The sequence below is a fragment of the Hemiscyllium ocellatum genome, chromosome 45 (assembly GCF_020745735.1).
Source record: "Hemiscyllium ocellatum isolate sHemOce1 chromosome 45, sHemOce1.pat.X.cur, whole genome shotgun sequence".
In the NCBI taxonomy this organism is placed as follows: domain Eukaryota; kingdom Metazoa; phylum Chordata; class Chondrichthyes; order Orectolobiformes; family Hemiscylliidae; genus Hemiscyllium; species Hemiscyllium ocellatum.
The window spans coordinates 14,544,391-14,688,569 of NC_083445.1; the positions used below are offsets into that span (position 1 = coordinate 14,544,391).

Below are 144,179 nucleotides of genomic sequence, written 5' to 3' on the forward strand. Positions count from 1 at the left end.
GTTAGTGTGAGTGTGTGTGTTAGTGGGTGTGAGAGTGGGTGATTTGTGAATGAGTGAGTGTGTTGGTGTGAGTGAGTGTGTGTGTTAGTGTGAATGTGTTTGTGTTAGTGTGATTGTATGTGTGTTAGTGTGAGTGAGTGAGTGTGTGTTTGTGTGAGTGAGTGTATGTGTTAGTGTGAGTGTGTGTGTGTTAGTGTGAGAGACTGTGTGTTAGTGTGAGTGTGTGTGTTAGTGTGTGTGTGTTAATGTGAGTGTGTGTGTGTTAGTGTGAGTGTGTGTGTTAGTGTGAGTGAGAGTGGGTGATTTGTGAATGAGTGAGTGTGTTGGTGTGAGTGAGTGTGTGTTAGTGTGAATGTGTTTGTGTTAGTGTGATTGTATGTGTGTTAGTGTGAGTGAGTGTATGTGTGCGTTAGTGTGAGTGAGTGTGTGTGTTCGTGTGAGTGAGTGTCTGTGTGTTTGTGTGAGTGAGTGTTGGTGTTAGTGTGGGTGTTTGAGTGAGTGTGTGTTAGTGTGAGTGAGTGTGTATGTGTTAGTGTGAGTGAGTGTGTGTGTTTGTGTGAGTGTTAGTGTGGGTGTGAGTGAGTGAGTGTGTGTTTGTGTGAGTGAGTGTATGTGTTAGTGTGAGAGACTGTGTTTTAGTGTGAGTGTGTGTGTTAGTGTGAGTGTGTGTGTTAGTGTGGGTGCTAGTGTGAGTGTGTGTATGTTAGTGTGACTGAGTGTGTGTGTGAGTGAGTGTGTGGGTGTGTGAGTGTGTGTGTGTGTGAGTGAGTGTGTCTGTGTGTTAGTGAGTGTGTGTGAGTGTGAGGGTGTCTGACGTTCCCTGCAGTCAGACAGACCCAGCTGCCTGTCGGTGGAACAGGACATCACCTCCCAAACCCATTTTAGGAAAAGCGAGTGCAGTGGAGCCTGGGATTTTGTTTCAGCAAAACATTGAGGTGACCCTTTGGCAGTGAGCATTTGGAAAGCGGTCTGTAACCACGAGAGAGTGGGAGCGAGCTGGCAGCATTACTATCACAAGGCTCATTTCCCAGGAGCTGCACACTGACTTGGTCCTGTCGTTTGGAATGCATGGAGCTCCTCAGGGTAAGAAATGCCACTGTTACCATACGCTGGGGTTGGAGTGGGCTTAGTCCGACCCTCAGCTCCATATTGCTGGGAAATCAATATTGTTATATCACTGTAAAACGATGAGGATTGGCAGCAGTGATCCCGAAAGAGAGAGGGAAGCTGGAGAACAGGGTCCGTGAGGTGGGGAATACTCCTGCGTTTAAGGAGCTGTTTGAGATGAAAGGGGAGATTATTCCTTCACTCTGTCCCGTCTCCTGCCAGAGCAGGGTTGGGGTTCGATGTTTCCCTTTGGTGTGTATTCCCCATCAAAAGCAGCAGTCCAGCAGCCCCGGGAGCCCCTCTCCCAGCTCCCTGTGCCCATCCCCAGTTCCCAGAAAGGACTCACTCACTCATGTCTCCAACCTCCTGTCTCTCGGTCACCAACACATCAACACTCAGTACCTGAGCGGGGAATGATCCAGCACCATGCCGTCCTCACTGCGAGAATCACTCCTGACCTGCTGGAGGTCAGATGGCAAATCCAAAACATTTTCATTCATGTAGCGCCTACCATGACGACAGAGGGTTAGTGCTGAGGGAGTGCCGCAGTCAGAGGGTTAGTGCTGAGGGAGTGCTGCACTGTCAGAGGGTTAGTGCTGAGGGAGTGCTGCACTGTTGGACGGTCAGTGCTGAGGGAGTGCCGCACTGTCAGAGGGTCAGTACTGAGGGAGTGCTGCACTGTAAGAGGGTTAGCATTGAGGGAGTGCCGCACTGTCAGTGGGTCAGTGCTGAGGGAGCGCCGCACTGTCAGAGCATCAGTACTGAGGGAGTGCCGTACTGTCAGAGGGTCGGTGCTGAGGGAGTGCCACACTGTCAGAGGGTCAGTACTGAGGGAGTGCCGTACTGTCAGAGGGTCAGTGCTGAGGGAGTGCTGCACTGTGGGAGGGTCAGTACTGAGGGAATGCCGCACTGTCAGAGGGTCAGTGCTGAGGGAGTGCTGCACTGTCAGAGGGTCAGTGCTGAGGGAGTGCTGCACTGTGGGAGGGTCAGTACTGAGGGGGTTCTGCACTGTCAGAGGGTCAGTACTGAGGGAGTGCCACACTGTCAGAGAGTCAGTGCTGAGGGAATGCCGCACTGTCAGAGGGTCAGTACTGAGGGAGTGTCGCACTGTCAGAGGGTCAGTGCTGAGGGAGTGCTGCACTGTCAGAGGGTCAGTGCTGAGGGAGTGCCGCACTGTCAGAGGGTCAGTGCTAAGGGAGTGTTGCACTGTCAGAGGGTCAGTGCTGAGGGAGGGCCACACTGTGGGAGGGTCAGTGCTGAGGGAGTGCTGCACTGTCAGAGGGTCAGTACTGAGGGAGTGCTGCACTGTCAGAGGGTCAGTACTGAGGGGGTTCTGCACTGTCAGAGGGTCAGTACTGAGGGAGTGCCACACTGTCAGAGAGTCAGTGCTGAGGGAGTGCTGCACTGTGGGAGGGTCAGTACTGAGGGAGTGCTGCACTGTCAGGGGGTCAGTGCTGAAGGAGTGCTGCACTGTCAGAGGGTCAGTACTGAGGGAGTGCTGCACTGTGGGAGGGTCAGTACTGAGGGAGTGCCACACTGTCAGAGAGTCAGTGCTGAGGGAGTGCTGCACTGTCAGAGGGTCAGTACTGAGGGAGTGCTGCACTGTCAGAGGGTCAATACTGAGGGGGTTCTGCACTGTCAGACGGTCAGTGCTGAGGGAGTGCTGCACTGTGGGAGGGTCAGTACTGAGGGAGTGCTGCACTGTCAGAGGGTCAGTACTGAGGGAGTGCTGCACTGTCAGAGGGTCAGTGCTGAAGGAGTGCTGCACTGTCAGAGTGTCAGTGCTGAGGGAGTGCCGCACTGTCAGAGGGTCAGTGTTGAGGGAGTGCCGCACTGTCAGAGGGTCAGTGCTGAGGGAGTGCCACAGTTAGAGGATCATTACTGAGGGAGTGCCGCACTGTCAGAGGGTCAGTACTGAGGGAGTGCCGCACTGTCAGAGGGTCAGTGTTAAGGGAGTGTCGCACTGTCAGAGAGTCAGTGCTAAGGGAGTGTCGCACTGTCAGAGGGTCAGTACTGAGCGAGTGCCGCACTGTCAGAGGGTCAGTGCTGAGGGAGTGTCGCACTGTCAGAGGGTCAGTGCTAAGGGCATGCTGCACTGTCAGAGGGTCAGTGCTAAGGGAGTGCTACACTGTCAGACGGATCAGTACTGAGGGAGTGCCACACTGTCAGAGGGTCAGTGCTAAGGGAGGGCTGCACTGTCGGAGGGTCAGTACTGAGGGAGAGCTGCACTGTCAGAGGGTCAGTACTGAGGGAGTGCTGCACTGTCAGAGGGTCAGTACTGAGGGAGTGCCGCACTGTCAGAGGGTCAGTGCTAAGGGAGTGTAGCACTGTCAGAGGGTCAGTGCTGAGGGAGGGCCACACTGTGGGAGGGTCAGTGCTGAGGGAGTGCTGCACTGTCAGAGGGTCAGTACTGAGGGAGTGCTGCACTGTCAGAGGGTCAATACTGAGGGGGTTCTGCACTGTCAGAGGGTCAGTGCTGAGGGAGTGCTGCACTGTGGGAGGGTCAGTACTGAGGGAGTGCTGCACTGTCAGGGGGTCAGTGCTGAAGGAGTGCTGCACTGTCAGAGGGTCAGTACTGAGGGAGTGCTGCACTGTCAGGGGGTCAGTGCTGAAGGAGTGCTGCACTGTCAGAGGGTCAGTGCTGAGGGAGGGCCACACTGTGGGAGGGTCAGTGCTGAGGGAGTGCTGCACTGTCAGAGGGTCAGTACTGAGGGAGTGCTGCACTGTCAGAGGGTCAATACTGAGGGGGTTCTGCACTGTCAGACGGTCAGTGCTGAGGGAGTGCTGCACTGTGGGAGGGTCAGTACTGAGGGAGTGCTGCACTGTCAGAGGGTCAGTGCTGAGGGATGCCGCACTGTCAGAGGGTCAGTGTTGAGGGAGTGCTGCACTGTCAGAGGGTCAGTGCTGAAGGAGTGCTGCACTGTCAGAGTGTCAGTGCTGAGGGAGTGCCGCACTGTCAGAGGGTCAGTGTTGAGGGAGTGCCGCACTGTCAGAGGGTCAGTATTGAGGGAGTGCCGCATTGTCAGAGGGTCAGTGCTGAGGGAGTGCCGCACTGTCAGAGGGTCAGTGTTAAGGGAGTGTCGCACTGTCAGAGAGTCAGTGCTAAGGGAGTGTCGCACTGTCAGAGAGTCAGTACTGAGCGAGTGCCGCACTGTCAGAGGGTCAGTGCTAAGGGAGTGCCGCACTGTCAGAGAGTCAGTACTGAGGGAGTGCCGCACTGTCAGAGAGTCAGTGCTGAGGGAGTGCCGCATTGTCAGAGGGTCAGTGCTAAGGGAGTGCCGCACTGTCAGAGAGTCAGTACTGAGCGAGTGCCGCACTGTCAGAGAGTCAGTGCTAAGGGAGTGCCGCATTGTCAGAGGGTCAGTGCTAAGGGAGTGTCGCACCGTGGGAGGGTCAGTGCTGAGGGAGTTCTGCACTGTCAGAGGGTCAGTGCTGAGGGAGGGCCACACTGTGGGTGGGTCAGTGCTGAGGGAGTGCTGCACTGTCGGAGGGTCAGTACTGAGGGAGTGCTGCACTGTCAGAGGGTCAGTGCTGAGGGAGTGCTGCACTGTCAGAGGGTCAGTGCTGAGGGAGTGCTGCACTGTCAGTGGGTCAGTGCTGAGGGAGTGCTGCACTGTCAGAGGGTCAGTGCTGAGGGAGTGCTGCACTGTCAGAGGGTCCGTACCCTTGATGTCTGTAATGTATGGGAGCTGCATAATGAAAGGTCCCTGATTGACCTCCGTCCTCGCTGTCACCCTCGAGCGACTGTCTGTGTTGAGGTTTCACATTCTCCTCATGTCTGTGGGCGTGTCCTCTGGGGTACTCTGCATGTGCAGTGGGTATCGCTGGGTTACAGGGATGGGGCAGAGGGCTTCGGGTCACTGTGGACTTGCTGGGCCGAATGGCCTGTATCTACCCAGTGGGGATTCTGAATGACATTACTGATTGTGCCAATGCATGAACAGGGCGATGTTGTGGCAGACGGCTGTGTCTGGGATGATGCTGTGCCTGTTTCCATCCACGGCCACTTCCCCAGCAATGATGCAGGGGGTCTGTCTGTCTGACAGTATGTGCTCACACAGAGCAGGCGCCACAGTAAGGAAACGCGGCCACTGGGAATGGCGCCTGGACTGAAGGGGCAGTCTCAGCGCCCCTCGTTCTGTTCATTGTCAATGGATCTGATCTCTGATATCACAGTGAAATCTCAGGGACCAAAGGAGGACATTCAGCCCATCAACCTCACTCCCTCATTGAATTAAACATGGCTGCTCTGTACGTCAACACACCTGACTGAACTAATAATCCAGAGGCCCAGGGAAATGTTCTGAGGACCTTGGTTTAAATCCCCTCCATGACAGCTGAGTGGAACCGGAACTAAATACACAGAATCTCAAACTGAAAGTGGGCGTTGGTGATGGTGTCTAAGAGAACGGTCATCGATTGATGCACAACCCCCACAATCTAGGTCACTGATGTCCTTTTGGGAAGCAGATCCGCCATCTTTACCTGGTCTGGCCTACATGTGACTCCAGTCCCATAGCCATGTGGTTGACTCTGAGCTGCCTCCTCTGAGAAAGACAAGTAAGCCACCCAGCTACTGGGGCGGCACGGTGGCTCAGTGGTTAGTATGGCTGCCTCACAGCGCCTGGGACCCAGGTTCAATTCCACCCTCAGCGACGATCTGTGTGGAGTTTGTACATTCTCCCTGCATCTGTGTGGGTTTCCTCCGGGTGCTCCGGTTTCCTCCCACAGTCCAAAGGTGTGCTGGTCAGGGTGGATTGGCCATGCTAAATTGCCCATAGTGCCCAGGGATGTGCAGGTTAGGGTGGATTGGCCATGCTAAATTACCCATAGTGCCCAGGGATGTGTAGGTTAGGGTGGATTGGCCATGCTAAATTACCCATAGTGCCCAGGGATGTGTAGGTTAGGGTGGATTGGCCATGCTAAATTACCCATAGTGCCCAGGGATGTGTAGGTTAGGGTGGATTGGCCATGCTAAATTACCCATAGTGCCCAGGGATGTGTAGGTTAGGATGGATTGGCCATGCTAAATTACCCATAGTGCCCAGGGATGTGTAGGTTAGGGTGGATTGGCCATGCTAAATTACCCATAGTGCCCAGGGATGTGTAGGTTAGGGTGGATTGGCCATGCTAAATTACCCATAGTGCCCAGGGATGTGTAGGTTAGGGTGGATTGGCCGTGCTAAATTACCCATAGTGCCCAGGGATGTGTAGGTTAGGGTGGATTGGCCATGCTAAATTACCCATAGTGCCCAGGGATGTGTAGGTTAGGGTGGATTGGCCGTGCTAAATTACCCATAGTGCCCAGGGATGTGTAGGTTAGGGTGGATTGGCCGTGCTAAATTACCCATAGTGCCCAGGGATGTGTAGGTTAGGGTGGATTGGCCATGCTAAATTACCCATAGTGTTCAGGGATGTGTAGGTTAGGGTGGATTGGCCATGCTAAATTACCTAGGTTAGGTGCATTAATCAGGGGGAAATACAGGGTGGCGGAATGGGTTTGGGTAGGTTATTCTTCGGAGGGTCAGTGTGGCATTGTTGGGCCGAAGGGCCTGTTTCCACACTGTAGGGATTCTATCTAAAGTTCAAGGGCATCTAGGGACAGGTCATTAATGCCAGTCTTGCCAGGGATCTCCCCATCACATAAAAGAAAAGGTAATTATTTAAAAATCTTCATCGAACAAAAAGCCATTGATCCAAATTTTTAAATTTCTAACGCACACCCAGAGAGTAGCGGTGGTGTTTGAGGGAAGGTTGATCTCTCTCCACAGATGCTGCCAGACCAGACCTGCTGAGTTTCTCCAGCACTGTCCCTGTTTTTATTCCGAATCTCCAGCCCCTGTAGTATCTCTCGCCGTCATTGTCATAAATCACCCCCGGCTTTTGGGTGAACAAGTGTTAGCTTTCAATAAACCATCATTCTGGGAGCCCTCACCCCCTGTCAAATCTACAACGTCCCAATGAGATGGGGCGGCCACACCTACAGTTACATGGTAGCAGCCTGTTCCCTCACTGAGGTATGTTTATAAAATCCCATTTAATCTCATCAATCACAGCACACGGTGCTCTGAGAGACGTGAGGGCGTGTTTCCCCTCTGACTGACCCTCCCAAAGATTGTCAGCTAGCTATATACCTGTCTGACAACACACACACACACACACACTCCACTCACACACATACCTATATACACACACACCCACACACACACCCCACTCACACACACACACACACTCCACTCACACACATACCCCACTCACACACACCCACACACCCACACACACCCCACACACACACACACACACACACACACACACTCCACTCACACACATACCCCACTCACACACACCCACACACACACACACACACACACACCCCATTCACACACACACACCCCATTCACACACACACACCCCACTCACACACACACACATATCCGCCCGCACACCCCTCACACCCACACACCCCATTCTCACCCTCACATATCACACACACATACACACACACACGCACGCACGCACACACACTCTCAGCTGTGGACTGTGTCTGTTCCCCTTTGTCTTGGCTACATGACACACCAAGTAAAGTGACAATTGTTGATTATTCAGAGAGGGCGGGGTGTGCTGCTGTCCCATGAACTGAAATGTTTGTTGCAGAACAAAACCTGCATTCCTGATGAAGGACGTACACCCGAAAGGTTGACTCTCCTGCTCCTCGGATGCTGCCTGACCTGCCCCACGCTCTTTGACTCCACCTTCCCCTTAAACAGGGTCACCCGAACCCTTTGGTTCTGACTGAGGCAACGTTAGCCCCATCTTTCCCCTCACCCCATGGAGATTTCCAGGAATATTCTGCTTCGCTCCACACTGCCGGAACAGCCATTCTCACTTCCGGGTAGAGCAATCGAGGTAGTTGGGATTAACGGTCTGCGCTGGGGATAGGGGTGAGCTGTGGGGCTTGGTGCTGGGACAGACACTGCATCCTGCTCCTGGCTTCCACAGGGAGTGGGAAACAATTCTGAACTTCCCGTTTCTGTGTGGCTTTACCTTCTCGCGAAGAGGTCCTGTGAGGCATGACAAAAATACAAGTTTTTTTTTAATATCCATGGCACGAGGGCGTTGCTGTCTAGGCCGCTGTTTATTCATCCATCCCTAATTGACCAGAGGGCTGTTAAATGTCAGCCATATTGCCGTCAATCTGGAGTCAGATGTAGGCCAGACCAGGTGACGATGGCTAGTTCCCTCCTGGAAAGGACGTGAGTGACCCAGATGCGTTTTTTTTTCCCCCGACAATGGTTTCACTAGAATTTTAATTCCAGATTCTTGTCACAGAATTCATATTCCACCACCTGCCGTGGGGGGAATTTGAGCCCCGGTCCCCAGATCACTCAGGATTAATAGCAGTAAAACCACTAGGCCAAGGCGTTCCCCACCAGAGGGAGAGAGAGAAAGGGGAACGGATGAGCGTTTAGGAAAGTGTATTCAAAATGTGAGGGGATTGGGGCTGGCTTGGTCTAGAATGAGGCAGCAGGGAGCTGCGTAAATCACCTTCTTGCAGTTGAATCCAATCTCAAAGTGTGTCTGTTCTCCACCTGGCTGGCTCCCGCCCACCCTCGCTCCCCTGCAGATGGTGGGCCAGTCTCTCCTGCTCCTTTGCCTCACCGGGTCCCTCGCCATCCTGCCTGCCTTTAGCAGAGACAAGAACAACACCACCTCAGGATCAGCAGCAGAGCAGCGGAGGAGGTGCCCGCTCAGGTGTGTCTGCACCTCGGAGACAACAGTGGACTGCAGTGGGGTGGACCTCAGCACCTTCCCGAGGAACCTCTCAGCAGATACCCAACACCTGGCCCTGCAGGTAGGCAAGCCCCTCAGGGAGGCAACAGGGATGGGGCAAGGAGCAGGAACCCAGCACCACACTGTACCTCTATAACCCTACACCACACTGTACCTCCATAACCCTACACCACACTGTACCTCCATAACCATACACCACACTGTACCTCCATAACCCTACACCACACAGTAACTCCATAACCCTGCAGCACAATATACCTCCATAACCCTGCACCACACTGTACCTCCAGGACCCGACAGCACAATGTCCCTTCATACACCCCCAGCACAATGTACCTCCACACCCCTATACCACATTGTACCTACATAACCCCACATCACAGTGTTCCTCCATAACCCTGCACTACACTGTACCTCCATAACCCTGCACCACAATGTATCTCCATAACCCTACACTACACTGTATCTCCATAACCCTACACCACACTGTACCTCCATAACCCTACATCACAATGTACCTCCATAACCCTACACCATAGTGTACCTCCATAACCCTATACCACACTGTATCTCCATAACTCTACACCACACTGTACCTCCATAACCCTACACCACACAGTAACTCCATAACCCTGCACCACAATATACCTCCATAACCCTGCACCACAATATACCTCCATAACCCTGCACCATGATGTGACTCCAGGACCCGACAGCACAATGTACCTCCTATACCATGCTGTACCTACATAACCCCACATCACAGTGTTCCTCCATAACCCTGCACCACAATGTACTTCCATAAGCCTACACCACACTGTACCTCCATAACCCTTAACCATACTATACCGCTACAACCCGGCACCACAATGTATCTCCATAACCCTACTCCACACTGTACCTCCATAATCCCACATCGTACTGTACCTCCATAACCCTACACCACACTGTATCTCCATAACTCTGCACCACACTGTACCTCCATAACCCTTAACCGTACAGTACCTCCACAACCCTACACGACACTGTACCTCCATAACCCTATTCAACAATGTACCGCCATAGACCTACACCACAATATACCTCCATAACCCTACACCACACTGTACCTCCATAACCCTACACCACAATGTACCGACATAGCCCTACACTACAATATACCTCTATAACCCTACACGACAATGTACCTCCATAACCCTACACCACACTGTACCTCCATCACCCTGCACCACAATGTACCTCCATAATCCTGCACCACAACATACCTCCAAGACCATACACACCACTGTACTTCCATGACACTACACCACACTGTACCTCCATAACCCTGCACCACAATGTACCTCCATAACCCTGCACCACACTGTACCTCCATAACCCTGCACCACACTGTACCTCCATAATCCTGTACCACAATGTACCTCCACAGCCCTGCACTACACTGTACCTCCACAACCCTGCACTACACTGTACCTCCATAACTCTACACTACACTTTATCTCCATAATCCTGCACTACACTGTACCTCCATAACCCTACACCACACTGTACCTCCATAACCCTGCACCACAATGTACCTCCATATGCCTGCACCACAATGTACCTCAATAAACCTACACCACATTGTACCTCCATAACACTGCACCACAATGTACCACCATAACCCTTAACCACACTGTACCTCCATAGCCCTACACCACATAGTACCTCCATAACCCTACACCATACAGTAACTCCATAACCCTGCACCACACTGTACCTCCATAACCCTACACCATACAGTAACTCCATAACCCTGCACCACACTGTACCTCTATAACCCGGCACCACAATATACCTCAATAACCCTGCACCACACTGTACCTCCAGGACCCAACAGCACAATGTCCCTTCATAACCCCCCAGCACAATGTACCTCCACACCCCTATACCACATTGTACCTACATAACCCCACATCACAGTGTTCCTCCATAACACTGCATCACACTGTACCTCCATAACCCTACACCACAATGTACCTCCATAACCCTACACCATAATGTACCTCTATAACCCTTCACCACACTGTATCTCCATAACCCTGCACCACACTGTATCTCCATAACTCTGCACCACACTGTACATCCATAACCCTGCACCACACTGGACCTCCATAACCCTACACACAATGAACCTTCATAATCCTACGCCACACTGTACCTCCATAATCCTTAACCATACTGTACCTCCATAACTCTACACCACACTGTAACTCCATAACCCTTAACCACACTGTACCTCCATAACCCTACATCACAATGTACCTCTATAACCCTGCACCATACAGTACCTCCATAACCCTACACCACACTGTACCTCCATAACCCTTCACCACAATGTACCTCCATATGCCTGCACCACAATGTACCTCAATAAACCTACACCACATTGTACCTCCATAACACTACACCACACTGTACCTCCATAACCCTACATCACACAGTACCTCCATAACCCTGCACCACAATGTACCTCCATAACCCTACACCACACTGTAACTCCATAACCCTTAACCACACTGTACCTCCATAACCCTACATCACACAGTACCTCCATAACCCTTAACCATACTGTACCTCCACAACCCTACACCACAATGTACCTCCATAACCCTACACCACACTGTAACTCCATAACCCTTAACCACACTGTACCTCCATAACCCTACATCACACAGTACCTCCATAACCCTGCACCACAATGTACCTCCATAACCCTGCACTACACAGTAACTCTATAACCCGGCACCACAATATACCTCTATAACCCGGCACCACAATATACCTCAATAACCCGACAGCACAATGTCCCTTCATAAACCCACAGCACAATGTACCTCCATAACCCTATACCACATTGTACCTAGATAACCCCACATCACAGTGTTCCTCCATAACCTTGCACCACAATGTACTACCATAAGCCTACTCCACAATGTACCTTCATAACCCTACTCCACACTGTATCTCCATAACCCTTAACTACAATGTATATGCCATAACCCTACACCATACAGTACCTCCATAATCCTGCACCACAATGTACCTCCATAACCCTGCACCACAGTGTACCTCTATAACCCGGCACCACAATATACCTCAATAACCCTGCACCACACTGTACCTCCAGGACCCAACACCACAATGTCCCTTCATAACCCCCCAGCACAATGTACCTCCACACCCCTATACCACATTGTACCTACATAACCCCACATCACAGTGTTCCTCCATAACACTGCATCACACTGTACCTCCATAACACTGCACCACACTGTACCTCCATAACCCTACACCACAGTGTACCTTCATAACCCTACACCACACTGTACCTCCATAACCCTGCACCACACTGTACCTCCATAACCCTACACCACAATGTACCTCCATAACTCTGCACCACACAGTACCTCCATAACCCTGCACCACATTGTACCTCCATAACCCGGCACCACAATATACCTCAATAACCCTGCACCACACTGTACCTCCAGGACCCAACACCACAATGTCCCTTCATAACCCCCCAGCACAATGTACCTCCACACCCCTATACCACATTGTACCTACATAACCCCACATCACAGTGTTCCTCCATAACACTGCATCACACTGTACCTCCATAACACTGCACCACACTGTACCTCCATAACCCTACACCACAGTGTACCTTCATAACCCTACACCACACTGTACCTCCATAACCCTGCACCACACTGTACCTCCATAACCCTACACCACAATGTACCTCCATAACTCTGCACCACACAGTACCTCCATAACCCTGCACCACATTGTACCTCCATAACCCTACACCACAAAGTACCTCCATAACCCTTCAGCACAATGTACCTCCATAAGCCTACGCCACAATGTACCTTCCTAACCCTACTCCACAATGTACCTCCATAACCCTACACCACACTGTATCTCCATAACCCTTAACCGTACTGGACCTCCACAACCCTACACGACACTGTACCTCTGTAACCCTACACTACAATATACCTCTATAACCCTACACGACAATGTACCTCCATAACCCTACACCACACTGTACCTCCATCACCCTGCACCACAATGTACCTCCATAATCCTGCACCACAACATACCTCCAAGACCATACACACCACTGTACTTCCATGACACTACACCACACTGTACGTCCATAACCCTACACCACACTGTATCACCATTACCCTACACCACACTGTACCTCCATAACCCTACACCACATTGGACCTTCATAACACTGTACCACAATGTACCTCCACAGCCCTGCACTACACTGTACCTCCACAACCCTGCACCACACTGTATCTCCATAACTCTGCACCACACTATACCTCCATAACCCTACACCACACTGTACCTCCATAACCCTTAACCGTACTGGACCTCCACAACCCTACACGACACTGTACCTCTGTAACCCTACACAACAATGTACCGCCATAGACCTACACCACAATATACCTCTATAACCCTACACGACATTGTACCTCCATAACCCTACACCATAATGTACCTCTATAACCCTTCACCACACTGTACCTCCATAACCCTGCACCACACTGTACATCCATAACCCTGCACCACACTGGACCTCCATAACCCTACACCACAATGTACCTCCATAACCCTACACCACACTGTACCTCCATAATCCTTAACCATACTGTACCTCCATAACCCTACACCACAATGTACCTCTATAACCCTGCACCATACAGTACCTCCATAACCCTACACCACACTGTACCTCCATAACCCTGCACCACAATGTACCTCCATATGCCTGCACCACAATGTACCTCAATAAACCTACACCACACTGTACCTCCATAACCCTTAACCATACTGTACCTCCATAACCCTACACCACACTGTAACTCCATAACCCTTAACCACATAGTACCTCCATAACCCTACATCACACAGTACCTCCATAACCCTGCACCACAATGTACCTCCATAACCCTACACTACACAGTAACTCTATAACCCGGCACCACAATATACCTCTATAACCCGGCACCACAATATACCTCAATAACCCTGCACCACAATGTACCTCCAGGACCCGACAGCACAATGTCCCTTCATAAACCCACAGCACAATGTACCTCCATAACCCTATACCACATTGTACCTACATAACCCCACATCACAGTGTTCCTCCATAACCTTGCACCACAATGTACTTCCATAAGCCTACTCCACAATGTACCTTCATAACCCTACTCCACACTGTACCTCCATAACCCTTAACTACAATGTACATCCATAACCCTGCACCACACTGTACCTCCATAACCCAACACCACAATGTATGTCCATAACCCGACACCACACTGTACCTCCATAACCCTACACCACACTGTACCTCCAAAACCCTACACCACACTGCACCTCCATAACCCAGCACCTCAATGTACCTCCATAACCCTACACCACAATGTACCTCCATAACACTGCACCACACTGTACCTCCAAAACCCTACACCACACTGTACCTCCATAACCCAGCACCTCAATGTACCTCCATAACCCTACACCACAATGTACCTCCATAACACTGCACCACACTGTATCTCCATAACCCTGCACTACACTGCGCCTCCATAACCCAGCACCTCAATGTACCTCCATAACCCTACACCACAATGTACCTCCATAACACTGCACCACACTGTACCTCCAAAACCCTACACCACACTGTACCGCCATAGCCCTACACCACAATGTACCTCTATAACCCTACACCACAATGTACCTCCATAACCCTACACCACACTGTACCTCCATAACCCTACACCACACTGTATCTCCATAACTCTGCACCACACTGTACCTCCATAACCCTACACACAATGTACCTCCATAACCCTACATCACACTGTATCTCCATAACCCTTAACCATACTGTACCTCCATAACCCTACATCACACTGTACCTCCATAACCCTATACCACACTGTAACGCCATAACCCTTAACCATACAGTACCTTCATAACCCTACACCACACTGTACCTCCATAACCCTATACCACACAGTACCTCCATAACCCTACACGATAATATACCTCCATAACCCTACACCACACAGTACCCCCATAACCCGGCACCACAATGTACCCCCATAACCATGCAGCACACCATACCTCCATAACCCTGCACCACACTGTACCTCCATAACCCAACACCACAATGTATGTCCATAACCCGACACCACACTGTATCTCCATAACCATGCACCACACTGTTCCTCCAATACACTACACCACACTGCACCTCCAAGATCCTGCACAACACTGTACCTCCATAACCCTACACCACACTCCACATCAATAACCCTGCACCATAATGTACCTCCACAAACCTGCACCACACTGTACCTCCATAACAGTGCACCACAATGAAAATCCATAACCCTACACCACACTGTACCTCCATTACCCTACACCACACTGCACCACACTGTATCACCATAACCCTGCACTACACTATACCTGCACAACCTCCATGACTCTAGACGACACTGTACCTCCATAACCGTCCACCACTCTGTACCTCCATGACCCTACACACCACTGTACCTCCATAACCCTGCACCACAATGTACCTCTATAATTCTGATCCCCAATGTACCTCCACAACCCTGCACCACACTGTTCTTCCATAACCCTGCACCACGATGAATCTCCAAATCCCTGCACCAAAACGTATCTCCATAAGCCTGCAACACACTGTAACTTCATAACCCTACACCACACTGTACCTCCAGAACCCGACAGCACAATGTCCCTCCATAACACTACACCACAATGTACCTCCATAGCCCCACACCACAATATACCTCCATAACCCAACACGACAATGTACCACCACATCCCTGCACCACACTGTACTTCCATAACCCTGCATCACAATGAATCTCCAAAACCCTGCACCACACTCCACATTAATAACCCTGCAACACACTGTACCTCCATAACCCTACACCACACTGTACCTCCAAAACCCTACACCACACTGCACCTCCATAACCCAGCACCTCAATGTACCTCCATAACCCTACACCACAATGTACCTCCATAACACTGCACCACACTGTACCTCCAAAACCCTACACCACACTGTACCTCCATAACCCAGCACCTCAATGTACCTCCATAACCCTACACCACAATGTACCTCCATAACACTGCACCACACTGTATCTCCATAACCCTGCACCACACTGTACCTCCATGACCCAGCACCACACTGTATCTCCATAACCCTGCACCACACTGTACCTCCATAACCCTGCACCACACTGTACCTCCATGACCCAGCACCATACTGTATTTCCATCACCCTACACCACACTGTTCCTCCATAACCCTGCACCACACTGTACCTGCATAACCCTACACCACACTGTACCTCTATGATCCTACACCACACAGTAGCTCCATAACCCTGCACCACAATGTACCTCCATAACCCTTCACCACAATGTAACTCCATAACCCTTAACCACACTGTATCTCCATAACCCTACACCACACAGTACCTCCATAACCCTGCACCACAATGTACCTCCATAACCATACACTACAGTGTACCTCCATAACCCTACACCACACAGTAACTCCATAACCCTGCACCACAATATACCTCAACAACTCTGCACCACAATGTACCTCCAGGACCCGACAGCACAATGTCCCTTCATAACCCACAGCACAATGTACCTCCACACCCCTATACCACACTGTATCTACATAACCCCACATCACAGTGTTCCTCCATAACCCTGCACCACAATGTATCTCCATAACCCTACACCACACAGTACCTCCACAATCCGACACCACACTGTACCTCCATAACCCTTAACCGTACTGGACCTCCTCAACCCTACACGACACTGTACCTCCATAACTCTACACAACAATGTACTGCCATAGACCTACACCATAATATACCTCCATAACCATACACCACACTGTACCTCCATAACCCTTCACCACACTGTACCTCCACAATCCTACACCACAATGTACTGCCATAGAACTACACCACAATATACCTCCATAATCCTACATGACAATGTACCTCCATAGCCCTACACCATAATGTACCTCTATAACCCTTCACCACACTGTAGCTCCATAACCCTACCCCACACTGTACATCCCTAACTCTACACCACACTGTACCGCCATAGCCCTACACCACACTGTACCTCCATAACCCTACACCACAATGTACCGCCATAACCCTACACCACACTGTACCTCCATAACCCTACACCACAATATACATCCATAACCCTTAACGACAATGTACCTCCACAACCCTGCACCACAATGTATCTCCATAACCCTACACCACACTGTACCTCCATAACCCTACACCACACTGTACCTCCATAACCCTACACCACAATGTACCTCCATAATCCTTAACCACAAAGTACCTCCACAACCCTGCACCACAATGTATCTCCATAACACTACACCACACTGTACCTCCATAACCCTACACCACAATGTACCTCCATAACCCTGCGCCACATTGTATCTCCATAACCTGCACCACACTGTACCTCCATAACCCTGCACCACATTGTATCTCCATAACCTGCACCACACTGCACCTCCATAACCCTACACCACAATGTACCTCCATTACCCTAAAACACACTGTATCTCCGTAATCCTGCACCACACAGTAACTCCATAAACGTACACCACACTGTACCTCCATCACCGTATACCACAACGTACCTTCATAACCCTGCAACACACTGTACCTCCATAACCCTGCACTGCAGTGTACCTCCACAACTCTGCACCACACTGTACCTCCATAACCCTACACCACACTGTACCTCCATAACCCTACACCACACTGTAACTCCATAACCTGCACCACTCTGTACCTCCATTACCCTACACCACACTGTACCTCCATTACCCTACACCACACTGTACCTCCATAACCCTTCACCACAATGTACCTCCATAACCCTTCACCACAATGTACCTCCATAACCCTACACCACAAAGTACCTCCATAACCCTGCAACGTACAGTACCTCCATAACCCTACACCACACTGTTCCTCGATAAACCTGCACCACACTGTATCACCATAACCCTGCACCACAGTGTACCTCCATAAACCTGCACCACACTGTATCACCATAACCCTGCACTACACTATACCTGCACAACCCTGCAACACAATGCACCTTCATAACCCTACTCCACACTGTACCTTCACAACCCTGCACCACAATGTACCTGCATAACCCTGCCCCACAATGTACCTCCATGACCCTACACCACACTGCACCTCCATAACCCTACACCACACTGTACCTCCATAACCCTGCACCACACTGTACCTCCATTACCCTACACCACACTGTACCTCCATAACCCTGCACCACAATGTATCGCCATAACGCAACACCACAATGTACCACCATAACCCTACACCACAATGTACCGCCATAACCCTACACCACACTGTACCTCCATAACCCTTCACCACAATGTACAGACATAACCCAACACACAATGTACCACCATAACCCTACATCATACTGTACCTCCATTACCCTGCACCACAATGTTCCTCCATAACCCTACACCACACTGTACCTCCATAACACTGCACCACACTATACCTCCATGACCCTACACCACACTGTACCTTCATAACCCTTCACCATACTGTGCCTCCATAACCCTGCACCACACTGTACCTCCATAACCTAACACCACAATGTCCCACCATAACCCTACACCACAATATACCTCCCTAACGCTACACCACACTGTACCTCCATGACCCTACACCACAATGTACCTCCATAACCCTACACCACACTGTACCTCCATAACACTGCACCACACTATACCTCCATGACCCTACACCACACTGTACCTTCATAACCCTTCACCATACTGTGCCTCCATAACCCTACACCACACTGTACCTCCATAACCCTACACCACAATGTACCTCCATAATCCTACACCACAATGTACCTCTCTAACCCTACACCACACTGTACCTCCATAACCCTACACCACAATGTACCTCCATAATCCTACACCACAATGTACCTCTCTAACCCTACACCACAATGTACCTCCATAATCCGACACCACAATGTACCTCCATAACCCTACACCACAATGTACCTCTATAACCCTACACCACACTGTATCTCCTGAACCCTGCATCAGCATCGCCTGACCCACAACAGCATGCACCAAAATCTGTTGGCTGCTGGGTGATCTTCTCAGTTCGAGTGGGGGAGTGATGGGGGTCGCATGGAGTAGAATTTCCAGGAGGGTTACACTGAGGGGCCCACCATGTTCCTTCACCAGCTGCAGGCTTTCGAGTTTGCAACTGTGTAAACGCACAGAGACTTCGGTGGTGACCCCCTGGTCCCTGAGGGGAAGGAGATAGGTCGTTCGCGATAGGATACAAAAACACATCCTACCTAATGCCTCCCCGTTCACTCACAGTGACGCCTTGATTCTGTCACCAGGTAACTCCACTGCCCCCTCAATGACCCTGACTCCTCAGTGTCCTTCCCTGAATCGCTCAAGTATACCCCCCTCCATTTGTGATACACCCTGTCTGGTGTCACACTGAATCACACCACCATGTGGAACAGCTCCCCCACACCATCCGCTGACGCACCCCTGTTGTATATTGGTGAACAAATTAAACAATCATGTCATACCACTCAAGTGTGGCATTGTCTCTGGGGAATAACCTTGTTTCATTGATTACATCGAGTCTTGTACCCACAGTAAAGCCCAATACATCTGTATCTGTTCTCTCTTATACCAGAAGGCCATAGGCCTCTCCGTCCCTCAAGCCTTCTCTCCTGTTCAATAGGATCATGCCTGATCCGACATTCCTCCTGTCCATTCCCTTTTCCCGTAATCCTCAATGACCCTGCTGATCGGAGATGCCAGGAACCTAGAGCTTCAAGCAGTGCCCGACCACCCTGAGTTCCCGGCAACCCGAGGGAGGTTGGCAAAAGGAAGTTTGAGGCCATTCCCAAAAGGGGCATCTTTTTCCACGTAACCTCCCGTCGCGTTTCCTTCCAGAACAACCGGCTGGAAGACATTCCCGTCGAGTACTTGTCCAGGCTGACCAAACTGAGGACCCTCAGCTTGCACAACAACAGGATCCTGTCCCAAGGTAAGGGGTATGAGGGGCCAAAGGGCCTGCTTTAGGACGGGATGGGGGAGGGGGTTGTGCTGGCCATGGAAGGGGCTTCCGGGCTCAAGTTTGATCTCTCAACACCTCGGCTTGGGTTTGTCCCCTAGCCCCTATACTCCCGAGAGCACTCACTGTGAGACAGGAACCTGTCTGAGTGCAGCCCAGCAATGAGGCTCTGTCCTGAGTTTAAGTACAACAACAACTGCAATCACCTAGCGCTCCCATGAGGCCAGGCCACGACTGTGTATAGCTAGCTCAGAGAGAACACACACAGAGGGAAAGGGGACAGCAATTTAGCCAATCGGTTCCTCAGAGCAGAGGGCTAGCCGGTGAGGATGGATTGAATGGTTTTTGAGAAAACAAAATGTTGGAAATTCCCAGAAGGTTTGACAGGATTGATGCCGATCCACGTTTGCTGGAGATTCTTCATCCCAGAGGGATATTCTCAGGATGAGGGACTCGGGTAAAAAGATAAAGTAAGACGATCAGACATCAGAGCAGAAATTAGGCCATTCAGCCCATCGAGCCTTCTCAGCCATTCCATCATGGCTGATACGTTTCTCAACCCCATTCTCCCGCTTTCTCCCCTTCACAATCGAGAACACATCTATCTCTGTCGTTAATCGACTTGCCTACAATGCAGCCAGACCATGGGGGCTGCCCCCTCATTCGAGAGAGAGAGAGAGAGAGAGAGAGAGGGAGAGAGATAGAGAGAGAGAGAGAGGACTGGGAGTGGGTTAACCTGAGGGCCACCATTCCCCAGGCTAGGGGAGGCATTGAGAAGGAGAGTCCATCAAGGAGTGACCTCAGGGAAGTTTGGACGGGAATGGGGACCAACATATTCTGAAGGATCATCGGACTGATTCCCGGGATGGACAGATGGGGATTGACTGGGCTTCTCCACAGTGGAATTGAGAACAGTGATGGCGGCTGGGGCGAAATCTCCTAAAAACATGTATAATCCTGATGGGACAACCTCCTGATGTTGGGCAAGTCCAGAACTAGGGGTCACAGTCTAAGAACAAGGAGTAAGTCATTCAGAACTGAGATGGGGATGGATTTCTTCACTCAGAGAGGTGTGAACCTGTGGAATTCTCTCCCACAGGAAGCTGGTGGGACCAGTTTGGTAAATATAATCAAGAGGGAGCTGGACTTGGCCCTTGCAACTAAAGGGATCAAGGGGTATGGAGAGAAGGTGGGATTGGGATCAGCCATGATCATATGAATAGGGGAGCAGGCTCGAAGGGCCTAGTCTTGTTTCTATTCTTGGCGTTTCTTCACTCAGAGGGTTGTGTACCTGAGGAATTCTCTACCCCAGAATTCTCTACCCCAATCACTCAGGTGGCTCAGTGGTTAGCACTGCTGCCTCACACTGTCAGGGGGGACCCAGGTTCGATTCCAGCCTTGGGTGACTGTCTGTGTGGAGTTTGCACATTCTCCCCGTGTCTGTGTGCTCCTGTTTCCTCCCACGGTCCAAAGATGGGTGCTTTGGCCATGGGGAATGTGGGGTCTCAGTGCTCTTTTGGGGAGTCTGGGGGGGGGTGGACTCGATGGGCCAAATAGCCTGCTTCAACACTAAACAAAAAAGAAGTCCTCAGGCCTGAGGGGGAGGTGTTTGGTCCTGGCAGTGGTGTGAGGGATTGTGGGGGAAGGTAGGGTTGGCTGGTGTCGAGATGACCGAATGGTGGAACTGTGCCAAGGTGGAACTGTGCCTGGCTGACGTTCCTGTTATGCTTGTTCCTACAGGCTTACCTGATAAAGCGTTCACATCTCTCCAACAGCTGGAGTACCTGTACTTGGCGAACAACAAGGTGAGTGTGTCCAGCACCATACACACACACACACACACACACACACACACACACACACACACACACACACACACACACACACACACACACACACACACACACAGTACTGTACAGGGTATAGAGCCAAGATGGGGTCAGCCTCAACATTAACTCCCTGCACCTCCCCTCCCCTCCCCTCCCCACCCCACCCTCAGCGTCTCCCATTGCACACAGAGGAGGGAACGCATGTCACACACAGTGACCGAACCAGCACCTTCAGGGGTACAGAAATCAAAACTCAACCTGCATTTATATAGTGCCCACATTGTCCTGGAGTGTCTCATAGCCGACGAAGCGTGTCAGAGGTGCAATCATGGTCGTGCGTGTGCACAGCAACATCCCACTAAGAGCATTGCGGCGATGGTCAGAGGACTGGAACATCAAGTGTCAGGCAGCACAGCACTGGGCCAGGGCTAGCACAGCTCACAGGGGATCCGTCTGCAGCAGTGACCACACCAGTGTGTACAGGGCCAGTCCGTACAGGGCCAGTGTGTGCAGGGCCAGTGTGTGCAGGGCCAGTGTGTACAGGGCCAGTGTGTACAAGGCCAGTGTGTACAGGGCCAGTCCGTACAGGACCAGCGCATACAGGGCCAGCGCATACAGGGCCAGCGTGTACAGGGCCAGTGTGTACAGGGCCAGTCCATACAGGGCCAGTCCGTACAGGGCCAGTATGTACAAGGCCAGTGCATACAGGGCCAGTGCATACAGGGCCAGTGCATACAGGGCCAGTGCGTACAGGGCCAGTGCATACAGGGCCAGTGCGTACAGAGACAGTATGCACAGGGCCAGTGCATACAGAGACAGCGCATACAGGGTCAGTGTGTACAGAGTCAGTGTGTTCAGGGCCAATGTGTACAGAGCCAGTGCGTACAGGGCCAGTGTATACAGGTCCAGTGCATACATGACCAGTGTGCACAAAGCCAGTGCGTACAGGGCCATTGTGTACAGGGCCAGTGTGTACTGAGCCACTGCAGAGAGGGTCAGTGCATATAGGGCCAGTGCATACAGTGCCAGTGTATATAGGACCAGTGCATACAGAACCATTGTGTACAGGACCAGTGTGTGCACAGCCAGTGGGTATAGGGCCAGTGTGTACAGAGCCAGTGCAGACAGGGCCAGTGTGCACAGACCGAGTGTGTACAGGGCCAGTGTATACAGATCCAGTGCATACATGGCCAATGTGCACAGGGCCAGTGCATACAGTGTCAGTATGTACAGGACCAGTGTGTATAGTGCCAGTGTGTACAGTGTCAGTGCATACATGGCCAGTGCGTACAGAACCAGTGCATACAGTGTCAGTGTATACAGGTCCAGTGCATACATGGCCAGTGTGTACCTCTCCTGTCGGGCTCTGGTCAGATTTGAGGGTTTTGATGAGTTTGTTTTCTCCCCCTCTCCTCCACTTTCTCCTGAGGAGGGTCAGGCCCTGGGATCTGCACATTCTCCCTGTGATCTCCTGAGATTGCGGCCTCTGGCCACAGGGGCAGACTGATCGAAAGCGACTGTACTCTCTCTCTGGGTTTATGATGGGCTAATGTAATTTGTTATTGAGGTCAAATCATTGCCCTCTCTATCCCTACCCTACATCAACATAGTCCTGTACCGACACACCCTGATCAAGACCCCCATCTTGATCACTAATGCCCCTGTAAGGTGAGAAATCTGCCCTCCTTTACCCCATCTGACCCCAGACACACAACAACGTGGTCAGCTCTGAGCTGCCTTTGGAAATAGCACATTTCCAAAGGGCTGGGATATCGTTGGCAGCTTTGTCAATGAGGCGTGTCGATCGACTGAATGGGTCAACAGAAACTCTTGGTGAGGAAGGAGCTGGAGTTGGATATTGCATGTACCTTGGTGCTGAAGTCTGGGCAGGATCCACCGTTTGGAGCACTGTGTCCAGTTCTGGTTGCCCTGCTACAGGAAGGACATCATTAAATTGGAGAGGGCGCAGAAAAGATTTACAAGGATGTTGCCGGGGTTGGAGGGTTTGAGCTACAGGAAGAGGCTGAACAGGCTGGGGCTGTTTTCCCTGGAGCGTCAGAGGCTGAGGGGTGATCTTATAGAGGTTTATAAAATCATGAGGGGAATGGATAGGGTAAATAGACAAGGTTCTTTTTCCCCAGGGTAGGGTAGTCCAAAACTTAGAGGGCAGAGGTTTAAGGTGAGAGGGGAAAGGTTTAAAAGGAACCTGAGGAGCAATAATTTCACGCATGTGTGGAACGAGCTGCCTGAGAAAGTGGTGGAGCTGAAAATGTGTTGCTGAAAAAGCGCAGCAGGTCAGGCAGCAACCAAGGAACAGGAAATTCGACGTTTAGGGCATAAGCCCTTTATCAGGAAGGGCCTATGCCTGAAACATCGAATTTCCTGCTCCTTGGATGCTGCCTGACCTGCTGCACTTTTCCAGCAACACATTTTCAGCTCTGATCTCCAGCATCTGCAGACCTCACTTTCTCCTCCAGAGAAAGTGGTGGAGTTGGGTACAGTCACAACATTTAAAGGGCATCTAGATGGGTATGTGGATAGGAAGGGTTTAGAGGGATCTGGGCTGAACACAGGCAAACAGGCCCAGATTTGTTTGGGAACATGGTCAGCATGGACGAGTTGGGCCGAAGGGTCTGTTTCGTGCTATATGACTCCAGGACTGTGACTCTCTGATGGAGGGAGTGGCTATTACACTGTAACAGGAGGGAAAATGGGTGGGCAAGGACAGGGTGAGGTGAGAGGACCAAGGGGTCACTGTGTTACTGTACGCTAACACTAACTCTGATTCCGTTGCTACCTTCTCAGCTGACAGTAACCCCCAGGCAGCTGCCCAACACCCTGAGCATCGCTGACTTTGCTGGCAACCACCTGACAGAGATCTTCGCTCTCACCTTCGGGCACAAGCCGAAACTCAGGTAAGGTCCGGCAAGCTGCCTTCTTGGCTGGGTCAATCAGGGAGATTCCCTAAGAAGGGGAGCACGGAACTCAGGGTAGAAACTGACCTTTGGGGGCTCCCCTCTGTCAAAACTAACCTCCACAAACAGAATCGCAGCACTGTGACAGAGCAGGAGGACATTCAGCCCATCGTGAACGCCGTGGTTCTATCCCCCAAGTGCCAATCTCCTTGCCTTGTCCGCATTTCCCTAAACATCAATGACCATATGCTGCAGAAAGAGGCCATTGAGTTTATAGATTAGATTACTTACAGGGTGGAAACAGGCCCTTCGGCCCAACAAGTCCACACCCACCCGCCGAAGCACAACCCACCCATACCTCTGCATTTACCCCTTACCTAACACTACAATTTAGCATGGCCAATTCACCTGACCCGCACACCTTTGGACTGTGGGAGGAAACCGGAGCACCCGGAGGAAACCCACGCAGACACGGGGAGAATGTGCAAACTCCACACAGTCAGTCGCCTGAGGCGGGAATTGAACCCGGGTCTCTCGCGCTGTGAGGCAGCAGTGCTAACCACTGTGCCCCCGTGTCACCCACCCAAGAGTATCCCACATAGTCCCACTCCATCCTGCATTTCCCATGGCTAACCTACCCAACCTGCTCATCCCTGGACAGTATGGATAATTTCCCATGGCTAACTCACCCAACCTGCTCATCCCTGGACAGTATGGATAATTTCCCATGGCTAACCCACCCAGACTGCTCATCCCTGGACAGTATGGATAATTTCCCATGGCTAACCTACCTAGACTGCTCATCCCTGGACAATATGGGTAATTTCCCATGGCTAACCCACATGCTTGGACTGTGGGAGGAAACCGGAGCACCCAGAGGAAACCCACACAGACACAGGGAGAACGTGCAAACTCCACACAAACAGGCTGGGATTGAACCCAGGTCCCTGGCGCTGTGAGGCAGCAGTGCTAACCACTGAGCCACTGTGACTCCTGCTCTTATTTCTTTTGGTCTCATTGTCTTATGTTGGTGGGTCACCACTTTTGATGTTTGAGAGTCTAACCGCTTGTGGATGGAGAAGGTTCAGGCTTCTGTACCGTCTCCCCGATGGTAGAGGTTGTAGAAAAACATTGCCAAGGTGGGATGGATCTTTGAGAATGCTGGCCGCCTTTCCCTGACAGCGGGCCTGGAAGATGGATTCTAGAGATGGGAGGTTGGCCTTTGTGATTGTCCAGGCCGAGTTCACCACTCTCTGTAACCGTCTCCCATCTTGAATGGTACCGTTGCCATACAAGGTAGTGATACACCCAGACAGAATGCTCTTGCTGGCACACCTATAAAAGTTGGCAAGGGTATTCACCATCATGCCAAATTTCCTCAGCTGCCTGAGGAAGAAGAGACGTTGTTGGGCCTTTGTAACCAGTGCGTCCACATGAAGAGTCCAAGAAAGCTTGTTGTGGATGACCGCTCCCAGGAGCTTGACACTCTCCACTCGTTCCACCCTCTGTGCTGTTAATGTATAGGGGGGGGAATGAGTAACATCCCGCCGAAAGTCAATAATGAGTTCTTTGGTTTTGCCGGCATTGAGAGCTCGGTTGTTCTCAGTGCACCATTTTTCCAGGTCTTCCATCTCCCGTCTGTAGTCTGTTTCATCGTCACCTGAGATTTGGTGGTGTCATCAGTGAACCTGTAAATGGCATTAGTCTGGCATTTGGCGACCTAGTTATGGGTATACGGTGAGTGCAGTAGGGGGCTGAGTACGCACCCCTGGGGGAACTCCAGTGTTGTGTGTTAGTGAATATTGTCCTCAGTCTTCACTGACTGTGGCCTGTGGGTCAGGAAACTGAGGATCCAGTTGCAGAGAGTGGGGCTTAGTTTGAGATCACTAACTGCCTGTTGCATGCCGAATTTGTTGTATAATGGCATAGCTTTCAGACCATTCAGGCACGGCATCTTTAAGATAGTGACATGACACTATAACACAAGATGTTCCAGTATAAAAGAACCCACCTCATTTTCCATCACTCTCACTTGCAATGTAGTCAGTATGTGGTGCCTTTGGTTGGTTCGGTGAATGAAAATGTACAGTAATATCATTAAGCACAGACCATATGTGTGTGTCGGTGTGCCTGGTATTCGATAGCCACGTAAATAATTACAGTGGACAATAAATTTCCAGATATCTGTCTCAACAAAACTGCCTGACTCTCTACGGTATATGTGAGCTGTGAAGAGCATCAGAATTAGTTGAAAAAGGTACAAACAGAGCAGCTTTCGCAAATAAACAAGTGACCCCAGCACCTTGTCAAAGCATCCCACAGCACAGCGTCAGATTCGGTGCAGACCGAGACGAGATTGGACAGAGGCTGGTGAAGAGTTAGCAGAGAGGGCCCACATAAGGGTGGAGCATTGGGTTTGAAGAGAGCAAAGAGATAGCGAGGCGTGGGGGAGGGAGGGGGCACGGTTTCGGGAAGGAATCTGAAGGAAAGGGCAACAATTTTGTTCCCCAGTGCGGGAGTGGAGGATTTCCAAAGAGCTGGGATGGAGTTGGCACGAGAGAGCGAGCTGTGGGGAGTTGTTAATGAGGGTGTGGGCAGAGCACAGGGTGGGGAGGGTTCCAGAGCAGTGTTTTGTAACACATGAGATGGAACATGCAAGACAAATGGAGACGAACTGAGATCCGGCCAGCGTTGTAAACCAGCGTTCCAGGAATTTTGGGAGCTTGGGGGTTTGTGGTTTTTGGGAGGGGGGCAGCGATGAGCTGAACTGAGATGGTGCAGGGGTGGAAAAGAAACTTACTAAACATTAAACTGCTGGAACGCTCAGCATGTCTCCAGATAAAGCACAACGGTTATGGAGTCCAGTCAATTCAAGACTTGAGTCTATAAATAAGAGCTGAAAATGTCTTGCTGGAAAAGCGCAGCAGGTCAGGCAGCATCCAAGGAACAGGAAATTCGACGTTTTGGGCATAAGTCCTTCATCAGGAATGCCCGAAACGTCAAATTTCCTGTTCCTTGGATGCTGCCTGACCTGCTGCGCTTTTCCAGCAACACATTTTCAGCTCTGATCTCCAGCATCTGCAGACCTCACTTTTTCCTCTATAAATAAGAGGTGCTCTCACGGAGACCTATAGGATTCTGAAAGGGTGGTGAGAGGATGTTTCCCCTGATGGGAGAGTCTAGGACCAGAGGGCACAGTCTCTGAATAAAGGGGCACCAATTTCAGACTGGGATGAGGAGGAATTTCTTCTCTCAGAGGGTTGTGGGTCTTTGGAACTCCTTGCCACAGGGAGAGCCGTGGAGGCAGAGTCCTTGTGGATATTTAAGACTGAGATCGATAGATTCTCAATCAGTCGGGGAATTGAGGGTTACAGGCAGGAAAGTGGACGTGAGGATGATTATGTTGAATGGTGGAGTACGCTTGAAGGGCCGAATGGCCTACTCCTCCTCCTTTTTCTTACGGTCTTAATACCAGCATCCAGATGAACACTTTCACTGCTTTCCATCGCAGCTAATGGTGACTGTTTTCTCACAGGTCGGTGTATCTCCACAACAATAATCTGACCAATGCTGGCCTCCCCAAGACCATGTTCAGTGGCTCGGACATGGTCAATATTTTAATCCTATCCAACAATAATCTGACCCGGGTTCCCGAGATTCTTCCATCTCAACTCATCCAGCTGCATTTACAGGTATGTGCTGGAGTGTCATTCATCTATAACCACAAAGTACAGTACAGTAGAACAGATAAGTACAGTGGAACAAGCAGATATAGTGCAAACAATGTATACAGAGTAACAGGCGTGTACGGTGTAACAGGCATGTATGGTGTAACAGGCGCATACCATGTAACAGGTGTGTATGGTATAACAGTCATATACAGTGTAACAGGTGTGTATGGTATAACAGGCATATACAGTGTGTATGGTGTATATGGTGTAACAGGCGTCTAACAGGCATGTACTGTGTACAGTACAGCAGGTGTCTACAATGCAAAAGGTGTGTATAGAACAACAGGCATTTACAGTGTAATGGGTGTGTACAGTATAGCAGGCATGTGCAGCATAACACGTGCATATTACAACAGGTATGCGCAGTACAACAAGCGTGTGCAGTACAACAGGCGTGTGCAATACAACAAGCGTGTGCAGTACAACAAGCGTGTGCAGTACAACAGGCGTGTGCAATACAAAAGGCGTGTGCTGTACAACAGCCACATGCTGTACAACAGGTGTGCGCAGTACAACAGACGTGTTCACTATAACAGGCGTGTGCAGTACAACAGGCGTGCACAGTACAACTGGCGTGTGCTGTACAACAGACGTGTTCACTATAACAGGCGTGTGCAGTACAATAGGCATGTGCAGTACAACAGGCGTGTGCTGTACAACAGGCATGTGCAGTACAACAGGCGTGTGCTGTACAACAGGCGTGCACAGTACAACAGGCATGTGCCGTACAACAGGCGTGCGCTGTACAACAGGCATGTGCAGTACAACAGGCGTGTGCTGTACATCAGGCATGTGCTGTACAACAGGCGTGCGCACTACAATGGCATGTGCAGTACAACAGGTGTGTATAGCTGCCTCCATGACAGGTCCTGAACCCACAGTTGCTGAGCCAGCACACTTTGTTAATCAGCTCCAGTGTCTCAACATGGGTATCGCCCAGACTCAAACTTTCATTTTAAATAAAGAAAGAAAGGATGGAGAGGTTAGGAAGACCGAGAGGTGAGAGTGAGAATGCAAGTAAAGCAAAGAAGGAAAAACAGACAAAGAAAGAGAAAAAGCAGAGCAAAACAAAGAGAAATAAAGAGGGACAAGAGGAAATAGAAAGGCAAATGGTGGGAACGAGGGAGGTAAGAGACCGGGTGAAGAAGCACTATACATTTTCAATAACTTGCAGCTGTTAGGATTGTTGAATCTCCCAGGAAACAATCCGTTATTAATGACCAGATACATCGAAGACAGACCCAGCTGCTAGACACAAAGTGAACTTGTGCATGCCCTTTGAAATCTAAGCATGGATCAGGGTCCAAGCTGTTGGCAACACAGTCAGACAGTTGGAAACAGGCCCTTCGGCCCAACCAGTCCATGCTGACCACAATCCCAAACAGAATCAGTCCCACCGGCCTGCTCCTGGCCCACATCCTCCAAACCTTTCCTATTCACGTACTTATCCAAGTGTCTTTTAAACATTGTAACTGTACCCACATCCACCACTTCCTCAGGAAGTTCACTCCACACGTGAACCATTCTCTGTTTAAAAATGTTGCCCTTCAGGTCATAGAGATGTTCAGCACGGAAACAGACCCTTCGGTCCAACCCGACCATGCCGACCAGATATCCCAACCCAATCGAGTCCCACCTTCCAGCACTTGGCCCATATCCCTCTAAACCCTTCCTATTCATATACCCATCCACCCAGCCTTTTAAATGCTATAATTGTACCAGCCTCCACCACTTCCTATGGCAGCTCATTCCACACACGCACCACCCTCTGTGTGAAAAAGTTACCCTTTAGGTCACTTTTATATCTTTCCCCTCTCACTCTAAACCTATGCCCTCTAGTTCTGGACTCCCCAACCCCAGGGAAAATACTTTATCTATTTATCCTATCCTTACCTCTCATAATTTTGTAAACCTCAGCCTCCGACGCTCCAGGGAAAACAGCCCCAGCCTGTTCAGCCTCTCCCTATTGCTCAAACCCTCCAACCCTGGCAACATCTTAGTAAATCTTTTTTGAACCCTTTGAAGTTTCACATCTTTTCGATAGGAAGGAGACAGAATTGCATGCAATATTCCAACAGTGGCCTAACCAATGTACTGTACAGCCACAACATGACCTCCCAATTCCTGTACTCAATACTCTGACCAATAAAGGAAAGCATACCAAATGCCTTCTTCACTATTGTATCTACCTGCAACTCCACTTTCAAGGAGCTATGAACCTGCACTCCAAGGTCTCTTTGTTCAGCAACACTCCCTAGGACCTTATCATTAAGTGTATAAGTCCTGCTAAGATTTGCTTTCCCAAAATGCAGCACCTCGCATTTACCTGAATTAAACTCCATCTGCCACTTCTCAGCCCATTGGCCCATCTGGTCCAGATCTGAGATAACCTTCTTTGCTGACCACTACACCTCCAATTTTGGTGTCATCTGCAAACTTACTAACTGTACCTTTTACGTTCACATCCAAATCATTTATATAAATGACAAAAAGTAGTGGACCCAGCATTGATCTTTGTGGCACTCCACTGGTCACAGGCCTCCAGTCTGAAAAACAACCCTCCACCACCAGCCTCTGTCTTCTACCTTTGAGCCAGTTCTGTATCCAAATGGCTAGTTCTCCCTGTATTCCATGAGATCTAACCTTGATAACCAGTCTCCCATGAGGAACCTTATTGAACGCCTTAATGAAGTCCATACAGATCACGTCTACTACTCTGCCCTCGTCAATCCTCTTTGTTACTTCTTCAAAAAACTCAAACAAGTTTGTGAGACATGATTTCCCAGAAAGCCATGTTGACTATCCCGAATCAGTCCTTGCTTTTCCAAATGCATGTACATCCTGTCCCTCAGGATTCCCTCCAACAACTTGCACACTACCGAGGTCAGGCTCACTGGTCTATAGTTCCCTGGCTTGTCCTTACTGCCCTTCTTAAACAGTGGCACCACATTTGCCAACTTCCAGTCTTCCGGCACCTCAACTGTGACTATCGATAATACATATATCTCAGCAAGAGGCCCAGCAATCACTTCCCTAGCTTCCCACAGAGTTCTAGGGTGTACACCTGATCGGGTCCTGGGGATTTATCCATCTTTACCCATTTCAAGACAGCCAGCACTTCCTCCTCTGTAATCTGGACATGTTGCAAGGTGTCACCATCTATTTCCCTACAGTCTATATCTTCCATATCCTTTTCCACAGTAAATACTGATGCAAAATACATCTCGCCTAGTCTTGAAATCCCCTACCCTAGGGAAAAGACACCTGCCGTTCTCCTTATCTATACCCCTCATTATTTTAGAAAACTCCATAACCTCCCACATTCCAGTGAAAAGAGTCCCAGCCTATCCCTTTAACTCAAACCTTCAATTCCCTTCACCAATTCCTGAACCCCCTTTGGCTCAATAATATCCTTCATATACTGGGGAGACCAGAACTGCACACAATACTCCAGAAGAGGTCTCACCAAATGTCCTGTATAACCTCAACATGACATCCCAACCCATGTACTCAAAGGTCTGAGCAATGAAGGCAAGTGTGCTCAACCCCTTCTTAACCTCCCTGTCTACGTGTAGGGCAAATCTCAAAGAACTGTGTTCCTGACCTCCTAGGTCTCTCTGTTTTACCCAATGCCCAGCACTAAGAGTAGAAGGCAAGGGTAGACCAATGTGGTCCATCGATGCCAACATTCGACATTGGAGAAGAGGAAGGCTCTGAACAGTTGGAAGGAGTTTATTTTATTTGTGTCTATGTGTTTCTCCATAACAGAACAACAGAATCTCGAAGATTCCTAAAGATGTCTTCAGTCATTTGGAGCACCTTCGAGAGTTGTACCTGCAAAACAACAGGCTGTCCAATGCAGGTATTCATTCACAAACTTTCAGGTGAGCAAGGTGCAGCTTTCACCAGAGAGGAATAGGCCATTCAGCCCATCGAGCCTGCTCCATTATTTGATATGATCATGGCTGACCGAACACATCAATGTCTTTTACCCACATGATCCCTATGGCCCTGTACGCCATTAATAATCACAAAATATATTAACCTTGACTTTAAACGAACTGAAAGACTGAGCGTCCACTGTCATAGGGGGGACAGAATGCCAAAGGTTCACAGCTCTTTGAGCACAAACATTCCTCTCCAACTCGGAACTAAATGGTATCCTCATTTAAATCATGCCCCTTGGTTCTAGACTCCCCCTGGGCTCTAGACCCCTGCCCTCAGTCTGGGGAAACAGCTGACCTGCATCTATCTGTCTATCCCTGTAAGTATTCAGTAGGTTTGAATGTGGTCCCACTCCCTCTTCACCACTCAATCCTGCCTCTGTCCGTCTGGGATGATTCCACTTGCTACCAGAGTATGGGAAGTCGAGAATGAGGGACTGTCATCTCAGTTTGCCCAGTGTCCCTTCATTAGCCATCCTGAGAATGAGTCTGGTGAGGCTTCGGCCCACCCTCTGTGGCAATGATGACCTTCCCAAGGGAGGGAGACCAAAACTGCTGCCACTACTCCAAATACAATCTAGTCCAGCTCCTATACAGTTCAAGCAAAGCTTCACTATCTCTGTACTCAAATCCTCTTGCAATAAACGTTAACATTCCTAATACCCACATGCTAGCCTTCTCTGACTTAATTATAAGGACACCCTTTGAACATCAACACTTTCCAACCTTCGATCATGTACAAATCTTCCTGGAAACACCTTAAACTTTTCCTTAAAACACACATTCCCACTTAGCTCTGTGAGTTTGCAGATTTGGAAATATTACATTCAGTCCCCAGGCCCATTATCATTGATACAACCTACGAACAGGGCAGGTACCCCACTGTCCACACACTGTCAATGCGAGAATCATGCATTTATTCCTCTGCTCTGATTCCTGTCTCTTCACTAATTCTTCATCCATGCCAGTACATTACCCCTTCAGCCATGTGCCAACAACCTGTTGAGGAGGGTATTATCAAAGGCTTTCTGAAGATCTCAACATATTCAATCCATCGAAGCCCCTTTATTTATTGTGTGAGTAACATCCTCAAGAACCCCAATGGGTTTGTCAAACCCAATTTGCGGTTTGCGAATTCCTACCAACCAGGCCCAATCAGATCCGATTTTTTTATCCATAAATCCTTCGCCATGTCCTTTATGATATGCCTGAGCATTTCAGAAGTGAGGAAAACATCAGGGGGTGAAAGCAACTCAGGATTTCCTAAATTAGCTGCCGGCCCGAACAACAAACCTGCCTCTGACTGCCTGGGATGATTGCCCCCCGAGTTTGGAAAGTCTAGAATTAGGGACTGTCGTCTCGGGTTCACCATCAGCCATCTTGGAACAAGATGAAGAGAAATGCCTTCACTTCAACGGTTGAGATTTGTTGGAATCCACTGACCCAGAGAGCTGTGCTTTCTCAGATTATGATGTATGTTTCACAAGGCATGGAAACAAACCCTTCGATCCAACCAGGTCCTGGGCCTCCTCCATCGCCAAACCCTATCACCTGACACCTGGAGGAAGAACGCCTCATCTTCCACCTTGGGAGCCTCCAACCCCAGGGCATCAATGGGGGCTTCACCAGTTTCCTCATTTCCACCCCCCTCACCCCACCCATCCCAGTTCCAAACTTCCAGCTCAGCACCGTCCTCATGACCTGTCCTACCTGTCCATCCTTCTTCCTACCTATTCACTCCACCCTCCCCACCCCTATTGTACTCTCAGCTACCTTCCCCCTCCCCCAACCCCCAACACCCCCTCCCATTTATCTCTTCAAACCTGAGGCTCCCAGCCTCATTCCTGATGAAGGGCTTTTGCCCGAAACATCAATTTTCCTGCTCTTCGGATGCTGCCTGACCTGCTGTGCTTTTCCAGCACCACACATTCGAGGCAATCATAATCCCAAACTAAACTAGTCCCAGCTGCCTGTGTACAACCCATACAATTAAAATTAGAGCAGTGTTGTAGAACAAAGAGCGAGGAAATCAGGTATATAATTCTTTGAAGTTTGTGCCACATGTAGACAGGGTGCTGAAGACGGCATTTGGCATGCATGCCTTCCTTGCTCAGACCTTTGAGTACAGGAGTTGGGACGTCACGGTGAGGTTGTACAGGACATTGGTGAGGCCTCTGCTGGAATGCTGTGTCCAGTTCTGTCCAGGAAGGATATTATTAAGCTGGTGAGGGTTCAGAACAGATTTACCAGGATGTTACTGGGAATGGAGGGTTTGAAATATAAGGAGAGACCGGATAGGCCGGGACTTTTTTCGCTGGAGTGCAGGAGGTTGAGGGATGATCTTAGAAAGATTTAGAAAATCATGAGGGGTACACATAAGGTGAATAGCAAGTGCCTTTTCCCTAGGGTGGGGGAATTCAAAACAAGGGGCATATTTTTAAGGCGAGAGGAGAAAGATTTAGAAAGGACACGAAGGGTAACTTTGTTACACAGGGAGTGGTTCGCACGTGGAATGAACTTCCAGAGGAAGTGGTGAATGCGGGTACAGTTACAGCATTTAAAACACATTTGGATAAGTACACAAATAGGAAAGGTTTGGTGGGAAATGGTTAGAAAGGCACTAAGATAATAAAAGATCTGGAGATAGGATGGGAATGAAATTACAATAAACTGTTAATGATCTCATTCAGCAGCAGAGAGGCTGCAGAGATCCAAGTGCCTACCACAGTTTCTTGCATTCTTATGTCGGTATAAAGAGAAGCAAAGCATTATATCCACTTGCAGTTGGCAGCTTCATTATCTTTGCATCAGGGGTCATGGCTTCCATTCCTGCCCAGAGACTTGGAAACATAAAGCAGACTTACACTTACAGTGAGAGTGCCGAACAGCCCAAGGCACCGTCTTTCTGACACAAGACTAAAGCGGGTCCCCCCCATTATTAATTATATTTCTAGTTCATCCTTTTTTACAACCTTTCTAATGCCTCCAGAGAGTGCTGAACCCTGTACAGTGAGGTCCAACTAGCATTCTGTTTGTATTTCTCTCTACTGCGTAATAATTCTGCTTTCCAGCTTCAGAAATGGGCTCCAGCGTTGTGTGTGTGTGTGTGACCTCTTTTTAAATACCACCTTGCAATGTTATTTTTGGTGATTTGTGTGTCTGTATCTGTTCTGTTGCCTCGGACAACAAGAGGCGATCTGACTTGCTTATTCCTCCTATCAATGTGTGCACCTCACGTTTATAAATATCAGGGACGTTTTGCAGCTACAAAGCCAGTTAGTGATTTTCAGAGTTTTCTCACATTGCCTTTCTGAATAAACTGGACCCCGCCCGTCCCATATCCCAAATGCCAGCACAATTTGATGCAAACTGCACAATTTATTAAAGGGCATTTTCAATCTTGGGTGTAGAGCACTTTGGTAAATGGTGAATATCGGTGGTTCCATCACCAAATGCCATGGAATGCTACAATGCCAGTTTAATTCATGGTGGTTAACATGACCGCCCCCATCACTGTCTTGTTACCAGCTTGCTACCTATTCTTCCTAGTTAACCCTGCCCACACACAATTCATCATCACCCATGAGTCTATTATTCAGGACCTTACCAATTTATTTTTATTCATTCATGGGATATGGGTGTCGCTGATTGGATCAGTGTTTATTGCCCGTCCCAAGTTACTCATTGAGAAGGTGGTGAGCTGTCTTCTTAAACCGCTGCAGTCCATATGATGGCTGAGGCATGGTCACCATCAGGTTAAACCCTGATCGTCAATCATCTCCCTCTCCAATGAGGAAGCAGTCGTATGGTCCTTAGGGAAGGGGTTCCTAACTGTAGTCAGGAAAATATAGTCCATCTACTGTACTTTACTCATCAACACTTATTGTTGCTTTCTTCAAACAATTTTGGGCAAAATGTGAATTTGCCCTTTAAAATCTTTCAAATAAAAACTTGTCCTTCTAAACTGGTTAGCACTGCTGCCTCACAGCACCAAGGACCCGGGTTCGATTCCTACTTCGGGTGACTGTGTGGAGTTTGCAAATTTTCCCCGTGTCTGCGTGGGTTTCCTCCGGGTGCTCTGGTTTCCTCTCACAGTACAAAGATGGGTAGATTAGTGTGAATTGGCCATGTTAAATTGCCCATAGCGTTCAGGGATGTGCAGGTTAGGGTGGATCGGCCATGCTAAATTGTCCATAGCGTTCAGGGATGTGCAAGTTAGGGTGGATCGGCCATGCTAAGTTACCCATAGTGTTCAGGGATGTGCAGGTTAGGGTGGATTGGTCATGCTAAATTGCCTGTACTGTAAGGCGTGTTAGTCAGGGGTGAATATAGGGTAGGGGAATGGGTCTGGGTGGGTTACTCTTCGGAGGGTCGGTGTGGACTTGTTGGGCTGAAAGGCCTGTTTCCATACTGTAGGGAATCTAATCTAATCTAAACCTGACCAGATTTCGTTATGTTTCTAGAGGTTTTGCTGTCACATCCTTGAGTAAGGATACCATTATCTTTCCTACTTGACAGTAAAATGAAAGGCCTGCAGTACCTGGACTTATCCAACAACAACCTGACGAAGGTGCCTGAAGGACTGCCTTCCAACATCGTGGTGCTGCAGCTGGGGAGAAACCGGATCACTTCGATCTCCAGGCACAGTCTGAACAGGATCCGTAACCTGGAATACCTGCTGCTGCAACACAACAGGATCACGGCGGGCCGAGTACACAAGGAAGCCTTTGGGGAGTTGCGGAAGCTGCATACCCTTCACATCTTCAACAACCCGCTGGGTAAGATCCCAGCCGTGCTGCCACGCCGCCTCAGCTCGCTCATGCTGCTCCACAACGCCATCCTCAAGATCGGTGCCGACGACTTCGCTTCCGCCTACCACCTGACCGACCTCAACCTGAGCCACAACAGGCTGCGCAGCGCTCGCCTGCACAGGCTGGCCTTCAGAAAGCTTCGCCGGCTGGAGAGGCTCGACCTGTCCGCCAACCGGCTCAGCCTGCTCCCCAGTGGGCTCCCACCCAGCCTGCTCGCCCTCAGGGCGCAGGGCAACCAGATCAGCCAACTCCCCACCGACGCCCTGCTCCATCTGAGCTCGCTGAAGGAACTGCACCTCCATCACAACCTGCTGACAATCGGCAAGATCGCGCCGGGGGTCTGGAGAAACGTGCCGAACCTTAAGGTGGGTCAGGACGGCAGGCGGGATTGGGGGTGGGGCACGAGAAAGAAGGGAAGAACATTTCCCCTGAATTTCTACAGAGTCATAGGGTCCTACAGTATGGAGACAGGCCCTTTGGCCCATACTGGTCCATGCCCACCAAAATGTCCATCCACGCTAGCCCCATTTCCCTGCACTTGGCCCATATTCTTCTAATCCTTTCCTATCCATGTGTTTGTCTAAATGCCTTTTAAATGTTGTTAAAGTACCCGCCTCAACCACTTCCTCTGGCAGCTCATTCCATATCCATACCACCCTCTTTATAAAAAAGCTGCCCCTCAGGTTTCCTCTTATTCTTTTCCCTCAACCTTAAACTGATTCCCTCTAGTCCTAGATTCCCCAACTCTGGGAAAAAGACTGAATGCATTCTCCCTATCCATGCCTCTCATGATCTTATACCCCTCTATAAAGGTCCCTCCTCAGTCTCTAAAAAGAAAATCCCAGCTTGTCCAACCTTTCTCTACAACTCAGACCATTGAGTCCAGGCAACATCCGTGTAAATTTCTTCTGCACTCTTTCCAGTTTAATAACATCCTTCCTGTAACAAGGTGACCAAAACTGAACACAAAGTGCGGCCTCACCAGTGTCCTGTACAACTGCAACATAACTTCGCAATTTCTATACTCGATGCCCTGACTGATGAAGGTCAGTGTTCTTCACTGCCAACTCTCTGAGTAAAAACATTCCTCCCCATCTCAGTTTTCAAGAATATTCCTGCTGCTCCATACTCCTATGTGAATGTAGTTATTTCTTTCGCCTAGGTTGACAAAACTCTGTTGGTAACTAACGGATATGCGACTGCACGGTCCAAGGGGCACTGTACTTAATATTAAGCATATGTTCCAAGCAAATCTCCAACACAGGGAACACAAGAATACTAGAAAAACTTTGTAACCAGGGTTTTGCACTGCAGAACAGGAAGGCATGTATTGACTTAAAACTTGTTGAAAGACCAGGAAGGGGTTTAAGCAACAAAAGATGCAGGATCTACGGCTCTCTGGTGGAAATGTTTTCTACTGCTATCAACACTGAAGAGACCACCACCAAGAGATGAGAGATATCTAAAATGTCAAGTCACCTCAAAGGGAAAGGTAAAAAATGAGGTCTGCAGATGCTGGAGATCACAGCTGAAAATGTGTTGCTGGTTAAAGCACAGTAGGTTAGGCAGCATCCAAGGAACAGGAAATTCGACGTTTCGGGCATGAGCCCTTCATCAGGAAAGGCACTGATTCTAACAGGGACAGTGCCATCTGTGAAAGAACTAAGAGAATAATGGTCATCCAGTTCATAGTAAAGCTCAGACCACCAGGGAGATAGTGGCCAGACAATTATCTTCCACCCAACAAATTACCAACATTCAGAGATAACAGAGAAACCTCTGACTCATCGGAGTTTATAAAGTCAGAGACTTGGGGAAGATGGGATAGTGATAAATGTAATTATATAAACAAGGGTATAACAATAACACTCACCAGATAAACAACATGGGCTGGTGGAGACGCTGGTTGTAGGTCTGGAAGTATTGAGGGTAATAGGGACCACCCACTGTGACAATGTAATGAGGATGCAGTGGGATTGGATTGGGATCGCATGTGAGTCTGATCTAAGGCACAAGGTCCTCCCAACAGCCTATTGTCATCAACCGTAAATAGTTTCAAAGACACAATAAATTGGATCACATTTACTCTGCGAGATTCTTCTCAATGGATTAGAAGGGGCTAACCTCAAATGTAGGAGACCATACCAGCTGCTGAAGAACCCACACACCTGCAGGTTAGAGATGGGGGCACTCAGAACACGTAAGGAGCGCCAAGATGGAAGATGGACACTGCAGAGATTGGACAGGTCAGAATAAAGTGGGCAATATACATGGATCTCAATTAGCTTGTGGCTTTTCATCATCTCATGGGTTTTGACTAAGCTGGGATTCAATGCTGTTCTGTATCCTTGCCCATATTCAAGTCAGGGAGCACTCTACATGCAGGGTCTGGTTCCCAGTTGAGAAATCAGAGTTGGAGAGGACAACATTTAGATCCCTGGGTGCTACCAAAGTGGAGAAGACCAGGAGGAAATGGGGACATGAATTAATCATGCATGGATTTAAAAACCTTTTGATTGAAGACTAGGAATAGTGATGAATTCCACAATAGTGACCTTCTGGGACTGAGTTAGAGCGAGTCCAGTATGAATAAACGTGACTTCCAAGTAATTGGAAATAATGTTGAAGGCAAAGTGATTGAAATGAGAAAAGACCCAGCAGCTTAAAGGCTGTTTTAAAAACAGAGCAGGTTGGAACACTTAATATTTAAAACAAGATGCATTTCTTTTTCCTTCCTGCTTTTAGTTGTTGGATCTGGGACATAATGACTTGTCCTATGTGCCTCCAGATCTTCCTGAGTCCCTGGAGTACATTTATCTGCAGAATAATCGCATTACAACTATCACCTCTGACTCCTTCATCTCGACACCAAACATTAAAGTCATAGCCTTGAGGTAAGTGGTCCCCTGCTTTATCAGCTAACTTTATCCAATCTGATAGCTACCATCTGAGGGAAACCTCTGCAACAGCCCGAATGTTCTTCCAGTGACAGACTCCACTTTCAAGTGGAGCTGACGATGTAGAATATACGCAGGTTGAGACAGAGTGGTAGGTCTCCTGTGGTTCCTGCTTTTATTCGATGTTCAAAGCTGGCCAACAAACATGTGTTCTGTTCCAAAATGCACTTGTGCCAAGGGGATGCAGTGGTGATGTTGCTGGGTTTGTAATCCCCAGATTTGGACTGAACGTAGAGTCAAGAGTTCAAAGCACACCATGGTAAACCAGGAAAGCTCAAACTCAATTAACTAATACAAATGGGAATAAAATGCTGGGACTCATTCAAATTGAGCACTAAAAACTATCAAAATAATACCCTTCAGGGGAGGAAACCTGCCATCCTTACCCGGTCAGGCCTATACGTGACTCCAGACTCATGGAAATGGCCTCGCAAAACACTCCATTTTAGACCACTGGATCTGCTCCAGGGCAAATGGGGATGGGCAATAAATGCTGCATTTGCTAACAAAGTTCACATCCCACAATTAAACATAAAAACAACCTGCCATAATTACAAGGGCAACCAAGAGGCCTTCTTGTTCCCAGGCCTGATTCACGTGATAGGCTCCTTCTCTGCATACAGTTCAGCCTAAATCCTGTTTGAAGTTCCCATTGGTTAGCCATGAGTCAGTCAGGTCCTCGGCCACCACTCCTGATTGCCACTGGCCCCTGGAAAATGGCGAAACCTAACCTCTTAGCAATCTGCAGAGGACTATACTGCCATGACAGTCCAAATATTTTCTAATCAAACTATTACAGAAGTTACTTGACACCTCTGGAGTGGGTGAGACTTGAACGCAGGCCTCCTGGCTCAGAGATAGAGGCACTACCACTGGACCACTAGAATCCTTTGCCACGATAGTTTATCACGATGAGATCTAAATCCCAAAAATCAGTCTTTTAAGAGTCTGTAAAATGGTTATAGACCACGCTCCCAGAGGTAGGCATTGCCAAACTGGCGGGGGGGCAAGACAGCAGAACGAACCCTCAGCACACTGTCAGGGCTGCAACACGGCAACCTTTCCTAACCTGAATCACATCCCATCCCACAGGTCCAACAGGCTGACCTCCGCGGGAGTCCGGAAGGGGTCCTTCGGGGGCCTGAGGTATCTGCAGGTTCTGGATCTGACCAGCAACCCGGAGTACATCAACGTCTTCCTGCACAGCACCACCCAGGGCACAGCAGCTAGCAACAGGACAACCGGCCGGCAGGGATAAGGCGCACAGAGACTGCCGAGAAAAGCTAACCAAAACAGCAGCTTACAACAGAGATGATACATAAAATAACCAGAGACAATCCACCGAGTGACCAACTGAAGAAATCAGTGAGGGACCAGTCACAGCAATGTATACCACTGGAGAATCTCTGCATTAAAGTAAACATATAGTTCCTGTAATAGTCAGATCTGTTATAATGCAAGCATAGGATTTGAATGGATAAGTGATTCGGCTCGATCAGTTTCAGGTTACAATAACACAGTCAGGAGTACAAAGCAACCCTCCCAGGCAGATGGTCTACAGGGAACTTATTCCCAGGCCTCAGTCACAGCTGCTTAAATGGTCCGTAGTGAGGTAACAGCATCACGGCTTTCAGTTTTCATTCACCTCTGTGCGACATCTTGGAAACGTCCCTCCACGTTAAAAATAGCAGTGGCCCAGTGGTTAACACTGCTGCCTCACAACGCCAAGGGCCTGGGTTCGATTCCACACTCTGGCGACTGTCTATGTGGAGTTTGCACATTCTCTCCATATCTGTGAGTTTCCTCTGGGTGCGCCAGTTTCCTCCCACAGTCTAAAGATGTGCAGGTCAGGGTGGATTGGCTATGCTAAATTGCCCAGAGTCCAGTGAAGTGCAGATTAGGTGGGCTAACCATGGGAAATGGAGGGTTACAGGGATAGGGAATGGGATGCTCTGTATGGACTCAGAGGTCTGTATGGACTTGATGGGCCAAATGGGCTGCCTTCACACTGTAGGGATTCTCAGTAATTGCTGCTGTCTGGCAGGCAGTTCAAGTGAAACCACTCCAGTTCCACAGGGCTCCTCTCTCCGAGAGAGACGACTGCTTGTGGTATAACCAGAGGGCCACCCATACCTCAGGCAAGGGGAGAGATAGAGAAGGAGAGTCCTTCATGGTAACCTCACGTGATGTGGGAATTGAACCAACTCTTGTTGGCATCACAAACCAGCCATCCATCCAACTGAGCTAACCAACTCCCAGACAATTGACGTAGAGGGAGGAAAACACAATCACACGGATTGGGGAGTGAGGCAGATTTCCAGGGCTTTTTACTTTTCAGAAAGTCTTTTCAAGTCTTCCTGAGCCTCCACTGAACCATTTAATATTGCAATCCCTCATTTTTGCCTTTACTCCAGATTTCTTGTTGCTGCGTATGAACCTTCACAGGTATAGCCTTGAAGGGTGCAGTACTAATTCCTATTGGACTAGGAGAGAGAAAAAAAATATTTTTTGACTGTTTTCTTTTACTGAATTTCATTACATAAAGATATGGAATCTAATATAAACAAATGCTTACCGCAGGTATACAGCCAGCTGTGTGTTCTTTGTGACTTGATGCTTGGTCATTGCCATGTGCACTGTGGTTCAGATTCCTATAGACCTAAAGGCTCACATTTCTGGAGCACCTCATGACATTAACACCCTTAAACATATCACAGACACAAAATTAGTTCTGTGGGAGTAGAGACAACCCTGGCAATTGTAGCCCAGTGATCCTTACTTCTGTTGTGGGCAAAGTTTTGGAAAGGATTATAAGAGATAGGAATTATAATCATCTAGAAAGGAATAATTTGATTAGGGATAGTTAACACGGTTTTGCGAAGCATAGGTTGTGCCTCACAAACCTTATTGGGTTCGTTGAGATGATCAAACAGGTGAATGAGGGTAAAGTGGTTGATGTGGTGTATATGGATTTCAGTAAAGCATTTGATAAGGTTCCCCACAGTACACCTTTGCACAAAATACAGAGACATAGGATTGAGGGCGATCTAGTGTTGTGCATCAGAAATTGGCTAGCTGAAAGAAGACAGAGGGTGATGGCTGATGGGTTAGTAAATTTGCAGATGCCCCAAAAGTCAGTGGAATTGTGGATAGTATCAAAGGATGTTGCAGGTTACAGAGGGACATAGATAAGCTGCAGAACTGGGCCGAGAAGTGGCAAATGGAGTTTAATGTGGAAAAGTGTGAGGTGATTCACTTTGGAAGAAGTAGCAGGAATGCAGAGTGCTAGGCTAATGGTAAGATTCTCAGGAGTATGAATGATCAGGGAGACCTCAGTGTCCATGTGCATAGATCCATGAAAGTTACTATACAGGTTGACAGGGTTGTTAAAGGGGCATATGGTGTGTTAGGCTTTATTGGTAGAGGGATTGAATTTCGGAGCCATGAGGTCATGTTGCAGCTGTACAAACTCTAGTGCGGCCGCACTTGGTATATTGCACAGTTCTGGCCGCCGCATTATAAGGATGTGGAAGCATTGGAAATGGTTCAGAGGAGATTTACCAGGATGTTGCCTGGTATGGAGGGAAGGTCTTATGAGAAAAGGCTGAGGAACTTGACCCTTTTTGTTAGAGGTTAAGAGGTGACTTAATAGAGGCATACAAGATGATTAGAGAATTAGATAGGGTAGACAGTGAAGGGCTTTTCCCTCAAATGTTGGGACATAGCTTTAAAGTGAGGGGTGATAGATATAGGACAGATGTCAGAGGTATGTTCTTTACTCAGGGAATACTAAGGGGATGAAATGCCCTAACAGTAGTGGACTCACCAACATTAAAGGCATTTAAATGGTCATTGGATAAACAGATGGATGAAAATGGAACAGTGTAGGTTAGATGGGCTTTATACTGCTTCCACAGGTCGGCACAACATCGAGGGCTGAAGGGCCTGTACTGCGCTGTAATGTTTGTGAACTCCGTTTTGAAAACCAGCAAGAGATCATTCAATGTAGTTTACTTTGTACAATCCCCCTTGCCATTAGAAAACACTGGCTCTAGATATAGACAATTTAACAGCTGAGCCACCTCCAAAATCTTCACACACTTTTTATTCCTTTCAGCCATTTATTTTAGAAATCAGCAGTTGGCTTATTGGGATATTCTTGTTGAACCCTCCAAAGTGATACAGGAATGAAAGGTATTCCCCTCTACACCAAACAGCATCTTAATCCGGAGCTGTATTGCTGTTCCCTCACTCTCGCGGAATCAAAATTCTGCTAATCTCCTGCGAACAGTTCAGTGGGGCATCCTCACACCACATGGGCTATAATGGTTCAAGGAGGCAGCTCAACATCGCCACCTCAAGGGCACGAAAGACTGACCTACCCAATGACACCCAGATCCCATGAAAAAAAGTACAAGGGGAGTTTACACAGACAAGGTTCGTATCGTTTTGGAAATGGACAAATGACGACCGGCCTAATTTCGTTTTAGAAGCTAACTAAAAGGATAGTAATAGGTATTTTCTAATCACTCTGTTCAGAGAGATTTCACACATCTTCAGAGCAGCTGGGTCATGAACACAGCCCCCCAGGCCAGAGGTGAAGTCTCTACCATAGAATCATCAGAGTCCGTCAGGACAGGATATCTACTTAGCCCTATTTCTTCGACAAGGAAGAACAAAGAGGCAGAAATGTACATTACAGCAAGGCCAGACATTCAGGGGGGGGGTTTCAGAAAGCACGAGAGTCATCCAGTACAGAAACAGACCCTTCGGTCCAACTCACCCATGCTGACCAGAGATCTGGAATTTCTCTCATCCCAGTTGTCAATATCTGACCCATATCCTTCTAAACCCTTCCTATTCGTTCACCCATCCGGATGCCTTTTCAATGCTGTAATTGTACTTCCTCTGGCAGCTCATTCCATTCATGTACTACCCTCTGCATGAAAAAGTTGCCCCTTAGGTCCCTTTTATATCTTTCCCGTCTCACCTTAAACCTATTCCCTCTAGTTCTGGACTCTCCCACTGCAGGGAAAAGACCTTGGCTATTCACCCTATCCATGCCCCTCATGTGTTTATAAACCTCTATAAAAAGTACCCCTCGGCCTCCGACACTCTGGGAAAACAGTATTCCAAAAGTGGCCTAACCAATGTCCTGTACAGCCGCAACATGATGTGCCGACTTCTATCCTCAATGCTCTGACGAATAAAGGCAAACATACCAAAAGCACTTCTTCACATGATAGAGACCAGTGGAAATCAGAAACTTTCTCTAAAGAAACTGCTGAGGCAAGGGGCACATAAATTAACAGAACCAACCAATACTTAAGAGATATGGACTGTAGGTGGGCATTTCCACATCAGCCACAATTTGACTGAACAGCAGAACAGGTGAGGGTTTGATTGTGTTATAAATATGGGAGCAGGAGGAGATCAAAGTCTTTTCAAACTAAAACTTTTTATTTCAAATATAATTTCCATCGCCACAAATTTCCCTGTTGTGCAATTTTACATCTATTTTGAGAAACGGAAGTTAACAGGAGACAAATGAAGGCGGCAATATGTGCAAAAGTACACAATCCCTGACTCACAACAAGTCACTCCTTCAGGTATCACTCCAGGCTTTTTGGTCACCATTTTATCGCCACTTGTGGGATCCTGCTGCGCCGTGATTCCTGCAAACGTTCCCATAAACAAGAGTGCGGATGGAGAATCCAGTCTCAGATTTATCTTGTGCCAGTTTGACCTGGAGTTTGGTTCCTTCGATGTTTCAACTGGGAGTGCTGAATGTAATTATAGGAACAGGAATAGGCCATTCGGCCTTTCAATCCCATTTTGTCTGTACACTGCGTGACACTGATTTAGCAATCCTGATTCAGCTGTGCAATACTGTTGACTAATTATTCAAGTTGTATCTCTCCTAAGAACAGCCAAGTTTCTCCAACTTTTTGAAGAGAAGGATAAAGACAGGGCAAGAAATCAATCCAGAACTACTAAGTCAACCCTCCTTAACTAAAATTTATCAGGTCTTAGCTTAACGCTCCTGTTCAAGTCTTATGATAGAGAAAGCTTGGATTTAGAGCCAGAGTCAGAGTCATATAGCATGGAAACAGCCCCTTTGGTCCATCCCATCCATGCTGGTCATATTTCCCAAACCGAACTCCGTCCCGTTTGCCTGCTTTTAGCTCACACGCCCTTCTAAACCTATCTATTCATGTACCTGTCTAACTGCCTTTTAGACGTTCTCTCTGTACCTGCACCTACCACTTCCTCTGGCAGTTTATTCCATGTAGAAACCACACAGTGCGTGTGAAAACATTGCCCTACCCTCCCTTTTAAATCTTTCTCCTTTCACCTTAAAAATATACTGAGTAGGTTTGAACTCTCCCATTCTAGGGAGCAGACCATTGCTATTCATCTTATTTATACCCTTACGATTTTATATACCTCAAGTTCTCCCTGGAATATACAAGGTTGAGGGGTAAAAGTCTCAGCCTACCCATGTAAGTCAAACCCTCCAGTCCCAATGTCATCCTGGTAAATCTTTTCAGAACCCTTTCCAACTTAATAACATCCTTCCTATAGCAGGGTGACTAGGACTGCACACAGTTCTTCAAAATGTGGCCTCACCAACTTATAATCTTGGCATGACATACCAATTCCTATACTCAATGGTCTGAGCAATGAAGACAAGTATGTTTAACCACCTGTCTACATGTGACGCAAATTTCAAAAGTACTATCTACGTTAACCCCTAGACTCGCTGTTTGACAACACTACCCAGGGTTCTATTATTAAGTATATAAGTCCCACCCTTGTTAGTTTAACCAAAATGCAATACCTCACATTTATCCAAATTAAACTCCATCTGCCACTCCTCACTTCATTGACCCAACTGATCGAGACCTCTTTGCAATTTATAGTCTTGCAAAGTTTGATGACTTCAGAAATGTCTAAAATTACTAATGTACACTGGCTGTATAGTCACTGTTATAATGTAGAAAACACAACAGCCAATTATAACAAAGTCACACGAACATGTCCCTCTCTCATCCTTGACTTCCTACGGACAACCACGTTAAAGAAGGAATCATGTTACCAACAATCTCCTTACACCAGCACGGGCGGTGCCTGACAGAATGAAAACCGTGACCAGGAAGCTTTAAAGAAAAGAATGATGAAAACCAGCTCTTCCTGTATCCCTTTATTATGAATGAATAGCAATCAATATCATCTCCATTTTACACATTACATTCCAATCTGTAAGACATTCAAGTACAGAGTTACCCAGGCACTTCACCAAATTCTAAAACAACCCCATCCTCTTCCCAGAACTGGAAATCAAAGGCATTGTGCGGGAACCTGTGCAAAACACAGGATAACGTCCACATGAAGAACACTCCACTGTGACCACGGTTTAACACCTCCGGCCTGTATCAGTCCTGTTGTGCAAGTGTTATAACAAGCCCGTTCAAGGTGGTGCTTAGGATGGTCTCCATCTCGGGCAGAGTTAGTGCACACTCTTCAGATTCCAGACTGCAGGATGTTCGCTGGATAGCTGCTTCAGTGGCAGGCTTTGCTAGGTGTCTCCCCAATGACGTGGAGAAAGGGAATCACCCTGACAGTGACTGTCGAAACCTTCCTGGGTGATTACCACACTCTACGAGGGTCACCCAGCCCCTCCACCCTCTGGCCCATCAGTTGGACAATCACAGTCAGAGCAGGTTGGAGGGTTAACCAGGACAAACTGCAAAATGAAGTCTGAGAGCGAGCGCATTCAAGAGCTGGAGAAGATTGATGCTGATCTTTCACCCTCATCATCGCAGCTACTCTATAAACTGATTGGGACTTGCTAAACAATTGTCACATCCACTCTGTAAAATATTAAATCTAGTGTTTTACACACAGTATTTCTGTGGGCATGTTCCAAACTAAATCTCCTCCCTAAATAGCTCAAACCCACTGACCCAAACTCCTTCGGCTGACTCGCCCTCTGCTAGAGTAAAAAAAACAGAAAATGATGGAACTACACAGCAGTGCCTGGAAAACAAGAAATAAGAAATATGGCATAAATCGTGCAGCAGCAGTGGCCTGAAGTAAGAGAGTCTACAATTGAAACATCCATCTTACATCTCTCCTTTCACATAGCACTGGTCGGAGGGTCAGTGCCAAATTCCAGCCCATCAATTATGATTTAGTTAAAACTCACACGACACCAGGTTATAGTCCAACAGGTTTATTTGGAGGCACGAGCTTTCGGAGCGCTGCTCTGGGTAAATGGCCTGATGAAGGAGCAGCGCTCCAAAAGCTTGTACTTCCAAATAAACGTGTTGGACTATAACCTGGTGTTGTGCCTGTTTTAGCTTTGTCCAACCCAGTCCAACACCGGCTCCTCCACAATCATAACTATTACTTAAAGAGAGAGGGAGAGCGCGAGATGGAGACAGAGAGCGAGAGAGAGATAGCAGAGTGCTACACTACTCACGGGTCTAGTATCCTTGTGCATGAATCACAAAAACGTAGCACACAGGTACAGCAAGTAGCTAGGAAGACATTTGGGATATTGGCCCAGTTTTATTAGAATAAGTTTAAAGTCAGGAAGCCTTAGAACGACTGTACAGGATGTTGATAAAATCACACCAGAGTATTATGTACCTCTTGGGTCCTATCACTCAAGGAACTTGTATTGGAAACATTGCAGACAGAATCGACTGGCTGATTCCGGAGATGAAGCTATGTTTTTATGAAGAAAGGTGAAGTTGATTGGGTCTGCACCGAGCAGAGTTTAGAAAACAGGGGTGATCATATAGAAATAGAAGATTCCGCAGGCCTTGACAGAACAGGTGCCGAGAGGATGTTTTCTCTTCTGGGGGAACCCAGAAGTGGAGGGCACTATTTTAGTAAAAGCTGTCACCCATTTAAGATGAGGCACAGGAGGACAAATTCCCTGACTGAAAGGATCATTGGCCTTCGGAACTGTGGTGAAAATGTGTTGCTGGTTAAAGCACTGCAGGTCAGGCAGCATCTCAGGAATAGGGAATTCGACATTTCGAGCATAAGCCCTTCATGAAGGGCTTATGCTCGAAACGTCGAATTCCCTATTCCTGAGATGCTGCCTGACCTGCTGTGCTTTAACCAGCAACACATTTTCAGCTGTGACCTCCAGCATCCGCAGACCTCATTTTTTACTCTTCGGAACTGTGGTCCCCAGCGAGGGCAGTGGGTCATTGGATACATTCAAGATGGAGCTCAAAAGATTTTTGATTGACAAAGAGAGTGAAGCATTATGGGTACAAGCAAATAGCGTTACTGAGAGCACAATCAGATTTGCCATCGTCTTAAGGAAGGGTAAACCAGGCTTGATTAGGCTGAAAGGCCTACTCGTGAAGATCTTAAGAACCTAAAGCGGGTGAGCACAGATCCACTATGGCATTCATGAATTTAAGTCTCTCCAGGGACCCATCAAGAATCGCTTCCTGTACAACAATGCACTGAACCAGAAACCCAAACATGCAGAAGTGTTTTATCATCATCTGCAACATCTGAACGATTAATGGCAGTTCATTCACTACATGTGTGCAATGCAAATAATTGTGCACAAATACATTTACACACTACGTAGGCACACGTACATGTGCTTGCACGACAGAGGCATTGTCCACTACATAACATACCGCAATCTGTGCACTTTGCATTTCAATGCGAAATTAAAGCTTTTTAAATAAATACTCTGGTGCTATTAAATGTGCACTCCTTTAAGGCTTCACAGATATATTTGCTAACAACCCGAGCTGGGATCATTTTCTAAAGGGGGTTGACACCCAAAGCTGACTCAGGGCTTGGTCAGTGGTGGGAGATATTTCACAAGGTTTACAGAATTGTTTCCTCCCTGGATGTAGGATCTAAGAGCTGGAAAGCAATGAGGGGTCAGTTAAACTTTCACCTGATCTCAATCCACCTTTGTTAGGGCTGAATCGTGCCGCACTTCTTGTCCCTTCCCCTTCCTTTTAAGTTTAAGTTTCAGTGAAGAAGCCATGAACTATTTTTGGATTGGCCAAAGGACAGCAGGATTCCTGAATAAAGTGCTGGGAAACAAGATGACTGTACACAGCCGACTCCATTGCACAGTGGAAAATAAACAGGATTGGTGATGGCGGGTTTGCTAGTGGTCAGGACTTACCTGGAATCCCTCCCAATGTGAAAAACATCCCCACTCTCATCACGTCTCCGTAAGTAATAATTAGCTGGCCAAGATAGCAGAGATTGGCAGTCCAATAGAGCTGCATACCACTGGGTCAGGGCTTTGAAAGCAGAGCAAAGAAATTAAGAAAATCATCAAAACCACTTGGCGCCAAACAGCAGAAGCCCTTTCCTGGTATACAAACAGTGCAAGGGGGAAAAGTAACAACTTTTAATAATATATCCCTAAATTAATGATTCCCAGAACTTTAAAACTTCAAACTAAAACTGTAATGCAACCTCACCCAAACCCCTGGATAGAGTCAAGTCCTGACTGAACTCCCAGTCCTGCTCTATAACTATCCAATTCATTATCACAGAATTTTAATCTTCCACGGTCAAATTTACGTTATAAATGTAATCATAAGTGGACAATAATGCTAGGGCAGTGATTCGGTCATGATTTCAAAGTAACTGATTACAAGTGACAAAAATAAAAAGAGCAATAGATATTACTGTTCCCTTTCAGTGATTACACAGATGGAAGAATGCTCTTGCCCATGCACCTTCCCACCCACATGTCTAACCCATGACAGCGCAGCACTGACAAAACAATTTCAAAGTTGTGTCCTTTGCCTTAAAGCTGTCACCCAGCTCCCTCAGGAATACAGCGAGGGCCCGGGGTGCCACGTGGAGATTGTGTGAGGGCCAGTGATTCCAACCAGCCTTCCCACACATTGGTGGGCAGGCTCATTTCAGGCGGAACGTTTTCCTGACATTCTCCCTTGGAAGCACAGATTTTAAAACAAAGAAAAAAGATACTGTTGTTCCATCAATTCTGCAGCCCTGATGTCTGCAGGATCTTCACCACTCCCACCCAAAACTTGTCCCCCCAACAAACTTCACCCCCCCTCCCCCCCAAACATCTTCTACCCCACCCCCTCCCCCTTATACTCCAGTCTGGAGGGACAGGACAGTGTTACATGTGCCTGACCTTTCCAACAAGGAGTTCCAGCCAACAACTTCACAGCTGGATAAGGGAGATCATTCAAATCACGTCCAGCGACCAGGACACAAAATTTAAGGCCACTGCTTTCAATATTTGAGGGAGAGTGGGAAGAAAACATAATTAGACCTGCAGGATTAGATCTCAGAACACCAGATTGAAATAAAACCACAATCCCGTGAAATAAAATTGAATCCCAAGGATTCGACCGGACCCAATGCTCTCTCTCATATTGGACAATTAGAGGCAGTACTAATGGGGGTTTGATGACACGGGTGATGATTTGTTTTTGCGCTGTAATTATTAAATAAAAAGCAACATATCACAATCAGAAATAATTTCAGGTTACTTGGTGGGGTAGGATCAGACACCCAGCTACAGGTTTGGGGCTGCAGGGTTGGAAGAGGAGAGGGAAAATATAATCCCAGGAATGCAAGAAGGATATTGCTTGATTCAGTTGTACATTTCAACCTCTGCTAAGATTATCCGGTGCATGCCTGCTGCACAGCTCCTGTTCCACGGGATTCTTGAAGCATCGAGATATTATGATTTCCAGATGGACGGGGTCGTCTGTAGTGCTTTCTGTTGTCTGGTTCCTTACTCCACCGTACAGGAGTTTCAGGGATTGGGCGGACTGTTGCAGAGGGGTGAATTGGATTTCCCCATCCAACAGTCCTGAAAGTTCGAGTGTTTTTCTGGTGCGGGTTAGATGCCACGAGTGTTTACTGCAGACTGTGAGGGAGGACAAGGCGCCAATCCAAACACTACAGTCCTTATCGTCTGAATCTTTGCAGCTATGTGTGGGAGAGAAATGTGAGAGAGAGAGAGAGAGAGAGAGAGAGAGAGAGAGAGAGAGAGAGAGAGAGAGAGAGAGAGAGAGAGAGAGAAACGAGAGAGAGAGAGAGAAACGAAGAGAGAGAGAAACGAGAGAGAGAGAAAAGAGAAAAGAGAAAAGAGAGAAGAGAGAGAAAAAGAGAATAAAGAAAAAGGAGAGAGAGAGAGAGAGGAGAGAGGGGGAAGAGGAAGAGAGGTTAAAAAAATGTGACAATAACAGGGAAAGAGGGAGGGGAGGGTGAGAGTGAGGTGGTAAAAGAGGAAGACAAGGTGGTGTGAAGGTGTCAGAAAGAGAATAGGCAGGAGAGGCGTGGGTGAATGAGAAAATTAATAAAAAAGAGGATGTTAATTGAAGACAACAGTATCAACACCTTATAGTAACTGTAACACAAACAATGTGTTTGCATTTTTATGCACTGTAAGAATTCACATTGGAAAGCCTTCACTTGATGAGTGCATGGCTCCCGAGACCCAAGGAACTATCCTTCAGCAATTTATCACCTTCAGGAGAGGGACAGCAAGTAGGTAGGACCAGTGAGGTAAGTCCCCACAGCAATGGTCAGTCAGCAGCACATGGGGATCTTTAGTTGTTCACATGTTCTGTCTCCCCGTGGGGACCTGGTGCTGTGCTTACGTTTTGGCTTGTGAGGCAACCAGAAGCTAAACTTGAAAAGTTGGGCTCAGCATCAATAAAGTAAAAACAAGATGTATTTCATTATCCCCTTTCATTGGCCCAGGTTACCCCAAAGTGCTCCGCAGTTACTGAAGCAGATAGCCAGTGTTGTAAATGTAGGAAAGGTGACTATCAATTTACACACAGCAAACTCACACAAAAGGAGCAATACAATAACTATCAGCTAATTTACCTAGCGACATTAGATAAGGGATAGATATTGGCCGAGACAAAGTAAACTCCCCTTTTCTTTGATCATTTACATCTATCCAGAGGTCAAATACAGCCGCGTTTTTAAACATCTCATTATACGATGGTACCTTTATCTGTACAACACTCCCCCAGTGTTGGACTGAGGCATCGGCCTGAATCCAATTCTCACACTCCCTGGTGTAGGAGCTGCAATTACAGCCTCTTGATTTAGGAGATGCACGCCACTATCCGAAGAACTATCGCAAACCGTTTTCTTGGGAGACCAACATACATTTGTAACAAAACATGTCGTGGGACAGACTAGACTAAACATAGGGGCTATCACTTAGACAGATAACTGCTGCACTGTTGCAGCCATCCTGTTCTGAAAAAAAGCAGCATAAAGAGCAGTATCTTACCTCGTCATCCACCAACTTCCTCTTGTATAATGCTTCTTTAGCCAAATCCTGTTCAGAAAATTAAGAGAGAGCAGAATTGTTCAGAATTGAACATAGGAATCGGGGTGGCACGTTGCGGCTGTACAGGACATTGATAAGGCTACTTTTAGAATACTGCATTCAATTCCGGTCTCTCCGCTATAAGAGGTTGTTAAACTTGAAAGGGTTCAGAAAAGACACACAAGGATATTGCCAGGGTTGGACGGTTTGAGCTACAGGGAAAGGGTGAATAGGCGGCGTGTAGGACTGAGGGGTGACCTTAGAGAGGTTTATAAAAAATAGACAAGGTCTTTCCCTGGAGTGGGGGAGTCCAAAACTAGAGGGCATAGGTTTAGGGTGAGAGGGGATAGATATAAAAGGGAACCCAAGGAGCAACATTTTCACGCAGAGGGTGGTATGCGTATGGAATGAGCTGCCAGAGGATGTGGTGGAGGCTGGTACAATTACAACATTTAAAAAGCATGTAGATGGGTACATGAATACGAAGGGTTTAGAGGGATATAGGCCAAGTGCTGGCAAATGAGACCATTAATGTAGGCTATCTGGTCAGCATGGACAAGTTAGACCGAAGGGTCTGTTTCTGTGCTGGATGACTAGGTAGAAGGGAAGAGTGGAATGCATCTAGCTCTCTGAATTATGTCAGCTCCCTAAGTAATTCAGTATGGTAGAGATAACCTACATGAAGACTGAGATAAACTATCTATATTGGAAGGAGAAAAGAGATGGAGAGGTTTCGGCAGGCAGATTTTAGGACCCAGGCATCTGTAGGAATCACTAGTGTGGAATGAAAAGAATGTTGGTGTCATGCAAAAGATCAGAGACTGAAGAAGACAGAAAGAGAAGATTGCCTTGAAAGGAATTAAAAACATTGCTCTTGTTTTTAAAGTTGGGATACTGCCAGACTGGGACCAGTGAGCACTGGGAGCGGCGGTAAACTGGGCTCACTGAGTATTAGGGGAGTTGGGATGACACTCGGAGCCTTGTGGCCCTGGTATCACTGGACATCTCTGCAGGGGGCGCCCTGCTCCTCTTGATGCCTCTGGTGCATTTATCTGGGCAGCACCTGGACTCCAATCTCTCCTCCAGCGCAGAGCCTGAAGCAAGTACACCCCAAGAAAATAAAATCGAGGATCTGTTCCAATAGGAAGCTGAGCACTCTACTCTCTACCCTTTTCCAGTCACAACAACCAGAGATTCCCAACACTTACTCGATTCCCTTCGGTGCCCAGTCGCTTAGCTGTGTCTGTGTAGTAGTGTACATATTTCTCCAACTGTGTCACATACTCTGCAATTTAAATAAAACAGCAGTTAACAATAAACAAATGCGATATATCAATGTTGCAGAATGGAGGGTTCCAAACACAGACTTGAATGATGGCAGTGGTTCGTATAAAGATCTCCAAAACTCAGTTTCCATTTTTTGACCAGTGCTTCACCTCCCCACATCAGCACGAGCATAAATCCAATAATATTCCTTTCTGCCCTCTTTCAGAAGCTGGTTATTTTTCAGCGCTGCCTTCCTGAGGTACAGAACGACAACAACCCGCCAAGTCGACACCAACAACACAGTGCCACCGACCTGCCTCCTGGGCCACAGCACAGGCACATCCTGAGGAACAGCGAACATCAGGGGAAGCAGCCCTAACTGGAGGTGACACTGTTCCAAATGAGCTTTCTGAACTTCTACAGTACACCAGTAATGATTTGCATCATACCACCCCAAGTAATTTCACAGAATAAATCAGATAAAACTGGTACCAAAAGGTTTCCTCAAGAGAGTTGTTTACTTTTTAAATAGAAGTTAAATACACAGTTAATTTCAGGAACCTGAACAGCGATGAATTTCAGAGGGATCTTGGGGTTTAAGTCCATCGCTCCCTGAAAGTGGCCTTGCAAGTCGATAGGGTGGGAAAGGCGGCATGTGGCGTGCGTACCTTTATTGGTTGGGGAACTGCGTGCTTTTATTGGTTGGGGAACTGCGCGCCTTTATTGGTTGGGGAACTGAGTGCACGAGTCAGGATGTCATATTGCAGCTTTGTAAGACTGACTGGGCTACACACGAGAGTGTTGCATTCACTTCTGGTTGCACACATTCCAGGAAGGATGTAGAGGTTTTGGAGAGGGTGCAGAAGAGGTTTACCAGGATGCTGCCTAGATTAAATAGTATGAGCAGTGGTTAGCACTGCTGCCTCACAGCGCCAGCGACCCGGGGTCAATTTCAGCCTTGGGCAATGTGGAGTTTGCACATTCTCCCAGTATCTGCGTGGGTTTCTTCCCGTTTCCTCCCTCAATCCAAAGATGTACAGGTTAAGGTGAATTGGCCATGCTAAATTGCCCCATAGTGTACAGGGATGTGTAGGTTAGATGCATTAGTAAGGGGAATGGGTCTGGGTGGGATACTCTCCAGAGGGTCAGCTTGGACTTATTGGCCTGTTTCCACACTGTGGGGATTCTATTCTATGAAAAAGAAAGACAAAGAACAATACAGCACAGGAACAGGCCCTTCAGCCCTCCGAGCCTGGGCTGCCACATTTTGCCCTTCCATAGTAAATCTGTCTTCGCTTCCAGGATCCGTATCCCTCTATTCCCTTCCTATTCACGTATCTATCCAGGAGCTTCGTGAACGCTGCTATTGTTGTCGTCATCTCTGGAGCCGCAAACGCTGAAGGGAGACTGGATAGAAGTCTACAAAATTATGAGATGCATCGATAGGATTGAAGGTCAGAATCTTTTTCTCCCAAGAGTTGAAATTTCTAAAACCAGGGATATGCATTTAAAAGGTGAGAGACGGAAGGTTCCAAGGAAACATGAGGGGTAAGGTTTTTGTTTACAGAGGGGTAGGAGTCTGGAAGGTGCTGCCGGGGGGTGAAGGAGGCAGATATAATAGGGGTGTTTAATAGGCTTTCAGATAAGCCCATCAATATGCAAGGAATGGAGGGAATATGGACCAAAAGCACAGAGAAGGGATGAGGTTAATCTGGCATCATGTTCGGTGCGACATCGTAGGCCAAAGGCCTGTTCTTGTGCTGCACGGCTCCATGTTCTAAATAAATGTTTTAAAATAGAGTCACAGAGATAGAGATAAAAAAGGAAACTTTTGACAAGATTTGCTTCTCCTCAAACAGATTTGAGAAGACTGACTACCTCCAAGCCAGTGATCTAAACCACCCTGGGCAATACTTAATCAGTTAGTTAGGCAGCAGGGCCTGGAAAGCGAAAGGGAAGGGAAAAAAAACAATACAGGAGGAGAGGAAAAGCAAAAAAAAAGGAGGGAAAATAATGACAGCACGTTTCTCACACAGGCTCGAGAAGTTCCAAAGCACTTTCCCAACGATTCAGTTATCTGATGTGAATTAGTTACGGAATGCAGAAAACACCACAGTGAAGTGTAAACATCTAGCTCCCATACACAGCAATGGAACAGTGACCAAGAGACTTGCTTTACTGATCACAACTTTAACACAGAAAATGGAGGGGTTTTCTTTGGAGGGTGGTAAGGAAAGGGGAAAACTCTCCTGCTCTTTTTTGAATAGCTCTGTAGGATCTCAAGGCTTTAATGATCCAACTGAAGACATTTCCTAAAAAAAAGGGGGGGGGGGGGGGGGTGTTGGTGGAGTCCAAGACTAGAGGGCAGAGGTTAACGATTAGAGTGGTGCTGGAAATGCACAGCAGGTCAGGCAGCATCCGAGAAACAGGAAAATCAACGTCTCGGGCAGGACGCCTTTCATCAGGTTCCTCGGATGCTGCCTGACCTGCTGTGCATTTCCAGCACCGCTTTAATCTGGACTCTAACCTCCAGCATCCGCAGTCCTCACTTTCACCTGGCAGAGGTTTAAGGTGAGAAGGGAAAGATTTAAGAAAGCTTTTCTGGAGTAACTTTGTCACACAGAGGGTGGTGCATGGGGGGAACGAGCAGCCAGAGGAAGGGGTGGAGGCTGGTACATTTAAAAAGGCCATGTAGATGGGCCAGGAAGGGGCGAGGGGGATATGGGCGAAATGCTGGCAAATGGGTTGAGACTGGGAAGTCTAGTTGGCGTGGGTGAGTTGGACCGTAGATCTATAAACCTATCTGTGGGTGTGCAGAGCTCCTTCAGTGGTGTACCGGTGGTTTACGTCTACTTTATGTGCTCATATCTTTGGAGTAGACCTTGAACCTACCGAGATTTTTAACAGAGGCCAAAGTTCGACCCAATGACACACGAATGATTATTTAATCTTTCTGGAATTGGTTGCTGCTGAACCACCTTCCTTTAAAACCCCAATAGTAGCAGGGACAGAAATGGGAAATGCAAGTCCAGGAGCTTGGTACAACATTCAACCAAATCACTGCTGAATAACCTCAGCCACACTCCCCCACACTCCTGTCTCTTATCCAAAACCCTCTCCGCTTTATTGTTCAAGATACTTAGGGTGTCCACATTCTGCTGTGGAAAATTCTAAAAAGGTTCACAGTTCTTTCATTCACAGTCAATATGTGTTGCCCACCCCGAAGTGCCCAGGAGAAGGTGATGCAGAGCTGCCTTCCTGACCGCTGCAACACCACGTAGGGTGGGCGCACCCACACGCAGCCCGTGCAGGGTGGGCGCACCCACACGCAGCCCGTGCAGGGTGGGCGCACCCACACGCAGCCCGTGCAGGGTGGGCGCACCCACACGCAGCCCGTGCAGGGTGGGCGCACCCACACGCAGCCCGTGCAGGGTGGGCGCACCCACACGCAGCCCGTGCAGGGTGGGCGCACCCACACGCAGCCCGTGCAGGGTGGGCGCACCCACACGCAGCCCGTGCAGGGTGGGCGCACCCACACGCAGCCCGTGCAGGGTGGGCGCACCCACACGCAGCCCGTGCAGGGTGGGCGCACCCACACGCAGCCCGTGCAGGGTGGGCGCACCCACACGCAGCCCGTGCAGGGTGGGCGCACCCACACGCAGCCCGTGCAGGGTGGGCGCACCCACAGTGCTGTCAGAGTGACCATTCTGGGAGTCCTAAATTGCCAAATGCTGCTTCTGAGACTCCGAAAGCTAGGGGTCAGACAGTGAAAACATCCTCAAAGCATCAACTCCATCAATGTCTTATCAATTACAGAGAATGTAAAGCCAGATGGAGCATCGCAGGACTATACCCTCATCCCTGGTGACAGAATCTAGTGTACCTTTGCTGATATCTGTCTAAAGAAAGCATATCTTTACTTGGGAAAGAGGTCAAAATTGTACAAAGCACTGGAGATGTGGCCTGCATCCAATTGTAATAAATCTCCTTTTTCTCTATACACCACCTTTCAGAACAGCAGGCTCCCGGCGATCCAACTGCGCTTTCTGCCACTGGATCCGCTGTGCAAGCTCCCGATGCTGATCCAGGAGCTCTTTCGGAGGAGCTTTGCGTTCCTGTTTGTACGTGTGGATCTGCAGACACGTATGGGACAATATTTAATTCGTATGTGCAAGACCTGGCTCCATCAAAAAAAAACACACGCGACACTCTCTAAGTTCACTCCATACACTGACACCATAAAGTTCGCTCATGGACTTATTGTAGTTTCACAAAGGGGTTAATTCAGCAGAAAGACAAAGCAATTAAATCTATTAACATGCATATACAGTCTACAATACATCCTAGTAATTACTTATATATACAAAGATCACAAAAGCATTTTAAAATTCAATGCCATCTGGTAACCTGCAATTTATTTAAGTGCTATATTAAGTTGGATACGTCAAGCCTGAAAATGAGGGACATATTACTCTATCTCCCCCAAGAATTAATTGATGGAAGTCTACACCCGCAGATGAGATGAACACAGCAGGTCTGACAGGAAACAGGTGTGTCTTTGAATGATTAAACGTAATACTGTTGCTGGCTTGTGAAATTACCTTTAAAAGCAAGTTCCCAGCACTTATTGCAAGTGCGGTTTACATCTGCTTGTTTAACAAGTTGGGGGAGGTATGGTTGTAACTGATCTGGTAGCAGGGAGAACGTACAAAGAGATTCAGCCAGCAATAGGTAGCTGATTGGTCTGTGCAGCTGTGACCAGTTGTTGTTGATGTCAAGGTCCTTCTGCTTGCCAACAACTATCTGACTGGCTCGTGGGTGCAAACGTTATAGCCAGACGCCTTTGGTCTTCCTTTTCCTTGCAGGAAAATCACCTAATGCCTGCAGAATGGCAGTATACTTTCCCTCATCAGTTGGCATAAGACATGACGTTTAATCAATAAGTCAGAGACTTTGTATGTTGTGAACCAATCACCTGCAAGCGAGTGAAAGCGTGCAGAGGAGACCGAACAGCAACAAGTCATGGCAAGTTGAAAGGAGCATCGTGGGGAATTGTACAAGAACCATTGAAACACCTTCCCAGTTTCTTCATCCGCCCCCTCACACCAATGCTTTTTATTTGTCTGTCCATATACACATGGACGAGCTGTAGAAGGAGGGTAGACTTACGACTCGTACAGTCATATGCCAACAGCTCACAACTGTTTACCCGCAGCTGGAAATCTACTCACGTGCAACAAGTAATAATCATTGCTAAATAAACAAAGCACGCTGGAGAAAGTCGGCAGCTCTGGCTCACGCTGGAGGTGAAAGTTGAATTCTGCTTCTCTCACCACAGATGCTGTCAGCCCTGCTTCAGAGTTCCTCCAGCATTTCCTGCATTTGTTTCAGATTTCTAGCCTCCATGGTACTTTGCTTTCGATGGAGTAACTCTTGTAACACACAGAAACCGGCTTTCTGTCAACCTGGGTCTAAATGGACAGGTAAACTAGGGGGAAAACTCGGCAGACTTTTTACAAAACTCAACTATTTTTTGACAACTCCAGGAAGGCCAGGTTCGATTCCCGGCGCATTGTACCACAGAGAGAGGACACAAGGACCTCTTGTGTGACCCACCAAAATAGACAGCCATTCTTTCCTGAAGGTGCTGCATCAGGCAGTAGGACAGTGACAGCCCCCATTGGCCAGGCTGTGACTGGATACCTTTTGGAAATGACCATTTTTCTCATGCCTGGCGAAACATCAGAAGGAGGAAGCTATTTGACCACTGGGACGGCCACGTCTCGGGTTTAACAGGGTCCTTCCCTATTCCTACAGGACAATTGAGGGAAGATGAGATGATTGGAGACTGCAGGCCCTTAAACTTTCTATCATCTGCATTCTACCCATCAAGGGAAGTGGGTAATCCACAGCAATGTGTATCAGCAAAAGCAGCAAAGGTTCATTGCTCCCTCAGAAAGCCTCACAAACAGCCATCTGATCTTCCCACGGTGTTAACTTTAAATCCCCGACACCACACACCAAGAATTGGGCCTGCAGATCTCAATGCCTTAACTGATTGGGTCTGCCTCTCTCCATACGTTCCCGCTCAGAAACCTCTTCCTCTCCCTGCCCCTTGCTGTTCGGTTCCGGAGAGAAAACCTGGCCAGCGATCCCTCCTGCAAATCCAAAGGGAGGCCGGTACTCCAACATTAGTGCCCTCTCTCAGGGCAACAGCTGCCATGTCGGGTGGGCCACATCGTCTTCATGTTCGACATGAGACTCTCAAAGCGAGCTCAGGAAGGCAGGGGAACTGTTTCAAAGACATCCTCAAAAATAAAAAATGTAACCCAATGTCGCCACAGGCACGCGGGAATTTCTTGTCCAAGACCGCTCAAAGGGAAGACTGAGGGGCGATCTGATTGCGGTGTCCATGATTATGAGGGGCATGGGCAGAGTGGATAAGGAGCAGCTGCTCACCTTTGGTGGGAGTCACAGGTTCAAGGTGAGGGGCAGGAGGTTTAAGGGAGAGGGGAGGAAAAAGGCATTTTTACCTGCATCCTGGAATGTGCTGCCTGGGAGGGTGGTCGAGACTATTTGCCTCACATTCTTTAACAGATGAGCACTTGGCACATCCAAGTGTTAGTCAATGGGATTAGTTTGAAGGTCAGGTGTTTTTCACCTGACGGTGCAGTCTCGATTTGGCTGAAGGGCCTCTTCTGCATTGTCTGATTCTATAATTCGATAAAATCAGAGGAAAAGCAATTGGAAAGGTGCCTACTATTTCCAGCTTAGGTGTAAGCCAAACACCTACACTGAAAGGATTACGTGAAAATCTGAGATTTCACCCACCCAACTCCTCAAGCAGAATAACTGGCAGAGTGTAAACAGCCAAAACTAGATGACTTACTCATCTTCGGACTCAACTCTCATCAGGCGCAGCATGACCTGCTGGGCTTTGCAGGTGATTTCTGTTTTTGTTTCCGATTTGCAGCATCCACAGTTCTTTCAGGTTTTTTTAATAAGGGTATCTTCCCAATCCTCAACTTCACAGTTCCTTGCACTTAAGCACTGCTCAGTTCCATCGAACAGCTCGATTTAGCTTTCAATACGGATACAGAGTTTCGGGAAGACATAAGCTCACCCTTTCTTGGATTCTGACTGAACTACTTTATTCTTACCTCAGCTTGGTTTCTAGGGTATTGTAGTGACTGGAATAAGGTTGGATCTCGTCGAGGACGACATCCCTGATTGGGGATGTTAGCCTGAGCCAAATCAGGGAATGCCAGGAAAACAGGAGTCTCAGGGATTCTCCTCACTCCAGAGACTGAGCTAGCTGGTCAGAGTTCCATGTAAGGGAAAATAAACGGTGACTTGGTAATGGCTGGAACTATTTCAGGTTTTTTTCTTCAGGAAGGAACATTGGCCTGGACACTGGGAGAATCCTCTTCAGAATAGAGCAATTTTGTTTCTTTTAAAAGAAAAATGAAGGGTTTCTTGGCTTAAAATTGTTTCCCATTTACAAAATCTAAGAATAATTCTGAAGATCACAAGAAAACAGTCAATATAAAAGAAAAAAAATACACTCAGAATTCACTCACCTTCCTTTCTATACGCTCCTTATCAAACTTCATTATGTTGAAGCTGTGCAGTGGAAACGTCGGTTTACTGCCAAGGACCAACAAAAGCATTTTAATTAGGTTACAAATAAGAACTTGCAAATAATTGGGCATTCCTGTAGTTTAGTTCAGGCCTCCCCACTCCCCCCCTCCCCCACCCCCCAACTTCCCTTTTGACTGTAATCGGAGTTAAAATGACCCAGGATAGTACTGGGGGAAGCCAGAGCAGAAACAATACATGAGGTAATTAAGGAAGAACATTAACAAGTCTGGCTGGGACAGCTGTAAAGTAAAACATCTCGGCTATTACTGAGACCTGAAGGGCAGGAAACACACTTGGTTTACAGGGTTTTCAAGTCGCACTGAGAGGGAGTTTTAAATAAAAGTGTGGGGGCGCGGGCTATAATACTGGTTAACCATAATTGATGAGACACAGGAGGTGACCATTTGGCCCATCGTGTCTGAGCCATCTCTCTGCTCGAACAATCATGATAGTGCCAGTCTCCCAGCCTCTCCCTTTGAAGTCCGCAAATTATTTCTACTTAAATAATCAAAGACATTCAGAAAGTACATGAATAGCAAAGGTTTAGAGGGAACAAAAATTGCCGGAAAAGCGCAGCAGGTCTGACAGCGTGACCTGCTGGGCTTTGCCAGTGATTTCTGTTTTTGTTTCCGATTTGCAGCATCCACAGTTCTTTCAGGTTTTTTTAATAAGGGTGAGGGGGACATGGGCCAAACGCAGGCAAATGGGACTAGATTAGTTTGGGAAATCTGGTTAGCACGGATGATTCGGACCAAAGGGTCTGTTTCTGAGCTGTATGGCTATGTTACAGAACAACCTCGATTATCTGAACGAGACAGGAGGGGAATATTTTGTTTGGATAACCAATCGTTCAGATAATGGATAACATTTTTACAAGACTGAGAGATCTTGTCAGGATAATCCAAAATTCGGATAACTGACCTTTGGATTACAGAGGTTGTTCTGTAACTGAAATGATCTGTAAGATACTTGGAAGGAGATTACTGTTTGAAGAGCTCGATTTCACATTGCACAACTTCAGTTGCCTCATCAGCCAAGGTGGCCCCAGGTTACTCACGTTATGGGTCAAAAGGGACAGACCTGGACTAATTGGATTGGTCTATGAAACAGCAGGCACACATTCGATTGGCTGCATGATCCCAAGGCCAGAGCACTGGAAGGGGGATGCAGGCTGTCTGAAGAGAGGGGTAGTGACACACAATGTGGGAAGCACACAAGTCAACAAGAAGGACATCACATGTCAGCGTTTGCTGTATCGGCATCTCTCGCACCCCCAATTGTCAGCAGTGGGGATGGAGAGCGAGAGCGAATGAGTGAGAGAGAGAGGAGTGAGAGTGAGAGAGAGATAGTGAGATTAAGGTGCAACCTTTAAAATGAAATGTTACACTGTGACCCATGATCAAGTGTGCAGAAAAAATTCTGCAGCAAGGGGTATAAAACATGACATTATTGTGATCTGGTTAGTTACTGCTATCTAGGGGAATGTCCGATGCATATGTGCAGTATAGCATAGGATGTTATAGCACAGGCCCACAATGCTCGATGCCAAATTAAACCAATCCCTTCTGCCTGGCCTTGGTCAATGTCCCTCCATCCTTTGCATATTCATGTGCTTATCGAAACGTCCCTCAGACGCTCCTATCGTATTTGCCTCTACTTCTGCCCATGGCAGTACGTTCCAGACTCCTACCACTCCGTGTAAAAAAAAAACTCACCCCTTACATCTCCTTTGAACTTTTCCCCCTTTCACCTTAAACACGTGTCTCCTTGTATCAGACATTTCAACTCTGGGAAAAATATTCTGACTACCAACTCTATCCACGTATCTCATCATTTTACAGATTTCTATCAAAGTATCTCAATTTTCCCACAGCATTCTCTCTAAGTTTTTGAAGTGTAGACAAAAAAAAAAGCTACAGATGCTGGAATCCAAAGTAGGCAGGCAGGAGACTGGAAGAACACAGCAAGCCAGGCAGCATCAGGAGGTAGAGAACTTTAAAAACTGGCAAAGGGCAGCGGTTCAGTCTGGGACTGTAACAGGTGCTATATAAATACAGGTTGAAAGGAGGGAGGAGTAAATTGGAAGATTCTGAGTAGGCAATCACAAACTTAGATTTAAAAAGTCTTCTTCGTATGGTGGAAAATAAAAGTTCTTTAGTTTTTGAGATGTCTTGAAAATGAAATGAGATGGAGGAGTGACCAACTATTTCCCTTCGAATGTTTGCTGCGGTTAGCAAGAGAAACAACTTTAATCTCAGTCAGTGCAGAGTTGATTAATCTCAAGTGGGCAATGGAGAGAGTGGATGATAAATCAGAACCTAGGAGGGTTCCCACTGTCCGGCAATCTCTGTTGGCAAGCCCAGATATTGGATGAAATAGCGTCAGGCTTGGCAGGATTTGTACCAATCTTGGCTCTGATCCCTTCGGCAGTGGAGTACATTTGGGAGTGCACAGCACGCCAATCTCATTCCACATTATGATTATGTCATATATACCATTCCCAATATAATTAGGACAGTGACACTGGATCAACATCGGTCACTGAACGTTGCAGCTATTGCTCCCAAATTGTGATACTGGCACTTTCCTGCCAGAATGCTCAGGTTTATTTTTATTCTACAAGAAAATTTATAAAGGGACTTTCACGGTTATCTAAAGTTGTTAGGGAAAGTAGCAAACTTAAGAAAATAACTGCACAAAGACGAATGGCAAGTCAGATTGTCAGAATAACTACAAGTTTAAAATTAGGAGAAAGAAACTAAGAGGGAGAAAGGAGATGAAATCTCAGGCTAAAAGCACAGCATACCCATAGAAAGAAACAAACTCTGTCTGTGCTCAGCTCATGTTTCTCAGGGAATAATTGGTGGCACCGCAGGAGATACCAACCTGGATTCCTGACAATCAGCATCTTCAGAAAGTCCATGAAATAGGAGCAGACTTCTCCACCCACTCTACTCCCAAATAAAATCACTACCGATTTGTTTGTGTTTCAATTTCTACTTCCCTGATAACTTCTGATCCCCTGCCTAACCAGAATCTACCTCGCTACACTTCAAAAAGATTTAGTGACCCTGCATCCACTATCTTCCAAAACTGCACAAGAAAAACACTCTTATCTCGGTCCTAAAGGGCAAGCACTAATTTTAAAACCTGTTCCCTAGTCCTAGGCTCACTCACTCACCTCCTTCCTCCATCCGGGTTGTCAAGACCCCGCCCCACCTTCTGTAAGGATCGTTCCCTTCACCAACACTTGGCTCGCACCACCCTCCCCACCAAACTCCCCCAATCCCTCGGTACCTTCCACGGCAACTGTGCAAGATGCAAAACCCGCTCACAAGCCAACCCCCTCACCTCCATCCAGGGCCATGGACAGTCCTTCCAGGTGAGACAGAGGTTCAACCAAGTTTACTGTATCCAGTGCTCCCGATGTGGTCTTCTCTACATCGGTGAGACCAAACGTAAACTCGCGAGCACCTCAGCCAGACCTGCAGGGGCCAACCTGACCACCCATTTCAATTCCCATTCCCATTCTCTCTCTCTAACATGACCATCCTCGGCCTCCTCCATTGCCAAAGTGAATCAAACTGCAAATTGAAGGAACAACACCTCACCTTCCGCCTGGACAGCCTACAGCTAGGAGGGCTCAACATGGAGTTCTCCAATTTCAAATAATCTTCCTTCCCATCCCCCGACTCCCTTCCCAGCCCCTCCCCGTCCCTTCCATTCCTCTGACCGACCCATCGTTCCAGCTACAAACTGGATTCATTCCTCCCATCAACCACTGAGGTCGCACCCTCTATCTGTGTTCAACACCCTGTTCCTCCCCTACCCTTACACCCACCCAGAATCCTGGAGAAGGGCTACACCCGAAATGTTGGCGTCTTCACCTCCTTATGCTGCCTGGCTTGCTGTGTTCTTCCAGCCTTCTGTTTGTCTACCTTGGATTCTAGCATGTACAGTTGCTTAGTCTCTAACCTGGTTCCAAAACATGCTGATTTGAGAAAAACCCTACCTCAAAAGGCATTCGATGAACTCCTAGGTTACTATTGCTAATCTGATTTTTCTAGTTTATATGTAGATTAATGTCACCAATAACAATTGTCATTGCTTTATCACAAGCATCCAATATTTCCTCTTGCATATTTTGTCCTACATTGTTGTTACTGATTGGGTCCTGTAGACTAGTCTGGCCAGTGACTTCTATTCCTCATTTCCACACAAAGAGATGCTACATCCTGCTATCCAGAACCAGTGTCATCTCTAACAGGTACACAAATCCCTTCCTTGTTTAACAGTGTTCTCACTCTACTCTTCCCCAGCTTCTCATTCAGAACCCAATCCCAGTCAGTCTGGCCCCAGGCCTCTGTAACGGCCATTTTATTTATTTACATCAATGTGTGCCTACAATTTGTTTACTTTGTTATCAATGCTGTGCACATTCAGATACACAGCCCTTGGGTTTACCTTCTTGCTATCTTTGGAATATCTAGCTTTGATTGTTGGTGTATCCCCTCTCTGCCACTTCCTGGTATGCTCTTGACCCTCATTATTATTTTCCTCAGATTTGTTTCGACTCTTTAACATACCATGTCTTTCCACAATTGCTCCTTTGCCCTCCATTCCTCTGGTTAAACTCCTCTGCACTCTTAGTTATGTGGTTGGCATGATGAACACTGGCCCCTGTTTGGTTCCAATGGTGCAGTCCCATTTTTCCCAGGATTGTAGCAAGTGGCCCATGAACCAGAATTTCCTTTTGCCATACCAATCTTTGTGCTTTGTATTAATTGCTCTAATCCGGTGTTCCCTAACGCAAAGCGGGCACAACTCTGGCAACATTGTAGAAATTATAACCTGAAGAGCTCTGCTTTGTAGTTTGGTGGCTAGCTCTTCAGAGAGAGAAAAAGGAAAGAGGTTCTGCGTCCACAATATCATTGGATCCTCCCCATCTCACAGCCATTTCTCTCTCAGCTGTCAGATTCTCACTTTGTTGTGGAAAGTGGTGTCAACCCCCCCACACTGTTGCATCCTGTCCAACTACCTTCTTGCTGCTACCCGGCATAGCAGTTGAATGGCTTCTTTTACCATGGTACCATGGTCCATTTGTTCATTCACCCTATAGCCCCCACTCTCTAGAATCTCACACTGGACAACTGCAGAGACTGACACTCATGCTTTTTGTTCCACATTAGAGAAGGGCAGAATTAGCCTCGAGTGTCAAGCCCAATGGGGAAGAGCTCAAATCCACTTTATACATCAACACGATCAGGTGGGATGGGGACCAGGAACTGAACAAACCAATCAGACTCACCACCTTCCAGGACACAATTAGGAAGCGAAAACGCATTTTTTTAAAAAAAGAAAAGGTGTTTCTTTATTTTGAATGGGTCACTATTAAAACTATTTTTGAAAATAATCAGCTATGAGCTAGGCACAATACAAAAAAAAAGCTTTATTAAAATATAAATGTACAAAGGATTGGTCCAACAACACCAATATTTTTAAATAAATAAAAATATACAGTGTCAATAGACATCAATTTTTTAAAAAATCCAGTGATGAAGGTGGAGGGAATACAATCCAGCCTTTTAGCTAACTGTCAGGGTACACAGTAGCAGCTTTCTACATGACTTACTGGTTAAAACCACACATTTTAATTTTATGGATTGTGCGAGGTTAAGGGAGGTTAGTACTACTGGATGAAGCACATTCTTGTTACAGGCACCCACTGTGCCTGTCTGTCCCAAACAGGCTATACAGAGGCCAGCATGAGGCATCATAAGATCTTACAATCCCCACACTGCAGAGAGAACCTATTTGGCCCATCGAGTCTGCACTGACCCTCTGAAAAAAGTATCCCCACTTCTACGATAGTTAACCCACCTAACTATGGGGCAATTTACCACAGCCAATTCACTTGCATATCTTTGGACTGTGGAAGGAAACTGAAGCGCCCTGCAGGAACACATGGGGAGAATGTGTAAACTCCACACAGACAGATAGTTGCCGGAGACTAGAATCAAACCTGGGTCCCCGACACCAGGAAGCAGCAATGCTAACTGCTGTCATTGCCGAGGTTATACACACAAACTGGGTGAAGTACGACAATAACATGATCAGGTAGCACCAAGATTACATAAAAACAGTGGCCAAATACATCATCGGTCAGTGTTACAACAGCAAAGCTTATATCATTAAAGTTTTCTGACTGTGTCTGGAATTGTAAGAGTGTTATACAACTAAATGAAACGGACCAAATGATAAACATTGGAGTCTGACAGTGTTTTTAAATTGTGAGGATCATAGAGAGAATCAGATTATTTTTTATTAAAATGAAGGTATTGGATGCTTACACCTGGGAACAATAACAACTATTTCCAAAGTCCACAATCTAGAAAGCCCCAAGATCCCTGAAAACATGCTCTGTGGATCAGCTTGTAAGTAAGTGTGCTGGAATCTATTACTTTGTTTATAAGACGAAAAACAGGGGTACGTCTCAGTAGTTGGTTTAATATTTCTATTTGGCAGGAGACTTGGAGGAAGGTAAAGGAAACGATTGTGAAATCAGTCGACAGGCTTCGCTATAAATCTAATCACTGTGATCGAGAGATATCACAGATGAGAGGGCAAGTCCAAAGACGAAAATAAAGTTATTTGTCTGAAGAATCACATCAGACTTGAAACATTAACTCTCTCACTCCACAGATGTTGCCACATCGGAGTTTCTGCCGCATTTCGCTTTAAAGTTAGATCTAGCAGATTAAACACTTTAGTTGAGAGACACAGATTAACAATACAATTGGGGTTTTCTGATGTCAGTAAAAAGCAGAAAGAAACTGTATAGTAGTCTGAAGTTAACACAGTTTTCCATAGGCATCTAAGTGATTTGTTTCTCAGTCACTGATACAGAACTAGTTGTTTTGATACCCAATATCTTGACAGGTATAGCCTCAGCTAATAACTGGACGTTTGAATAGTCCCTGTAGAGATCTTAACATCTGATATAGAAGTAGTCTAGCACAAGGAGACCATTCTTTACAAAGAGATGCAACACAAAATCAATCTTTATCTTGCTTCAACTGCTGAAGATTGCAAAAAGCACACCAGATGACACTTGTATATGTCCAACATTAACCATCTTGAGGGCTGCATGTTATACTGGCAATTCAGATGAGTCATGACTACAAGAAGCTTTTCATTAACAGCAATGGTAGTGTTGAAAATAAACAAAAACATCACAGAAGTTGTCGAGCGCAGGAGCTCTGTTTTACGACGGAAGTAGAATCTCTTGTCAAAAGGAAGGCGGCGGATTATGTTAGGATGAGATGTGATGGCTCAGTTAGGGTGTTTGAGTGTTACAAGTTAGCCAGGAAAGACGGAAGAGAGAGCTAAGAAGAGCCAGGAGGGGACATGAGAAGTCGCTGGCGGATAGGTTCAAGGGAAACCCTAAGGCTTTCTATCGCTCCATCAGGAATAAAAGAGTGACTAGAGTAAGATTAGGGCCAATCAAGCAAAGCAGTGGGAAGTTGTGCGTGGAGCCAGGAGAGATAGAGGAAACGCTAAATGAACACTTTTCGTCATTATTCACACTAGATAAAGACAATGTTGTCGAGGAGAATACTGAGATACAGGCTACTAGACGAGATTGAGGTCCACAAGGAGGTGGTGTTAGCAATTCTGGAAAGTGTAAAAGTTCTGGAAAGTGGCTTTGATCTTTATATCATTGTCTACAGGAATAGTGCAGGAAGACTAGAGGATAGCAAATGTTGTCCCCTTTTCAAGAAGGGGAGTAGAGACAAACCTGGAAATTATAGACCAGTGAACTTTACTTCAGTTGTGGGTAAAAGTGTTGGAAAGGGTTATAACAGATAGGATTTATCATCATCTAGAGAGGATGAAGTTGATTAGGGATAGACAACACAATTTTGTGAAGGGCAGGTCATGCCTCACAAACTGTATTGAGTTCTTTGAGAAGGTGGCCAAGCAGGTGGATATGGGTAAAGCGTTGATGTGGTGTATATGGATTTCAGTAAAGTATTTGATAAAGTTCCCCATGGTAGGCTATTGCACAAAATACAGCGACATGGGATTGAGGGTGATTTAGTGGTTTGGATCAGAAATTGGCTAGCTGAAAGAAGACAGAGGGTGGTGGTTGTTGGGAAATATTCATCCTGGAGTTCAGTTACCAGTGGTGTTACCACAAGGATGTGTTTTGGGTCCACTGTTGTCATTTATATAAGTGACCTGGATGAGGACATAGAATGTAGGTTAGTAAATTTGCAGATGACAATATGTTTGGTGGAGCTGTGGACAGTGATGAAGGATGTTGTAGGTTACAAACAGGCTTTGGAAGGATTCACTTTGGAAGGAACAACATGGATGCAGAGTACTGGGCTTATGGTAAGATTCTTGGAAGTGTGGATCAGCAGTGAGATCGCGGTGGCCCTGTACATAGATGCTTGAAAGCTGCCACCCAGGTTGACAGGGTTTTTAAGAAGGTATACGGCTGGTAGCTTTTATTGGTGGAGGGATTGAGTTTCAGAACCATGAGATCACACTGCAGCTGTACAAAACTCTGGTGCGGTCACATTTGGAGTACTGCACACAGTTCTGGTCACTGCATTATCGGAAGGATGTGGAAGCTTTGGAAACAGTTCAGAGGAGATTTCCCAGGATGTTGCTTGGTATGGAGGGAATGTCTTACAAAGAAAGACCGAGGGACTTGAGGCTGTTTTCATTAGAGAAAAGAAGGTTGAGAGGCAACTTAATTAAGATCTACAAGATAGGATGGTGATGGCTAGCATGAGGTGACATAGCTTTAAACTGAGGGGTGATGGATATAGGATAGATGTCAAGGTTGTTCCTTTACTCAGAGGAGTAGGGTCATGGAATGCACTGCCTACAACAGGAATAGACTCGCCAACATTAAGAGCATTTAAATGATCGTTGGATAGGCCTCTGGATGAGAATGGAAGAGTGTAGGTCAGATGGGCTTCAGGTTGGTGCAACATTGAGGGCCGAAGGCCTGTACCACACTGTAATATTCTATGTTCAAGGGTTTATTTACAGCAATAAGAAAGGAAGATGTTAATGCTACAGTCATGGGCAGGCAAAGAAAACTTGACCCTGGTCACATGTGGTAAATGGAATATAAAACAAAATCGACTAAGTGTCTTAATTAGAACCAGCCTCTGGTTCAGTCAACTGGAGGTATCAAATAACAATGAGATTCAGTCAGTCTCAAAGCAGATCACTGGCTCAGAAATTGGAATAAATTAATGGAGTGGTGTGTCTAACTCCAGACAGAGAAACTGTAACCCTGTTTAGAGTTTTCAACTGTCGTTGTAATCTTCACTGTGCTTCCAGAGAACAAGGAACGAAGGATATGGAGAATCAGCTGGGGAATGGGACGAGCTGGTCTGCACTGCAAAAGGGCCAGCATTGGCTCAATGGGCAGAATGGCCTTCTTCTTCATTCAAAGTGCTCCACTGGGCTTCAGCTAGGTGAGAAAACTAGGGGCAATTTAAAGAAAGGCAGACTGTTTCACAATTAGGACAGGGTAAGGCAGAGGTAACTTTTTAAAAAATTATTTATTTATTGGATGTGGGTGCTGCTGGTTGGGCCATCCAGCATTTATTGCTCATCCCATGACAGATGGCCATAAACACTTACTCAGTTTACTGTTCAGAGGAAATTAAATCAAGCGCTAACGTCATGTGTCACTAAAATCACTTAATGGATGCTCTACATAATATCAAACTCAAGTAAACAGATGCCTGACTAATGAAATAAAGAATGTTGGAACAAAACAGCTGTACCACTTAAACACACTATCTATTTGTGTAGAAAGTCATATATCAAAATAAAAAACACAATATAAAACAGATACTTCCTAATACATACCGCTGCTACTGAAAATAGGTGTTGTAGAAACTAAACAGTTAATTGCTCAGGTGAACTGGATGGTTAAGTATTCAGTGGAATGGGGATGAAAACATCACAAATGATTAAGACTCCATGTCTGAACTGTTCGGCCAATTCTCAGTTTCAGGTGTTTGCTGGATACTTGCAAAATAAATCAAATGGCTCTTTAGTGTCTCAAAAATTATTCAAAATAATTATCCATGGCTTATATTCTTGCCTGGAAATTTTATGGTCAATACAGATGCCACAATATAATGCTTATTGCAATTGATTAAGGAGGCTGGACAACTACTGGACAAATCCTTGCATCTGGATGAGAGGAACAGAAAATACCACGACTACAACTGCAGCACTCAGTGGAAATGCCTTTGCGACTTCTACATACAATGAGTTAGCCAGGAGATTTGTCCTGCCTTTCCTTCCGATGTACAGTCTCAAGAATAGGTGTTAACCTTCTCTCGAGATGCTGATTAACCCGCTTCCTAATTCCAGAATTTTCAGCTTCTGTTGTACAGCACTGGCAAGGATGAATTAAGATCGCGTAAATTGCAGTAGGATTGAGGAGCAGTGCCTGGGTTTCTGTTTAATGATTCTGAACAGACTGCAATTTCCAGGGAGCTGTCTTTCTTGGTTTGGGGCTTCCTTCATTGGCTCCTGATGCCAGATGGAAACTTACAACCTCTCAATTTGGATCCAAGAAAGTCGTACAAAGTGTAAAAGGGACAGCACATGTTACGGAGGTCTGCGAGAGAGCTGGCTCAGGCTTTTTTTTTTGCATTAACTTAAAGTGCAAATTGAGGATCTGAAAAGAAAATTTAAACAAAAACGAAAACGTGAATACTCACTGAACTCAACAGCTAAACTCAGAACCAGACAATTCTCTAATTCGAAGATTTTCCTGGAAACGGCTTGAGTCATTGCAATGGTGTATTTACAGGATAGGAACTCCCAAAGATTGTAAAAGAAAGGATTTATGGAATCAATGATTTACATCATCAATTAGGACATGCCATTCATCTTAGATTTTTGCATCACCGTTTATGTAGGTACAAAAAGTCAGCCATTCAGTCCTCGGAACCTTTCATTTAATCAGATCAGGTCAGTATTTTAACTCCATCTACCTGCCTTGATTCTGATACTGTAGAGATGTTGCAGTAACCATCACAGCCCTGTTCCTGGCTAGGCAGAGGTAATGGTCATAATGCCAGACTCCAACTAATTGGTAATTGTAGAGAATGGAGACTGTCCCCGTGAATAAATTAACAGCAACAACTTTCGCTACTTGCTGGTACTTGGAGGACTGCATTCAAAAAAAAGACTAAACCACAGACGGAAACATAATACCTCACAAGAACAAGTTTGCCAAGTTTCAATAGGACAGGAAGCAGTGAATTAGAGCACCCTGTGTGGGTCTTGTTTTTAAACTTATCATTGCTATCTCGCTGTTAGACATCAGAACAATTAAAACAGCTTCACTACAGCTGTTCAAAAGGTTTGTACTTGGCTTTCCAAGCAATGATACTGAACATTATGTGCTGATCCAAATCGGTTGGAAGTGAATGTTGATCACATATCAGAGTTCCTAATAAAAGGAAATGATGACAGAGGTTGTGCCTCACGGTTGAAGCTAATTTGTTGATGATTCTATGGAATGGGTGCAATTATACCTGTGCCTGTTTAAGATCTGTTTCATAAAGATGACCACTCAATGAAGTGAACTGGATTTAACCCTAGATTCTGGCTATACAGTAACTGAGCAAACAGCTGACAGTCAATTGACAGATAATGGCAAATTACTTTTACATTAATTACTATGAAGCAATGTTTTACAATTCAATGAACAATATTATCTATATTTTATTAGTTAATAACTGTTAAAAAGACAAAAACCATATAATTGATGGCTTAAACTACAACATGGAAAGAAAGATTATACTCAATTCATCAATTTTAAAATCTGGATTCAAAATATTAGTTGATGAGGAAAACCACGCATTCTTTGAAAAATAAAATTAAAATGGCGTGCTGCTGAACACAGTCTGGAAATACAAGTTGAGCAGGATATACAAAGAAGCAAAAATAAAAAGATTTCAGCCTCGCATCATGATGTAATTCTAGACTCAGTAGACTGATAGGGAGTGGAAAACCCTGTGCTGGCACACAATGAGCATAAGCCAGATTGGCAATCGGAAAAAGGTAAAGCGAGCTATTACTGGCAAGAGTGTGTGGCTCCCTGTGCAGAACTATTGGGTGAGGGAATATCTGCACCAACAAAACTCAACTAGTAACAAGAAATTGTTGTAAACTTCAGGCTTTGTTTGAACTAAAAAAGAAACGTAGGTCAAAATGGTTCATGGGCAAATTACACAGGGTGTCTTCCAAGGGCAAGAATTGTGCTATTTGCTCTGTATTATTAATTGAAAAAAACAAGTGTGTATGAGAGGGGGAAGAGGGGGACCGAGAGCAAGCACGAGGAAAGAGTGTGAGAGAGAGAGGACATGGATTGAAACAATTTCAAACAACACTGAAAAATGAAACAACTCCTTCACAATGACAAAGTACTTGACATACATCAAGTTTAGTAAATGAGACAGTAAAACATTGAAAACGACTTGGCTAGGGAACATCAAGTCCTGAGAAAGATCAACTTTCCTCTTTTGGATGCAGGCTAGATGTTTGGTGCATTTAATTTATTGTTTTGAATGGCAGTGTTTGCAAATACAGTAGAATTTAATCTCATATTTGTAAGAGACAGATGCCAAGATTGATTTATTGGGGTGGGGACTGTGAATTATCAGTTAAAACGTGCTACCATTATTACTCAGTGTGTTGAAGAAAACACAAAATGTCCATACACCATGGGCTCTGTACTCCAAAGCCAGTAAAAGATGTACCTGCTCCTTACACTTTCCACCCAGCACAGTCTGATTCGCTGCAAGAACCTGAGCTTGCAGTTCCCGAACAGCTGAGGGAATAGTTGCATATTTCCCTCTGATCCATAAAACAGTAATGTCTAGATTGCAGTGAAGGAAGGTTGTACAAATCTGATGCTATGATTGATCACATTATTGTAGCTTCTCAAAACGGAGCTTTACGTTAATTTGCAAAAGTGAATTCAACGTCATAGCTGATCGTCTCCTGAATCCCATTTTCCACACACAAATCTCCACATCACTGGACTATCTTCAAAAAGGTATTGATGCGTCTTGAAGATAATCAAACGATTGAGTTTCCACAGCCATATGGAATAGTGAAGTTTTGAAAGATTCATGAACCTTTGAAATCAAGACCCTCCACCTGATCTATATTACTGGCTGTCCCACGCTGTGAGGTTATGCCTCAAGTCAAAGCAAAATACTGCAGATGATGGAAATCCAGTATAAAAACAGAAAATGCTAGATAACCATGTCCAAAAAAAATCTTTCGAACTGAATAAACATTCCTCTCTCTAGCGATGCTACCAGACATGCTGAATTTCTCCAGCATTTTCTGTTTTTATACCCAAGAGTATGTCCTGTGGTTCTAGAGTAACCAGCCAGAGGAAACATCCTGCATCCATCCTGTCATACCCTGGAAGATCTCCTCTCATTTTTCAAAAAACCTCTACAAAATACAGATTCGGTTTCCTCAAACCTTCCCTCATAAGAGGATTCCACTATCCCAAGGAGTAGTCTGGTGAACCTGCACTTCCTCTATGACAAGTATATTCTTCCTGGATAAGAAGAGCCAAACACCCTGCACTTGAGGTGGGATGTCATTAATGCTCTAAACAGCTGCAATAATGTGTTTATTTCAGTACTCAATGTACTCTTAAATAATTGTCAACATGCCATTTGCCTTAACTGCTTTCTTCGCCGACATGTCAGCTTTTAGTGAATAGCCAAGATCTTTTTTCTAGGGTAGGGGAGTCCAAAACTAGAGGGAACAGGTTTAAGGTGAAAGAGGAAAGATTTAAAAGGGAACTAAGGGCAACATTTTCATGCAGAGGGTGGTGGGTAAATAGAATGAACTGCCAGAGGAAGTGGTGGAGGTTGGTACGATTACAACATTTAAAAAGACATCTGGATGGGTATATGAACAGGAAAAGCTGTAGGGGGATATGGACCAAATGCTGGAAAATGGGACTAGGTCAGATTATCCTAATCTGAATGTATGTTTGCTCGCTGAGCTGGAAGGTTCATTTCCAGACGTTGTGTCACCCTACTAGATAACATCTTCTGTGGGCCTCTGAGTCCGGAGGCTCACTGAATAGGTTACTTGGTATGGTGACGAAACGTCTGGAAATGAACCTTCCAGCTCAGCGAGCAAACCTACATCCAGAACCTCAACCTGAGCTACAAATCTTCTCAAAACTCATTAGGATAACCGGTTGGCATGGATGAGTTTCCATGCTGTATGAATCTATGACTCAGAGACAAAGAACATTCTAATCACTTTGGGCACTATAACTTCCTAACCTCTCACTGTTTTAGAAACGTTCTGCCTTTCTGCTTTTTCCCCTAAACTACCTTCACCCCTGTTCCAACATATTCCATCTGTTGTGTTCTAGCCCATTCACTTCACTTATACAAGTCCTCCTAAAGCCTCCGTGCACCTTTCACACAACGTATACCCCTGCCCAGCTTGGTGTCATCAGCAAACTTGGAAATATTACAATTGGTCCCCACAGCAAAGTTAAATTATAAAGATTATGAACAGCTGTGAACCTCGCACCGACTTTTGAGATACCCCACTAGTGACAACCTGTCAACCCGAGAATGTCTATTTATTCCCATTCTCTGTCCATACTGGGATATTCCTCCCAATCCCATGCACACTCATTTTATTCATGGGCCTCCATTGCAGGACCTTATCAAAAGCCTTCTGAAAATCCAAATTCAGCACATCCACTGCTCCTTTATCTACATTACAAGTAACATCCTTTACAAAACTCCAAGTTTGTCAAACATGATTCCCTTCATAAATCCATGCAGACTCTGTTCAACGTTACCTTTCTTTTTCTAAAGTATTCAGTGATCACATCTTACACAATAGATTCTAGCATTTTCTCTACCACGGACATCAAGCTAACAAGTTTCGAGATCTCCTTTCTGAAGGAGTAGAGTTACATATTCTATCTTCCAGTCAGCACAAGCCTTCAGAGAATCTGGAAAATTAACAGAACCACCAATGTATCCAATACCTTGATTGCTAATTCCATCAAATACTCAGATGAAGCTCACTTGATCCAGGTGATTGGTCAATCCTTAATCTAGCTAATTTATAAAGTACTACCACATTACTAATGCCAGTTTGATATCACTCTTCAGTTATGAGAATCCCTTGATCACCTGATGTAGCTGGAAGGCCTTCTGACCTTTCTTCCAAAGACAGATGCACAGTGTGTAATTTCCCTCAGAGTTCCCTGTTCTCCATTGCAGCTTTTCCTGTGCCCACATGAGTCCATGCTAACCTTTCCTCTTTCACATATCGAGAAAACCTGTGTTTAATGTTCCTAGTATTTTATATTCTTGGTCGTCCTCTGCTGGGTCCTAAATCGCTCCCATTTCTCAGGCTTATCACTGTTCCTGGCATTCTTATAAGCTCCTTCTTTTGGTCTAATACAAATTTTAACTTTCTTTTTAAATTAAGCATGTTTGATTTACCCTTCCCTTCTAAAATAAAAATTTGAAGAATAGGAAAAAAAATACAAATGTAAATTCAGAGCAAGTTAAACATTTGGCCCATCAATTTGCTGTGGCAACAGCCATGAATCACAAACGTCCCTTCATTATCAATACAAGTGTTTTCGATTCTCACAGCAGCTCCAGACAAAAGGGGCCCAACTGACATTGAGAAAGCAACCCACAATGTCAGTCATATCCTCATCCCCAGCACATCGACCAATCCCCATTGCTATTTTAAGACCATGATTTCATTCCTTTGGGTGAACAACTGTACCAACATGGATGTGAACCTACCTCCCAGGTCCCACCTGCAGAGGTTCTCGTCGCTCTTTTGACTTTGGAACTGCAATCTGAAAGGAAACAAGTTTGGTTTTATTGCCATTTTCAGCAGTGGGTTCCCTAACTCAGCAACAGACAATATCTCAAACAATAGCAAGCTGCGAGTCCCTGCCAGAAATGCTGCATCTTTCAGCATGGGATACATATCCAGGCCTAACATTCTCCCCCAGGAATTCCAGCCATGGGAAACAGAAAATAAACTACGGCAATAAAAATGGAGGGCAAAACAGTGATGTCACTTGGCTAGTAATGTTCCAGGGACATAGATTCAAATCCCTTCCTAATAATCAAACTAAATTTAACTTTGGACAAAGCTAGTCTCAGCAACGACAATGAGGAGAACCATCACAGATGATTGTAAAAACCCACATGGTTCAGCAACATCCCCTTAGGGAAGTAAATCTGCCCTCCTTACCCGGTTTGCCCAGTGTGACTCCAGACCCATAGCAATTTGTTTGACTCTAAACCATGCTCTGAATTAGGAGAAAGTGAGGACTGCAGATGATGGAGATCAGAGCTTAAAAATGTGTTGCTGGAAAAGCGCCGCAGGTCAGGCAGCATCAAAGGAACAGGAGAATCGACGTTTCGGGCATAAGCCCTTCTTCCTGAAGGGCTTATGTCCGAAACGTCGATTCTCCTGTTCCTTTGAAGCTGCCTGACCTGCGGCGCTTTTCCAGCAACACATTTTTAAGCGCTCTCGCTCTGAATTAGCCGAACAAGTCATCAGTTCAGTGACAATTTGAAATAGGTGACAATGGCTGACCTTATGAACATCTCATTAAACAAAAAAAAACCTCTTAAAGTAGCTCTACTCCAGCAGGGACCAGTCACCTGCTGCGTGGAAATTTCTTTTGACAGATACATGAATATGTAATTTTGGGTTCCAATATTTTGCCACCTTTTTAACCAGGTTACAGCCCTCCCTTTAAATACTGCAGGCAGCAAGCTAATTCTGGTTTAACTGCCAGCTTCTTCAATCTGGCTGATGGGTCACGCGGCATGGACTGCTCAATCATGTGGAATAGCTTGTTCAACCTTCACCATGCAGAAATGCAATCACCATTCAACACGCAATGGATCAAAGCAAGCAAAAAAACCTTCACACGTACATTTTAATGGATGTTAATGTTGGGTTATGCAGATCAATACTGCACAGTGTCTGCTCTCCATCTACCTCACAGAGCTGCAACACAAGGGGCTGCTCTACACAGCTTTTACAATGAGATATTGTCCACCTTCCCATGAGCAGAAAATGCACCTTCAAGGTGCAGCATTCAGACAGTGTTAATCGAACCTCACAAGAGTATAACCATACCACTGGCAAGCTCTGGGGGTCAATAACCAGCCACTTCTCTGTCACTTTCACAAGTTGCTGGGAGCTCAGGGGCTCTCTGATTTTGACAATCACCTCCAGCCGACCTCCTGTCGTCTTCCTGCCATCCAAGACCTGGGAGGAGTTTATCAAAAAAAAAGTTAATGACTTAAGGAACTCCATCAATGAAAGCAGCAAATGTATTATATTCTGTAGGAAGTAGACGGGTTGCGATGGGATGGACAATTGCCAATAACAAAAATACCATGCAGAGAAGGAAAACAACGATCAGAAAGGATGATTGATACAGAAGGCTTAAAAAAACCCATTAATTTCCGCTGAAAATCTCCTCACTTGCCAGCCACCACATATTGGAACTGTTTTGACATCCAAGACTACTAATGCAAAAGATTTTAGTCCTGTGCCAGAAAACAGTGAGGTTTTCTTGCAGTCACTGTCTGATCCCTCTCTACCGGCTCATCGCCTCCACACCAAAAACAACCCAATTAACATGCCTTCCCACTGTCCTGTCTTGATGGCTTTGAAAATCTTTGTTTGAACAGTACATTCCATTGAGCGTGTGCAGGAACTCGTGGGAAGAGAAAGCTGGACAGGAGGGGAAGGATTACAAGAGCCATCGCAGGCTAGCCTGGCTGACAGACCAGGAAGCTTGGCGGCAGCAGCTGCTTGAATTACTATTGCTGTGCCAGTTTGGAAGGTTGGGATGTTGTTTAATGCACAGTGCTCCATTCTAAATCACACACTGGGTGGGAGGGAGGCGGGGTCTAACTGCAATTCAATATCCTCTCTAATCCCCATGTGATCGGTTTGCTCCAGCCATGTCTCAAAGACAGTTCTTGTGCATCCACTAACTGATAGGAACTGAAGTAGATGATGCAATAAGCATGAAATTTGATCACAGTTGAGATGTACCTTATCTCTATCTAACTGCTACTGATGTGTATCCATCGATACCCTAGCTTCTCAAAAACTCAAATAGGAGCTCAATAGAACTGCAGCGGTTAGAAATAATACTTCCACTAATCAGAATATACTTGCCAACCAATTAATACTCTCCTGTCATGTAGTGTAAATTTCATTTTCCTTTTACCTTGGTATTCTTGTGAATTGTTCTCAGGAGTGCAAGATGAAACAAAATGTCAATTCTCAACAACACTCAAAAATCTATCAACTTCAATATTTTAAATTTTCAATTAACCTGCCCTTGACAAGTGCCACCAACTCCCAGCCTCCCAAACTAAGTACAGGTAGTTCTCTAATAAGGCTAAAGTTGCATTCCAGTGAAACCTCTCTTAATAGAAGATCGCTGAATATAAATATTGGGGCCTTCAAAGTTTGGGAGAAGATTTGTAGCTCGGGTGCTCGTTGTTGTGGTTCTGTTCGCCTATGGGGTTGGGAGCAGACCAACCAAAACTCTCATGATCACTCAAACAAAAAAAAATCAGCCAAAAGTCTAGCACAAAGTATAGTGCAGCCTGAATGAAGATTGAAATTATATTCATTAACGAAACAAAAATAAATTCAACACAGTACTTGTGAAAAATGTAAGAAAGCTGCTCCGTGTACATCCCCCTCCCAGAAAGCTGCTCGGCCTGCAGCTGACATCAGCACATGCACAGTACAACTCAGACTGGCGCACGTGCCAAACAGCACGAAGACTTCGGTGCAGACATTGGCACATGCACAGTACAAAGTGTGTAAACCAATTCCTGCTGGGATCACGTGATAGCAAACACAGGTAAGTGCTCTCGAAAATACCGCTCCCCAATTCTTCAGCGATGTTACAGCCAAATCGCGTTGCCAAAATGCCCGTTCTCCCAGAATTACCTGGACACCATCTCTTAAATTTTCCATTCTCAAAGGAAATACCTAGCCCGGTCCATCTAACCTATCCTCATGGTCCCAGTATCATCTTGAGACATTGGTGCTGCAACCCCCTTGAGATTAAATATATTTCTCCCAGAGTTGCAGTGCTCAAAACTGAACATAAAGTAATTCAGACAGGGTTTAACCACATTGAAAATGACAATGTAGAATCACAATGGCTACAATACAGAAGGAGGCCATTAGGCCCATCATGTCTGCGTTAACTCTCCGAAAGCAATTCACTTATATCCCTTTAGCCTAGCAGCTCCCCGAAGGTAGCAGCCAATATCCCATTAGCCTTGTTTTGGACCTAACAGTAGTTTTTAAGTGATATTTGCACTCGACGTTATTAGCTTCACACCAATCAGCAAACACCAATCTCAGATAAACAACCGGCCAGCACAGTGCTAGTTGTCAAGTCAAGGGGGATGCAGGCAGAGCTGGGTGCCATTTTTATATAGGGTGAAAGCTATTGCCATAAAAATAGTGATGTTGTCAAGAGGCAGGCAAATCAAGGAGGCCAATGATGTTATCCTGGTCTCAGGCAGGGCAGGGAAAAGGAAAAGTTATACTCTTGAATCCGAGACCGTAGGAATGAAATTAGGGGAGAGTAATGTCAGTAGTTACAGCTATGATTAAAAAGAGAATAATACAGAATGATGGTCACTGAGTGACAAAATTACTGGATATAGTTCTCTTGATGGATGTAGAAATATCATGGGGCATCCATCTTTCTTAAACCCCAATTAGTTCATTCATAAAACAACTATCCATTTTTGTGTTTGGAATTCACTGACTCGTGTTTTCATTGCCAGAGGATAAGGAATCCTAAGCAAGCCTAAAATGCTGTCTAACGATCTTCCCAGATACATACAGTTCACAATTTTATCAGATGATTTAGTGGGGTTTTAATGGATCCTCAAAAAAGTTTCAACCAAAACATCCACCCACTCCCAAAGCCCCAGTTTCCGTATCTGCAGGGATCTAACTGGTAATTGGGAATGAAACAGAGTGTCTTGGGATGTTGGCCATATACACTCGTCACTACGTTTTGAAACCTCACCTCCAGAATTTCACGAATCTCACATTGTGACTCCAGTTTTTCCAACTTAAGCTGAGCTGTTCCCACAACTTTGTCATTCTTGAAAATACCCCTGTTAAAAGAAGAAAGGAATTTGATCTTCCAAACGCTAAAAAGTTGAGTATTAAGTTATATGGAAATGGAAAATAATTGCTGAAATTAGAGTAGGGACATAGAGTAAGTGTGTATTCAAATCTGACAAATGGGAATCCAATGGGGGAATGTGCTCAATCATATACTTTCAATTTAAGACAGATAATCTGGAAGCAGTGCTTAATGGTGACAGATTGGGAATTGTACAGATGTAAAGAAATCTGGGTAGGGTTAAGAACACATCACTAAACTAATACAAAAAGTAATCAAAACAATCTTATACAATTTTATTCTCTTTTAAGGGGAATGGGTATATGAAATGGAGTGGAAAACTCGCCTCATTTGTAGAGACTCAATCGAACGTCAATCGGACAACAGCATTTAGTTCGAGACTATATTTTAGGAATCAAAATCAGTTAAACAGCACATCAACTGACCTTTCTGTCCACACAGACTAGACACTCCAATCTGATCTAGTCCCATTTGCCAGCATTTTGCCCATATCCCTCTAAACGTGACCTTGCTCTGACAGAGTATTCGGATTTGTACCAGCCAACAGTTAAAGCTACTTAAAAGAACCTCTTGACGAAAGGACAACATTAAAAACATGCTCATACCCTTTATGGAGTATTTCAAATTTAATTCCTTTGGTCTGTACCACTCGTTTGAATGCACGATGTCCCCGGTTGATGTTCAGCTTAAAGTGCTCGTTAAATTCTAGTAGACAATTAAAAGCAATTATTACAGTAGGATTCTCACAATGAGCAGCATTTGAGAGTAAAATCCTCACTCTTCAAAACAGCCTGCAGTGTTAAATGTTTGAAATGCCCCTGCAGCCATTGTTGTTAGAGAGATCAGGAATTGCCCATTTCACAGAGGAATGGAAAATCTTCACGACCATTGTTCATCACACCCTGTGAGTGCCACCCTTTGGCTTAATTCCACTGCCACTAAATTCCAGTGGGTCACTCTGACTGACCCTTGCTCTTTCCCAGCTCCACTCCCAGTGAATAAATTCAGCTGCTCGCCTGGCACTCTCCTCTAGCTGCGGCAATTGAGATTTCTCTCCAGCTCACACCCCAACAATCCAGTTGAAAAGATAGCATTTCTTTTAATGACTTCTGGGTGTTTCAGAACACAATGAACCACTTCATGAAATGTAGTCTGTTGCATTGTAGAAAAGGGGACAGCCAATTTCTACACTGCAAGATCTCTCAGACTGCAGTGTGACAATGACCAGCTCATCGGTGATTGAGAAACATGGGGAAGAACCGTTGTGAATGCTGTCACTAGTTCTTTCGCATCATCTGACAAGGCACATAGGCCCTGGTTTTCCTTCTCATTCAAAGTGCTTCCTCAATTCTGCACTGCAGTATCAGGCTGGATTAGGTGCCCGAGTCTCGATAGTGAGGTGCGAGCACAAAGTTCTCACCCAGAGGCAAGACTGTTATGACTGAGATCTCACTCAGTCCATTCTGATTAATCAAATGAGGAGCAGAAGAAGAACATTTGGTACCTTCAGCCTGTTTGATCATCGAATGAGGATCAATACCTCACCTATCCCTGATAAGAACAAACTTTTTAATGAACAAGGGAGTCAAATCTACATCAGCCTTAAAATATTCAATGACCCTGCCTCCACTATTTGCTAGGGAAAGCATTCCAAAACCCATAACCACTGAGAAAAAAGAAAATTCCTCATCTCCTCCTTAAACCTCTCATGTTTTAAAAAAAGGTCCCCTCTCCCAGTTCTAGCTTCTCCACAAGAGCTTTCAGCATCCACCCTGGCAAGTCCCCTCAGAACCTTGTATACTTCAACAAAATCACCTCTCATCCCTCTAACTTGCAACAAAGGTAGGACCAACCTATCTAACCGTCTCATTAGATAACCTACGACCATCCCAGAGTTCAGTCGTATGAACCCTCTCAGAGTCACTTTCCGTGCATTTACATCATTTCTTAAGTAGGAGACCAAATTATCTACACAGTAAAGCGGCCATGCAGCTGTAATTAACTTATTGCTTTATGCCAGATTTGCTCATTCAGATGGTAGCTTTCCAGTTGTACCTACCTGGACAGTTTGTGTTCTTAATCACATTGGTTTTGTCTTTCTGTGCCTCCTCCTGTTCAATAAAATATAATGCAAATTGTAACCTGCAGCATTCGACACAGCTCTAGAGAATAAAGGCTTAAACTTGCTTACACAAGGACTAGTGGGTGCTTATAGAACTAAAATTGTAAAGCAAAATCCAAAAAAGGACAATTTGTTTAATTAGGGTTAACTTTCAGACAATTACAACTTGTATTTATAAAGTATCTTCAACCTAGTACAAGTATCATTCGACACTTCACAGAAGCATAAACCAGATAAAAGTTTGTGACTCAAGTTAGATAAGGGGATATCAGGACAGGTGACCAAGAGATAGGTCAAAAGGAGGTTTTAAGAATAACTGAAAGTGAATATAGAGGTTACGAGAGAAAATTCCACTCCTTCAAACCTTGGCAACCATGCCTTCAGTTGCCACAGAAGGAGTGAACCGTTGGGTACATGCAAGAGGCTCCAACTGCAGAAGAGCAGACATCGCACAGGGTGGGAGTGTTGTAAAAGGCTGCAGCAACACGGGAATGGACAGGCCGAGTAAAGTTGCAAAAAAAAAGAGAGAAGGAAGAGAAGTTTTAAAAATGGAGGCTTTGCCAGACATTATCCATGTAGGTCAGTGAGTACAGGGGTCTGTGTCACTTCTCTATCTTCCAACATGCTCTCCATTACTCCCATGGGTGTTCCCTATTGGGGTTTGTTCATATTCACTCCTCTTCTCTCTCCCTAACGTACAGCTCTCTGATATGGTCGTCAGAAGCACATGGCCCATAGTTCCTAATATGCCAAGCCACAAACCATGTAGCTATAGGAAGAGGCTGAATGGGCTGGGGCTATTTTCTCCAGAGCATCAGAGGCTAAGGGGTGATCTGACTGAAGTTTTTAAAATCATGAGGGGCACGGATAAGGTGAATAGTCAAGGTCTTCTCCCCAGGTAGGGGAGTCTAAAACTAGAGGGCATAGATTTAGGGTGCGAGGGAAAAGATATAAAGAGACCTAAGGGGCAACCTTACCACGTGGAGGGTGGTACGTGTATGGAATGAGCTGCTAGAAGTGGTGGAGACTGGTACAATGACAACATTTAAAAGGCATCTGGATGGGTATATGAATAGGAAGGGTTTGGAGGGAGATGGGTCAAATGCTGGCAAATGGGACATTTATTTAGGATATCTGGTCAGCATTGTACGTCAGGGTCTGTTTCCATTTTGGACATCTTATGACTACATCAGTGATATTAAGGCTCTGGGACACTTTATGTTATGGTCCTCACAATGTTTTCTTTTAAAAAACTGAATAATAAGCCTCTTATCAACTAACTTTTCTGGGGACTAAAAAAAGAGAAACTGCCATTTTTGATCCTTCTTTTCACGAAAATAAAACAGTCTCTTAGAGTTAAACTGCCTTGTTAACGGGTGCAGGTTTATCTGGTCTGATTACATATGCTTTTCAATCCAAATAATACATATCTTCGTGGGATATGGCCCTTCATTCAAACTCAACCAGCTAAACCAACAAACTCTTGCAATACAAGATACTTACTGAGTTTGGGAAGGCAAATTCAAACTTGACAAAGGCATCAAGATCATTCGGTGCAACACCTGAACAGAATATTTATGGTTGTTATTTATACAGATTAGATTCAGCAACAGAGGACAATTTTTTTTTAAAAATTAGGGAGCTCATACCCAAGTCTGTTAAGAGATAGTGGTACACACAAGAAAGACTGGCTGTTCACAACACAATGCTTGAAGGAAAATGGTGTGTGAAAGTGAGCATCATTCTCTGCTAATGCAACGTACAGAAGAATTTATGCAAAACATTTCGCAAACTGCAGTAAGTCTGCTTGGGATTGTGTGTGTTGTATTATTCAGACAAGAAGCTCTTAAAAGCTCGACAAACAGCCTTGTTTGGAAGCAAACTGAGCTGGAAGGAAGGTCGAGGGAGGGAGAGCGGGAGTGCAAAACAGTTGGCACTGGACCGAGTAAGACAAGCAACTATATAATAGGAAACAAACTCTGCTGTGGGCGGGCTGGCTCCCTGTCAGACTAACAGTTACAGCAAACTGTAGCTGCACGTGGTGACACGTCTTTCTCTCATACCCCAGTAAAGGCCTCTCTACAGCTAGAGCAGGTAACAGGATTGGAAATTCCACAGCACATTTAATTACCTGAAGGAGCAGGCAGGTTAATTCCTTTGACAATGTAAAGAACCATGTCACTGTTTGAGAGCTGGGGAAAAATCCTGAAATAAAGCAAATATCAATTTTAAGTTGTATTGGTGCATCAGTTATTCGCCACATTAAGAACCGAGTGTATAATTTGGGCATTTCGCTACAGTCATGTTGCCGTTGGAAAAGAAGTGGTAAACTGATACACTGTCTGTCTCTTCCAGAAGTTCGGGTGGACACTAAAGGTTCCATGACTCTGATGATTGGGAATAACAGGGGAATAATCATTCCCACCTCAAATTAGTAAAACCAAAAAAAAACCAGGTTGAGTTGCTCAATCGTTTTAATGTGGCTGCGTACAAAGAATAAATGCCAATTAAGAACTGCTGCAATCAAGAAAATGAAATACTTCAGCGTAGTAACTGAGGTTTTTTGCTTCATTAATAGTTAATTTATAGATTAAAAACATTAAATTTATATTTTACTGTAACTGAACAGCAAACATCAGTATTTCTAACGTCACATTTGCGTTCTTCAATGTAAAGGTTTTAAATACACAGCTGACCTGAATCCCCACATCCCGCATTCTGGGTTCAAGCATAATGCTGCTACTATACAAATATGTAACTATATCCTCCTTACAAAGACTGCATTGCACTGTGAAGAAGATTGTGGCTAAATTTAAAGGAATTAAAAGGAAAAAAAGACCTGTAATGATACATCACTTGATCAAATAGCTGAGAAACAATTCAAGCCATTGAAATAAATTGGAGTCACTGTTGAAAGCAAATTCAGCACAAGCAGCAATGGGATAAATAAGACAGGAGCATGGTCAGGGTACCAGGAGAATTCCTCTTCTTCACAGTGTTGGCTGATATTTAGCATCCTCCTAAACCCACAAAAACAGTTGCTTGACAGCACATTCAAAATACAAACTCTCTGCTGTCTGCACGGATGTCAGGTGGAGTCACATTATTTATCCAAGTCCTAAAGTACGATGCATTTGTTTAACTTTGTTTTGAATGGTTAAGCCATCAACACTCAGATAATGTGAAGCTGTTAAGTGCTGCAAGGAAATACCACTCAAAGTTGTCCTATAAAGGTTTTAAAACTTTGTATAAAAACAGGACTTAAATGCATGCTATAGTTGACCTAAAATCTCTGTCGCTTCTACTCACTTTACTATTTGAAAGGTTCTCTCCTCCTGATGATACTTTGGGAGAGGATAGCCTTGGGCATGCGCCTGCTTCAGAACCTCAATGTTCTTTTTGCAATCTTCTGCCATTTTCTCAAATCTGAAAACATAAGCATGCACACACAACAAAATGATTACAAAGGAATTCAGTCGGTGTCATAAACATGTTGCTTATCACTCACTCACCAAAAGGATCTATGACCTACTCTTATACAACTTACAAGTTACCGAATCAGTAAAGTTTCAATTTACTTCTGCTTGTCTTCGGAGGCTTCGAAGCAATAGCATTTCAGCCCCAACACTGATCACAGAAAAGGGGTAGAATCTTTAGAAAAAACAACTGAGCAACCATGGACAACTTTTGACGAAATGTAAAATAAAAGTGCGACAGTTTGGAATTACAGCGATGAAAACAAAGTAACTCATCAAGACTGCCTAACCTTTCAATAAATAATCCAAAGACCCAAGGCTTGAAGTGGTTCTGTTCGCCGAGCTGGAAGTTTTTGTTGCAAACGTTTCGTCCCCTGGCTAGGAGACATCATCAGTGCTGTGGAGCCTCCTGCGAAGCGCTTCTTTGATGTTTCTTCCGGCATTTATAGTGGTCCGTCCTATCAAAGAAGCACTTCGCAGGAGGCTCCACAGCACTGATGATGTCTCCTAGCCAGGGGACGAAACGTTTGCAACAAAAACTTCCAGCTCGGCGAACAGAACCACTACAACAAGCACCCGAGCTACAAATCTTCGCACAAACTTTGAAGACCCAAGGCTTCTTGGTTAATTTAATTCATTTCCAATACTTGCACATGCAAAATGACCTGTGAAATTTAGGTGAACAATATTAACGAATCCAATCAGGACTGCCTCTGAAAACCAGGAACACTCAATTCCACAAATCAAGCAGGAAATCACAAATTCTACAATTAAAAGTGCACTGCATCCAGGAACTAATTTCTCATTTGTTAGAAATTCTAAGTTGCCATGTTGAAAATGTGAGAATACTGCAGTAACAAACTGGGAAATTAAAAGGCAGGGAGTCAAAAGCGGACAATAATATGTTGTTAAATATAAAAATAAACTGATCTCGTTTGTTAAGATTACTTAATTTTTGGCAAATCCATCATCTTATCGAAGGTGACAGTGTAAAACAGCAATTCTCATTGCTTTTGGGCAGACAGGATTACGTTTCCCAACCCAGTTCAACAGCAGTTCATCTGACAGGAGACTGATGGCCTTGTTTCACCATTACTGGGCAAGGATGGAATAGGGACACAGCATCAGGTACCAGAAGATTCTGAGAAAAAGACTTTTGCTCATTGTTCATGGTTCCATTGGAACTGCAATATTAAGTAATTTTTTTTTCATCTCACTCTAGATGGCTGAAGATTTTCTACTTTGCAATCCATTGTCAAGGATTTAAATCAGTACTCACTTGGTGGTCTCTGACACACTTCCAAGGTGTGTGTATTGCTTTGAGTACTCCATACACATCTAAGAAAAGACAGATAATACAAGACCATTAGTAGGCAAGTAATCAAAAGAGCTTTTCTCAGAGTACTTTCATCTTCAGTAAATCCCTATCTAATTGTAATTATAGTGAATGTAACTGTAACAGACTATATTACTGAAAGAGGCACAAAGTTTCTGCAGCACAGAGGAGCAATGAAGTATTTCAATAAATTAGAATAGAACTGTCTTCATTTGAGATAGCGTGACTTGACATATTCTCCTCACGTACCTTGCTGCATGGTTGTAGGATAAGATCTTGGAAACTGACCTGACGACATCCATCTCACAAATAAGTTAGCTCCAACGCTTCTAATTGAGTTACAGTTTGTTCAAATGTTTAACTTAGATGAGGTTAACGTTTACTAACCCGATAACAAATATAAACATGAAGGTTTATAGTTTCTTACCACACCTCCCCCACAATTATTCGTCACATCCACCACTTCTACTAAACATTATCTAATAATAGCGTGAGGCACACAGTCTGGTCACTAGCTTTTCTGCCTCAGAGAAACAAGGTGATTCAGTCAGTTTTGAACAGGCGTGCTTTTTTTTTAATCCCTCTCCTTCCCTCTTTCCACAGGCTCTGGTCCCACTCATGTCTGGTCACCTCTATTTCCTGACCCAGGTATTCAGACTGAAAACAAAACACGCTGGAGATCACGGTGAGTCAGGCAGCATCCATGGATAGAGAGCAAGCTCACATGGAGAGACTCTTCAAAGTTTAGAATCATAGAGACGTGAAGCACAGAAACAGACCCTTCAGTCCAACTCACCCATGTCGACCTGATCTAGTCCCATTTGCCAGCATTTGGCCCATATCCCTCCAAACCCTTCCTATTCATATACCCACCCAGATGCCTTTTAAATGTTGTAATTGTACCAGCCTCCACCTGTTCCTCTGGCAGCTCATTCCGTACACGTACCTCCCTCTGAGAAAAAGGAGCCTCTTAGGTCCCTTTTATATCTTTCCCCTTTCACCCTTAATCAATGCCCTCTCATTCTGGACTCCACCACCCCAAGGAAAAGACCTTGTTTATTTACGTTATCCAAGCCCCTCATGGTTTTATAAACCTCTATAAGGTCACCTGTCAGCCTCTGATGCTCCAGGGAAAACAGCCCCAGCCTATTCAGCCTCTCCCTATAGCTCAAATCCTTCGACCCTGGCAACATCCTTGTAAACCTTTTCTGAACCCTTTCACAACATTCTTCCAATAGCAAGGAGACCAGATGCTCTCTCTCTATGGATGCTGCCTGACCCACTGTGATTTCTAGCACTGTCTCTTCAGTACAGATTCCAACATCTGCAGTAATTTGCTCCTACCAAGTATTCACATGACCATTGCCAGATTATTTAATCATGGGAGTGTGGGGGATGTGGAGAAGCATAGTTCTAGCCATGACTGTCTCTCAAACTGCTACCCAGCAGTAGCTCCTGGAGATCAGAAACAGGCTGGGCTTTCCTCAGGGTAAATAGCAGCATCAATTACTGCCCTGGAGGAGTTCACCTTTCTCTGACCCCCTTGACATCTTGCAAGCTTCCAATCAGAATATCCCTTAATTGTCTAAATTCTAGAGCGTCCAACACTGTAATCTTTAATCTTTCTTTGTAAACGATTAGAATCCCTTGAAATTAATTCTGAACATTTCAAATTTACAAAAAAAATATTTGAGACTGAAATGACTGCTACATGAATGGCTGCATTTACCCATCCCAGGCAGTGACATAATGAGAACTATAAGAGCAGCAATAGACCATTCAGCCCCTCAAGCTGGATCCACCATTCGAAATCACGGTTGATCACCTACCTCAAAAATTAAACTTCCCCAAAATATTAGAGTTTTGTTGACTCTGCAGTTTAATCTTGATGTTTCCTAGAAACTGATAAGTTAATATAACTAATCTAACAGAGAACAAAGTCCTGAATATTGGGAAGAATAACTGCTCTGAAATTTAGAGGAATAAATATGGGTGTCAAGTGAACTTCATAATGTCAGAAACCTTGTTCACAAAGTCACTTAGAATTACTTAAATAATACAAGTTACTTCCTTTATGATTACCATGTTTTATAACAGCTAAAAATGCTGAACACAGCTTTTGCTCCAGCTCTATATTACTAACAATGTACAAATTTACCTCATATTGCTGTTTCAGCACCTCCATTAGTTGGTGGTATTGCTGTGCAGTTTTCTGAGGCATGTGCACTCCTCGAGTCTGCACCAGTACAAAGTCGTCCTCATTTTCAGGGGGCGCAGGCACCTAGTAATTGAATGCGAGTCATGAGTCATTTACTTTGCCATCACACTAACAAGTGCAGTCAGCATGTGTGCCAATCTGGCACTGTGAATCACCACTTACTCTCCCTATCACAATGTGGGCATGGGCATTGGTTGTAGATGCATTTATATGATAATGAGGTCTGGCTGCCACTAGAAACATTCGAGGAGCGAACCAACCTGCTCAACACTTCCTTGGTCTCAACTCCATGCACAGCAGCACAGAATTTTAAGTGTTTGAATTTATAAACCAAAGCCAGAGTGGCTGTGCATTGAATGTCCAGCGATTCATTCTGTCAACGTACGTGGATGAGAGAGTTTGGACATGAAACCTTCGCACTGAATAGGCTACTTATATGCTACATAAACTCCTTTATAAGGTAAATTCTTGACTTGCTTGTCCTCTGTCGATCGCAAACTTCTCAACGATGTCATCACCTGCCTGGCTCCATACCCAATTCAATAAAAGATCCTGTCTGATTAATTTCAGTTCATCACACACTCTTCTCAACAAAAATTCCACCCTGGCCAAATCATAAACAGCATCTTTTGTGACTGTTCTCCATTCTCCGTTCTCTGCCCTCCTTGCTTTCTCTCTGCATTGCTCAATGTTTTACAATTTCCCCAGTGTGGTTCCATTCGAAGGCAGCAGCCACACAACAATGCCTTTTCACTGCCCCTCTATAGATCAGTATGCTTCTGGAGTTCCTCAGGGATATTCCCTTTGGCCCCTTCTCTTTGTCACATTGATATTCTCTCCAAATGGCATCACCCACAAACAGAGGATCTGTTTCTAAGTGCGCCAAGGAGACTGAGCTCTATTTATCCATCATCCTGTCAACCTCTTGTACGATCGGACTCCTTGTCTAGATATCCAATCCAATTTTTTTTCAACTGACTACTTATTTCTTTCAGCTACCCACCCCATGAAACTCAGGCCTCATCTCAGACCCTGGGCTCACTCAACCCAAACTAGGTTCTGTATATTTTGCGATTCTGTTCAACCCAGGGCTCAGGTACATCCTATTGTCAAAGCTGCGTGCTTCCACCCCCGCAACATTTCCCACACCCAGCCCATAACACTCCCAGAAGAAACGAAGGAAAACAACTACGTTTATGTAAAGTAAACAAGAGGGCTAGAGAAGAATCATCAGGTCTGGCAGCATCTGTGCAAGTGAGACAAACAGAGTTAACCAGAGCTTCTCCAGCACTGGCTGTGATTTTTATTTCCGACCTCCAATACCCACAGTATTTTGTTCTCGATGAATTGCATTTATGCAGTCTCTTTCACTACCCTGAAGATACCAATGAGAATGACAGTAAGTTCAGTAACTCTGAAGGGTTTTGCTTACAGAAAACAGAGTGGCTGATTTGCACTTAGCGAGGTCCACCAATGGGCTAACGAACAGTAATATTTAGTGATGTTGACAGAGATAAACTTTGAGAAGAAAACTGCGTCCAAAGCCTTTTTCCATTCTTCCCCACCTTCCTACTCCTCCTCCTCTCCAAATTTCAAACTTGTCAAAGACCTGACACATGGGCCAGATTTCTCCATAACTTTATCATTCTTATTTGCTTTTCATGCCTCTCTTTTTTTTAAATCAAGCGTTTTGTAATTTGTTGCATGTTTATAGGTGCTCCAGAAGAACAAGTTGTTTTTGTTGAACTGTTAAGACTCCCTGTCAATTCGAACAGGGTACTGAAGGGCAAATCCATTTGTTGGAATTGTACTTTGGCAGGAGGAAACAAAACTTAATTAATTACTGCACCGCAAGTGAAAAATCTTCTGAAAATCAAGAACACTTGAATTCCACTTCCAAAGTAGTCTACAATGACAGTGCAAGACATCAAGGTGCATTCTTGAGAACAGCACACTAATATCATTTGCGTTTCAGCACGTATCAGTTTTCTTTTAAAATTCTTCTCCACTACTTCATGCTTGAGAACGTACCAGGAATAATTGTTTTAAAGAGATGATTCAGTGGAACAGCATGTTTATTATCTGATCAAACCAGGGTCACAGTATTTCATGCAAAGATGATATGGAGTTCGGCACTGTTTGGTCAGAAGGCAGCTCTGTCAAAGCTACATCAGCCATGGGTCAGTGAGTCAAACCCTCCCCTCGGAGTCAGAAAGCCAGGGACTCAGAACCCTCTCGAGAAAGCTGAGCATAGTCCAGACCGATACCCAGCACAGCACCTTGAGGAGCACGACCTTGTTGGAAGTGCTGTCTTTCAGACGAGACATTCAATCAAGGCCCCCTTCGTTCTTTCAGGTAGCATAAAAAGATTCAATGGCATGATTTCAAAATAAAAAGGGAAGATGGCGCCATTTTTCCGTAACCAACACATGAAAAAAAAGTGAATTGCTGTTAGAGAGAAAATTCGTTGCATGCAAATCAGGTCAGACATTTCCTGCTTTACCACAATGATGACTGCACAAACAAAAGGGTTTCATTGGCCAGAGAATATTTGAGGACATCTTGTGGTTATGTTGGTTTGATATGAAGCATTCCTTCCAACAAAAAACAAACTTGTGCAGTTACATATGGGTGCTTAGACAACTCACAAAGTTAGTTCTTTTACCTTGGTAATATCTACAGGTAGCCCACCCTTGGCAGCCTCGATCATGGGATCCAACCCTTTTGCCTGCCGAAGATACAGCTTTGCTCCTTCCATGTCATTCTTCTGCTTTGTACGGAGTGCTGCCTTCATGAATTGTTTCTTCCTGTTCTGCAAGAATTCCAGCTGCTGTTGGGCTGCATGGTGGAATGAAGAGATGAAAGAGTTTCAGGCTTTCAACAATTACAGGTGAAGAATGAGAGGAGGTGGGGGGGTTGTGGTGCAGTGGCAGGGCTCCTACCTGACCTGCAACAAGATGAAAGGGTTTAGCCCAAACAAATTTGAGGTCTTCCAACGGGCTGTAACTAGAGTAAAAACCTTATGCCACACTGATCACAGAAACAAGAAGCTGCAGAGTTCAACCTCCAGTCTGGGCTTTGTTCCGTTAAAGCAATCCTAAGTGACAGATGAGTCTTGCAAATTGTTTTCAGTATACCTGGGGTAATAGAGAAGTGCGGAAGGGGGAGAAAAAAACAGAGGCTTTTTGAAAGTAACCCTAGTCATAAGGTCTCTGTTGGAAAGTGCACGCTGATATCTGGATCAAACGTGAGCGAGATGCCTTCCTTAATTAAATGTTGGCAGACTATTTGACTGTGTTTACAGGTGAACAATAAGAGGATCTTTTGTGGCATAGCATCGTGCCCCGGCCAGAGACAGACAGTCTTGAGTTCATGTCCCACCTATTCTAGAGGTGTGACATATAAAACGTTCAAACTGGCTGATCATAAAACTGTTCACAAGTGAAGAGTCGACATTTAGGCAAAGTACCAGGGACCGAGTCTCTCAAGTAATACCCACGGGACACCGAAGATATTTTCTCTTCTCTTCACCATTCCAAGAATGGCGTCTAAAATGTTGGCTGTTAACAGTCACCAGATAAACTAGCTTAAATTGGTTTGCAGTGTTATGTTTTAAGCTTTGGATTTGGCTATTCACCAACTGTTACCTTTGCTGGGGAGTTGCTTTGTTGCTGGATTCCCAGTGTTAGCGGGGGCTGCTGGTGGAGCTCGTGAGGCTGAAGTCTTGGGCCATGTTTGTGGTGCAGCTCTCTGAGCAGGTGCCTGCTGTACTGGCTTCAAGATCATTATTGGGAGGAAAACAAATTTCATAAAGTTACACATGATTCTGTCTCTGCAAAAAAATAAAATCTTGACTCAAATGTTTCATTAAATGCAGGAAATAAAAAAGAAGAAAAACAAGGACAATTCTAGATTTGGAGTAGCCTTAAGAATTCATGCAAGTTAAAAACATTTGCAATAAAGATGCAAATTTCAAAAATAAAAAGGACAATGACTTTCCCTTAAACTGATAAAGTTAATAAAATCTGCTTGGCCTTTTTGTTGAGGGGTATCATAAAGCTGCAGAGACTCTGGATCACATTATTTTGCTGCCGAGTGGTGGCTTTATCAAAATGCTGGAGAAACTCAGCAGGTCGAGCAGCATCTGTGGACAGAGAAATAGATTTAACACTGACTCCAATGCAACTCCTCTTCAGAACAGCAAGAGACAAACTGAACATAAGAGGAAGATCCCAGCTTTAATTTACTGAATAGAATCATATAATCCCTACTGTGCAGAAACAGAGCCTCTGAAAAGCATCCCACCCATACCCAGAGCCCCAATCTTACCTCCTAACTCTGCATTTACCACGGCGAAGCCACCTAGCCTGCACATCCTAGACACTATGGACAATTCTGCACAACCAATCCACCTAACCTGCACATCTTTAGACTGTGGGAGGAAACCAAAACATCCAGAGGAAACCCAAGCAGACACGGGGAGAACGTGTGTAAACTATACACAGTCACCAGACATGGAATCAAACCCAGGTCTCTGGCGCAGTGCTAACCATTGCATCACCATGCCATCCTGAGGGATGGTATACAAATATGGTGGCAATATTTATCACATTTTCCTTCTTTTGAAAGTGCTCCTTCTTACATCCCTGGTTATTCTAAATTCTTTGCAAAGGATCTCTGCTGCCTCTCTCCAATTTTGCACTATGAAGGAGTACATTTTGATAGTGAGACAATGTAATTTCCTAGCTGTAAGTCTTCAAGCGTGCAGAGGGAATGCACAATACCCATCGGAGCATAATACATCTCGGAATAAGAGTTTTGAGTTATTTTGGAAAGGGAAGCAAAGTATTGGTTAATCTAAGTCACACAGCAACTTTGTTATGCAGCAACACAAGTGAATTACTAATTCTAAATCAAAGGAATTATCAATCATAGCAGCTCACAAATGGGATATGAACTGATTTCAAAGAGCAGAACATTTAAAGATTCAAAAATGAGAGATGGACTGACAGCTCTTTCCATGCCACTATCCAAGGCGTACTTACCTCATCATCCTCATTATCATCATCATTCACTTGCTGATTGGCTAACTTCATGGCACTTTCCAGCACCCCCACAATACTTTGATCCTGTGCACCGTTCTCTGCTCCCTGAAGCGGTGGGAAACCTTGTGGGAGATGGGGAGTGAAGAATGAAAACAATTCACTGCCTAATTTGGCCACCATCTCTGCTAGCATCCTGGCGAGGTATCAGCAATCAGAACGGATGGTCATTTTTATCATCTTTCCATTTGTGGTCAGGTGGAAAACGTGTAAACTCCACACAGATAACCAAATTTATGTTACGACTTGCCTACTAACTTTTAAGTAAATTAAGAGAACTATGGGACTTCCAAAGAGAATAAAGTAAGAAGATTCCATAGTTTAGAACAAAATAATAAACTGTACTATACAGCATTGAAATAGAAATATAGGACCTACACAGAACTTTCATTAACACTCAGAATTTAACATGGTAAATATGGAGAAGACAACAGTGACCTACAGCGGACTTCAACTAGCCAAAATACTCAAGATGGATCCTATCTATTTCTCAGCTATTATCTCCCAGACAGTAAATGACACAGTGGATCATCAAATCTCAAACATCACATGGGACTACAAATCTTTACATTTCTCAACCTGGCCTTTATACTCTCTCAAGAACCGCGTGAAAAACTACACTGGTTCTGATCAATTACCATCCTACCTGGGTCTAGCTACCCAAATCCAAAATTGCACTCCATTACTTCTTCATTGACACCTAGCCTCACTGAGTCTGTCTAGCCTCTGGTTTTGCTCAGTTACATGAAGTAAATACTGACAGGGAGCTTTTCAACCCTCACTCGCTCAGCTGCCCTGAAGTAATAGTGCTCACAGAGCTCTTCCGAACCTTTCCCTACTCAAGGTGGACATTCTCATTACCAATGCACTATGGTGTGACTGATATGGACACAAGTCTATGTTGTTGCAGTTGCAGAATCCCTGTTGCCCGAGTTTCTAACAGGCAGAGACATTACGGCTTTTAAAGCAGGACATAGATTTTCCAATTATCTTTCACTGAAAGATAGAGAAGTAAATTTGCATTTTCACTTCCACACTCACTTTTCCAGTAAACTAACTGCTCGGAGTTTGAGTGCATTGGATTGAGAACAGTAAAGAGAAGCTGGAGGAGGGACAGCAGAAATAAACAACTTAAACATCAATGGTCACCGAGTGACACCATGTGGGCAAAGTAACTCCCTGCAATACAACTGCCAGAAACACATGAAACAAGAGGATAAAAGTGCACCCAATTTATTTGATTCATTCAGATAATAAACTCATTCTGGTGAATTACCTCTCACTAGAAATAGAAGCTATGCGGTTCAGTCTATCAAACGGTGATTGCTAACTGTTTTGGATCTCCTGTATTCAATACTTCCTAATGACATAAAAAAAGCAACAAATTTCAGAAGTTATCTTCTCCTCACTAAGCCCCCCCTAAAAAAACCCCAAGTAGTTTCAATTAACGTTCTTTATACTTTCTTTCTCATGATGTCCTGTCCAACAGCACTGCATGATTAAGATAAATTAAAATCTGCTTCTTACCAGGTGGCACTGGGAGTTCACTCAGATTAACGTTCCTTCCTCCTTTATATGCACGTATGGCCTCCTGGTATTGCTGGAAGATCAATTAAAAACAGTTGCTATTGCCTTAGAGCAGAGAACTGTTACGGTGACTTTCTGCCCCAGCCACCACCAGAAAGGATTGAACCAGCCTTGCATCTTTCCATTGCATCTCAGGTTTCCAATTAATACAAGCACTGAAATGTTAGAACTGCTCACGAGGCAGAGGAGAGAGATACAGCGTGTAATCTGTATTTCTGTATTTTCTAATCAGTCTGTACATCGATATCATGACACATCTCTAAACCAGGTGGGACTTGAACCCAGTCCTTCTGTCTTAAAGGTAGAGACAGAACCACTGCACCACAAGAGTCCCAAATGTGCCAAACGCATCCATGAATAAATGAGGATAGAAGGGGAAAAAGACATATTTGAACTGACACCAACCTCTTCTGCTTTCCAACAATGGAGGAAAAACACAAGAGAAGCAGAAAAGGAAAATATATAGAGATGCTGTTAGACAATAGAGAGATGGGAGGGTAGATTAACTTTGTACAAGTATGAAACAGTGACAGCAAGTCTGCAAACTATTTTGCATGCCTCCAGATTTTATTTCTTCTACAGCTAAATAATGATCACGAGAAATGCAAAACAAACCAGTGATCCAATCTCACTTGCTTGTCAAATGGGAAAGGGAATCTGAATAGTAACAACACAAGGAGCTTAGTATCTCCAAAATAAGAACGTTAATTAGAAACAATATTTTAAAGTTGCACTAGCTGTGCAAAGTGAGTTATTTTGGAAACACATTTACCTTGACTATGCGTTCATGCATCCTTGCTTTCCGGTCATTGCCTGCAGTCTTGGCCTGTGCAGCAGCAGACTTGTACTTGTCCATTCTCTGTTGAAGGGCCTCCATGAGATCTTTAGGGGGAGGTGGGATAGCTGCAGACATGAAAAAAATAACCCTGCTTCAATCAAAAAGAGCTTATTTCTGTATTTGCAAATTTTGCATCAAGTCCCTGGCTCCAAAGGTTCAGCCACATTTACCAAGAATTTGGAATCAATCCAAAGCTCCACTTTGACCTTCTATTCTCAGGTATGTTGACTAACAGTGAGAACAGAAAATACAGAACAACCATTGTCTAAATCAAGTTGGAGTCTCTTTACAGAGTTAGGACTTGGTATAGTTGAAGTGAAGACCTTATACTCTCCATTAATGATGACATTGTACAATGAACCCTGTGAATTCTTTGAATGCACAAAGAATAATTGGGACGTTTAAAATATGGCTCTTCCTAGATACAGAAATCCAACATGTTTGCATTGCAAACTGCAGTTGTCCAAAACCTATACTTTGACAACTGGAAACACAAGTATTCCAGTACATGGTAAATGATATATAGGAATGCTAAGTCTCTAATAATATAAATAATGATCTTGTCTAACAGACAGAAAAGCTATGACAAGTTAGACATGAGAATACGGAGTGAAATCGGAGTAGGGGATACTATTCAATATGATCATGGCTGTCGCCTTTCATTAAGACAGACAGAGATGGAATGTTGATCTGGAAGGGAATCAGGGGTTACAGGGAAAGGGAAAGAAAGTGGACATGAGGACGAGGACACAACACAATATGTAAACAGTCCAACTAAGCAAGGGGTCATACTGGACCTGGTTTTGGGAAATGAGCCCGGCCAGGCAAGTGAAGTTTCAGTCGGAGTTGTGACCATTTTAAGATCATCATAGACAGGGATAACGGTAGTCCTCAGATGAAGGTGTTAAATTGGGGGAAAGTGAACTACCAACAATATTCTGTAGAAACTGGAGAATTTTGATTGAAGGTGGCTGTTTGAGGGTAAACCTACAATCGGACAGGTGAGAGTACTTCGAATGTCAGTTGATAAAGAGTTCAAGAGTGGCACATTCTTGCGGCAATGAAGGATAGATACGGCAAGTTACGCGAACCTTGGATGACCAGGGACATTAGGACTTTGGTCAAAAAGAAAAAGGAAGCGTACGTAAGGTCGAGGAGGATTGTAACAGATGAAACCCTTGAGTAAAGTAGGAAAGAACTTTAACAAGGAATTAGAAACATGAATAGAGGTCATGAAAAGTTGTTAGCAAACAAGATTAAGGAGAATCCCAAGGCTTTTCATACACATATTAAAAAGAAAGGTAGCCAGGGGAAAAGGTTGGCCCACTCAAGGACAAAGGAGGGAATGTGTGTGTGGAGCCACAAGAGGTAGGTGAGGTCCCAAACAAATACTTCATGTCAGTAGTCAAAGAGAAGGAATTGGTGGAGGATAAACTCAAGGAAATGAGTATCGAGTTTCTAAGCCAAGTTGCTATTAAAAAGGAAGAGGAGTTGTGCATCTTAAAATGTATTAAGTTGGATATGTCCCCAGGTCCTGATGGGATCTATCCCAGAATATTGAGGCGGCAAGAAAACAAATTGCTGCAGCACTGACAGACATCTTTGTGTCTTCTTTGGCCATGGGTGAGGTCCCAGAGGACTGGAGATTAGCCAATACTGTCCCATTGTTTAAGAAGGATAACAGGGATAATCCAAGAGATTATATACCTGAGAGTGTCATGTTGGTGGTCGAGAAATTATTGGAAAAGATTGTCAGGGACAAGATCTTACGCATTTAGAAGTAAGTGGACTTATTAGCGATAGACAGCATGGGAGGTCATGCCTCACTAACTTGATTGAGATTTTTGATGATGATTGATGAGAGATAAGTAATTGATATCCAAATGGATTTCAGTTAAGCCTTTGATAAGGTTCCTCATGGCAGACTGGTAGAAAAGATGAAGTTACACAGTATTAGGAGTGAGCTGGTAAGATGGATACAGAACTGGCTTGGTCACAGGGGACAAAGGGTAGTGGTGGAAGGATGCTTTTTGGAATGGAAGGTTGGGACCAGTTCTGTTCAAGCGCTTTCTATTGAAGGTTAATGTACCATTTGCTTTCTGCAACTTTTTGCTAACTTGGTGATGAAGGCAAAAACAAAGTACAATACTGGAACTCTGAAATATAAACAGCAACGTCTGGAAATACTCTGCACATATAACAGTCCCCAAAGGAAAACTCCGTTAACATTTCAGGTTGTGATCTTTCATCAAATCAACAATCTGCCAATATTTGCTAGCTTTCAACTACTTAAAAAAAATTGATTTATACTATTCCTGTCAGAATAGGGGATTCCATAATTCTTTATTTGATATCTTTGTCTATTCACTTAACTTACATTCTTTCACAGCATTTTTACATCCCGCCTAGCTTAATTTTCAAACTTGTACTGTTAGCAAATTAGATACACTGCACTTAGTCCCTCAAAAAGCATAGACATATATTGAGAATAGGTGAGGCGCAAGCACTTATTGTTGAGATATCTCACTAAATCCTACCAGCTAACCTAAAATGTTACATGTTTATTCGTTGGGTGAAATTTTCCTCAAATTCTCAGAGCTACTCAAGGGTAGGTGGAGAATCTTAAATTGGGGAGAAGGCAAAAATTTAGTTTCCTGACATTGTCTACCAAAAGGGATATGTAGATGCACAATCACAGAATGTGCTGAAGGCCAAGATAAAAAAAACAATTGGGGGTCTCGGGGGAAGTGAGGGATATGGGGATCAGGCAGAAAAGAAGAGTTGATTTATAACCTCAGCCGTGACTGTATTGAATGGTAGAGGCTTGACAGGGCATATGGTCTACTCCTGCTCTTATGTTCTTAAGATGATAAGGTTTCAGATCGTCTGTTCACACAAACAATTTGAACTGAATCGAACATGGAGAACCAGGGGACATCGACTAAGTTAATCGAGAATAGAATGAGACATTAACTTTTACTTTTTCACAATCATTGGGGTTGAGTACTAATGAGGAATTTCCCTGAATTTACCCAGAGTTCAATTTATTCCTTAAACTTTCCAGGAGCTAAGGGATGAGACATCAATGCTCATTACATTCAAGTTAATGGGATTTTAAGGGGGCAGACTTCACTGGTCTGTTCCTGCCCATTGTCCATGGACACTTGCCCATTTTGCATAAATATGCAGTCCAGAGCAGAATCAACAGCACTGTCTGGGAGTGTTCAGACTTCTATTTGTCACATGCTGAGTTACCTACAAGTGGAAAGTACAAGAGGATTGCTAAACTAGAGATGAAATAAAGAAAACAGTCAACATTTCTGATCTCTACCTTGTGACTCCAAAGGAAGGGAAGAATACATTACCTTAAACTGTTATGCTGCCCATGTCTCTGATGTGAACGATCATTTTTAACAGGTAAAAAAGTATAACAAATTGCATTCCAACACTAGACTTTTGCTTATATTTCAGACCTCCAGCTTTTCCAGTATTTGGCTTTGCTTTTGAGTTAATCACCAAGTAAGTGGTTGCAGCAAGTAACTGGGAAAGCAAATGTTAAGTTAGCCTTTATTAGAAAGGACTTAAAGTTTAAGAGTTGTGAAATCTTGTTAGCGTTGTTTGGGCTTTGCAATACTGTGTGTAATTAGTCCTCTTTCTTGAGGAAAGTTAACTTGCCTTTTAAGGAAATACAGCAAAGGCTTACTGATCTAATTCTTCATTAGCACAGAATGAGAAGAAACACATGGGTTGCCCGAATCATGAAGACCACATTAGGATTTACCCTTCAAAAAAGACCCACCTGATGATGACATCAATGGCTGTGAAGGAGACACGGTTGGCACTGAGGGAGCAGATGACCGAGGAGGGGCGATTGACAGTTGCTCCTTTGGTAAACGATCTGGGGAGAGAATGTGGACTGAAGTTATCAAATGGCAACGGCCAATTCTACAACTTTAGATCCAGATTTGCAAGCTCAGAATGAACGCAGTTGGTCAAAACTAGTCCCGAGAACAAAGAAAATTACAGCAAAGGAACAGGCCCTTCAGCCCTCTATTTTCCAAGGATCTGTATCCCTCTGCTCCCTGCCCATTCATGTATTTGTGTAGATACACCTTAAATGACACTATCATGCCCGCCTCTATCACCTCCGCTGGCACCATGTTCCAGACACCTACCACCGTCTGCGTAAAGAACTTTCCACGCATACCTCTCCTAAACTTTCCCCCCTCTTACTTTGAACTCGTGATCCCTAATAACTGAGTCCCTCACTCTGGGAAAAAGCTTCTTGCTATCCACCCAGTCCATACCTCTCATGATTTTGTAGACCTCAATCAGGTCCCCCCTCAACCTCTGTCTTTCTAATGAAAATAATCCTAATCTACTCAACCTCTCTTCATAGCTAGCGCCCTCCATATCAGGTAACATCCTGGTGAACCTCCTCCGTACCCTCTCCAAGGCGTCCACATCCTTTTGGTAATGTGGCAACCCGAACTGTACGCAGTATTCCAAATGTGGCCGAACCAAAGTCCTATACACCTGTAACATGACCTACCAACGCTTATACTCACTACCCCGTCCGATGAAGGAAAGCACGCCGTATGCCTTCTTGATTACTTCATTGGTCTGCGTTGTCAACTTCAGGGTATAATGGACCTGATCACCCAGATCTTTCTGTACATCAATTTTCCCAAGGGCTTTTCCATTTACCACACAAGTCGCTCTTGAATTGGATCTTCCAAAATCCATCACCTCACATTTGCCTGGAGTGAACTCCATCTGCTATCCCTCCACCCAACTCTCTAATCTATCTATATTCCGCTGCATCTCTGACAGTCCCCTTCACTATCTGCTACTCCTCCAATCTTAGCATCATCAGCGACCTTGCTAATCAGACCACCAAACCTATACGAGAAGACTTTCTTTCCACCCCCCAACTGTGTAGAAATCAAAGGCCAGCTGACAGAAGCATAAAGATGTATTCACGACACAAATACACAACGGATCTAGTACATACCGAAAGGGGGTGGGAGGCCATTCAGGTCCACAGTCTCTCCTCTGCCCAGTGCTTCAAGAATAGGATCACATTTCTGGGTTGAACAGAAGGAATGAGCTGTTAATGGACACAAGTCAAGTCAACATTTTCTGGACCGCCTCCAACTGAGAGAAAGGCAGAACCGGAACCATGCTGGAGCACCAGACTATCATCTCCCTTTCCCATCCTACAGATACTACTCAAGGACACAGGAATAGGAGTCGGACATTCAACTGGATTGTGTCTGAACTACAATATACACCGCCATATCCCTCCTTGTTTTGGTAAGCCTGAACACCTTGCCCGAATAAAAAGTAACTTTCATCTTTTCAACTTGCTTTTTTTGGTGAACTTTGCTCAAATCAATAGCTAAGGTGCTTATAATAACAGAGAATGGAACTTTTTCCATTTCATATGCTTGGTCCCAAAGCTCCCTGATGTGTGGGAGTAAATCTGTGTTTTTCTTCCCCATTACATTAACCATGTGTCCAGGGGTTTCTCAAAAAGAGGGGCTGGTTACTTTATTAGTTCTACAGTAGTTTTGTGCTTTGGGTCAATTTTAAAAGGAAGCTGAGACTTGCAAAATACACATCCTTTAACATCCAAAGCCACAAAACTAGGCTCGGCTGTTGAACCCAAATTGGTTTGTCTACTGAAGGATGGACCAGCCATTAATGTCTCAACACTGGAAAAACTGATTATCAACAAATTCACAAAACATTTACAACATGCCTGAACTAATGCTTTGAGAAGTGCATTTTGAGGTCTCCTCACCTTCCCATCACTCCACGAGCCCAGTTTCTACTGTCAGCTTGAATGAAAGGATTGCCGCAGCTTGGCATTAATCTTACCTTACTTATTCGGTATAATTTTGTTGCAAGCTCAGTGTCGCCGCTGCGTTTGGCTTGAAGTGCTGCCAGTTTGTACTCTCGCTGTCTGCCCATTACTGTTTCTTTCATGCTTGAATTCAATGATACTAAAACCGAGAAATCAAAGCTACACATAAGCAGAATAGTAGTTTCCTGTATTCTTTCAGAATAACAATAGAACCACAGAGCCACATGAAAGTAGTTGTGGGTCAGTTCTCAGTTAATTGGCTGAGAATTGGAGGTTCAAAAAGAACTATATAAATCGGTTCACCTCCTCACGCTGTCCACTTTTATACCTGTGAGGATCTCAGTGCTGGATTTCCTTTAAACCTGTCCAGCCTTCAAACTGAAAGGGGATATTCATCCCACCATTCTAGCCAAAAGCCATCCAACCAATGACCTACTTTGCCAGTTGTTGCCCATGCGCATGACATGACAGTGAAACAAACTTCAATATGACTTGTTTTAACAGCTCCACAAGGCACTTGAAGACAGTAGACAGTAGGCTGAAACATACCTTAGAAAGTACTTGCTCCGTTTTCTAGGATTCTAACTATATTTCTTATGCTTAGTATCCAGGAAGACTCATTAGCAATTCCATGTGCTCTCTAAATCAAAAGGCTTGTTAAACGTATAAACCTGCAATTTGCAGACAGTCAGATTTCTACAGTGTGAAACAGACCCTTTGGCCCAACTTGCCCATGCCGACCAGATATGCTGAATTACTCTCTTCCCATTTGCCAGCACTTGATCCATATCACTATGTATTCATGTACACATTCAGATGCCTTTTAAATGTTGTAATTGTAACAGCTTCCACCACCACCTCTGCCACGTCATTCCATACATGCACCAGCCCCTGCACGAACAAGTTACCCCTCAGGTCCTTTTTAAATCGGTCTCCTCTCATCTTAAACCTATGCCCTCCAGTTATGGACTTCCTACCTGGAGAAGAGACTTGGGCTATTTATCCTATCCATGCCTCTCATTTTATAAACCTCTACAAGGTCTCCACTCAGACTCCGACGCTCCTGTGAAAATAGCTCCAAATCTCTCTCTCTACAGCTCAAACCCTCTAAACCCTGGCAACATCCTTATAAATCTTTTCTGCATCCTTTCAAGTTTAACACCATTCATATAGTAGGCGAACCAGAATTGAACGCAGTATTCCAAAAGTGGCCTAAGATTTTAGTATTGACCTAAAGATGACATTTCAGGGCACTACTATAAAAGAGATATTCAAGAACAAGGAGCTAACATTACACTGCAGTTTCCTTAATCTTTGCAACAATGAAACTGCTGCCAATCCCCACTGCTTTTCATTAACATGGGTCTTCCTCCTCAATGGACCAGATAATACAACTTTCGTCCATTTATGTCGGTTTAAACAAACTGAAAGTTTCATGGCTAACATCTTTGATCGAGCAAAATGCAGCAGTCCATTTTCATGTTTCATCTTGTGCTTTAAAAATAACTTGCTTAAATTCTTATGCAGCTCTTGCCAATCTATTTTCAAATGTACTTTAATAGCAATAAGAAAGAGGTACATTAAAATTAAAAAAGGCTCCAATGATCATGCTTTCTCAAATATATTGCATCCAAGGGTTGGTCTGACATTTTCAAACTTTCACTTTCAAATGGAAAGGTAATTAAGGAAAGACAAATTAAGACACAAATCCCGCATTTAAGGATCCCCGCATCCCCTGAATAAATAAAAACATATTCCAGTTAATCTCCTCATAAGATGAGACCTCAGTGTCAATTTGACTGATGGATACCCACTGGCTAGGACAACAGGGAGAACTGCGCTATTTTGCTTTGAACTTGTGTTATGAAGTTCAAAGCATGTACTGTACCTTTAAGAGCAAGAGAATGCTGTTCTGAACTGACAGCTTTCAAGCATCTGTGTATATGACTAGATGGCAGTCTCAAAGTGTACCAGAAAATTGAAAATGTGTAACATTTGACTGTGAAATGGATACCTGAGTTTTGGTTGCTGTTTTGACAACAATTTGAATGTAACCAATCGAGTTTAAATTATGCCCTAGGATACGAACATCCAATCAAGTTTGAATTTATTGTTTTGCCAACATCAAATCCATGAGCTGATCTGATGTTGAGGAGTATAAGAATGCAGACATTTTGACAATTGGTCAGACGGCAACAAGTGAGACTCCTGGAGAGCTAATTGGCCATTTTAATATGATGCTCTCAAAGAAATTAGTAAACACTTTCGATCAAAGGTACCTTTTCATGTGAAACATACTCGCAGCCGGAGGAGGAGTGAAGACACAGAAGACGACAGCAATTGTGCGGTTTTGAAATTAAGTTGATGTAATTTTAATAAGTATCCTTTTGGAACAGCATATTGTTATAGAGTTGGAAGCATATGGTAAGCAGCAGGCCCTGATAACATCCTGCCAACAGTACTGAAGATGTGTGCTCCAGAACTTGCCTCTCCCTTAGCCAAGATCTTCCAATATAGTTACAACACTGGCATCAATGAAAAACAGCCCAGGTGTGTCCTGTACACAAAAAGCAGGACAAATCCAACCCGACCAATTACCGCCCAGCAGTCTACTGTCCATCATCAGTAAAGTGATGGAGGGGTTATCAACAGTGCTATCAAGCAGCACCTGCTCAGCGACACCCAGTTTGGGCTTCCTCAGGGCCACTCAGCTCCTGATCTCATTTACAGCCTTGGTTCAAACATGGAATAAAGAGGTGAATTCCAGGGGTGAGGAGAGAGTGACAGCCCTTGACATCAAGGTCGCATTTGACAGAGTATGGCATCAAGGAGCCCTGGCACAACTGGAATCAATGGGTATCAGGGGCAAATACTCCTCTGGTTACAGTCATACCCTGGGCAAAGGAAGATGGTTGAGGTTGTGGAGGGTCAGTCATCTCAGCTCCAGGAGTCTATGCAGGAGTCTCTCAGGGCAGTGTCCTAGGCCTAACAATCTTCAGCTGCTTCATTAATGACCTTCCTATAGTCATAAGGTCAGAAGTGGGGATGTTCGCCGATGATGCACAGTGTTCAGCACCATTCGCGAGTCCTTGCTCAAATTCAACAAGACCTGGACAATATCCAGGTTTGGGCCAACAAGTGGCAAGTAATACAGACAATAACCATCACCAATAAGAGACACTCTAACCACCACCCCTTGACATTCAACAGTATTACCATCACAGAAAGCCCCTGTCAACATCCTTGGGGTTACCATTGACCAGAAACTCAACTGGACTCACCACATAAATACAGTGGCTACAAGAGCAGGTCAGAGACTAGAGATACTGCGGTGAGTAACTCACCTCCTGGCACCCCAAAGTCTATCCACCATCACCAAGGCAGAGGTCAGCAGTGGGATGGAATACTCCCCACTTGCCTGAATGGGTGCAGCTCCAACACTCAAGAGGCTTGACACCATCCAGAACAAAGCAACCTGCTTAACTGGCACCACATCTACAAACATTCAATCCCTTAGCCACCGGCGCTCAGTGCACACTGTTGCTACTATCTACAAGGTGCACTGCAGAAATTCACTAAAGATCCTTAGACAGCACCTTCCAAACCCACAACCACTTCCATCTTGAAGTACAATGGAAACAGGTACTCGGGAACACCATCAGCTGCAAGTTCCCCCCCAAGCTACTCACCACCCTAGCTTGAAACTATACTGCCGTTCCTTCACAGTCGTTGGGTCAAAATCCTGGAAATCCCTCCCTACCAGCATTATGGATCAACCGACAGCAAGTGGACTGCAGCGATTCAAGAAGGCAGTTCACCCCCAACTTCTCCAAGGGCAAGTAAGGATGGGCGATCAATGCTGACCAGCTAGCGACACCCAAATCCCAGAAATGTAGTTAACTCAGCCACATTAGGGGCATTTAAACAATCCTTGGATAAGCATATGGATGGTGATGGGATAGCGTAGGGGGACGAGCTGAGAATAGTTTACAGATCGGCGCAACATCAAGGGCCGAAGGGCCTGTTCTGCGCTGTATTGTTCAATGCTCTAACACTCGAGAAACTCAACACCATCCAGGATAAAGCAACGGCACAGTGGCTCAGTGGTTAGCACTGCTGCCTCACAGTGCCAGGGACCCAGGTTTGATTCCAGCCTTGGGCGACTGTCAGTGTGGAGTTTGCACATTCGCCCTAAGTCTGCGTGGGTTTCCTCCAGTTTCATCCCACAGTCCAAAGATGTGCAGGTTAGATGAATTGGCTAAGCTAAATTGCCCACAGCATTAGTCAGAGGGAAATGGGTTTGGGTGGGTTACTCTTCGGAGGGTCTGTGTGGACTCGTTGGGTGGAAGGGCCTGTTTCCACACTGTAGGGAATCTAATCTAATGAATAAAAAAAAGAGAAAGGGGGGGATTAGAGTTGTAAATAGTTGTTGTTTGATGATCACTTTTAGAGTTAAAAAATAAATTGATGTTTTTATTTTACATAGTAGAATTTGGGAGTTCTCGGTCACTCATTTTAACAGATTACAAGGTGAGGTGAGTTTTTCTGGGTGTTTGGTTTAATTAACACAGGGGTTCACCACCGTGTCGTAGCACTTGTGCCCTGGGACATTTTACTCCCACTGGAGAAGGTACACAATTTCATGTTTCTTTCAAGGAAAAAAACAGCACCTCCATGAGTGCATCACTCCCTGAGCTGCGGAGAGCCAGCCTGACAAAACCTGACACAGGTTTGAAATCTCAGACTGAAAAGCAGGCAAAGTCAAATTTGTCAGCTTAAAAGGGGGAAAAAAAAACACCCTCCAGAGATAGAAAACTTGCACAATGCAAGCGATCCTACCTGCTCTGTTATCAGACACGGGGGGAGCTGCCTCCACTTTGGCAGGCACTGGCACCTCCACAGGCAGGTTTGGTCTTTTGACTGAAGGAGGTGGAGCAACCTCAGATACAGACATCTTTGGTTTGGGTAGTAAAGGAGGGGGTGCAGGCTGTGCTGCCGGCACTGGATGTTCGCTGGGCACAGCCAAGTCAATTAAGACAGATTGGTCTTCTGTTAAAGGTGCTGATGTCCCAGAGGCAAGTGGGGTCTTTGAGGCATTACTACTTTTGCCAGAAGCCACTGGGGGTGGGATGTCCTCTTCATTAATCTGCTTTCCCTTCTTCAGCGATGTAAGCATGGACTGCAAAGTCTGAAGAAAAATGTCAGAATAAAAAAAATTAGGGAAATGAAAGGAAATATATTTTTCTGATTATGAGCAGGAAGATTTAAATCCTAGAATATCAATTTCAAGACAGTAAATATTTAACACGCTACCAACAGGCAAAAGGTGGGACCTACTTCATAAAATGGAAGGCATAATCTGTGCTGGCATTTCAATGCAATAGCAAAGGGAGATTGCATTCAATATTCAAGCAGAATCGCACCACATAGTATGTGTATTCAATTCGACGACCCAGGAGGGAATTATTGAAGCATTGGTCAACAGTATCTGCATCATTTGGAAAAGTGTAAAACACAGTTCTTGGGGTCCTACACCTGCAATCACAGCCAACTCCCGAATTCCTACCAGCTAAGTAAAATTACAAATACGATAAAGCCAAATGACTTCTAATTATAGTGGATAGTCAGACAGAGCTAACTCAGCAAAACCCAGATCAGGCGGGTACCATTTACACAGTTCTTCAGCCAGTGGGTACATTAAATACGCAAGAATGTTTTTTCCAACCTTAAGGCCACGTTCATATCTCCGAACTTTGGAACTCTCGCCAGACTGTTTGGCATTGTCGATTGCAGATCTGTACATGTCAATCCGCTCCACCAAAGTGCCTTCTAATCCGCCAGTAACTGCAGGCGTCATATTGGACTACAGTTAAAAACAAACAGATTTCATTAGAGTCAAACTGAATGGCACCTACAAGGAAAAACATCATCATGGATTTAAATAGCAAGTTAATTTTAAACCCCAAAGTGAAGAAAACAATAATGCTTAAATTTGTCATGATTAGTTACAAAACTAGCAAATTCTTGAAGATACCAAACTAACTTAGCTGGAGGCAGTGGCTTAGTGGCAATGTCACTACACCATCAGTCAAGGACCTCAGGCTAATGTTTTAGATACAGGGGTTCAAATCACACCAAAGCAGCTGGTGAAATCTGAAGTAAGCAAAATATTTGTCATGAAGTTTGATTAATAGCAACCATGTAACCGCTGTTGACAGCTGCGAAAAACTATGCAGTTCACTAATGTTCTTAGGGAAGGAAATCCGTCGTCTTCGCTTTCCCTGGCCTACCGGTGACTGCAGACCCACAATGCAATGCTTTTCACTGCCCTCTGGTCAATTAGGAATGGTCAATAAACGCTGGCTTAGCCATGAACAAAGTTCTAAAAAGTTGGTGCTTTGTTGAATGAACTGATTGGCCATATCAGATACAGGACAGGGATTCTTATTTTAAAAAATAGCTCTGGAACCTTGTTCTAAATTCAGGCACAATTTCTGGGATGATTAGGTCTCTGACTGGAGATAACAATCCCAAGTAATGTGAAGCCAAGTACTCTTCATTTGACTCAATGGACATCCCCATATTAAGTCAGCCATCAAATTTGGTACAGTGCACATCATTTAGCACATTCTCCACAAAAGGTAAAAACTGCCTGTCAAAGAGGTCACTTTAAACAACGAAGAGAAGTCTTTCAATTTGAATGCATAATTTCCAATTAAGACGGTGTTTCCTATAGCACTGGTGCAGTCCTGGACTTAAGTCACCAGACCGAAAGCGTTAACTGATTTCTCTCGACAGATATTGCCAGACCTGCTGAGCTTCTCCAGCAATTTCGGGTTTTTTTTGTTGTTGCTCAAAATCTATTGGTGTCTTCTCTAAAAGATGAAAACATCATTGAAATTAAGCACCAAAATAAATATTGTTTGGTCCAGCAATTCCCTCCTCCTTCCTAAATCTTCTGAAACTTTTAGTCAATTAGTTATCCTCTTTATTTTCAAATGCCAGGATTGATCATTGAAGCAATGACAGATCTGCACTGCAATATATTCCATTTCCTAATAATTCATCAGGCAAAATAAAACTTATCTTGTCTTTTCCTTTAGAGTTTGATCTAATCTAAACACAGTGGTGTACTCCACTCCCAAATATGGCAGCATTATTACACAGACCATTAAATAAAACTCTCAAATAAGAGAGACTTTAGTCCCTTCTTGAAACATCACGCAAATAATATCTGGAGATAAACCCTTGGGGGATGGCACCCCATGAGGAGACTGCATCTTTTTTCAGAAGGAAAGTAACAAGACAAACAAAGTACACCAATTACAGTGCCAACAACAGCATTCACAGCAAGAAACAAAATCAACCGCTTTTCCTAAATGTGCAGTGGCATGAGACCATACACTTACCTGTGGAATAGAGTCCGATGTGAGTTTACTTTCTACAGGGGAAGGCACATTCTTGTTCTGTCTATCCTCCTCAAGCACCTCATTCAGTTCAGCCTAGAAAAGCCAAAACTTTAAATCAGAACAATGTCAAGATATAATAGTTAAAAATCACACATCACCAGGTTATAGTCCAACAGGTTCAATTGGAAGCACATTAGCTTTCGGAGCGACACTCCTTCTTCAGCTGGTAGTGGAGGGCTCAATCCTAACATACAGAATTTATAGCAAAAATAATAGCATTATTTTAAACACAAGACAAACACCTTATCCACAAACATTACAGAATGACAAGTGCAAAGGACTTTTAATATCAGCAAAGAGAAGAATTTGGAGAGTAGAACTTGGAAAACAAGAAGGTTTCACCCTAATGGGGGAAAGAGAAAAGTGGAGAAGGACAAAGAGGAGATGGGGGTGGTTTGTATCGATTTAGAAAAGTGCGTTTAAGTGTGACATGGCAAACTTGGCAGTCAAGCTAAGCCCAGCACAATCCCACAAAAACACTGATAATTATAGATAGCCCATTCAAGAGATTTCGGTTGAAAAACAAAGATTGGTCAGCAGTCTGGTACTTCTTCAAAAAGGTGAACTTGAAATCTTACTACCCTTCAGAAGGGTTCTCATTTTAACATCCCAAAGAAGGCACCAGAAAGGAACAGCACACTCTCAGTGGAGGGTGTTACAGTGGAGTGGTAATCCAGATTGGGTATTCAAATGTCAGCAGTGGGATCTGATTGTGTGGTCTTCTGGCTCCACAGTGAGAATGGTATCACCAAGTCAAGGCTACTGAACTGACAGCAATCATGCTTTTGACTGTGCATCAGTAATACCTGGAATAACAATGCACTTGTGACAAGCAGAAAGAGGATGACAGTAGACAGAAGTAAACCAAGTGCTTACTGAAGGAGCAAGATGACAAGCAGTTCTTGGAATAGCGAGCAACAGAATAATAGTTTTGCAGTGGGATTGGAAATGGGTAACAAGGTGTAAAACCAATTATATTGACACACCAATGCTGGATCTTCCAACATCTACCTGCATTCACTGATAGTGCTGGATGTAGAGTTACAGTAGGAAGTCTCTTCAATTGAAATGGTTACAACTCTGTGTTACAAAAATGTTTGGCAGCAATATGCATAAATCAAAATGCTAACAAAAGAGCCTTACTATAAATAGAAGTAAGTATTAAATATAGTCTTAGACATGTAAAGTATGGTCGCTGTTAGCTCTGACTGCAGCAGGACTGGAAAGCAGCATTTAGGCTGCTTCAAGACTTAATAGAAAAATATTGTTTTACGTTTTGAGCAGGTCACACCAGAGTGGTGCTGGAAAAGCACAGCAGCTCAGGCAGCATCCGAGGAGCAGGAAAATCAACGTTTCAGGCAAAAGCCCTTCACCAGTGAGGAGTCAGGATTAGTCTGTGAAAGCTTCTATATGTAAAGATGAAATCCAACGCACCATTTAAATGCGGAATACACAACAGGTTCACTGAATTCTCCAATTCTCTGGTAACATCATATTATACAACACCCACAAATGTGGGCATTGCAGTCTCATATGCTTCGTATTACAAAAGACTTAAAGGTCTGAATCTAGACATTTACTAGTTTCAATGTTAGGAATAGAATCAAGAATGATGTAGTGATTGTAATGAGGTCAGCCAGGTGGAACCCTTGTAAATGGGGTTCCCTGATTGGGGCTGTTAATCCGGATCAATCAGGGAGTCCTGGCTGACAGATTATAAAGAAGGGTTCAGAATGTCTGACACCGACAGCTGGCTCTAAGGGGGCTGGCCCAGTGTCAAGGACCTTCCACGCATAAATACAGTGTGACTTGGTGACAGGATACCAGCCTTTTGTGGGGTTATTTCAAATGGGATCCCATGACTAAAGCAAGGGCTCCTCACAAAGTATAGCTGCTGTCTCAAACATCCGTGCTGGCACTGAATATTGGTGACATGTTGAGTGGTATAGGTATTTAGGTCATAAACCTCCATGATTCTCCCCATTACCCACCAAGCTGAAGACAGTGAAATCAGTGAATATTTTAAAAGATTTTCAAAGCTATTTACCATCAAGTCTGCATCATCATCCACATCACCATCATCATCATCATCATTGGCTTCTTCATCAAGGTCCTTCATGCACAGAGCAGCCATTCTCTCAATATCTTCCATGGGGAGTGGGACTACAGAAACAGAAGGCTTTGTCAGGACTATACACTTTTATTCTGAATAACCTCGAGTGGCTTTTCCACTCCCCACTCAAGAAGCATGATGGCGATAATACCACTTTTGAACTCACTCCTCGTGCTTATGGGATCAGGGTTTAAATCTAGCAAGGTGCATAGAAATTCTAGCCTATATAATAACATATTTGGAGTAGTTTTAGCATTTTCATTTAGGAATTCAGTTAAAAGGAAATTCTAAATGCAAAGTATTCTTAATCCCCCACACGCCTACTCGCTAAGCTGCTTCTTACGCCAAACTTCTGAATAAAGGCTTGGTCATCTGTCCTACTATCCACCTGTGTGGCTTGGCATCAAATATTGTTTGATAATGCTCCCTTGAGGATATCTTGGGATGAACTCCAACAACGAAGACAGTGGATCAATGCAGGTTACTACTTTTGTAAATTAGCAGAATCAAAATGGCTGCTGAGGGAAAAGAAAACTACATAGGTGTATTTCCCAAGTTTGCCTTCAAAAAGTATTAATTACAGCCCCACAGTTTATTCAACAGATGGACCGGGTGGGGACAAAAGGAATGCCCCAGTTGGCAGCAGCAGTACTATTCTGTGAGAAAGCTCCAGGGGGATTGTTGAGCATTCCAGCAAAACCAAGGCTCGACATTGCATCAAATCTCACTTGGTTACCTGGTGATCAGGTCAAGAGAGATGTATTTCCAGATTTCAAATATGCTAAGTTTAATCAGCAAGCAGCAGTTTGCCCAATTCCAAGAAGTTTAAAAGGAATAGTAGAAGAGGTGAAGGAACAAGGAGTCTGACTGTCTCCTTCATCAGGAAATAATCTCTTGAGAATCGAGGGCATTTAAAAAGAAGAAACTGGAGGTAAATTATAGCTTGTGATGGAAATGATTGTAATGAACAAAGCTAAGTAGGGATCGATTAATCGCTACACGTTTGCATAACCATACGGAGTATCCTGTACATACACCACAAGTGAAAAATGTTCAAGCTCAGGAGTTCTCTGAACACAAGGCTAAGATTCTACTCATTTGAAAGAGAGAAAAATACTTGGGATTTATGAAGCAGCATTCATGTCCTGAAGGACCTCTCAGCCAAAGAGACATGTTGAAGTCTCATTAAATTGCAGTGTGGAAAATACAGCAACTAAATTGTGTACAGGAAGATCCTACAAAGAGCCATGACGTAAATGACAATTGCAGAGTGGATGGGCAAATTCTGGTCAGAACATCGGAAATAATTCCAGGTATGATGCAAATAGTTCCAGTGGTGAATACTGACCATCTGAACAACAGGAAGCCATATCTTCTCCCAAACATGAACTACACTACCATCACTCAAGTCCCATATAGTCAACAGATTTGGCAGCATCAATGGAGTGAAAGCGCCACCCTGCTTTTTTGCCAGAGTTGCTGTGAGACCTACTGAGTTTCCCCAGCAATTTCTGTTGTTGTTTCTGATTTCCAATATCTGCAGACCTTGTGTCCCCGCTATCTCTCCCGAGTCAACATCAGCCAAAATTTTAACACAGAGCATCACTGGTCATCAGAACAAGGTAAAGTCTGGATACTCTGACGTGCATGTCCTTGTCCACCAGCAACAAAGCTCAAAACAGTGACAGAATTCTTATTTGTTTCTTCTATGAATGAGGACAGCTGCACTCAGATCAGGGCAGATTGGTTCATTAATGATACTGTCACTAATTCAAATGGAACCCTTTATCACAGTATAGAATGGGAGCAAACTGAATCATCTCCAGCAAATTACTTGTACAGCACAACCCTACTTTGTAACCACCCATCACTCAAAAGCCCAAAATCTCAGGAGGACGCCATCAGCTCCAAACCTCAACATTCTAATTTGGACCTATATTACTGTTCTTTCACTTTGGCTGGATCAATATCCTGCCACTCTGACCCACTAAAACATCACCATTGCCATGACCGTTTCAGCAGTTCAGGTAGACATCCTGGGGGATGGGGTTTTAGAGCATGTGGAGCTAATTCAGTGTTTTTTAAGAATATCTGAAATGCTTTAGTGAAGTTAAATTCAGGACTTCCTTTCCAGCTGTCCAGTGAAACATTCGTTGATCAGTGCAGGGGTCTGACGCAAAAACAACTGGGCATTTACTTAATATTCCTAACATAGCAAAATTACCCAATGGGCTTCATAGGGATTTTTCAAACAAAAAACAAAAGGCTGCAATGAGGTTGGGGTAAATGACCAAAACTGTGGTCAAAGAGATAGGTTTTAAATAGTCTTCAAAAGAGAGAGCAATGTTTAGGGGAGGAACCCAAGAACCTTGACAAGCAGAAGGTAGCCACCAATGAAGCCATTAAAAATCAGGGATGCTCAAGAGGGTGGAACTGGAGGAGCACAGATATCTCAGCAGTGTTGCTGCAAATCGAAAGAAATAGGGTGGGATTTTAAAATCAAAAGGCTGCTTACTTGGATACAACATCAGTTAATATGTGCCACAGCAGTGTGTAAAGAGCTAGAATATAGCCAGTGGAGTTTTACAACCTATTGACATTTGAGTTAAGGTTTCTAAATGCTGTCAAGATTCAGTTACAAGAAGATAACACTAAGCTCATGAGTATTAAAGGAGAAAGAACATATGCCTTTTAAAAAATAATTCAGACTAGATTCTATTTGGAATAACCATGGGTGTAAACTATCCACATCTCCTTACAGACTCTCCACTAACTAACATTTGTTACTTGTCTCTAAACTCCTGGAGGTTACTACTGCCAAAAATCAAGGGAAGATGCAGTGAAGGTGACAGATGACATACCTTTTCCTTTAGGTTTTCCTCTGCTAGCTGGTTTTTCTCCAGTAATCTCCGCCAGTTCAGCTTCAAAATCAGCATCACTTTCATCACCATTTATATCCATCATCATACTGTCATCAGGTGAGAAGTCTACCAGCAACCCAAGCTGTGAAGACAAAGATCATTAAACTCAATGGCAATGTAAACAATGACAGTATCTCTATACAATGACTTCATGGAAAGTTTGCAACTACTGGGATAAATTTACTGCATTGAGAAAAAAGGAACAGAAAGGGAAATAAAATCACATTTTCAAATGTACATTTCACATGTGGCATTCATCACTTCAAACATCCGACCACTCCGTGATAAGCCCATACGAACCCACGAAAAGACCTTCAGACTTCACCCATACACGTTGCAATCACAGTATCACAATGGGCAGCAAAATAAAATATACAGCAAATTCAGGTAAATCTTAGTCAATACCTGGACTCCCTGAGGTACTTGATAAGAGCTGGAAACTCAGCCCACTACACATCACCTTGCTACAACATTCAAAGTACTTACATTCAAACACATATTAATGTGAAATACTAAAGAAACAAATCTTCTTTCAACAATTCTCTCTTAAACTCTGCCTTTCCAAATGCTGCCAGTCTTCTTGCTGTACCTGATGGACTGCCTTTACTGGCACTAACATGAACACCACAATGTCATTACGTACGCACACAAAAGGTTTGCAGTTGCTTTTTGCTGGCTTGTCACAATATAGACAGAATACTGAACACACTGTTTAAGAGATGATGTACTGTAAGTAAATGCAACCTAGTAGTGCAGTATGCTGTTGATTCACAGCCAAATCTTATAGTAAACGGCACTGGTTAGTATTTTCCAATTTGAAATAATAATATTTTCAATAACTGAAAAAGCACACACAGCCAGCATTCTTCAAGTCCCGAGTACAACATGAAATAAAGCTCAATACCACCAGATCACAAATCAAAATCATCACACCCCTTCACTGGCCTTGGCCGCCATTGATACCAGAACATGCATCCTCTTAGGTTAATGTCACCTGATATTAAATGCATTAAAAATGGGGTAAATTTCACTTGGAGAGATGTTGATTAAGCACACAAGACATATTTGTATAGTCTGCTATTGGACTAGTAATCCTGAGGAACAAGCTCAAATTTCAAATCTCAGGGAAGGAAAAACTGGACTTGAAGGTGTCTTTTTAAATTTTATTCTGTGAATGGCATTTACTGACATGATTTTTCACCGTATTTTATAACAAATGCACTTGACAATAAAGGATATGCATAAAGTATCTAAGTTAAACCAATACAATGTTAGACACAAATGGAAACATGCAGAAAATGGTGACCTGCTGTAAGCTTCCTGGAAGAAGTTCATCTCTTTGTGGGACAACAATTTACGCAAACCTGTAACATTTACTGGGTCTTTTAAAAGACCCAGTATCAACCACAGCCTGGTTATTCACTTCTGGGTCTGAAGGTTCGAGACCCATTAACAGGAAGTGCACAAAATCAAGGCGCATGCTCCAATACAGTACTGAGTGAAAGTGCAGAGGGGTTTCCCAAACTACGCGAGCCAACACTTACCACTCAAACGATACAACAAACATTTCATACAATGACTATGCATCAAACAGAGACTATGCTTCAAACAGGACTTAATTTGTTAGCTAAACAGAAGGCCTTGCGGCTTAATAAAGGATGATGTGAATACAGTTGTTCTTTTGCTTTCATAAAAACCCTGTGATTTGGCAAAATGCCAGATTGTCATATGTGGGATTCTGCTGTGCACAAACTAGCACTCCGTCCCATTACAAGTTGACAAAACTTCAAAAATACTTAGTTGGCTGAAAAACGCAGTGGCGGTGTAACGCACAAACAGAATTGCAAGTCTTTCTTAGTCATCTGTGCCAGCTTTCCCTGAGTGACTGACAGCATAATCAAGTCAATATTTAACCCTCAAACAACACCACACAAAAACAAATCATTACATATAACAGGACCACCATTCAAAATAAAATAAAACCACTGGATATACGGGGCACTTTGGAACGCCCAGCGGTTGCAGAAAGCACCTTATGGATGGGTGCAGGAGCAAATTACTGTAGGTGTTGAAATCTCTATTGAAAACAAAAAATTCTGGAAATCACACAGTGGATCAGGCAGCATGCGAAGACAGAGCAAGCTAATGTTTCAAGTCTAGTTGACCCTTGATCAAAGCTGACATGAAGTGTGGAGGGGACGGTATTCATGCAATATCGGAAATTGAGAACGGTAGAACAATTGTCAAAACTTAAGAACAGGTCGTCCCACAGGGGGACATGGTGACAGAGAAAGCAACAAGTGAAGCCAAAAGGGGAGAAATAGCAGCAAGTTCACAACCTGAAGGTATTGAACTCAATATTAGATCCAGAATAGATGGATGCAAGTTGCTCTTTAAAAGATCCCAAGGAAGGGTTACACTAGAAACATTGACTTCCCCACCTCCTGATGCTGCCCGGCTTGCTGCATCCCTCCAGCCTCCTGCTTGCCCACCTTGGATTCCGTGCATCTGCAGCTTCCTTTTTAATAAAAAAACAAGACGACCGCCTGAACGTTGCCGGATCGGCGGCGTCTGTGGGATCGTGCTTTGCCAAAACTCTGGTCTTGTCCTCGCCCCTGTGCGAGACTTATCTTAATAGTGGCTCAGTGGTTAGCACAGCTGCCTCACAGCACCAGGGACCCGGGTCCAATTCCAGCCTCGGGTGACTGTGTGTGTGTGTGGAGTTTGCACATTCTCCCCGTGTCTGCGTGGGTTTCCTCCCGGAGTCTAACCCAAAGGGTGGCTTGGCCACGCCAAATAGTGTTAGGTGCATTAGTCAGAGGGAAATGGGTCTGGGGAGGTGGGTCACTCTTCAGAGGGTCAGTGTGGACTGGTTGGGCCGAAGGGCCTGTTTCCACGCTGTAGGGAATCTTATAAAAAAATCTAACCACCAACTGGGGCGGCGAAAGGGCGCTATGTCAATGCAGCTCCCCTTCCCTGAGTCGTGGCCTCACTCACCTGTCGGGCTTTCGCCGCTCCCCGGCCCTTAGGCTCAGGGGATCTCTTATTCCTGTGCATTTCGGAGGGAGGGTGAGGGAGGGAGGGAGAGGGTGAGTGAGGGAGGGAGGGAGGGAGGGAGTGAGGGGGGAGGGAAGGGGTGAGGGCGAGGGAGTGAGGGAGGGGGAGGAGGTGAGGGAGTGAGGGAGGGGGAGTGAGTGAGGGAGGGGGAGGGAGGGAGTGAGGGAGGGGGAGGGAGGGAGTGAGGGAGGGGGAGGGAGGGAGTGAGGGTGAGAGGGGTGAGGGTGAGGGAGTGAGGGTGAGGGTGAGGGAGGGGGAGGGGGTGAGGGAGGGGGAGGGGGGTGAGGGAGGGGGAGGGGGTGAGGGAGGGGGAGGGGGTGAGGGATGGAGGGAGTGAGGGTGGGGGAGTGAGGGAGGGGGAGGGGGAGTGGGTGAGGGTGAGGGTGAGGGAGTGGGTGAGGGTGAGGGTGAGGGAGTGGGTGAGGGAGTGGGTGAGGGTGAGGGAGTGGGTGAGGGTGAGGGTGAGGGAGTGGGTGAGGGTGAGGGTGAGGGAGTGGGTGAGGGAGTGGGTGAGGGTGAGGGTGAGGGTGAGGGTGAGGGAGTGGGTGAGGGTGAGGGAGTGGGTGAGGGTGAGGGTGAGGGAGTGGGTGAGGGTGAGGGTGAGGGAGTGGGTGAGGGTGAGGGTGAGGGAGTGGGAGTGGGAGTGGTGCCGCGGCCTCTCGCCTCCCTCACAGCCTCAGGGAGAAACCCAATCCTTATCCTGCCGTTTACTTGAAGCGGGGCCTAGATCAAACGGCATCACGGTTCCCCATCTCTCCAAACTCCAAACTCTAAACTCTAAACTCGGAGATTGTTTTAATCTCTTTCCCCCGTCGCTCTCACTCCGACGGGCTTTAACTCCTCGGTGATCAACAACAATCAGACGGCTCTGCCCGCACTGTCGCAAAGACTCCGCGGGGCGGGGCGGGAGGGGGGAACGGCCCGCGGCGTCGCAAAGACGCCAACGGCGCTTGCCCATACTGTCGCGAATAGGTTCGCCCCCCCCACCGTGAAAGCCGGCCCTCCCGTTGCATGTCGGGAGCTGTAGTGCGCGGCCGTGCCGCGGGTCGCTATGGGGGGGGGGTAAGGTAGGACTACAATACCCAGGGGGCGCCGCGCGCAGGGGGGGCTGGCCTCACCTGAGCGGGCGGGAAGAGGCGTCGTTCGTCTGAGGAGGCCGGTGGGTGGGAAAGTCAACCCGTCACCGGCGAAGATTTAAACAGGCCGTAATCTTAAATAATAATTGTTCGCGTTTAAGAAAGTAATTGGTGGAAGTGGGATTGTTTCGAGAAAAATGAACCCCGAAAGGGGTGAGGTCGTTGAGGAGGGGGGGGGGGGTCAGTCTGGGGAGTTGCCCCTTTTATTCCCCCCTTTCCTACAGCCTCTTCCCCCCCCCCCCCCCACACAACCACAAGAAAGTAATTGGAAGTGGATTTGATCCAAGAAAAATGAACCCCGCACGGGTGGGGGGGTGTCTGGGGAGTTGCCCCTTTTTTTTACCCCCCCATCCACAACCTCTGCCTTTGAACCAGGGATGCCAGAGGCTTGGGCACAGGATTAACCTGGCGCTGCCTCCCGGTTAATCATAAACACCGAGGGAGTGCTGCACTGCTGTGGGTACAGTCTGCCAGGCTGGGAGGTGCACCGCCCCCGGCAGTGTAAGTCGGGTTCACATGTCTTTCCCCCACCCCCCAAACAACCCAAGGGACGCCTTCATTTCGGGGTTTATCCCCCCCTCCATCAGCCTCCGCAAACAAAAGGTACAGGACCTGATCAGGCATCCACTAGAACTCTGTGGGAAGCTAGGGAAGTGATTGCTGGGCCTCTTGGTGAGATATTTGTATCATCGATAGTCACAGGTGAGGTACCGGAAGACTGGAGGTTGGCAAATGTGGTACCACTTTAAGAAGGGTGATAAGGACAAGCCAGGGAACTATAGACCGGTGAGCCTGACCTCGGTGGTGGGCAAGTTGTTGGAGGGAATCCTGAGGGACGGGTGTACATATATTTGGAAAGGCAAGGACTGATTAGGGATAGTCAGCATGGCTTTGTGCATGGGAAATTATGTCTCACAAACTTGATTGAGTTTTTTGAGGAAGTAATAAAGAGGATTGATGAGGGCAGAGCGGTAGGTGTGATCTATGTGGACTTCAGTAAGGCGTTCAAAAAGGTTCCCCATGGGCGTCTGGTCTGCAAGATTAGGTCTCATGGAATACATGGAGAACTAGCCATTTGGATACAGAACTAGCTCAAAAGTAGAAGACAGAGGATGGTGGTGGTGGAGGGTTGTTTTTCAGACTGGAGGCCTGTGACCAATGGAGTGCCACAAGGATCGGTGCTGGGTCCACTACCTTTCCTCATTTATATAAATGATTTGGATGTGAGCATAGGAGCTACAGTTAGTAAGTTTGCAGATGACACCAAAATTGGAGGTGCAGTGGACAGCAAAGAAGGTGACCACAGATTACAACAGGATCTTGATCAGATGGGCCAGTGGATTGAGAAGTGGCCAATGGACTTTAGATAAATGCGAGGTGCTGCATTTTGCGAAAACAAATCTTAGCAGGATTTACACACGTAATGGTAATGTCCCAGGGAGTGTTGCTGAACATTGAGACCATGGAGTGCAGGTTCATACCTCCTTGAATGTAGAGTCGCAGGTAGATAGGATAGTGAAGAAGGCGTTTGGTATGCTTTCCTTTATTGGTCAGAGTATTGAGTACTGGAGTTGGGAGGTCATGTTGCGACTGTATAGATCATTGGTTAGGCCACTTTTGGAATATTGTGTGCAGTTCTGGTCTCCTTCCGATCAGAAGGATGTTGTGAAACTTGAAAGGGTTCAGAAAAGATTTACAAGGGTGTTGCCAGGGTTGACGGATTTGAGCTATAGGAAGAGGTTGAATAGGCTGGGGCTGTTTTCCTTGAAGCGTTGGAGGCTGAGGGGTGACCTTAAAGAGGTTTATAAAATCAGAGGAGCATAGATAGGATAAATAGACAAAATCTTTTCCCTGTGGTGGGGGAGTCCAGAAGTAAAGGGCATAGGTTTAGGGTGAGAGGGGAAAGACATAAAAGAGACCTAAGGGGCAACTTTTTCACACAGAGGGTGGTGCGTGTATGGAATGAGCTGCCAGAGGAAGTGGTGGAGGCTGGTACAATTACAACATTTAAAAGGCATCTGGATGGGTATATGAATAGGAAGGGTTTAGAGGGATATGGGCCGGGTCTCATTAGAGAGAGATGACCGGTGGCAGTTTAATCTGAGGGTCACCTCACCTCAGATGAAAGGAGACGTTGAAAAGGAGAGCTCTCATCTGTTGGCATCGCTTTGCATTGCAACCCAGCCAACTGAGCTAACTGGCTCCCTTATGGTACTGGTGTGAATCTTCCATGGATGGTCAATCCCAGTCTCATTGCCATTCTACATTTACTGCTCCTGCAGAAATGCAGAGCGCGTGTTAAATGAAACCATGTCCTGGTGCAGAGTCGAAATTAATGGCGCTGGAAAAGCACAGCAGGTCAGGCAGCATCCAAGGAGCAGGAGAGTCAATGTTTCGGAATTCCTGATGTAGGGCTTGTGCCCAAAACGTTGATTGTCCTGCTCCTCAGCTGCTGCATAACCTGCTGTGCTGTTCCAGCACCACACATTTCGACTCTGACTCTCCAGCATGTGCAGTCCTCACTTCCTCCTGGTGCAGTCTCGTTGGGAAAGATAAACCATGATGCCTTTTTCACAGTACTTGCCTGTGATAGCCACTTTGACAGCTGCTGTGAAATAACAAGCAGGTAAACGTAAGTGTGAGGCTCGGGTGCCAGCTGGTTAGAAAGCTAGATAACTACAATGCCAAGTGCCACATGTATTGGGTGCCACAGAACAATGTGAGAAGGATACCATAAAACTGATTGAGTGTTTAAGGGTAGGTGAGTGGCTAGAAGACATGTGGTCTAGCAGGAAGTGGGAAAGTGTTGTGTCCCAGAGGTGAAGTGAGTGTGTGGGGTAACTTGAAGGCAGAGAGGAAGCAGTTGAGTAGTTGCCCAGTAACTTTGACTAGGAATTTCATTGAGTAACTTTTCCCAGGTGACTGTTAACTGCAGCTGAATCTACCAAAATCTCAGATTTCAAGCAATACTTTTGGAATATTCCAGGTGCAAGTGAATCACTTATCAGAATCTTCAATTTCCCAGGCAGTTCCCTCTTCTACATCAGGCATCCCACAGGGTCCTGATATGCAACTCCCACCTGTGATGCAGAAATAACTATTGGACCATCTGAAAATCCAGGCCAATGAATTTCTCCATTTGCAGCATTTCCTCTTGAGTTACACCAGCTTCATGATTTTTTTGTGTTTCCTCATTTATTGTGGGATATAACTAAAAGACCATACTTCTCTGGAAGCCCTATAACTATTCAGTACGGGAATAAATGTTCAGTTATAGATGTATCATTAAAGGCTAGATTCAACTTGATAATTTATGCATCTTGTCACTGAATAGTTTTTGGAAGAGAGGCAGTATGAAGTAAATTTTGTGATATAAGTATGTACTTTTAGTAAATTTATTGATGTTTTCTTCAGAATATGCAATTGATACTATAACAAAATATTTCACACTACAGTGCCAGCTTCTAATGATTTGTTGTTGATGTTAAGTCTCTATAATTACCGACAGATTATTATTTCCCAATAAATTTCGCAGCAACTACATTATATGCAGAATAATTGATGGGAGTACAAGGCAACAGTCTCATTTGTAGAATTCAGGTGGTGTTGGAAATACAGAGCCACAAATACTGAAGTTTGAAATGAGATTATAATCCTGTCTTTCTTCTAGGTTTTAGCATTGCTCAAATAGACTGTAATTGTTTCTTCCAATTTCATACAGTGTCATTTATACAGAGTCTTTATCACAGTAAAGACTGAGGGGCTTCAAGGAGCATTATTTAAACAAACTGCTATTAAGCTTCGGAAGAAGATCTTAGAACACAGTACCAGGAACTTGGCCAAACAGGTAAAGGTGAAGAAAAGCAAAATACTGCAGATTGTGGAAATCTGAAACAAAAAGGAATATGGTACAGAACCTCATCATCTGGTAGCATCTGTGGAGAGAGAAATCAAAGTTGACCTTCTGAGTCTGCTATGACTGTTCTTCAGAACTGTAAAGTTTAAAGTCTGTCTTAAAGAAGCTAGAGAGGATTAGGAAGTAAATTCCAAGTTCGAGTCTAGAGAGTCGAAGGCATAGCTGAGGAAGTCAGGGGTGGACAAGAGAAATACGATGGATCCACATTTCTGTATAACCATATTTGTCCACCCACTGCAGTTGGGATAGTTTTATTTTGCATTACTGACGTTGTTGTAATAATCTGTATGATAACAAGGCTGTGATCTCACACCAACTCTATCTCAACCTTCCTTTCAGCAATACCTCACCTTATGTCCAGTTTGTTGCCTACAGGTGTGGTGTAGGACACAAGATAATTAACATTTTTTGAGAGCATCTCTTGAAGGCTCTTTTTTGATTTTTAGGGACTACTTTCAGGGCGTACATTTTCATTCTTACTAGCTCCATTAGGTGGTGCATCATATTACCTTCAGTTTTTGTGTTGACAAGCAGAGTTAGAAAGATTTATTAATATCTTCAATAATTAAAACGAGGTCATTAAATTTAAAGTCACAACACACAGGTAAAGCATTCATTGTTTAGATACCACTGTTTTTAAATTGATACAAGTCAATCGGTATCAGTTAGCATTATAAAATTTTTACAAAATAGCTGACATATACTGAAATAAAAACATTGCTGAAGAAACTCAGCTGGTCTGGTAACATCTGGGAAGAGAGAAACAGAATTATGATTTCAACTTCAATCATTCTTCTTTGGGGTCCAAGAAGACTTGCTGAATTTCTCCAGCATTTTTTTTCATTTCAGACCTCCAGCATCCATGGTACTTGGCTTACTTGGCATATTCTGATGCTGTTTTGTGGTTTATGATGTATGTTAGTCTGTATAATATATGCAACAAATAGTCCATTTCTTCTTGAGTTGAACATTTGAAGTTCATTTACAATGAGCTACAAAGGGACTCCCTGGCAACAATGCATCCTACCCCAGTGAGCTCAATGTATCCTATATTCATTTTGAACAGAAGATCATTGAAATGATGTCACCTGCCCTCAGGTGTACCTGTACACGCAGTCACCGTCGTCGATGTCAGATCAGCCTCCTTCAGACTGAGCCCATGGAAGGTGACTGGCCAGAATGGAGACTTTGGCCATGCACTCAGATCCTGCGCAAACCAGCTGGCGGATGTATTTGCAGGTGTATTTAAACTGCTCTTACTTTGAGGTTCCTACCCGCTTCAAGAAAACTATCATTGCAGTGGCAAAGAAAAGTCAGGTAATGTGCCTTAATGACTACTGCTAGCTTGCTCTGCCATCCATCATTATGAAATGCTTCAAGAGACAAGTAATGGCATACATCAGTTCCAGCCTCCCGGATTGCCTTGATCCACTACAATTCACTTACCGATACAATAGGCCCAGGGCAGACACCATTTCCCTAGCTCTACGCTCATCCCTGGAATGTCTGGATAATAAGGACATCTGTGTCAGACTCTTTTTATTCACTTTCGCTCTGCCTTCAGCACCATAATTCCAACCAATCCCATTTCCAACTCAGAGACCTAGGACTCTGCTTTCCAACTCTGCAACTGGATCCTCAACTTCCTGACCCACAGACTGCAATCAGTCAGAATAGGCAACAACACATCCTCCATGATAATCTTCAAAACCAGTGCCCTGCAAGGTTGCACACTCAACGACTTGCTATACTGCTTTTATGCTCACAATCTATGTGGGCCAAATTCAACTCAAACTCCATTTACAAATTTGCTGATGACATCACTTTACAGGGTCGGATTTCAAACAAAGATGAGACAGAGTAGAGGAAAGAGGTAGAGTGTTTTGTAGCAAGGCTTAAAGGCAACAATCTCTCCCTCAATGCCAGCAAAATGAAGGAGATGGTCATCAACGTCAGGAGGCGAAATGGAGGACACACACCTCTCTGTATCAACAGTGGAGATGGTCGACCCTACAGTAAAGAAAGCACACCAACGCCTCTATTTCCTCAGAAGGCTAAGGAAATTTGGCATGTCCACAATGACCCTTACCAATTTTTATAGATGCATCATAGAAAGTATCCTCTCAGGACGCACAGATCTTGGTATGGCAGAGCTCTGCCCAAGACCACAAGAATTTACGGAGGGTTCAGAATGCAGCCCTAGCCATCATGAAAACTGCTGTTCAATCCACTGACTTTGGCTACTTTCCCAGGCAGCAGGAAGTATAGACAATGTAATCAAAGACCCCACTCACCCCAGTCTCTTCCACCCTTTTCTATTGAGCCGAAGATACAAAAGGTTTAATGCAGGTACCAACAGATTCAAGAGCAGCTTCTTCCCTGCTGTTATCAGACTAATGAATGGCTTTCTCATGTAGAGCCATAGGGTCATACAAGCACAGAAACCGACGCTTAGGTCCAACTTGTCCGTGCAACCACATATCCAAAATTAATAAGTCCCATTTGCCAGCATTTGGCCCATATCCCTCTAAATCCTTCCTATTCATATATCCATCCAGATGCCTTTTCAATGTTGTAATTGTACCCACACCACCACTTCCTCTGGCAGCTCATTCCATACATGCACTACCCTCTGTGTGAAAAGTTGCCCTTCAGGTTCTTTTTAAATCTTTCCCTTCTCACCTTAAACCTATGCCATCTAGGTTTGGTTTTGCCCCCTACACTGAGCAAAAGACCTTGGCTGTTCACCCTATCCACGCGCCTCATGATTTTATAAACTTCTTTAAGGTCACTCCTCAGCCGCCAACACTCCAGGGGAAAAAAAGCTCCAGCCTATTCAGCCTCTCCGCCCAGTCCCTGCAACATCCTTGTAAATCTTTCCTGCACCCCCTCAAGTCTAACAACATCCTTTCTATAGAAGATGATCAGAATTGTACACAGTATTCTAAAAGTATCCTGTACAGCCATAACATGGTGTCCCAACTGATTTACTAGTTGTTCTGACCAATGAAAGCAAGTCAGCCAAAGACCTTTTTCATCACCCTGTCTAACTGCGATTCTACATTCAAGGAACAATCTGCCCGATTTCCTAGGTCTCTTTGATCGGCAACGCTTCCCTGGGCCCTGCCATTAACATTATAACTCCTTTCCTGGTTTGCCTTCCCAAAATGCAACACCTCACATCTACCTGAATTAAATTCCCCCTGTTACTCCTCAGCCCAGTGGCCAATCTAACTAAGATCCCATTGTACTCTGAAATAATCTTCTGTGCCTTACACTACCTATCTTGGTGCCATTTGCAAACTAACTAATCATGCCTTATATTTATTTACATCCAAATCATTTCCATAAATGACAAAAAGCAGTGGATGCAGCCCTGCTCCTTGTGGCACACCGATGTTCACAAGCCTCCAATCTGAAAAGCAACTCTACCACCATCCCCTCTGTCTTCTACCTTCAAGCCAATTTTGTATCCAATTGGATAGCACCCCCTGGATCCCATGAGATCAAAGCTTACCAACCTGACTACCATGTGGAACCTTGTTGATCGCTTTACTGAAATCCGTATAGACAATGTCTACTGCTCTGCCTTCTTTGTCACCTTTTCAAAAAACTCAGTCAAGTTAGTGAGATGTGATTTTCCACACACAAAGCCATGTTGACTACCTGTCATCAGTCCTTGTCCTTCCAAATGCATGTAAATCCTGACCCTCAGAATCCCCTCCAACAACTTAGCCACTGCTGATATCAGACTCATTGGTCTATAGTTCCCTGGGTTTCCTTACAGCTTTTCCTGAATAATGGCAACACATTAACCAATCTCCAGTCTTTTGGCACCTCACCCATGGCTGTTGATGATACAAATATCTCAGCAAGGGCCCCTGCAATCTCTTGCCTAGCTTGATTAGAGATAGTCAGCATAGCTTTCTGAGGGGCAGATCATATCTGAAAAGCCTTATTGAATTCATTGAGGATGTGACAAAACACATTGAAGGTAGAGCAGTGGATGTATTACATATGGATTTTAGCCAGGCGTTTGATAAGGTCATTCAGAAAGTAAGGAGATATGGGATACATGAAAATTTGGCTGTTTGGTTATAGAATTGGCTGGCCCAGAGAAGACAGAGGGTGGTGGTAGATGGCAAGTATTCAGTCTGGAGCTCGGTGACCAGTGGTGTTCCATAGTGATCTGTTCTGGGACCTCTGCTCTTTGCGATTTTTATAAATGACTTGCTAATGACATGAAAGTTGGTAGAGATGTGGATAGTGTGGAGGCTGTTGTAGGTTGCAACAGGACATTGACAGGATGCAGAGCTGGGCTGAGAAGTGGCAGATGGAATTCAACATGGAAAAATATGAAGTGATTCATTTTGAAAAGTCAAATTTAAATGCAGATTACAAGATTAAAGGCAAGATCCTTGGCTGTATGGAGGAACAGAGGGATCTTGGGGTCCATGTCCATCGATCCCTCAAAGTTGCCACCTAAGTTGACAGGGTTGTTTCATTAGCAGGAGGATTGAGTTTAAGAGCTGCAAGGTTATGCTGCAGCTCTATAAAGGCCTGGTTAGACCGGGTTGGTGACGATTCGCCACGGCACATTCGCCGCCGCTGATTAGCCACTGCCGGTTCGCCACCAGGGTGTCTCCACTGGGGTAGTTTGACCTCTGGAGACTATTTGCCACCGGAAATATATATATAAAAAATATATATATATTCTACCTGTTCTTTCATACTTCTCAATCCCCTTTATTTATACAACAACATAGTACACATCGATTTAAAAAAAAAGTGAAATAAATATCATTTTATTGATTTATACATAAAAATGAGTTACAAAGACTTACGGTGGCGAATTATTGTCAGTGGCCGATAGGCGGTGGCTAAGCATCCTCAACAGTGAAAGGGCAGTGGCTAATCGGCGGCAGCGAATGGTCCCATCCCAGGTTAGACTACACTTGAAATATTATGTTCAGTTATGGTTGCTTCATTATAGGAAAGATGTGGAAGCTTTAGAGAAAGTGCAGAGGAGATTTCCCAGGATGCTGCCTGGACTTGAGGGCATGTCTTATGAAGAAAGGTTGAGGGAGGTAGGGCTTTTCTCATTGGAGCGAAAAAGGATAAGAGGTGACTTGATAGATGATGAGAACACAGATAGAGTGGATAGCCTGAGTCGTCTTCCGAGGGTGGAAATGGCTATCGTGAGGGGGCATAATTTTAAGGTGATTGGAAGAAGGTTTGGGGGAGATATCAGAGGTCAGTTCTTTACACAGAGACTGGAGTGTGTGTGGAATGCACTGCCAGCAGTGGTAGTAGAGTCAGATGCATTAGGGACATTTAAGCAACTCTTGGATAGGCACATGGATGGCAATAAGATTAAGGGTATGTAGGTTAGTTTGATCTTTAGAGTAGGATAAAAGGTCGGCACAACATAAAGGGCTGTTACTGTGCTGTACTGTTTTGTATTCTCTGTTCCCACAAGGTTCTGGGAAATACCTGATCAGGTCCTGGGGATTTATTTACCTTTATGCACTTTCTCTTCAGTAATATGAACTCTTTTTAAGACATCACTGTTTATCTCCCCAAGTTCCTTAGGTTCCATGTCTTAGTATCTCACCCATCTCTTGTGGTTCCACACATAGATAGCCATATTGATCTTTAAGGTGCCCTATTCTTTCCCTAGTTACTTTTTTGCCCTTAGTATACTCATAGCATCTCATTAGATTCTCCTTAACCCTATTTGCCAAAGCTGTCTTATGCCCCCTTTTTGCTCTCCTAATTTCCCCCTAAAGTCTACTCCTACTGCCCTTATACCCCTCTCGGCATTCATTCAATCCCACCTGTCTATACCTGATACATGCCGCCTCGTTTTTCTTGACCAGAGCCTCAATTTAGAACATAGAAAAATACAGCGCAGTACAGGCCCTTCGGCCCTCGATGTTGCGCCGATCCAAGCCCACCTAACCTACACTAACCCACTTTCCTCCATGTGCCGATCCAATGCCCGTTTAAATGCCCATAAAGAGGGAGAGTCCACCACTGCTACTGGCAGGGCATTCCATGAACTCACGACTCGCTGAGTAAAGAATCTACCCCTAACATCAGTCCTATACCTACTACCCCTTAATTTAAAGCTATGCCCCCTCGTAATATCTGACTCCATACGTGGAAAATTTCTCTAGTCACTCAGCATTCCCTGCATCTACCAGCCTTACCCTTCACACTAACAGGAACATATGTAACTGTAGCACTATATTCTACATTCTGTTCTGTTACCCTGATATATAAGGTATAATTTACTTGGATAGCATGCAAAATAATACTTTTCACTGTATGTTCGTGCATGTGAAAATAATAAATCAAATCACTTTTTAATGAGGCTACAATATCACAGGCATACACACCTAGTTTGGGTTTGTGTTTACTGAAAGTACTGTAAATTATACACCATAATCTACTGACACCAATCCAGTGAGATTCAGAGAGAAAGAGTGAAGGTGAAGCAGAGACATTTATACTAAAAATCATATTTTGTGATATCATCTGACTGTCCTAAAGGTACGGTGCCTGTGTGGTATGGAATCTGTGCTATAATACAACATTCCACCTTTCCCTTTAATGAATGCAAATCTTTTTCTGATAACGTAAAGGGATGCATATACATAATTGTCTCTGTACATTCAGATAATGCCTTTGTGGGTCAATGACACAACCAGATTTAGTTCTTACATAGTTGGCGTCATATCTTCATTATGTGGTGCTCTGTCTGTTGTCATGAATGGATGTGTATTGCCTGTCATAGATGTGGTATCTAACCTGATATCTTAAGTGTCACTAGTTTACAACAGACTGTTGTCTGACATAGTTTCCTGGTTTGTCAACAAACATTGCACAAATGGTGTATTTAATTTATCTCACAAAAGGAAATTTAGTGAAACAGTCAGTCACCAGAATGCAATCATGACCTTGGGCATGGAAAATATCAATCATACACCATGGCTCAGAGGGAATCTCACGTGGAGGGAGAGGTGTTCTCAGTTTTTGAGGTTAATGGAATTGACTTGTATCACATGACTTGGTTCATTGATTGACATCTTTATTAATATTGGACCAATATGTGGATTCATGGCCTCTTGATTTATTCTATGCCCACATGACCTTTATGTATGTATGATCTAGTATGTGTCAATATAGAGCTGTTGAATTATTGTTTGATCTTGAAGATTACATTCTTGTAGAGTGCTAGTTGATCTCTGAATGACCATAGCAAGTGTGCTAGCTTAGGGACCTATTAGATGCATTCAGGCCACCCATTGATGATATTGATCTTCAGCTTTTGCAGCTGGTCATCACCTGACATAGCTCACTGCATCTGCTGTGTTTGGCTGTGACCAAGATGCATGCAATCGATTCTGAAATCTGCAATCTTTGATGTTGCAGCTAACAGATTTGTCACATCATGGCAAAGCAGTAGATTGATAATAGAAGGTCCCTATGATGTAACAAGTTTCAGGTGTCCATCCTGAGGATCCATACTTGCATTTAAGATGGATAGTGCCAATGCATCAGAAGACAGACGATTTGTAAGCAGATGGTTTATATTCACTGCATACCATTGTTAGTTTCCTGAGTACCTCTCATGTAAGATGCACAAAAGGATGATGTTCGCACTTGTTGTAGTGTCAGTCTTGGCGTACAATGCATATTATCAATTTTGAATGGAGGTAAAGGTTTCAAGTTTTCTGAAGGAGTCCATATGGTGTGTTAAGCTGATCATGTGTACTACCTGACTAACGTTTACCAGCTGAAACATGGTAGTTACCAACTGGATTTTGTTGATATATTTACATTCCACTCAGGGAACTTTGGAAGCGACTTTGGAATTGTTCCTTAGTTGGCTCTTCTTTACATGCTGCTGTGGAGCGTGGTGTTGTATTTCAGATTATTGGATTCCTTTGATATTTTAGCTCAATGTCCTCTTGTAGAACACAGCTTGCACATGTCACAGGATGCTGATGTTTTCTTGGTGATGAATCAAACTACATCTCAGGCAAGATTGAAATGTTACACTGAACCTCTTAACGGCTACAATATTTGTGCCAGAGTCGAACACTGCAGATGCTGCTGGCCTGCTACAGTCGCTTCACCCTTGTATCATTCCACCAGAGCATCAATGGTACATTTTTTGAGTTTGTCTAGAAGTGCCTTTGGAAAGATTTGGTATATGTAAAAGCAGTACCATAATCCCATCATCTTAGCTTCAGCAATGTCACGTTGTACCTTGTGTCAACATCTGCCTATGAGTTGGTGCCGTTTACCTCCTAGCTTGGAATTATGACCTGAACTCAAGCTTGTGTATCTTGAAGTTGACTAAGACTTTTAACTTCATCTTCAAAAATATTACGATATTACATGCTACAAGATGATGGCGGAGTAGCAGCACTGTGTTTGGGCTTCTGAGCACAGGGCCCGTCCCCTCCTGTCTGCTTTCTTATTTTTCTCTTTCTTAAAACTTTTGCTTTTTCGTTTGTTTTTCTTTAAAGCGTTTTGTGGTAGGTTCAGCCTCATGGCAGCAAGAGTCCCGGTGGCGGGAGACTGCGGTGGCAGTAAGTTCATGGCTCCTCCCTTTGATTATGGTAGTAGTGGCAGCAAAGTTCCTCCCACAGATTGGAGGTGGTGATGGCATCAGAATTGGCAGTCGGTTTGTGAAAGCTCTCAGCGATTGGGGCGCTGGCAAAACTTCTCTCTATGATCAGAGGAGGCAAGGGCAGCAACACCTCTCCCTGGTGATTAGAGATGGCAGCAGCAATGGCAAAGCTCCTTCCGGTGATCGGATATAGCGACAGTATCAAAATTCCTCCCAGTGATCAGGGATTGTGGTAGCGGTGGAAAGCTCCTCCCAGTGATGGGGGATGGCAGTAACACTGACAAAGCTCCTCCCAGTGATTGGGGACGGCAGTAACACTGACAAAGCTCCTCCCAGTGATGGGGGATGGCAGTAACACTGACAAAGCTCCTCCCAGTGATTGGGGACGGCAGTAACACTGACAAAGCTCCTCCCAGTGATGGGGGATGGCAGTAACACTGACAAAGTACCTCCCAGTGATGGGGGATGGCAGTAACACTGACAAAGCTCCTCCCAGTGATTGGGGATGGCAGTAACACTGACAAAGCACCTCCCAGTGATGGGGGATGGCAGTAACACTGACAAAGCTCCTCCCAGTGATTGGGGACGGCGGTAACACTGATGAGGCTCCTCCCAGTGATTGGGGACGGCAGAAATACTGACAAAGCACCTCCCAGTGATCGGGGATGGCAGGGACACTGACAAAGCACCTCCCAGTGATGGGGGACGGCAGGAACACTGACAAAGCTCCTCCCAGTGATTGGGGACGGCAGTAACACTGACAAAGCACCTCCCAGTGATCGGGGATGGCAGGGACACTGACAAAGCACCTCCCAGTGATGGGGGACGGCAGGAACACTGACAAAGCACCTCCCAGTGATGGGGGACGGCAGGAATACTGACAAAGCACCTCCCAGTGATGGGGGACGGCAGGAACACTGACAAAGCACCTCCCAGTGATGGGGGACGGCAGGAACACTGACGAAGTACCTCCCAGTGATTGGGGACGGTGTCAATGACAAAGCTCCTTCTGGTGATTAGGGAGGTTGTCAGTGAAAAAGCACCTCTTGGTGATCGGGGACGGCTGTAACACTGACAAAGCTCCTCCCAGTGATTGGGGACGGTGTCAATGACAAAGCCCCTCCCAGTGATTCGGGACGGTGTCAATGACAAAGCCCCTCCCGGTGATTGGGGACGGTGTCAATGACGAAGCTCCTCCCGGTGATTGGGGACGGCGTCAATGACAAAGCCCCTCCCGGTGATTGGGGACGGTGTCAATGACAAAGCCCCTCCCGGTGATTGGGGACGGCGTCAATGACAAAGCCCCTCCCGGTGATTGGGGACGGTGTCAATGACAAAGCCCCTCCCGGTGATTGGGGACGGTGTCAATGACAAAGTATCTCTTGGTGATTGGGGACGGCGTCAATGACAAAGTATCTCTTGGTGATTGGGGACGGCGTCAATGACAAAGCCCCTCCCGGTGATTGGGGACGGCGTCAATGACAAAGCCCCTCCCGGTGATTGGGGACGGTGTCAATGACAAAGCCCCTCCCGGTGATTGGGGACGGTGTCAATGACAAAGCTCCTCCCGGTGATTGGGGACGGCGTCAATGACAAAGCCCCTCCCGGTGATTGGGGACGGTGTCAATGACAAAGCCCCTCCCGGTGATTGGGGACGGTGTCAATGACAAAGTATCTCTTGGTGATTGGGGACGGTGTCAATGACAAAGCCCCTCCCGGTGATTGGGGACGGTGTCAATGACAAAGCCCCTCCCGGTGATTGGGGACGGTGTCAATGACAAAGCCCCTCCCGGTGATTGGGGACGGCGTCAATGACAAAGCCCCTCCCGGTGATTGGGGACGGCGTCAATGACAAAGCCCCTCCCGGTGATTGGGGACGGCGTCAATGACAAAGCCCCTCCCGGTGATTGGGGACGGCGTCAATGACAAAGCCCCTCCCGGTGATTGGGGACGGCGTCAATGACAAAGCCCCTCCCGGTGATTGGGGACGGTGTCAATGACAAAGCCCCTCCCGGTGATTGGGGACGGCGTCAATGACAAAGCCCCTCCCGGTGATTGGGGACGGCGTCAATGACAAAGCCCCTCCCGGTGATTGGGGACGGTGTCAATGACAAAGCCCCTCCCGGTGATTGGGGACGGCGTCAATGACAAAGCCCCTCCCGGTGATTGGGGACGGCGTCAATGACAAAGCCCCTCCCGGTGATTGGGGACGGCGTCAATGACAAAGCCCCTCCCGGTGATTGGGGACGGTGTCAATGACAAAGCCCCTCCCGGTGATTGGGGACGGCGTCAATGACAAAGCCCCTCCCGGTGATTGGGGACGGTGTCAATGACAAAGCCCCTCCCGGTGATTGGGGACGGCGTCAATGACAAAGTATCTCTTGGTGATTGGGGACGGTGGCAGTAGCAGCAAAACCCTGCAGACCATAGCTACTCCCTGGTGCCTACATCAGCAACTGGGCATTCCATACACCTTTATTGAAATGGGTTCTAAGATCTGGATAATTTTCTTTCTATTGCATCTGGACGATTTTTCTTTTGCTTTTGTATCTGTTTCTTTTATTTCTGCTGTTTTTTTTAAATTCTGGTTTTGTAACCAAGGTAGTGCTGGAGAATGGCAACTTTGTACATTTTTCACTGTACTCCTGTGTTCCTATTCAGGTAGCCCCTGCTATCCGAAAGTAGGGCGTCACCAGAAAACCTTTCATCGGCCGAAAATGTAAAGCGAAGGTGTTTGATTTATCTGGGAAAAAGTATCGCTGTTTTTCATAAAAATTTAAATCCTCTTAAGATTTGCAAAAACGGGGACTAATGTAGGTTGTTTTCAAAAGCAAAATTGTATAAAGTAAGCATTTGAAAAGTGGGAGATACTTGTACTTAAGTACACGTGGCAATAAAATCTAATTCTGAAATCCTGGAAATGTTATCAGGATCTTTGAGTCATTGTTAGAGATAGCAGCGATTTTTATTCTTGTTCGGCCTTCAGTATCCAAATGAAAAAAAACTTTTGACTGCCTATTATTCTTTGACAAGTATCTATTGATTCAGGAAATATAAAAATTGAATATCTTAAGTTCTGACAGAACCAAAGAAAAGGATGGTGAGTATGTGACAATCCGTGGTTAGACGTTTGGTTTGCATTCTTTCATTTGTACCCTGATGCTTTTTAAAATATCAGCATGAGAATGTGTATTGCAGTGCAGTGCAGTGTTTTTTTTAAATAATTGGCTTCTCTTTGTTTGAGTTGTTTGTTGTTGCCCAGTTAGGAATTACAGGCTTGTAGTATCAGGTTTCTGCCAAGAGGTGGCATAGCGCCAGCAAGGGGGGGCGATGAAATTACACGGGCTTTTTAAAATTGGAAAAATAAATGGTAGAACTGACCAACGTATGGACATGGATAAGCCTTTTTTTTACATAGAATTCCACTTCCTAGTGATTTTCTTCAAGGAGTGCTTTGGAGTTCTCCTTTCAGAATCTTTAGAAGTTCCTTTTCAAACAAAAATTAAAGCAGCAGCCTCTTGTTTTCGTTTTTTTTCCCCTGATGTTAGAGAGAGGTAAAGTACTCCCCTTGTTTCAGTTTCGGTTTGTATCTATCAGTTTTGATTGTATTTGTTAACCTCAAATCTGAACTTGAACAGATTAATGAAAATTATTAGGGAAAAAGTGTTCTCACAGTTTTTTGATTTGGTTTGATTTCATTAATTATTGTCACATATACCTAGGTACAGTGAAAAGTTTTGTTTTGTGTGCAGTACAGGCAGATCATATCATACAAAGTGTGTTAGGGTAATGGAATGGACCAAGGAGTACAATGAGATCAACATTAAATTTAAAATTTGAGAAGTCCATTCAGAAGTCTAATAACAACTGGGAAGAAGCTGTTCTTGAATCTATTTGTATGTTTTATACAAACTTTTATATTTCTGTCTCACAGAAGAGGGTGGAAAAGAATATAACCAGGGTGGGACAGTTCGTTGATATTGTTTGCTTTCCCGAGGCAGCGGCAAGTATAGATGGAGTCCGTGGATGGAAGGTTGGTTTTTGTGTGATGGACTGTGCAGTGTTCACGACTCTCCGTAGTTTCTTGCGGTCTTGGGAACAGCAGTTGCTAAACCACGCTGTGAAGTATCTAGATAGACTGCTTTCAATGGTACATCTATAAAATTTGCTAACAGTTGTAGCATTGCTGTCACTTTTACTGCTCTTTTTAGGAGCAAATTACAATAGATGCTGAAATCTGTCCTGAAAACAACAAATGCTGGAGATCACAGCGGGTCAGACAGCATCCATGACCACAATCCTCCAGTATGTACTTCCACTGTGATCCAACATATGTCAGTCCCTGATATACCAGATAGTGGGGTTCTTTTGAATCAGATGTCTGAAGTTGGTTCTTACAATACTAACCATGTGCAAGGTCACAGCATCACAGAGGTAATCGGGTTTTGTGTTTGCTGATGCTTGTGTACATTATGCACATCTAACTGACTGACTCCATTACAGACAGAGAGAGACTGAAGGCAAAATGAGTACCTTTATACCAGAATGTCACACATCATGTAACTAAATTAAAGGTACATTGCTTGTGGGGTTTGAAATCTGTGTTTCAATAGAATGCACAACAAGACATCACCCTAAACAAACCTTATACAGACTGGTGAGGTCATAGTTAATGTGTTTCCATTGCATTTGTACAAAATTGGAATATTTTCGCCAGGTATTTCCCAACACTTTATCAATCTGAGATTCAGTATAATATGGTGTTTATTACAAAAGCATCATCTACTACAGCTTTCCACAGAAATCTCCTGAACGTACACAGCCTTAAGCCAATGATAACATATTCATTTGTAGGTAGTTCATTACCTGAACGGTTTCAGTTTTTCCTAGCTCCTAGTTAGCTGAGTGTTCCTTCGTTGACAGGTTTGAAACTGCTTTCTTTGCAGCCTTCCTCTTCCTTCCCTATCCTTGCCACCTCCCTCTCATGGGCCTTGCCCTTGGAGCCTCTTTCTCCTTTTTCTGTTCTTAGAACTTGCTTCTTCTTTCCCGGCCTTCCTCATTGCAGTGTCTCTCTTCTACTCCCTTTCAGCCCCTCTCCCCCCCACCCCCTCCCTTACATCTCTTGCAGGTCCCCTGTCTTTGTTGCTCTCTCGCAGCCTCCCTCACTCTCCCCTTCCTTTTATGTCTCTCAACTACCCTATCACTGATTTGGACTCCCTGTCTCCCTCAGCTCCCTTGCAATTTCCCTTTCCCCTTAAATCCATGGAACAAGCAGACACATGGCTGCCTTGACAAAAAGGCAGCTCTTTGCTTCCAGCTCCCCCTCCTGGCTTCTGCAAGACAGCAGCTGGCTCATGGACCTTGGCTCCTGGCTCCCCTGTACCTGTACAGTGGCTCACTGCACTTCCTGCCCCCAGAATCCATCATATTCTCCCATGCTCCAGACATCAGCCACCCCACTTCCATCTCCCAGCCTCATGTTCAGCCTTCGTGTTGACCTGTCTGGCGCAATGCCTATATATGTTAGTCACTGTAATATATACTAGATAGTGGGGGTTTTTTTAGTCAGATGTTTGAAGTTTTTTTTTACAACACTAACCATTTGCAAGGTTACAATATCACAGAGATATCTGGTTGACTACTATAATGACTACTATAACACTTACAGTCATACAGTCATAGAGATGTTCAGCACAGAAACAGACCTTTCAGTCCAACCTGCTCATGCCAACCAGATATCCTAAATTAATCTAGTCCCATTTGCCAGTACTTGGCCCATGTCCCTGTAAAGGTTTCCTGTTCATATACCCATCCAGATGTCTTTTAAATGTGGTAATTGTCCCAGCCTCACCACTTGCGCTGGCAGCTCACTCCATACACAACCACCCTTTGTGTGAAAACGTTGCCTCTTAGGACCCTTTTAAATCTTTCCCCTCTCACCCTATGCTCTCTAGTTCTGGAATCCCCCACCCCAGGAAAAAGACCTTGTCTGTTTACCCTGTTCATGCCCCTCATGATTTTATAAACTTCTATGTAGTCACCCCTCAGCCTCCGATCCTCCAGGAAAACAGCCCCAGCCTATTCAGCCTCTCCTTGTAGCACAAACCCTCCAACCCTGGCAACATCCTTGTAAATTTTTTCTGAACCCTTTCAAGTTCACAACATCCTTCCAATAGGAAGGAGACCAGAATTGCACACAATATTCCAAAAGTGGCCAAACCAATGTCCTGTCCAGCCACAGTGTGACCTCTCAACTCCTATACGCAATGCTGCGACCAATAAAGGAAAGTTTATCAAAAGCTATCTTCACTATCCTAACTACCTGCGACTCCACCTTCAAGGAACCATGAGCCTGCACTCCAAAGTCTCTTTGTTCAGCAACACTCCCAGGACCTTACCATTAAGTGTATATATCCTGCCCAGGTTTGCCTTCTCAAAATACAGCACCTCGCATTTATCTAAATTAAACTCCATCTGCTACCTCTCAGCCCATTGGCCCATCTGATCAAGATCCCGTTGCACTCTGAAGTACCCTTCTTCGCTGTCCACTACACTCCAATTTTGGTGTCATCTGTGGACCTAGCACCGATCCTTGTGGCACACCACTGATCACGCCTCCAGTCCGAAACGTAACCCTTCACCACCACCCTCTGTCTTCTGCCTTTGAGCCAGTTCTGTATCCAAATGGCTAGTTCTCCCTATATTCCGTGTGATCTATCCTTGGCTAATCATTCTAGCATGAGGAACCTTGTCAAACATCTTACATAGATCCATATAGATCACATCCACCGCTCTTACCTCATCATTCCTCTTTGTTCGATCTTCAAAAAACTCAGTCAAGTTCTTGAAACATGATTTCCCACGCACAATGCCAAGGACTATCCCTAATCAGTCCTTGCCTTTCCAAATGCATGTAAATCTTGTCCCTCAGGATACCCTCCAACAGCTTGCCTATCAACAATGTCAGGCTCACTGGTCTATAGTTCCCTGACTTTTCCTTACCATCTTTCTTAAACAGTGGCACCACATTAGCCAACTTCCAGCACCTCACCTGTGACTATTGTTGATCCGAGTATCTCAGCAAGGGGGCCAGCACTCACTTCCCCAGCTTTCCACAGAGTTCTAGAGTACACCTGATCAGGTCCAGGGGATTTATCTACCTTTATGTGTTTTAAGATATCCTCCATCTACATCTCAATGGACATTTTCAAGATGTCACCATCTATTTCCCCACATTCTATATCGTCCATGTCCTTCTCCACAGTAGACACTGATGCAAAACACTTGTTTAGTATCTCCCCCAGCTCCTGCAGTTCCACACACAGGCGGCCTTGCTGATTTTTGAGGGGCCATATTGTCTCCCTAATTGCCCTTTTGTCCTTAATGTATTTATAGAATCCCTTAGCCCTTTTTGCCAAAGATATCCCATGTCCCCTTTTTGCCCTCCTCATTTCCCTCTTAAGTATACTCCTACTGCCTTTATTCTCATCTCAGGATTCACTTGATCTCTATTGTCCATACCTGCCATATGCTTCTTTTTCTTGACCAAAGCCTCAATTTCTCTCGTCATCAAGCGTTCCCTACACCTACCAGTCTTGCCTTTCACCCTAGCAGGAACATACTGTCTCTGGACTCTTGTTATCTCATTTTTGAAGACTTCCCATTTTCCAGCTGTCCCTTTACCTGCGAATATCCACCCCCAATGAACTTTTGAAAGTTCTTGCCTAAGACCATTAAAATTGGCCTTCCTCCAATTTAGAATTTTAACTTTTAGATCTGGTCTATGCTTTAGCAGATTTGGGGGCAGCTGAACATCCAGAATAATACCAGTGCCACCAGTTTTAATAAGATATTATTGTAAATGTAGGGAATATTGCCAAACTACATGGGCTAGCAGATAGTATCATGAGGTTTGTAAGCAACCTGTAATTAGGGTACTTGAAGGATGTTTGAATTCTCTGAATGGGTGTTACCACAACTGCCAAGGATTTGAAATTTGACTCAAAAGGCAGTGTTAACGTGCATTTTGCAGACAACATAATTGAAACAATGCTGCGTTAATTATGTAGGGAATGTCAGCTACAATTTTACAGAGGGTTATGTAAATTAACAAAAGCTGGACTTAACTGGCAAAAAAAATCACGGTTTTACCTTTCTTGCAAGATACAGATTGAATGTAAAAAAAGTTAAGCCAGCAATTTTTATGCCATCATTTTTTTGAAGGTAATGCTGTTTGGGACTAGAGAACTGTCAGTTGCTGGAACTCTTACCAGAGGGTTGCATCAAAAAGATTAATGCTGATAGTCCAGTGCAGTTCTGGAGGAATGCTGCAGTGAAGGTGGTGCGTTCATTCGGGTGAAACAGTAAGCTGTGCGCCTGCTCTGTCAGATGGATGGAAAAGATCGCGTTTTCAATCTATTATCAATCGAAGGAGCCAATGTTCATCGCTCCTTCAGCCTCAGAGAAACAGATTATTCACTTACTTTGCTGTTTGCAGGAGTTTGCTGTGTGCAAATTGGCTGTTGCATTTCCAAATCTATAACTGGTCAAATTTCCAAACTGGTTGTAGAGTGCTTTGGTACATCCTGGTTTTGAATGGCGCTATATAAGTCCAAACCTTTTTTTTAAAGTTGCAATGTATTTTATTTCTTGATGAGTTCAATAGATGTTGTTGAAGATTCCTGCCACACAGGATATTTGTAGTTGTATATTAGCTTGTTCAAAATACATTACAACTGGGTATAGATGTCACACACATTGGTTCTTGAATCATTTGCTGATACAACTAAGCAAATTGCATTATTGCTACAATTCAGGGATGGTAATTTTATTATAGTATTATTTTATTTTAGTATTAATACCACCTTAGTGAGGTTCAAGCTAGTGAGTAAACACAGCTGTTTTTACCAAAGCAAATGCTGTGTTTAAGATGTTGTAACCAGCTGTTTGAAATTTATGTCAACGCAAATGATCATTTAATTCAACTTTTTGTGCTTACTTTCCATTTTGTTATTTATGTAGCTTAATTTAAATTATTGAATCATACAAACTTAAGCAAACAAATCTGAATCTGACTTATCAGCAGACTGTTGTGTTGGTCATGTTTCTAATTGAGTGACTGGGAGACTTGCTGATGTATCTTCTGTTTTTATTTCAGCTTTCAGATTCTGTTTTCATGGTCTTTACTATTTATGGATTTTGTTGTTTTGTAGATATTCTTTGGGAAGAGTGACATGAATAAACGGAAGAAGTCTTGCCCTGTAGCTACAAGTAAGTGTGAGCATTTTATCCTGGACAAATGTCTGAGACCGTTTTATTTAGCAGTCTTGCTGACATATTTTCTCAAGCTGATAACCAAATGAAAAGAAAATGTGCCCATGGTGTTTGTGAGTCTGCATTCAGACATGAACAGCAATACTGAATTTTATTTTGCGAAT

The 144,179-nt window shown here is 45.0% G+C and overlaps 2 protein-coding genes across 2 annotated transcripts; one reads left to right on the plus strand and one right to left on the minus strand.

Annotated features, from left to right (window-relative positions):
- The first annotated feature begins 914 nt into the window (after positions 1 to 914).
- Positions 915 to 42,959, plus strand: LOC132835821 (podocan-like protein 1). Its single transcript, XM_060854909.1, has 10 exons — positions 915 to 1,083; positions 8,732 to 8,959; positions 20,071 to 20,164; positions 21,932 to 21,996; positions 24,826 to 24,935; positions 28,471 to 28,627; positions 32,435 to 32,550; positions 37,129 to 37,786; positions 40,167 to 40,315; positions 41,471 to 42,959. The coding sequence occupies exons 1-10, from the start codon at positions 1,069 to 1,071 to the stop codon at positions 41,634 to 41,636; spliced, it is 1,758 nt and encodes a 585-aa protein (XP_060710892.1). The 5' UTR covers positions 915 to 1,068; the 3' UTR covers positions 41,637 to 42,959.
- Positions 42,960 to 49,495: 6,536 nt separating this feature from the next.
- cc2d1a (coiled-coil and C2 domain containing 1A) lies at positions 49,496 to 121,067 on the minus strand. Its single transcript, XM_060854911.1, has 29 exons — positions 120,987 to 121,067; positions 117,930 to 118,071; positions 115,003 to 115,118; positions 112,896 to 112,988; positions 111,212 to 111,349; positions 110,326 to 110,674; positions 105,501 to 105,625; positions 104,632 to 104,704; positions 103,417 to 103,515; positions 99,552 to 99,682; positions 98,720 to 98,792; positions 97,136 to 97,257; positions 95,738 to 95,864; positions 94,756 to 94,928; positions 92,031 to 92,153; positions 89,816 to 89,874; positions 88,370 to 88,486; positions 87,192 to 87,265; positions 86,564 to 86,622; positions 84,998 to 85,049; positions 83,544 to 83,643; positions 82,816 to 82,906; positions 79,869 to 80,000; positions 78,509 to 78,564; positions 62,567 to 62,633; positions 58,993 to 59,119; positions 54,929 to 55,005; positions 53,682 to 53,729; positions 49,496 to 52,357 (listed from the first exon to the last, which is right to left on the minus strand). The coding sequence occupies exons 1-29, from the start codon at positions 121,044 to 121,046 to the stop codon at positions 52,337 to 52,339; spliced, it is 3,024 nt and encodes a 1,007-aa protein (XP_060710894.1). The 5' UTR covers positions 121,047 to 121,067; the 3' UTR covers positions 49,496 to 52,336.
- Positions 121,068 to 144,179: the final 23,112 nt, after the last annotated feature.

What these genes read in the sequence shown, in the direction of transcription:
- LOC132835821 (XM_060854909.1), top strand. An exon ending in ATTCATTCACAAACTTTCAG is followed by an intron (nt 32,551 to 37,128) that starts GTGAGCAAGGTG and finishes CCTACTTGACAG; the next exon opens with TAAAATGAAAGGCCTGCAGT. An exon ending in GAAACGTGCCGAACCTTAAG is followed by an intron (nt 37,787 to 40,166) that starts GTGGGTCAGGAC and finishes TCCTGCTTTTAG; the next exon opens with TTGTTGGATCTGGGACATAA.
- cc2d1a (XM_060854911.1), bottom strand. Translation starts at nt 121,046, where the DNA reads ATGCACAGGAATAAGAGATCCCCTGAGCCTAAGGGCCGGGGAGCGGCG. An exon ending in AGTGTGTCAGAGACCACCAA is followed by an intron (nt 88,487 to 89,815) that starts GTGAGTACTGAT and finishes TTATGTTTTCAG; the next exon opens with ATTTGAGAAAATGGCAGAAG. An exon ending in AATTTGCCTTCCCAAACTCA is followed by an intron (nt 85,050 to 86,563) that starts GTAAGTATCTTG and finishes TTTATTGAACAG; the next exon opens with GAGGAGGCACAGAAAGACAA.